Here is a 126,966-nt window from a genome sequence, read left to right on the forward strand (position 1 = left end):
AAAACCTCTCCAGTGCAGTGGGGAGCATGTTACTGGAATTCTTTGCCAAGAAGGAAAAGAAGCCAGGTGGTGCTTCAAAGCAGAGAAGACAAGAAAGAAACATTTCTCTTCATTGGTGAAAACTTCTAACATACTTTCCCTCTGAATTAATTCCTTTCTTACCTCTATATCATCATGCATAGAAAAAAGCCTTAAAGTCCCAGCCAAGAACACTAAAGGAATTCATCACCGCCAAAACAGTGTTACAAAAAATGATAAAGGAACTTCTTGGAGGAGGAGAAGTCATAGTATGAATAATAAAATGGTGATACCTACATACTTATCGACAATTACTTTAAATGTAAATAGATTACATGCTCCAATCAAAAGACAAGGTGGCTGAATGGTAAGAAAACATGACCCATACTTATGCTGCCTACAAGAGACCCACTTCAGATCGAAAGACACACAGATAAAAACAAAAAGATGGAAAAAGATTATTTCATGCAAATGGAAACCAAAAAAAGCTGGGGTAGCAATGCTTATATCAGATGAAATAGACTTTAAAATAAAGGCTATAACAAGAGACAAAGAAGAGCCCAACAATTCCACTTCTGGGTATTTATCCGAAGAAACACAAAACACTAATTTGAAGACATGTGCACCCCTATGTTCGTTGCAGCATTATTTACAGTAGCCAAGATACGGAGGCAACTAAGTGCCCATCAATAGGTGAGTGGATAAAGAATATGCGGTACGTATATACAATGGAATATTACTCAGCCATAAAAAAGAGTGGAATCTTGCCATCTGCAGCAACATGAATGGGCCTAGATGGTATTATGTAAGAAGCACAAATACCATATGATTTACTTATATGTGGAATCTAAAAACAAACAAACAAAACAGAAACAGACTCATAGATACAGAGAGCATTTTGATAGTTGCCAGGTGGGAGGGGGTTGGGGATGGGTGAAGAGGGATAAAGGATTAAGGTGTGCAAGTTGGCAGTTATAAAAGCAGCTGGGGAGATGTAAAGTACGGCATCGGGAATATAGTCGACAATATGGTAATAGGCTTGTATGGTGCCAGGTGGGTACTAGACTTACCAGGTGATCGCTTCATAAGTTATATAAATGTCTAATCACTATGTTGTACACCTGAAACTAATATAATATTGAATGTCAACTGCAATTGAAAAGTAAAAAATTATTTTAAAAAAAAAGAAAGAAAGGAGCCTTTGTCGTTTAAATATTTTATGACCTTCCCTATAAGACAATTTGTGTCTGTTAGGGGTTTTTTGGGGGGGAGGGAGGGAGTTGATCTTTCCTCTGCCATTAGATTTCCCAAATTTTGCCATGATGCTTCTAACTCTGGACTCTTGTCTCTTTCTTATTCCTGCTTTATGCTTGGTGTATCCTTTTAATCTGAAAACTCAAGTATTTCTTCAGGGAAATTTTCTTCTATCATTTCTTCTCCTTTGCCCTTAGATATCTTTATAGATTGCTCACTCACTTAATCAGGCCTCTGCTCAAACACCACCTTTCCATAGATGCCTTCCTAGACCCTATCGAAAGAGCAATTCCACTGCTCTCTGTTCCCTGGCCTTCATTTATTTTATTCTGTGTTCTTGATTTTATATTCTTCACTTGTTTGTTTATTGTCTATGTCTCCTATTAGCTGACAAGCTCCTTAAGAACATGGGCTTGGATTTTTTCTTCACTGCTATATCCTCAGAATCTAAGACACTCCAGAAATATCTGTCAAGTGAACAAAGAGTTTCTGCTCTCTCCTGCTAAAGTTTCTAATAGATTTATAGTGAGCCTTTAAAGAAGTTCCTGGGGCTCTGGCTGTCATTGGTTATGCGTTGTCCCATGCACAGTAAGTAAGGTTTCCAGTTCAATTCCCAGTCAGGGCACATGCCCGGATTTCAGGCCCCAAGCCCGGGAGACAGCATGCAGGAGGCAGCCAATTGATATCTCACTCTCACATTGATGTTTCTCTTCCTCTCCCTTCCACTCTCTCTAAAAATCAATTAAAAATCTTAAAAAAGAAGAAGTTCCTGGAGGGCTGGCATTGACCCATAGCACTGTAGTCAGCAATCTTGGCCTCATCGTATCCCATCCCATGCCCACACCTTCCACACTGGCCCCCATAACCTCAAGCCTTTCCTTCAGCTAACACTTGCCCCGAGCTCTGAGCCCAGCCTGCACTCAGGGTCCCTCCCATTCAGTGGCTCAGTGGTCTGGGCACAAAGGGACCACTTGAGGCCATCGAGCTCTGTGACCTATTGTATCAACTGACTTCTCTTCCCCCTTCTCAGGTGGGAAGCAACGAATTCTCCTACTCTCAGTTCCTGTGTCCCTCAGCTGAGCCTCAGGGGTTGCTGGCCAGTGTCCATCATCCTGATCAGTGAAGGGCCGGGATACTGAGGAGACCCCATCTGTTGTGGGCTCAAGAAGTAGTTTTGAGGTCTGAGCTAGGAGTGGGCAGGCATGAGAAGGCCATGGAGGTGGTCAGGCTGGGTAAAAAATACACTGCAGCAGGCTGCACAGGCAGGGGCCTGGACCCTTCCCCCATCAAGCAAGGCCCTGGAGTTTATGTATAGGCAAGAGGCCTGTTTTTTCCCTGCTCTGGGGCGAGCAGCTAACACCTAGGCCGCAGGCCCCCAGCCCTGGGCACACGTAGCTCTGAGGGATATCAGACCAGGGACCTGGGGACATGGCTGTCAAGGAGAAACCAGAAGAGGTCCTGAGTCCCAGGAGCCTGCCTTCCCAGCCCTGACTAGTGACAAAGGCCCCAGAGACAAGTGTGGCTAAGCTCTGGGCAAGAACTCCAGCACCCCTGGTTCGGGGCTATGTGCACAGACGTGGCCCTGGGGCAGAGAGCCCTCAGCTTTGCCCTTCTTCATCTCTGCCATGAATGGTGCTCTCTCTGGCACCTGCCAAAATTTCCACACCAAGGGCAGTCTGATTCTCAGCCCCATGGGGCTGTGTATATGGCAGCCTGGACTCCAGCCCTGGGTCCCTTTAGCCAGCTGAGTAACATTGGGCAAGTCAGCTTGTCTGCCAGAGCCTCAGTTCCCTCATCTGTAAAACGAGTGCCAAGACCCCTGTCCTACTTGCCTCACAGGGCTGTTTGAGGATCAGATAAAGCAATGGATGGGAGAAGGCACTGGAAAGTACAGAGACTGAGGAGAAGCTGTTATCACTCCTTCCAGGGGGTCAGCTTTCCTTGACCCCCACCCCGGCCTGGCCTGGCCTGGCGCTGGCAGTGCTGCGGAACAGGTAGCCCGCACACGGCCCAGGGCAGCAGGACAGTGGCAGTGCCGGGGGCCAGTAACAACTCGGGGTGCAACGTGTGGGAAAAGGCAAGAAGCCCAGGAAACTGCAGCTACCTTGTCCTCTATGGGACCAAGGGTATCTCCGGCCCCTCTAGGTTCAAGCCCAAGCCTCTTGGAGTGACATCCAGACCATTCAGTTGCATAGTTCTTTTTAAAACAACACCTGCACATTGTTGTAACGTTCAGACACTACAGAAAGACGTGAAATGAAAAGCAATTCAATCCCGGTCCCGCCCAGCATTTCCGTTTTGTTTTTCCTATTAGCCCGGGCAGGAGCCCCCTGAGCAAAGGTTAAGTGGGCGAGAGGAAGGCAGGGAAGTGGGCCCTGTGCTTTGTTAAGCTCTTTAAACAGATAATTCTATTTAATCTTTTTAACTCCTCTCCTATTGGGTCCATTTCACAGATGGGGGAACAGAGGCATGGAGAAGTCTCCTGTTCAGGATCACTCAGCCGGCAGGAGGTGGTTACAGTCCAGAAAATAACAAGGTAGTAGGAATTCGGGAGGTGTCTGCTTCCCTGACAAGGCTGTGAGCGCCTGGGAGGAGGGGTAAGGGAAGGATCTAGAGAAAGGCCCCCCACAAGGTGGAGGAGGAAACTTTTAAGGAAAGGGGGGACATGTGGGCACCAAGCAATTCCCAGGACAGGAAACGGATGAAGCACAGCTCAGGCAGGGATGCCTGGCATTCACCTGGCCAGTGTCTTCTGTCACTCGGTCCTTACTTTTTTACACCCACACCTCTGGAAGGGCCTGCTACACCCTGGCCTGGAGATAGCAAGGAACAAATGTCACTGCTCTGGAGGTCCAAGCAGCTACCAGTGGCCTGGTGGGGACAGGCCTGGGGTTGAGCCAAGCATGCCAGCCCACTGTGGGGAGGTAAGACAAAGATGCTGATGCTGGCTCAGAGACTCAGAATAACAGTGTCATAAATAAGAGCCTGCCTCATACCTTCCTACCAGTCCGAGCTGCTGACTCTCAGGCTGGCATGGTGCGTCCCAATGCCAGGGGCCCAGGCTCCTGCACTGCTGGCCACTGCCCCCTTCCACATGTCTCTTGAAGGTCACCACACAGTAGGAGCCATCGTTACTGTGAGAAAACGAGTCTGGGCGTAAGGTTCATAGCCAGGTTTGTGTCTGGCCAGGGGATCTGGGCACCCAGACACCTGGAACCCAGTCCCATCTCTAACTGGCTGCACAGATCAGAGCAAATCCCCACATTCCATGGGTCTGTTTTCTCCTCTGTACCAAAAGTGTGACCAAAACAGCCCCTTAGCGGTCCTTAGTGGAGGACTCTGAACCACAGGGCTTCAGAGATAGTTGAGACACAGCCTTGGGGAAAGAAAGGTGAAATCAGGCCATGTGCAGCTCCCTCAACTGTGCAGTGAGGCCGAGGCAAGTAATGCACCCCTGGTCATTGGCACAGCCCCAGAGCTTCCAAGCTTTCTTGGAAAAGCTTCTGTGAACTGCTGGCTAACACAGTAGGTAACTATATTAAGTGCTTAGCTCCATTCAAAACATTGAGCTAAGGGCTAACATTTATGTGTTTACTATATGGCAGGCACTATTTAGGTGCTTTATAACTTTCATGTCCTTAAACTACACAATTTCTCTGCAATGTAGGCACTTTTGTGATCACCATGGGGATAGTGAATCCATAAAACAAGAAACAACCACTATGAAAAACAAGAACTCAGAAAACAAGAAAGAGTTCCTGAGATTTTAATACTCAATAATGTTCATGAAAACCCAACCAAGATTGAATAGCAGAGTGGACACGCCTGAGAACCAAATCAAAATGACAAATGGAAATCATAAGAGAAAAATTTCACAATGTCTACTGGCGGGAATCAAATTCACATTCAAAATGGAGATAGATCAAAATCACTTTCCAGTGAAAGTGAAATCTGCCCTTCCTAAGCCTGGGCAGATGGGAGTTCATGGGTGACAGGGAGTTAATGAGTCACTGCTGCCTGGTTAAAGTCCTCAAAGTTTAACATGTGTTTTTCAGGCCCACCTGGAGCCTAAAGTTTCCATCCCCTTTCCCCAGGGTGCCTATCCTGTGAGTTAGGGGATCGCTGGCTGTCACTTGGCTCTGAGCAAACCACAAGGAACCAGGGTGGGTGGTAAATCACTGCTGATCCCCCACACAGGGCAGGCTTCACACATAGCAGTGGTCCGCGCAGGAGTCCTAGACTTAAGTGAAGACATCAAGAGCACTGGACCCCATCCTGACACTAGCCACTTGCCAGATTCAGGGAGGAACTCCTTATTGCTTCAAAACACAGTAAGGAAAACATGGTCCCAAGCAGAAAAAAGACACAACCAAAGCATGCATATGGCCACTGCATGCACAGGGAAATTCTTACCCTCACCAAGGATCAAAGAAATACAAATTAAAACAAGATATCCTTTTCATCCAGTTAACAAAAATATTTTAATGTTTTGACATTGTTGGAAAGTGGTTAAATTGGTACATTTCCTTGCTTTTGAGTTGGTAAGTCTGCTTTTAGAAATTGATCACAAAGAAATGATCAGATCTGCAGACAAGTTTACATGCAGATTTGTCCTTCCCGACATCACTCCCACTGCCCATTGCCTGCCAGAGCCTCCTATCGGTCAAACCAAATCAGACACCCAGAGTGAGACCAAGGGGCCCCCAAGACACAGCTGAGGGCAGAGAAAGGGGTGGCAAGTGGAGGTGTAAGTGGCCTTGATACTATGGATGGCAGAAGCTTGAAACGAGCCAGTGGCTGGGTGAGTAAAAAGGTTTTGTTTCCTCCACAGTGGCTCTTTGGGAAAAAAAAAAGATGCAAAGCTGTGGTGAAGAAAGAAACAAGATGGGGTGGAGCAGAGATAACAGGTTCCGAGGCACCAAGGCCTGGAGCCAACCCATGCTCCAGCACAGATGCATGGTCAGGGATGGCATTCAAAACACCGACACGTTGGAAGGGCGCAGGCCCCCACCAGTCAGATCAACGGGGCAGAGCTGGTGGTGTGAGGTGCCCCTTTCCATCACTGGATTCCAGGGCCTGGGAATAGGGACCCTTGGCTGGGCTGGAGCAGGGCTCGTTACCCAGACTTGAATATTTTCTTAGCTGGTCCATCTGTGCCAGGACATCCTAGGTGTGTCACCTTCCAGGTGTGCTATTTGGGATTATGTTGGAATATTCTGAGGACAAAAGAAGAAAACAGAAGCAGAGCGCACCCTGGGGTAGGATGGAGGAAGACATGTGACACTTGTCACCTCCCCCACCCCAGTATGCTCAGGAGAGGGATGTGGGGCAGGGGCAGAGCCAGGCCTGGATGATGCGCTTTCCCGGCAGTCATTTGCCAGATCTCTTTATTGCTATTGCCAACTGCAAGTTGTAACCCCGTAGTGGGTCCTGGAATCCACTTAGTAAAGTGCAATAAGTTGATAAAAACAAAAATTAAAGAAAAGGAGAGGAAAGAAACTATCAGAGTTCATAGTAGATGGCAAGGTAAGTACTGTTCTGTGAAACCTTCCTTCCAGACTTGAGCTAGACAATGGATTACTTAATTTAGGTTACAGACAAGAGAATTGGGGAGTCACTGCATTTGCAGCCAAGTGACCTCCCTTCTCTTCTCCACCTGCATATCACACCCCAGATGGCCAGCTCCCCAGGCTGTCTGGTCCCCATCCCCTGGGACCTGGGCAAACTCTCCCCCTCTCTGCCTTTTCCCCTCCTCTGGCTTAACGCATCATCTTTGCCTGTTTTTGTCTCCACTTTACTGATAAGGACACTGAAGTCTAGGGATGGAGAATGGCCCATCCAGGACCACCTAATAGGACCTCAAAGTCATCTGTGTTGCCTGAGTACACAGGCAAGGTACCCACGGACGCCTCAGTGGGACAGAGTTGGTGGGAGGGAGGAGCATTAGGAAGGGAGGCATACTCTTGGGGGAGTGAGAGTGGATCAGAGCCTGGAGAGGACATATCCAACTCCTTGGGCTTTGGGACCATGAGGATCAGAGTAAAAGGGGAGGAAGGACATCAAGGAGACACCAAGTACTACCAAGGCTCTATTCTGGGTGCTGGGTAGAGGGCAGCGAGCAAAAGCAACACAGTCCCTGCTCCCTGACATTGACATAGCGGTCAGGAAGGGGACTTCTTGTAAAGTAAATGAAGAAAATCAGTCAAAGATAAGAAGGGGAAGTGGGAGGCATAGTTAGACTGGAATGTCAAGACAAGCATCTTTCAGGAGGGCATTTGAGTGGAGGCCAGAAGGATGATAGGGCCTAGCCAGGCTGAGAGTCACAGGAGAGCATTCCTGGCTGAGAGCCGGGCATGTGCAAAGGCCCTGAGGTGAGATAGACTAAGAGAAGGTCAGTGTGGCCAGAGCGTAGTCTGCAAAGGGGCCCATGCAGGTGGTGCAGGGGAGGTCAGCAACTGCGGGGGGAGGGGCTTGCTTCCAGCCAAGGGGAAGTTGTGCAAGGCTCTTTGCTACTTTGCCGTCAGCCCCGATCCATGGTCCTGGGCCCACCATGGTCCAGGACAGCCACATTCTCTCATATTCTGCTTCCCAATGACTCTCACGAGGCAGCTCTATCCAGTTCAAAACAGACTGCACTGTGTATGCCAGCCCCATACGGCACCCCTGGGCAGGAAGGGGGACACTAAGAGAATGAGAGTCTGCTAGGTAGTGTGAGCACCTTGCCAGCATGCCCACTGCTGGAGCAATGACCACATGGGAGGTTTTTTTTGCAGTGTAGCAGGTTTTTCTATGTAATTTGTGCACATAGCAAATAAGTCAAATGGTAGGAAAGGGCATTCAGTGAAGAGCCAGTGTCCCTCCTACTGGGCACCACTTTTGGCAGCACCCATTCCCTGGGGCCATTTCCATGAATATGCTAAGAAAACAAGCATTCTTTTTTTTTTTTTTTAATATATCTTTATTGATTTCAGAGAGAGGAAAGGAGAGGGAGAGAGAGGAATAGAAACATCAATGATGAGAGAGTCATTGATCAGCTGCAGCCCACAACCTGGGCATGTGCCCTGACCGGGAATTGAACCTTGATCGCCTGGGTCCTAGGTCGACGCTCAACCGCTGAGCCATGCCTGGCCGGGCGAAAACAAGCATTCTTAAAACCCAAAATGGATCTAACGTGCGCACCCACTCTTAGTCTCTCTGAGAAAGCCGTATGGGTCCTGGAGACATTCCCTCACCCCCCAGGAGGTTCCATTGTGCAGAACACTTGTCATTCCTGCTGTCCTGAAGAGCATCCCTTCTGCTGCCACCCTGCAGAGCTTTCCCCCTTTGCTCACCAGGGTAGTATGTCTGTAGCATGGGGGTGCGGGGCGATTAGTTAGGTCAAGGTTATTTGCATTTTTAAAGTTGGATTGGATGTGAGGATCACAGAGGCAGAGTTGGGTAACAGGCTCCTAGCCGCTTTGTCCCCGTGTATACCCCAGCATACCCCAGCCCTGTCCCGGCCCACTCCTCCTGTGTGTGGGAGCAGGGGACGGGGCGTCACTGTCTCACCCCTGAAGGCCCCCCTCTGTGCTTGGAGTAACTGGATGCCCACTCTGGGGCCAAGCTCACCCCCATCCTCTGGGCCTGCCCAGTTCTGAGGTTCCCCCTGCATCTTCCTCTCTCCCAGCCTCTGGCCATCCTCCTTCCTCAAAGCTAAGACCTCTTTAGCCTCCTGGAAATGGGCCTTCATCTCGCCCCAGTCCCAGCTGGAACTTTTATCCATGCCTCTGGCAGAAGCAAATGTTTCTCATACAGCATTGGGCATAGTGCCACTCTTGGAGAGGCCAGGAAAATTCAGAGGCTTGAGCAGCTAGGGCCCCAGGAATCAGATGTGGTTTGTGGTCTGGGCTCTGGGCCCTGGGCCCTGGGCCCTGGGGCATGCGGCAGTCAACCAGCTCAGGGTCTGGGGTGCAGGCCTCCTGCTTCCATGCAGTGACTCTCCAACATATGCCTACAGCAGATCTAGCCCAGGGTGAGGGAGTGGGGGGAGGAAGGGGGCCAACACAGGATCTGGAGTTCCACCTCCAGAACAGCTGATTTGGGGGCCCAGGAATCTGCATTTTCAGGAGGCACACAGCTGATTATGAAATCCACAGTTCAGTCAGCATTACTCAGAGTCACTGCTATATGCTAGGGACCATTTAGGCATTTGGGTCCCAGCAGAGAATATACAGGCAAAGACATCTGTCCTTGAGGTCTTATAGTCTATCGGGGAAGGTAGAAAACAAGCAATAGACAGACTCAGACAGCAAATGACGGGGAAAGTCAGAAGAGAGATATGCTGTAGAGAAGTAGGAAATGGAGCGTGGTGATGGCACTCAGGAGTCCCAGGCAAGAGGCGAGGCACAGGCCTCATCGAGAAGGTAGCAGCCTCTCGAAGGTGAAGGGAAGAGCAAATGGGCAGTGCAAAGGTCCTGACAGCTAGCCTGGCACAACTGAGAAGTCAAGGAGGCCAGGGTGGCTGCAGCAGCACAGGGGGCGTCAAAGGACAGGGGTGGGTAAGCTAGAAGCCAGGAGAGCAGTTGAAGACTCGGTCAGCAATCTAGCGGAGGGTGTCTAAGGCAGAGTGGCAGTTGCCCGGTGAACCCTTACCAGGACCCTCAGTGAAACCAAGAGCTTAACCCAGGTTAAGCTCTGTTCCAAGTGCTTTGCCGGTATTAACCCATTAATGCTCCCACAGCCCTGCAGAGCAGGTACTCTTACAGTCCTGTTGTCTAGAGAGGATATTGAGGTACAGAGAGGTGAAGTAACTTATCCCAGGCCACACAGCTCTAAGGTGGCAGAGCCCAAATTTGATCCCAGTTCATCTAAAGCCAAAGCCCAGGCTCTTGAAGAGCACACTTTTAGACAGAAAATTCACAACCCCCACCCTGAGGGAAGAAGATGTTTGTAAAGAAAATAGAACACTGGGCCCTCGTTACTAGATGGGCCTGCAGTGAAACAAAAGGTCAAGCTCCAGTCTGACCACCAGGCAGTCCTGCTGCACCCCGTCTGGAAGTGGGAGATCAGGCAAGCCCCTCGAACTCCCCAAATTTCCATTTCATCCTGTGGGAAGTGGGGGCCGAACAATAGTATCTGCCAGGGTGCCGCAGAAGTTCAAGCACCCTAGGCATTAAGGGGTGTCGCATTGAAATCCCCAAGGGATTGCAAAGATTGCCTAACCGAGTGGGCAGGGCAGACTAGGGACGGGACTATAGGCAGGGCGAGCCTGGCAACAGGACCCGGGAGCAGCCTTTGGTAGTGGACAAAAGAGGGATGCTCAGTGACTGGGGTGGGCAGCTTTAAGGATCTCTAAGGGATGTTGACCAGAGTGAGGCAGGGAATGATGCCCACACATACAGACCCAGCTCAGAGGCTCACCAGGAGTGTGCCCGTGACATGTTTGACATCTCTAGGCCTCAGTTTCTTCACTGTAAAACAGAGAAGAGAAATGCCAGCTCCACAAGAAACCCTCTTGGCTGACACACTGCCCACAGCTATAAATCTGAGCAGCTCATTCAGCTGGTTGTGAAATCCTGTCTTATTCTGCCCCCACTCCCAAGGGTTTCGCTCACTCTGAGGTTGTTTCTTAAGGATAAATCAGAAACTCAAGCCTTTGAAAGTAATTTCGATATCTGCCAGAAGCTTTTGGGGGTTGTTATTTATTTTGAAATATAGAAAAATGCCCAGTTATACACCGGGGCTGAGTGTTCATGTTTATTTTACCTAGATCATCAGTAGGTATATTCTCATCCATGCTGGTTTTCATTCCTACCCCCCCTCTCCCCACTGGGACCTTGGCTTATAAATTGCAACCATTTGCTTTGCCCTAAAGAGGAACCTGTGTTAGAGGTGGCTCGGTCGCCCAGCTTTTCACTCTGTGGACCCTTCTCTTCTGCATTCTGGATGTTTGTCAAATTTATCTCCCATTTTCACAGGTCTAATCATTATTCCAATATTATAGTTCAACTTTGATCTCCCTGCCCATGTGTTATGAATTTGAGGGCTTTTTAAAAATTTCATTGTGATGAAATCAGCCATTTTCTGATATTTACTTCGGTTTCAAGCAGCATATATATTTGAAGGGGAGAATTTCTTTCCCTTGATGTCACTGAATCATTTATTCAACAAACACTCATGTGCTGGTACTGTATTCTGCCCCGGGACAGGCCTTTTCCAAGTGACTTCACTAGTGTTTGTGGCTTTGATTCCATGGTTTTGCCAGTGACTTCCAAATTTCTATCTCCTGCTAGGATTGTTCTTTGAATCCCAATCTTTCCGCATTCAGCCACCTATCTGCTGTCTCCACATGGATGCATCTCAGGCACAACCAAACCTCAGTTATTGGTCCCTCACCAACCACAGCACTCTCACCCCTGATACTTGTGGAACCCAGGCTCCTTTTCTTGTCCCACCCCAGCTCCATCCAGAGCTGTAGGGCCTCGCTACAAAGTGCATGACACCCAGGGCAGAGCACAAGCTGTGTACACACTGGCATCTGCCCCTGCAAACAGCACCTCTTGCCTCTCCCGGGCCTAAGGAGGCACACACCCATGGCACAGGACCCCCTTGGGAGGGTCAGGCCTGAGGGCAGGCTCCCAGTTTTCTGGGCAGGGGACTCTGAGGTCCAGAAGCCAGAGAAGTCACCCCCAACATTCCCTCTTCTTGGCCGGGCAGTGGCCTAGAGACCTGTCACCTAGTTCAGCAGATTCTCTTTCTGCCTCTCCCTTTACCAGTTCCTGGGGCTCAGCCCAAGTCACCACTCTCATCCTAGGACAGAGCAGCACCTCTTCCCACACCTACTCCTGTCCACGTCAACCCATCCGGTTTTGGAAGTTTTTAGTTAGATTAAGTTCTTCCCACTTAAGCAATTTCCCCTTGCACTTGGAACCACATGAAGACTCCAACCCCTGTGGCCACACCACAACCCTGCTCTCAGCTCCAGCTCACTGGTCATGGTGGATGCAGCACGGCCACCTCCCCACAGCTCCTCCCGTCTAGATGTGGAGACTGCTCCTTCCTCCCTTAAGTGTGGGCCGGCCTGTGACTCACCTTGGTCCACAGACAGTGGCAGCAGTGACATTGTGTGGCTCTGAGCCTGGGGCTCACCCGGCCTTGCCGCTCCCTATCACACCCCAGCTCAGCTGCCGTAGGACAGGCTCAGGCTCGCTCTGGGGGAGCAGAGACAGCTCTCTCACCCAAGACCTTCAGGGGTCCCAGCTCCGGCCCACCTGCCAATAGACCTCAGACATGCCAGTGCACTCAGTGGGGCCCAGCCAGAGAATCACTTGGCAGAACAAAGCCCAAATTGCTGATCCACAGAATTGTGAGCAAGGCCAGTGGTCACTGTTTTAAGCACTCCATTTTGGGGTGACTCTTACAGAGCAAAAGCTGTCTAACACTGTGTGTAGTTCCTCAAGCTGGCCAAGGCCTTCCCAACCTCTGGGCCTTCACGCGGGTTTTGCCCACCGAGGTCCAGCCTCAGCCTCATCACGCCAGCCCAGCTCCATCTCAGCCTTCACACTTCTCTGTAAGAAGGCCTGTTGGTCCTCTCCTCGCCCCTTCTGTTCCTTTGTAGCCTCATCTCCCCTGTCATTACGCACACCTCTTACCTTCTTCCTCCCATCCTTGCCTTCTCCGGTCCCGAACTGGACTGTAAGTGGTGAGTGGAGGGACTTCCCTCTAGTGCCTCCCATTTTCAACACAGTCAAGGCAGGGCCTCCTGTCCTTCCTTTCTCACTCACTGTGTTTCATTCCTTCATAGGATTATCCTCCCTCTCCCTTTGAGCTGTAGCTCCATGGGGACAGAGACCATCTCACATCCCTAACTCCTGCCATAAGCCTGGCACATAGCAGGAGCTGAATGAGCATTTGCTGAGTGAACAAATGACTGAACAAATTATCTAAATCTGAGTCCTCAGCATGGGAATGCATGGGTGAGCTGGAGTCCTGCTGAGTGACGAGCAGGCCCCAGGGGCCTGGGAATGAGAACACTTTCAGAGCCCAGAGCTCTCTTACCACGTGCTCGGGTCCCTCCCAGGTGCTCAGGCCACAGTCATCTCTGAGGCCCTTACAGGCTCCTCTGCTTCATGGCCTACACCCAGCGAGTCGCTCACAATCTACCTAGGACTAGGCCACTTTTCACTACCTACACTGCTATCTCCCTGCTTCACCATCACAATTGTCTCTCCGCAACTATTGTCATAACCTCCCAAAGGCCACCTGAGAAAAGTTTTATGACACAGCATTATCTAAAAAGCAGATCACAGGAAAGTATGGCTACGATGATCCATTAGTGAAAGGATGCCAGTCCAGCTGCAAATCCGAGAGTTCTGAAGAGGTTGTGGGCAGGAGGACACCCAAGTTTGACCACCCTCATTTGTATCATTGGAATTTTTACATCCACAAAGTATTAGTGCACGTCCTATTTTTCAAAATTGTATTTTGAAATGTCTATGAGTCCATGGTTGGGTGTGGAGTTGGTTTATAGGGGTTGGTCATATAGGGGTTGAGTGGGTTTTATTGCTATTGGTTTAAGAGGTGTTGTGATTAGAGTTAGAAGATTGGGTTTGGGGTTAGGAATGGCATTTGCACCCAAAAGCCCAACGGAGTAGGCGTAAAGACTCCTTGGATTAGTCAGTTTGGGGAGGATGGGGTTCAAAATGTGAGCCTGAATCAAGATTCAAAATAAATTCAGATTCCTATGGAGCCAAGGCTAGGAAGGGCTGGGGCGGGGTTGGAGTTGGAGGTAGGATGTAGATTTCCCAATTGAGTTTGAAATCAGGCAGGTTAGAATGTGTGGGGGTGAGCCTCTGGCCAAAGGAGCTGCATGGGCTTTGAGATCTACATCCTCAACCCCACCACCCCAACATCTCCCTGAAACGGATGAGTGGATGGATGCTATGCACAGATGATGGACAGATGGGCAGATTATAGGTGACTTCGGAGTGTCCAACCGGGACGCTGTGGCCAGGAAATCTGGCTGCCTCTGCAGGAGCAGCGAGTAGGACTCCTGACCCTGCGCTTATCGCGTCTCCCCTCGCCCCCGCTGGAGCCCGCGACCAGAGCCAAGGTCGCGGCATCAGCCGTTTGTGTGTCTCGCTTTGACGTGGGCTCACTGCGCAGCGTCTTTTCAACTTGTTTACAAGCCTGCGTCACCCGGGAACCTTTCACCGCTGCCTAGGACAAAAGGTTCCTCCTTTTTAAGTCCGCTTTAGTCAGAAAGGGCATTCACCAGAGCCCAGTACTCAGACTGGTGCAGGGCGACACCCCGTGGTGGATGCAGACAGTGCACACCCACCCGCTCACTCCTTCCCCCATTCACTCCTTCCCCCATTCACTCCTTCCCCCAATCCCTACCCACACCTATGATCTGCCCACCAGGCATGGTCTGTGCATAGCACCCAGCCACCCGCCCATTGCAGGCCCACACATCCATTCACCACATATAACAGCCACACACACCTTCTCTCCACCCATTCACCCATCCACATCCCTCCGCTGAAATTTTCATCCTTTCATGTAAATATTTATCTTTCCAGTCACTATCCATTCACCATCCACTATCCGTTGACTCATCTGACAAAATATCTATGGAGCACCTTCTATGTGCTAGGACCCCCCCAAAGCACTGGGGTCAAGGGTCCCAGGACAGTTCCTGTCCTTATCAGACCCGCAGGGCAGCAGAGGAGACACGCCCACAGAGGCCCCTGTGAAATGGCCACGGTGCTCACAGAGCACTGTGAGGATGTATCGGCCCAGACTTGGGGGCCGAGGACGGCTAAGTGAGCCAACAATTTCTAAGCTGAGATTCAAAAGTGGCTGGGATGAGCCAGGCAAAGAGGGGGGAGGATGCCAAAGGCCAGTCCCCTCTCAGAGTGGACTCTGGGCAAAGGGTGTGGAGGAGCCAAGGCAAGAGAAGCCAGACCCGCAAGGCCTTGTCAGCCCCTCAGAGGGCTTGGGCGCCACCCCGGGTACCTGTGCTGCAGAAGTTTCTTCTACTTCTGAATTATTTTTGTTTTTACAGAAATAATACATTTCTACAACTTCATTGTACCAAATAGAGACCAGTAGGGAAAAAATAATAACCCATAATCTTACCACGCAGAGCTAGCAAATATGGAGATCTCCTGTACATCCGTAAGGCTGCCTGAGCTGTGCTCCTCAGTGCTAGATGGCGGGGTGACAGTGAGCAAGGCCACAGCCCCTGCCTCAAGGTTGCACAGATGCCCCACTGTGAAGATGTCTTGAAAAGAAGAGCTATGGGTATAGCAGACGCCACTGGGGACCAATCCATCGTCCATTCCAATCACCCATCTCCTTGTTAACACAACCGATGGTGTCCAGTCACCTGCCCTTGTCCCTGGGGCATATGCTCGAAGACGAGGTCTGCCACAGAGTTCCCATCCCCATGCCTGCATTGGTTGAGGCATGCATAAAAATATTTTTGCTAGGCACACATGACAAGAAGTGCTCTGAGGAGCTTCTCATTATATGAGGCGATATTACCTTATCATTTCAGTCATTTCTTGTGGAGCTTTCTCTTTCTTGCATCAAAATGCAACCTAAATGATGTTAGGGACTATTGTTGAGAAGTTCTAGATGGTTTTCTTTCTAACCTCCTAAGTAACTGATAGCCAAACCAAAGACAAAAACACACATTGACCAGAGAACTTGTCTTATTATGAACTATACCTTTGGACTTCTTGGGCTCTTCTTCAAAGTATATGCATAATTGTTTTAAATAATTGGATAAAATTATAGAACAATTATTGGTGAGAGGCAGTGTGTGTCTGGTTAAGATCAAAGATGAGCTCCCCTACAAGCGAATCCTGTCTCTGGCGCCCCTGGCTCTGCTGGGCACATTTGTCAACCTCACAGTCACTCAGTCTCCTCCTTCGTGTGAAGGCGATGGTAATAACAGGACCTGCTTCCCTGGGTGGTCTGTGTTAAATGGGCTCCAGCACAGAGAACAGTGCCTGGCACACAGAAACACTATGTAAGAGTTCATGGAAAATTCACAATGGTCCATAAACTTCCTGATGATAACAATGAAATTGGAAGTATGCCCAGTAGCTTTTCTTTCTTTGGACCACCTCTTTTCTAGATTCCTAAAAGTCTCATTAGAATTTCTGGTGCTTGAGATAAATCATTTCAAAACTGTTTGCTTTCCTACCTCAGTCACTAGTTAACAAAGTACTTGCTGAAACCTAACTCTAGTGCACAGTTTTCTGTTCTGCTAGTCTGTGACAGTGAGTAGGGAGGTAAGACTGCAGAGACAGGGACGGTCTCGATCCCCTAAGACTTTGAGTGACAATGTAAGGAGCCTCTATCCTGGGGCTTAGGGAAAACACTTGTCTGTTTAGGGTATTTAACACTAGCTGCTGTAATAAACACTTCTGCACGCACTCGCACGTGTGCACACCCACAAATCACATATGTGGCTTAACACAATAAAACTTCCTTCCTCCTTGGGCAAGGTTCCTTGATACTGCCTGCGGAATGCTGTCGCTGCCAGTGGGAGGCTGTCCTCCAGCCGTGATACAAGCATCCCCACTCCTTCCACCTCGGGGAGCCCCTGCACACTCCCACCCCTGGCTCTACCAGAGTTCCTGCAATGGGATCGGTCTCCCCACCCAGGAATCGCCTTGGGCATGGAGCTGCTAGCATTTTCACCGGCACCACCTACCTACCCTGCAGGCTGCTCCAGAGACCCCTAAATGTCCTTGAAAAGACAGAGCCCTGACTGTGTCCTCAACTCCAAACAGACTTTATCCATAAATCCCCTAGATGCATGGGGAAATCTGGTGACCATGGTCAGAACTCAAAGAGAAGTCTCCTGCTGCTTTTTAGGGACTTGGACCCAGAGTTTGGGGGAAAGAAGGGAGGTCCTAGTGCCTGTGACCACAACAGCTGGGCAACCTGGGCGGTATAAACTGGATCCCAGCTCTTGATCCCCTCATCCCCTCCTCTGTTTCTTGATAGAACTTGTTACTCTGTGTCTTTATTGTCTGTCTCATACACCCTCTGGGGCAGTGTTCTCGGGCCTTCGCCAGCTTGGGAATCACAGGGGGGGCTCGCTGCACCCCTGAGAGCTGGCTCCACCCCAGAGCTTCTGCTGCAGGGGCCGGCGGAACATTTGGTTTACTGACGCGTTGCCAGCATTTCCGAAGCTCGGTACCGGGGCTACGCTTTCAGAACCGCCCCTGGAGAAAGCGAGGTGCGCTCCGCCGAGAGGGCCGCGCACAGGAAGGCGGCTTTGAATCGCTGAGTCAGGGACTGAAGAAGACCGAGGGGGAGCGATGAGTGGGAAGCCAGACCCCGCCGCGCGCGGGCGCCGTGCGGGCCGCGCCCCGGGAATTGAAACAGTGCGACCCTGGGCCTCCCCGCACCCCACCCGCGGCCCACGGGCCCCACCCCAATCCGGCCCGCCTCTGGGGCTTTGTGACGTCACGACCCCAGCGGCCAGGAGAATGGTTGCCATGGCGACGTAAACCAAAGGCCCAGGAGCGAAGAACCTGGAACCCCGGCCCGCAAGCTCCGGATCAAGCCCGGGTGCGCGCGGCTGGTGAGTGCGCGCGGGGCTGTCGTGGGGCGCACTCGCGTCGGGGTGCTCTCTGGGCCCAAGTGCAAGACCCCTTTGCAAGGCTTCCCGCCCTTCCTTCCTTGTCACTACACTTGTTTTACCACCCGCCTAGCCATCCCTCTGTCCCAGGGCCGGATAGCATTTCCCCGCCGAGCTGGGGGTGGGGAGACAGGCCCTGCTAACCCGCCTCTCCGGGACCTGGATTCCTGTTCCCGACAGTGTAGCAGGAGCTCGGTGGCAGGGCGCAGGCGTTGGCGTCGAGGAACCTTAGGCTGCAATCCCAGCTTCCACCCTTCCTGGCTGAGTGACTTTGGACGAACCTCTACTTTGTTTCTTCTTTTGCAAAATGAAAAGACATTCGATGTTAAGGACGTGCCAGGTGCTTTTATGAGCGCATGAGCTACAGATCAGAAAAGAGCCCTGGTTCTCATGGAGCTTACATTCTAGAGGGAAATAGGCAATAAACCGATTTTTTTTTAAAGTGATAATCAGACTAATTGCAAAGGAGAAAATAAAGTGAAGTCATATGAGGTTGCTGTAAAGAACCCACTTTAGATGGGATGATGAGGGAAGGGGCGAACTTTGAGTTCAGATCTGAAGAGAGAGTGTGGGAGCTGGGTATGGGAGGACATTGTTTGACTGAGGAGGCAGCAGATGCAAAGACCCTGAGGTAGACCATGGTTGGTGTGTTCTAGCAACAGACAGAACCAAGTCAGGGAGGGGAGAGAAGATGGGGTGCTGGACAGGGAAGAGAAGGAGCTGCAGGTGTTGGCCACATGGTGAGCCCTCAGTAAATACCAGCTGATCTCAGCCACCCAGGAGGAGGGAGGCTGTGGGCCTGGAGACCATCTGGCTCAAGCACTGTGTCACTCCCCAGGTTGGAACCTCCTTTAGCCAAGGTCAAGTTTTGCAGCAAGCCCTTGGTGCTCTGCAGGGATGTCCAAGGTCCTGGCTACTATGGTCTCCAAGGACATGACGTCCAACAACAGTAAGTACCCAGCTGGGGTGGGCTCTCTCAAAGATCAAAGATGGTGTTGGGAGCCTGGGACAGTGAGGTCTAGATTTAATCCAGGGTTCAGGTGATTCTAAATCAAGCCGTAGGGCAGAAATCACAGTTTGCCAGGTTCCCTAGAAACCCCATGTACTAGAGTCCTAAGGTTGCTAGAACAAAGTACCACCCCAGACTGGTGTCTTTTTTTTTTTTTGATATGCCTTTATTGATTTCAGAAAGAGGAAAGAAGAGGAAGAGAGAGAGATAGAAACATCAATGATGAGAGAGTCATTGAGCAGCTGCCTCCCGCACAGCCCCTACTGGGGATCGAACCCGCAACCTGGGCATGTGCCCTGACTGGGAGTCGAACCTTCATCTCCTGGATCATAGGTCGATGCCCAACCACTGAGTCACACCGGCCGGGCAGACTTGTGTCTTAAACAACACAATTGTCTCATGGTTTGGGGGATGGAAGTCCAAGATCAAGGGTTGGTTCCTTCTGAGGGCCATGCAGGGGAATCTATTCCATGGCTTTCTCCTTGCTTCTGTTAGTTTGCCAGCAATCTATGATGTGCCTTGGCTGGTAGACTTCAGTCTCTGCCTTCATCTTCACATAGTGTTCTGCCTTTATGTGTACGTGTTACAAATTTCCCCTTTTTATTAAGGGCAGGTGTCATACTGAATTAGGCACAATTTTTAAAATTGGTAAATGTGGTAAAATACACATAAAATTTAGCATTTTTATTTTTAAGTATTTAAAGCATTTTCATGCGTCCAGTTCAGTGATATTAAGTACGTTCACACTGTTGTGTAACCATCACCACCATCCATCTCCAGAACAGTCTTCATCTTGACTCTGCAGCCATTAAACATTAACTCCCTATTTTCCTTCCCCTAGCCCCTGGCACCCACTATTCTACTTTCTCTCTCTATGAATTTTACTCCTCTAAGGATCTCATATAAGTGGAATCATACAGTATGTGCCCTTTTGTGACTGATTTCTTTTACTTAGTATGATGTCCTCAAGGTTTATCTATGTCTTAGCACATAGGCAGAGGCATTTTTAGTGAAAAGGCAAGTGGCATCTAAGTATGTTTACGTATAAAATACCTCTGAGTAGATATACAAAAATCTGTCCGGCAGTGAAGGCTTCAGGTAAGGATCTATCATCATAGAAACACATCACATCAATCGTCACCATATCAACACATCAAACCTGCATTGTCAGAAAGATTTGCTATGTACGTGCATTGCTTTTTCAATTCAGAAAAAATTAAATTTCGTTAGGGTTTTGTCTTGTTTTTGGATTTGGTTTATTTAAATTACAGTGGTATCTTCTGATGTTTATAATATGGTTAATTAAAGTTTACTACCTGGAAATTTAATCATATAATCACTAAGAAAGAAAGTTAGAAAACAATGAAGATTCAGCAACCTGTACCCCTGAGTTCTCCACAGGCCTCACCACTCCCTACAGCCTCAGCCTCCTTCCCCTTTACCATTATATGTGCTGCCTGGCCTTGAAGGCATTTAAGTTTTCAGCCCTAGGTCCTGACCTTCATGCCAGTCCCACAGGACTCTGCTCTTCCTCAGTCTTCCTACACCCATGACCCATCTGCTCAGGACCTTGCCCTTGGTAGTATACCATCCATCTCCCAGGCCCTCACTTCCCCTTCATCATCCCAGGTCACCCTCTCCCACACTGGTCCAGGAGGACCGGCTCCCTGAGCTTTCCACCAGAGCACACCTCTGTGCTCTCCAGTAGTCCCCACCCCATTGCCCTCTCAGCTGGCTGCTCTCCCAGGCTCGCATAGACTGGAACCTCCAAGCTGCAAAAGATTCCTGAGTTAGGGTTGGAGGAAGTATGAGTCCAAAGCCTCCTTCCCTGTGGGTATCAGCTGAAGGGAGAACAAGGAAATGGGAGTCTCTGACGGCCCAACCCTGATGGAAGAACCTGGGCAGCTCCCAGCAAAAGCGCTGGCAGGGCAAGAGGAAGATGCTTAGATCCATGACCTCCTTGTATAATCCTGCACTGCTCTTCAGGAACAAATTGAAGGATGTGAAAGGGAAGGCAGCTTCTGTGTGCCAGGCACATGTGCTAGGAAAATTTGTGGCTATTTTCTTGCACAATCCTTACAATTTCCCAGCAAAATGAGCACGATTATCTCAGATGTGGAAACTGAGGCTCCAAGAAGCTGAGAGACTTGCCAAGCCCACTTTGCAAGCAGGTGAGGGTGCTGGGGCTAGAGCCCTACAGTATGTCTGAGTCTTTCCCCAGCCTCATGCTGTGTTCACAGCTATCACAAAATATGCCATTTGCTGTGGCCCTCACTTTTGTGTCTCCCCAGAGGACAACCTGGAATCCACAAACAACAATCCTCCTTCAATCACTGAAGAAAAAAAGAAACATAGGAAAAACAACAAAGGTACCTCTGGGGCAGGGAGCTGAAGTCCCAGGTAGTGGGGGGCACACTCTCTCCCTCAGCTGCAGATGCCTTCAGGCCTAGTCCTCAGTGTGAAGGGCAGAGGTAATGCTTCTGTTTCCAGTAGGAAATGGGCTACTGAGACCTGAAATAGCAGGAACATAAACAAAGTAGGATGTTTCCTCCAGTAATGGGAAATGTGGGAAGCAGTCCATGGTTCCATGAGGCTCCAGCAATAGCAGTTCTACAAAATTATCCAGGTGACCATATCCTAAGTCTTCCTCCTCTTATCTGTAGGGCTTTCAACCGCTGTGTTGTCACACGGTCACAAAATGGCTGCTGCTGCTGCAGCCATCACATCTCCTCCCAGACAGGTAGAAGGACCAAAGAGAAGGGCAAACTGCCCACCTGCCAGCTCAGCGCTCCCTGGGAAAAGATTCTTCCCAGAAGCTCCACCCAACCATTTCTGACTACATTTTTTTTTTGGTCACAGGGCCATCAGTACCTGCAAGGGAGGCTGAGAAGTATAGCTTTTCAGCTAGGCACATGGCTGTCACCTATTAGGAAGAAGAAGGGTAGACAGCTAGCTGCATATGCCTCATCCTCTGAGCCCCTTGCTTTGTCACTCCACGCCCTGGCTTCCCCGACCCCCTCCTGGTTTCTGTTCTGCCCCCACCACCCCCCAAGACTCCTGGGCTTACAGGCCAGTCTGGCCTTTCTTCGGAGGTGTGCAGATGTGAGCATGCTCCCTGCACCTGACCTTCACAGGTGAAGCCCTCGCCCCTCAGCCCCCCCCATTTCCTCTTTCTTTTAATAACTAAAATCCCAGCCTGCCCAGAAGGAGACACTAAAGTCCAGGGAACTACATGAGCTCACATGCCTATCACCAGATTGGGCAGTAGACAAGATTTTGCCACATTTGCTTCATCTATCCCTTTTCTCCTTTCCTTTTTGGTCTTTGCGAAAATATAGGGTGTCCCCCAAAAATGTATACACACGTGTTAAATAATTATAAAGGCAGTGTTTATCAAAATACATTTCATTTTCAAAATTGAGCTGTCAGCTCTTAAAGTGTGTATACATTTTGGGGGGACACCCTGTATTTTAAAGTAAAATCCAGACATGTCATTTCATCGCTATATACCTCAATGTGCATTTTTCAAAAATAAGGACATTTTCTTATAAGCCCACAATGAAGGTAAGCAGTCCGTCATCAGATTTACCCAATTATCTAAGAAATGTCTGCCTCCAGAAGATTTGTTTTAATCAGGATTCAAATGAGATCGGAACATCTTCAGTCTCTTTTAATCTAGCAGAGCCACTCCCCCACGTCCTTACATTTTCTGTGCCTGGAGCTGTTGGAAATGGTGTTAATTATCCTGTAGAATGTCCTTTGTGATGTGTCTTCTTCCTAGTGCTGGCGTCCTAACTGTTTCTCTGTTCCCCGTACTTTTAATTGGACGCTAGATGTTTGATAGGATGGATCCACGTCTCACTTTGTCCACAGACTCCTTCCTAGGTGGGCTGGGTGCCCCCTACCACCTTTCATGAGAAGCCCACACTCCCAGCTGCCTCCCTGTTAGCCATACTGTGCATTGCTGTGCACCAATCAGAGGTGGTCAGCGATGTCCTCAGGACGTCGGGGCACTATGTGTCAAGACACACCATGGCGAGTGCACCCTGGTGTCACAGTGTGCCACTGCAGCCATTAATGTTTGCTTACACGGTCCACAAAGAATTAGTAATTTCACAAGGAACTGCTGATGGTAAAGTGTTCTTTTTAAAAGAATATATGAAATTATTTAAAATGTGTGTTGAAAAGTACTAGAAGAAAATACCCCCCAAAATGTTACCAGCAGTTGATTCAAAGCAAATAAGTTTGGTTTATTTTATCACATTCTCTCTCACTTTCAAAAATTTTTTGTTTTGTTTCCAATGAACCCTGTTTCTTTTCAATCAAGGGTAGGCTGGGGGAAGCAACCAGATTTTTAAGCCCTTCTTTTGGTGCCTTTTGGCTCCTGTTCTTCCTGACACCCTCTGAGCTAAGCTGTAGGAACCTCTGTCTCCCTAAGCCCTGGGGGTGAAGGTAGCAGAACTGGGGTGCTTCATAGTCCCCACCTCCCCAAATTCTTGCACTGCTTCCCCAGACCTCAAGCACATTGCCCTCGCCCACCCCCAAGCCTATCCTTCCCCTGGGAGGCTGGTGGAGACTCCTGCAAAGACAAGGCATATTCAACTAGAGTGCCCACTTCCCACTTGCAGGCAGGCTCCTCACTCTGGAGTCAGCAGACTCTCGCTTCCCTTCTCTACAGAGTAGGGGTTCCTGAGGCTTTAAATGAGAGAGGACAGAGGGCCAGGGACATAGCAGATGTCTGAGACACAGGAGGGGCTGTGTTCACGAGGTCTCTTTCAGATGCAGGGACAGAAGCCCAATTCCAACTAGGTTAAACCAGACAGGTGAGTTTACGGAGCTGGAAGGTCCAGGGGTGGACTTCAGGCACATCTGGACCCAAAAGAACATTTGTCACTTGCTCAAGCTTTCATGGAAGCTCCCTGTACTGGGCTGGGAGGGCTTCGGGACCTCAGAGGCACAGATCTCAACTTGGAAGAGTTGCCTCATATCTCCAATGAGGTATTTCCCTCCCCAGTGCCTGTAATTGTTCCAGACCGTTCAGCTAACCCTTTCCATATGTCTGGGAAAGTGGATTTCTTCCTGCTCAGAGATCAAGAGCGGAATAAGTCTGTCGCAGTGAGTATCCAGGACCCACGCCTGCCCCCAGCTCTTTCTTCCTTTACACAAACAGCAGCCAGCCTGATGTCAGAAGAGCACGTTCCTCAGGTCACTCACTCTAGAATGGTCAGCAATTCCTACAAAATCAACTCGAAACTCTGCCTGGCTCTCAGGTCTTTGACCTGTCCCACTGTTACCCAGTTTCATTGCCATTGTGCCTGGGCCTTTGTCAGGTTGGGCTCTAGGAGCTGCTGTGGCCACACAGCCTCAGCACCCTGTTCCACAGAGCCCCCGAACCTCACCATGACCAAAAGCAGGTGCCCAACATCTTCTAAACACAAATCTTCTGCACCGGGATTCTAGAGGGTTACATTTTCCCAATTTGGTTATTATACAGGGTTGTGCAAACTAGCAGGCTCACACTGGATCCTGCTACAGCTAGGTTTTCCCTAAGCAGTGCTATTCATAGGCTGAATTGGGTTTTGTACCTGTCAAGCCCAGCAGGAAATAGAACCGACCCGGGAAAGGCCAAATGAAGAGTTTACATGAGGCCTATCTGATGCCCAGCCCATGAGGGGTGTGGAGACCCTCAGGGTCTGAACAGCAGAAGGGGCTGGGCACCCCAGCAGCCAGAGATCTGAACTAGGTCCCTGGGGAAAAAGAGCCTCCAACCCTGACCCCACTCCCATCCTGGGATCCTCCCAAGTGAAGGGCTGGGGCCATCAGCCAGGGTGGGGTGGAGAATAGGTAGGGAGGTCCAGACCCCCAATGACAGCACAGCCCCAACACTGAGGAGCTTGCAGATCAAACTCGGGTTTTCAGGTTTCTCTTGGAAACTCAGATCTAGTTTCTCTGAACCTCAGGATGTCAGATTCAGCAAATCACAGTACAAGGCACTCAATTTAAGTGTGAATTGCAGATAAACCAGGAATCATCTTTTAGTGAGTATGTCCCTTAACTACTGATCTAGAATGCATAGTGACTGGCGGGCAGCCCGTCCTTCATCTGCCCAGCTCTGGCACCTGCCCTCCCCCTCTGGCGCAGGCCCCCAGGGCGCTCCCACATGCACCCAGCCCCACAGCCTCTCCCGCGAGTGGCACGTGGGCACCCCCCACACACCTGCCCGGACCGAGTGCGCACAACCTCAAGTCCAGGAGACCCTGGCGCGGGGCAAAGCAGAGGGGAGGCAAACGGGGCGGGGGGCGGAGGCTGGCCCTGCGGGACCCCGTCTGACCCTCCCGGCCCGCCCCCAGGAGCGGGAGCAGAAGAGGTCGCTGCGTGTGCACGAGAAGATGACCTACTCGTCCAAAGTGTCGGCCAAGCACACCAGCCTGCGGCGCCAGCTGCAGCTGGAGGACCAGACGGAGGATCAGGAGGTTTACGAGGAGGTGGAGCAGCTGAGCTCCTTCCACGACCAAACCTCCTGGAAGCTCTTCATGACCAAAGGTGCTGCTCCTCCCTCCGTGACCCGGGATCTGCCCTGCTGCCCCAGAGGGCAGTGCTGTGAAAGTGCTTGGAGAGCCGGGGCTGCAGTGCGGTGGGGAAGGGGGATCTGCTCTGTCTGACCCCGGCCTCCAGCGTCACAAAGGTCACATCCAGTGATCTGAGTTCCAGTATTGCATGCATTCTGGGTATTGACCATGTACAATGAATGCAGGCTGTATAAATAGAGGCATTTCACTTGGAGATAAAGAGAGTCAACGCAGAACTAGGCTGCCTGGGTTCAGATCTCAGCTTCAGCATTTAATGGCTGCCCCATCCTAGGCAAGTTAGCCAACTCCTTTACTCCAAGATCTTAGCTTCAGCATTTAATGGCTGCACCATCCTGGGCAAGTTAGCTAACTCCTTTACACTGCTGTTTCCTCTCCTGGCTGATCACAGTAGCAACCTCATGGTTCTGGGATTCAACCTGGGCAGACACTGCAGGAAGTGAGAAAGAGCTGTGTGTGTGTGTGTGTGTGTGTGTGGTTATTTTTGTGACCCAGTAGGAAATCTTAAGTACTGAAAATGCATTAATATTCTACCAACCCAGATGATAAAGTATAATATCACTAAGTTAGAGAGAAGTAGTTGGGATCAGAGTCCTGGAACCCCTGGGACTACAGGTATATTGGATTCAGGTGAATATAAACACAGGGAGACCCCCAGTGTCCACCCGGACACCTGTGGCTTATTCTTTGGGGTAGGAAGCCTTGCATTTGCTTTGACGATTGTGTGCCAAGCTCTGCATGGGGGAAGCAGCACAGCATGTGTTTTCTTTCTGCCTTCACCCTCCATTCCTAAGACCTGGGAGAGGCAGGTGGCACCTGGATGGGGAAGCCTGGACCCAATGTGTTTGGACACAAGACTGCTTGTCAGCTTCCCAGCTTTGGCTTCCAGTGAGGAGCTGGGTCTTCTTGAGGCAGGGACTTCCCCAGGGTTGACCAGGGAGACAGGGTCTTAGTGGGCTCACTGCCAGGCATCTAGGCTTAAAACGGGGCTCCTGCAGCACCCAGCTTCATCTGGAAAGGGGAGGATTTGAGAGACAAGAAAGAGAGCAATGTGGTTTTGCAGTCCTTTCCACCATCCCTGGGTTCTGCAAAGTTGGGGAGTGTCTAGGTCTTCCTTTCCAGAAAGGCCAAGGCCCTTGGCTCCAGCATCCTGCCTCTCTGCCTGTACCCTGGAAGGTCATCCAGAGGCCCACCTTAATTTCCTCCCACCTGGTTTAAACCCTGGCAGTGTAGACTTAGCTGCTGCCCAAATTGGGCCCTGGGGACTAAGGGTACCCCAAGTTTAGATTGTGCTGCTCCATTTTTCTCTCTGGTCTTGGGGAACAGGCCTTTTGTTATGAAGTCCAGTTGGGTGAAACCTCCAGGGTTAGGGGTGTCCAGAGTCTCATTCCCAGTGACAGGAGTATGACAGCAAGAGAGGTTCTTTCTACCTGGACCCGTCTCCAGGCATGGAGATGTGATAGATCAGCAGAGCCTTCTCTCCTTGTGCTGGAGGCAGGGCTTGCTCTCCCACGGTCTCTGTGATAAGCTGGGCCTTGCGGCACAGCACTGCACCAGGAGCAGCCGACCGGCTCCCCACTTCTGCCTGTGTGCCCATCCTCAGCCACGAACCTGAGCCTCTTTCCCACAGCCCCCACACCACCCCCACCACCCCAGATGCCTCCCTTCTCTCATTGCAGAAAAGAAAGAGGAACTTGTAAACATAAACAAGTACATCAAGCAGAAACGGCAAATGTTCCTCATCCAGGTAGGCCCATCTCCCCTGAAGGGGACCTGGGTGGTCTGTCCATCGAGCTTAATTCCTGCTCTGGTGGCCCGCAGTATGCCCTGGATATGAAGCAGAGTGAGATCCAGCGCCTGGAGATACTGGCAGCTAAGGAGGAGGCCGAGCTGGAAAAGGCCGAGAAGTCCCTGGAGAAGGATTCGATCCTGTTCGATGAGTTCCTCAGAGAGAATGACCGCAGCTCAGTGCAGGCCCTGAAAGAGTGAGCCTGCAGCTAGGGATGCCCCAAGGGTCCCTGGGCCTGTGCACACCCACCCAACCTAGCCTGCACCCAGTCTCAGCCCCTGCCTCTGCCCTTGCCCCTGACCCTTGACCCCAAACCAGGCCCCTGGTAACTCCCCCATCTCCAGCCCCGCCTGGGGGCAGTTTGCACACCCCTCTTTCACAATCTGAGATTGGCTCCATTCCCCCACCCCTCCCTCCAGGGCAGAGAAGGAGACCAAAGTGAAGATGGAGAAGATCACTGAAATCCGAGATCTGACCACCCAGATCATGAACATCAAAAGGTAAGGTCAGAGGAAAGCTGGGCCTGGGCTGGCCTGCCAGCATTTTCCTCCAGCGCGTCTCCCTGTCCAAGAGGTGCTCCTCCACAACACAAACCTCATCATCTTTCACTGAACCCTAAATATCTCAGGGCTTCGAAGCCCCGCAGGCTGCTGCCCATCTTATAAATGAGGTGACTAAGGCCAGGAGAGATTCACTGACTTTCCCAAAGCCACACCACCAGGACACAGGGCTCACATGGATCTGGGGCTTCCGGGCTCCACCCTGGGAGGGGCAAGACAGAGTCCCTGAGGGCTGTCACTCTGGGACATATAACCCACATTGGTCCCTGCAGGTTGGGCGTCCTCTCCCTGGCACAACGGTACTTCTGTGCCTGCCCTTCTTGGCCAGGATGCATTGGCCAGACCCTGACCTCACCTGTCCCCTCCCTCGGTTCAGCGAAATCTCCAGATTTGAAGACACTCTGCAACATTACAAGGTCTACAAGGATTTCCTGGACAGGCTATCACCCAAGGACTGGTTGGAAGCACAAGAGAAGAAGCACTTGGCTCTGAAACAGTCCAAGGAGATCGCCAAGCTCTCCAAAGAGAATGCTATGCTCTCCCTAAAAGGGGACAAAGGTAGCAGAAAAGAGAAGACGGGTCCCTGGGTCCACCTATACCCTGTGCCCAGCCAGCAGAGGCCTTGAAGGTGCCCAGGCCGCGGGCTTGGCCCCTTCCATACCCTGCAGAGCCCCAGTTGGGGCAGCAGCCACCCCTTAGCCATGTGTGGCTCAGCACAGGGACCTACTTGAGGAAGCGGGGCTGGCTCTCAACTCAAACTCAAGGGGCTTTCCTCCGTGTGCCTGCCTCCTTCTGTCACTGAGGGGTCCCGGGGAACCCTGTGCCCCCAAGCAGTGTTGCTGCAGGCCTGGTTCCAGCCAAGGCCATCAGGGACCCCTCCCTCCCTTGCTCCCTGTAGGACCAGACATCAAGGGCAAGATGAGCTCCAGAGGTATGTGGCTGCCCCAGACTGGAGGGGCCCCACACTGGGTTGGGGCAAATAGAAACTATTCCTCTGCTTCCTCCAGAGGGCCAGAGCTCAAGGAAGCCCTGGAAAATTCTGCATGTGATACGGGCAGGGCACATCCTGTCCAGCAGCATCAGCCCCCAGCAGAACAGTCACCTCAGTGTGAGTGACAGGCTGGACTCCAAAGGGTGAGTGGGCTTGGGGGAGCTGCAAAGGTGGCTGAGACCTGATGGGGGTTGCTCCCCAGTGGCTCCATTTTCCTTCTTTGCCAAATGGGCATCAGTGTGTATACAATCTGAGGCCCAGGCCCAGTGAGTGCTTAGTAAGGGCCCTGCATTTATCACCTGTTTGCTGCAGGTAGATCAGGGCCTGGAGTCTCTCAGGCCTCAGCCCAGGATCCTCTGGCTGTGAGTCTGCTCTGGCCATTCTTCAGCCAGCAGAACCTGCCAATCCAGGGTGGGGGCCAAGGCCGGAGCAGGCACAGAGGGTGATTAAAGGAGATCTGAATGGTGAGCAAGATTGAGCCCCACCTCTGAGTGCTCCGAGCCTACAGCCTTTCCCGCACCCCAGAGGGCTGGCCCAGGATGGTCTCTGCCCATGTGGGGTGCTCAGGGTCAGTTGAAGGTGGCTGTGAGTGTCACAGGATAGCCATGAGGGCCATCAAGAACAACTGCCAAGGCCAAATCTAGATAAGAGAGATGGGCAAAAAAGGCCCTGAAAGTGGCTTTTTTAAAAAGGATGACAAATGGAGAGGGGCAGCCCTAGCAGGCGCCTCAGGTGCCAAGGCCCTGAGGCAGAGTCGGCGCCTACAGAGCAGGAAGAGAGCTGGCAGGGCAGGAGCAGAGTAACCTTGGACAGTGGGGGAGGTGAGAGTCGGGAGGGTGGCAGGGCCCCTACAGCTCCCAGGTGGAGGCCAAGATTTATTCTGACTAGAGAGAGATTAATTGAATTTTGAGAATTAATTGAATTTTGAAACTATCCCCTGGCTGCTATGTGACAGCTAGGGGACCAAGAGGAAGCTGGTGCCACCACCTGGGTAACTTGTGTGATGGACAAGGGGATGAGGGGCATGGGGTTGGAAAGATGCCATGGAAATGCAGGAGTCTACACCACTGGGGTGAGGCAGGATGGCCCAGGCTGGGCCCTGGCTCCCTGAACCCCATATTTCTCCACAGGTCCATATCTTCTGCCCTCTCCGTGCAGGAGGACCCAGACAGTGACGAGGAGGTCAGTGGCGCCCCTCTCGGCAGGGTCTGCAGGAGCCAGGGCCCCCCCACCACCGCACTGCCGCTCTCCCTCCCCCCCACACACACACAGCTCTGATTGCAGGAACTGGAGCTGTACTTCACGGATCCCCAGCAGCTCCTGGAAGTCCTCACAAACCTGGAGGAGCAGAACCTCTCTCTGATCCAGAACACACAGGAGATGGAGGAGACCTTAGAGGAGCTGAAGTTCACCTTAAAAAATACTCAGGTCCGCATGTAAGTCTCGAGTGGGGCCACCCAGGCCAGTGAGGGGTGGGCTCTGTCACTGGCTGCTATCCTGGGACCTCAACAGCCACTGGGAGCTGGACTGTGTGCATCCCCACCCTCCTTGTCCATAGCCCTGGCCCTTCCCTGACTTCTGTTTTCTGGAAAGTTCCATTTGAAGTCAGTGCCTGGCTCTGGTGAGAAAATATGTCCTATTGGATAGGGAATCCGGGTGTCATGGGGACCCAGGAGTGTCCTGGAAGTAGGTCATGTGAGTGGAGCCATATCAGACTGGCCCATCCCCACCCTGGAGCAGTCTATAGCCAGAGGGGGATGTCTTAAGGACCTCTCACCCCAGGTGCATTCTGCTGATGCCAGACCCAGGAGAACTGGGCAGGGTCAGGCTGGGGCAATAGGTGAGGCCTGTTGGGAACAAGGAATTCACGGCCAGACACAGACTAAACACCTCTTCTGGGTCAGGCCTGGGTCCAGGCCCTCCAAGGATAAGGTAAGGCTCTTCCTCATTGAGCTGACATTCCATGGGGCAGACAGACAACAGATGGGCCCACAGATTTGACTTGTAGATACTGACACATGCTGGGAGGAAAATTAAGAGAATGATAGGAGAAGGGGCTAAAGTGGAGGGTGGCACAGATTGGTGAGGGCAGGGGAGGCTTCCTGGGGAAGATGTCATTTGAGCCAGGTACTTCCTGAGTGATGGGAAGCCACATGGTGATCCGGGAAGAGAGTGCCAGGCAGAGGGAAAGCAAGTGCAAAGGCCCTGAGGTGGGAGCCAGCCCAAGGCTTCAATGTCCCATGGGGAAGCCATTTTCCTTAATACCATGTCTTGTTGGCCCATGTCCTGCCACGGAGAAGCTCCTGCTGAGAGTCTCCAGACTTATGTGAAACGACCAGCTTTCAGGCAAGATTGTGTTTCATAGAAAGCTGGAAGGTAGCAGAGACACACATAGAGATGAGCTGGGGAGAGGCAGGCAGGCTCCCAGATTCTAAGAACCTAGTGAGAGGACACATGCAGGTACACGTAGAGCTCATAGAATCCTGGGGGTACTGTCCAGTAACTGGGCTTCAGCCAGCTGAGCCACTTCAACAGCTTATTTCCAGAGTCACAGTCCAAACACATTTAACTTCCATGAACTCAACTACCCTTCCTCAAGAAAAAAAAAAATTTTTTAATATACAACAAATAAACCATCTGAATAGGCCTATCTATTGAGGAAATTAAATCAATAATTAACCTTCCAAAACAGAAAGCATCAGGCCCAGATGGGTTCACAGATGAATTCTACCAAATATTTAAGGAAGAAATTATACCAATTCTGTACAATCTCTTGCAGATAATAGAATACTTCCTAACTCACTTTATATGACCAGTATTCTCTAATACCAAAGCCAGTCAAAAACATTACAAGAAAAGAAAAGTATTGGGGAGAAAAAGGGACATCTGTAATATTTTAAACAAAAATAAAAATTTTTAAAAAAAGAAAGAAAAGTACAGACCAGTATCTCCCATGAACATAGATGTGAAAATCCTCAACAAAATACTGAATTCAGCAATATATAAAAAGAATTCTATACCATGACTAAGTACGATTTTCCCCAGATATGCTAAGCTGATTCTGCATTTGAAAATCAATTTTAAAAACAATCAATAAGCTAAAAAACAAAAAAAATCACGATCATATCAATAGATGCAGAAAAAGCATTTGATAAAATCTAATCATTCATAATAAAAACTCTCAATAAATTAAGAATAGAGGGGAACTACTTGAACCTGATTAAGGACATCTACAAAAACCTTACAGTTAACACCATGCTTAAAGCTTCTTGCTAAGATCAGAAACAAGGCAAGGATGTCCTCTCTCTCCATTCCTTTTCAGCATAATACTGGGAGTCCTAGCTAATGCAGTAAGTAAGTTAAATAAAAGGTATTCAGATTGAGAAGGAAGAAATAAAGCTGTCTTTGTAGATGACCTGATTGTCTATGTAGAAAATCTGAAAGAATCAACCAAAAAAACTCTCCTAAAACTACTAAGCCACTGTAGCAAGGTTAAAGATTGCAAATATACAAAAATCAATCACTTTCCTATGTATTAGCAATGAACAAGTGGGATTTGAAATTAAAAACAAAATACCATTTACGTTAGCACCCCAGAAAATGAAATAATTAGGTATAAATCTAACAAAAAATGTACCAGATCTATATGAGGAAAACTACAAAATTCTTTTTTTATTGAATTTATTGGGGTGACATTGGTTAATAAAGTTATATAGGTTTCAGGTGTACAATTCTACAACACATCATCTGTATATTGTATTGCGTGTTCAGCACCCCAAGTCAAGTCTCCTCCCATCACCATTCATCCCTTTACCCTCTCCTACCTCCCCCCACCCCCTTCCCTCTGGCAGTCACCACACCATTGTCTGCGTCCATGAGTCTGTCTTTTTTTCTTTGCTTAACCCCTTCACCCTTCTTGTTTTCTTATCTATTCAACTATCCTTCTGATTGGAGCATGTAATCCATTTACATTTAAGTAATTATTAATAAGTAAGTCATCATTACTATTTTATTATTCATATTTTATCTTTTTTTCCTCTTCTTAAAGTCCATTTAACATTTCTTATAATACTGGTTTAGTGGTGATGAACTCCTTTATAGCTTTTTTAGTCTGGGAAGTGTTTTCTTCTTTCTGATGCTATTGTAAATATAATGGTTTTTGTGTTTTCCTTTACAGATTGTTCATTATTTGTGTATAACAATGAACTGATATTGTTGACTTTGTATCCTGCTACTTTGCTGAATTCATTGATTAATTCTAACAGCTTTGTTGTGGAGTCTTTAGGGTTTTCTACATGTAAGATCAGATCATATGGGCAAACAGAGATAATTTTACCTCTCCTTTTCCAATTTAGATGCCTTTTTTTTTCTTACCTAATTGCTCTAGCTAGAACTTCCAGTGCTATGTTGAATAGATGTGGTCAAAGTGGGCATCCTTACCCTGTTCCTGATCTTAGGAGAAAAACTTTCAGTCTTTCAGCATTGAGTATGTTTGCGGTGGGTTTCTCACATAGGGCTTTTGTTATGTGGAGGTTAGTTTCCAATTCAGCCCAATAGCTCTAAGAAAATTTCAAACATATAAACATATAATAAAAGTAGAGCAAATAGTATAATGAGTCCCCAATCCCATCACCAGCATCAACAGTGATCAACTCATAGCCAACTCATAAATCAACTCCTCTCACCTGGAACCATCTTTCTTATTATTTTTAAGCAAATTCTTGGCATTGTATCATTTTATCTATAAATATTAGAGTAGATATTTCTAAAAAGATAGAGCTCTTTAACATAACCTCAATACCATCATATATTTTAAAAAGCCAGCAATCCTTAATATTTAATACCCATATCCATATGTGGTTGCCTTTTTAAGCTGTTAGTTTGAATTAGAATCCAAATTAAGATCACACTCAACTGGTTGTCTTTAAATCCCTTTTGGCCACCCTGTCTGATGTGGCTTAGTTGTTTGGGCATTTTCCTGTGCACAGAAAGGTTGCCAGTTCAATTCCTGGTCAGGGCACATGCAGGCGTGATCCCCAGTGGGAGCCATGCAGGGGGGAGCCATGCAGGAGGCAGCTAATTGGTGTCTCGCTTTCACATTGATGTTTCTCTCTCCCTCTCCCTTCCTCTAGCTCTAAAAATCAATTTAAAAGTTTGGTTTTTTTTTAAGATTTAGTTTAATAAATAAATGAATAAGTCCCTTTGATCTATATGTTCCCTCTCCATCTTATTGTCCCCCTGAAGTCCAGTTGTTAAAGAAACCAGATAACTTTTCTAGCAGCACAGTGATCCTTAGACTATGTGCACTGGACTCCCCCCAGGAATCTTGTAAAATTAAGTCTCTGACTAGGCAGGTCCTGATTGAGGCCTGGACTCTGCATTTTTGACAAACATGCAGGTGACACAAATGCCAGTTTGAGGACCAACAATGAGCAGTGCATCCCACGTGCCTCTGCATTTTCTGTACATCAGAGATGGGATCTAGTTAAGAAACAGAGATTGTGACCCAACGATTTTACATTTAAGAGAACTAGTGGGGGAAGATATCCCAATCACCTAAAGAGATAGAAACACCAGAACTCCACCACCACATCCACACAACAAAGGAGGGCAGGGGTGGAGCAGCACAGTGCCAGCTGCAGGGCATGTAGAGTAGCACACTAACTAGTTACGGCATTGAAAGTGAAGGAAATATTAAAAACTAGGTTAAAGCCAAATGCAATCCTGTATCCTTTAGGAGACATACCACTGACCCTAAAAGCACCCCATCCTGCAGTGGGCACTCAGGGTTGGAGGGAAGTAGGGTCTGATGCCAGGAGGTGCTCCCTGTTGTCATCCCAGGTGACCTGCTTGCACCCCACCAGCACCCTGAGAGGCGGGGTGGGTGTGTGAGCTACGTGTAGCCTCTCTGGACACCACGTCTGAGCCTCAGCCCAGGGGAACCAGCCAGACCAGCTCAGTACTCCTCCCAGTCTTCTGGACTCAGCCCTCGGCCCCACAGCTGGGGGAATGCAGCCTGGGGGGCTGCTATGGGGCTGAAGCCCTGTGGTGGTGCACGTGACAGACCATGGCACCCCCTAGTGGGCAAAAGAGCAGCAGCCTATGGCATTTTGCTTAAGATCCAGAAAATGTCAGTAGGTTCTAGCAACAAATGGAGATGCCACAAAATCATCATGGGGGTAGCGGGCCACGTCTGGGCCTCCCAGGCACTGCTGGTGGAGTGGCCCGATGGAGTGGCCCCATGTCATTGTGACTGGGACTTGCATGCAGCAGCCTGCACTAGGTGAAGCCATGCCAGCCTTAAGAGCTGGGATTCCAGCTTGAAAAACCCCAACATAAAATGGTCAGTGTCTGCCATGATTGTGAAAGATTATTTTTTTTAAAATATATTTTATTGATTTCAGAGAGAGAGGGGGAGGGATAGAAACATCAAAGATGAGTCATTGATCGGCTGCCTCCTGCACGCCTCTGACTGGGGATCTAGCCCGCAACCCGGGCATGTGCCCTGACCAGCAATCAAACCTCGATCTCCTGGATCATAGGTCAATGCTCTCAACTGCTGAGCCATGGCGGCAGGATAATTATTATTTTTTTAAAAAGGTATTATATTTAAAAGTTGATTGTTGCAATTCCATTCCTAAATATATACCCAAGAGACCTGAAAACATGTCCTCACAAAAGCCTGTCTGTGAATGTTCATGGCAGCTTTATTCCCATGAGCCAGAAGGTAGAAACCACGTGTCCTTCACTGGATGAGTGGGGCCACAAAGTGTAGTCTGTCCACTCAATGGAATATTATGTGATCATAAGGAATGAAGTTCTAACACATGCCACAAAGTGGATGGACCTTGAAAATATTGCACTGAATGAAAAAGTCAGACACAAAAGGCCACATGTACATAAGTCCATGCTTACAATATGTCCAGGAAAGAGATTTAAAGTAGAGGGCGAGTCAAGAATAGGGAGTGACTGCTAACTCGTACTGGGTTTCTCCCAGTGATGAAAATATTCTAAAATTAGATTATGGCCACATTGTGCAACTTCGTGAATGTACCAAAAACTGTGTTGGTGTTTTTAATGTTAGTTGTTAAAATTTAAGATCTTAAATTTTACCCCTGCACCTTCCAGTTACTTTTACCCCTGGGCATGCAGACACTTGGCAGTCATGGTCCCTTAGCCCTCAGGACAGCAGCAGGAGCAGTCAGGCTCAGAGAGGTGAAGTGCCCAGGGCCACGCTGAGTGAGCAGGGCCCTGCCGGTCCCCCATCCAGGGATAGGGAGGTCAACCAACTGAAGCAGTGGATCACCACGCTGATGATGGCCATCACCAAGGAGGAAGAGACAGCTGCCGAGCTGGAGCTCAAGGCCCGAGTCTTCCATTTCGGACAGTACAAGGGCGCGCAGGAGGTAGGCCCCCGGATGGCAGCCAGCAGGCGGTGGGTGTGGAAGGAGTGCAGATGGCCACAGGCTGGCGGCAGGGAGTGGGTTCCTCTAGGCATCTGCTGGGAGGAGGTCCAGAGCCCGGAGCTCTGACAGCAGGAAAGTAAGGCCCGAGATTCAGCTGTGCTCTGGGGCTACCACGGCCCCTCGCCACCTTTAGGCTCTGTGGACCTCACCAAGGGGCACTGACTGAAGAAGGCCTTTGGTCTTCAAACCCAAGGTACCCTGAGTGTTCCTGCTCCATGGCTGTTTGGCTGCCCAACACACCTCCATTCCTTCTTTCATTTGACAAATACATCTGGCTTCCTAAACATGTATAATGTACCCAGACAGGCACATCCCCAGGCCAGGGTGTGAGAGTGAGAATTCTGGGGTCATAGAAGGCCAGGGATGTTCCAGGCAGTGGGACCACGATTTGACACACACTCTTCTTGCTAGCACCCCAGCTTCCTAATTCATCCAAATTCCTATTGAGCACCTACTGTGTGCCAGGCACTGGGCTAGGTACACTGGATGCCACTATGAGCAGGCCAGTGTATCCCCACCTCTTGCTGGTCATCACTGGGCACCAGCTGTGCCCTGTGCCTGGCTTAAGCCTTTTTGCCCACTGTTCCTCATTTAGTCCTAAGACCACTGTTTTTTGAATGTTAGAACAGACTCAGAGAAGGGAGTTCATTGGGCCATGGCCGCACAGAAAGGTCACAGGATGTGGTCCTGTGAGGAGCTGAGGAAAGTGCAGGGGTGGCAGAGGGAAGGCTCCCAGGGCATTGGTGGACATATTGAGGCAGCTGGGGGAGGGGCTAAGAAATAGACATGAGCCCCAGTGGGGACTGGAACCCAAGATCTGGCTGACCACAAAAGAGCAAAGGGGGCGGGAGACAGGTCACAGCTCTAGCCAAGGAAAGTCCAGGTGTCCCAAGTTGTTTTCCCCATGCTTCCTGAGTGCTCACCTGTGCCAAGAAAGGCCCTGGGAGGTCCGCCATGCTGCACTGAGGGCAGACCATGGAGTTGGGGGCAGGGGCGGGGACAGGCCCGAGTGACTCCGCTGGTGGACTGCCCACCTCACAGGACAGGCTGCTGGAGAGCCTCAACCACAAGGTGCAGAACGTGTACCAGCAATGTATCAGCACCCAGCAGGAGTCCAACCTGGGCACCGTGCAGATGCTGACTATCATCGAACACCAGCTGGACGAGCTGCTCGAGAACCTGGAGCGTGTGCCCCAGGCCAAGATCGATCAGGCCGAGAAGGCCAAGGAGAAGGAGCGGCGCCAGAGGTGAGGGCTCAGGCCGTCCTCCACACCCCTGCTGCCTTGTCCTCCAAGAACTCCCGAATCAAGGGGAGTTCTCGCGCTAGGAGAGCCAGTGGCCAGGGCTCTGGGGGGGAACCGGAAGGGACACCAAGCTCAGCCTCAGTGAAGGAAGGCGCTCTTGTGGAGAGGAAGATGTCGTGGGGTCAGGGAGCCCAGGAGCCAAAGTGAGGTGTGGCTAGCACAGCCTCGTCTCCAAAAACAAGGGACACTTTTCTGGCTGGATTGGAGGGAAAGAGGCTGGCACTACCAGAGCCCAGAAGAGGGAAGGGGCAGACTCCGGTAGCAGCTGGTGGGAGCCCCGTTTAGTGGCACTGTCAGAACACTGGACACAGGTGGTGTGGGCCCGTCCTCCGAGAGGAGGCCAGAGAACTCCCCATAGGCCCAGTGGGGTGTAGGTGAGTTCCAGGGACCATGGCTCCTCTGGCCTGTGGGCTGCCTGGTTCACTCACTTCTGTGCAGAGCCCTGAGACACAGCCATCAGCAAAGAGCACTCTTTCTCTCCCATCAGCTCTCCTCGTGTCCTTGGTACCTCGCTCAGGGCAGACAATGGGCAAAGGTTTGAGAAATACGAGTACAAACAGGAAGGAGACAACACTACTAATCTTGCTGGGGTCTGGTCTTCAAGGGGGATGATGGGGAAGCCACAGGCACATGGGTCAGTGACCAGGGAGGAGGATCTAAGACCCTGGGCTTCCTGAAGGTATGAGAAGGTGGCCCTCAGACTGTCTCCCAGAGGAGCCCAGAGCTGGGATGCCCGGGCAAGGAGCAGGGCAGGACCAAGGCCCTGCCCTGGGAAGGGAAGGGTGGAGAGGAGTGGGAGTTTTCTCAGAAGAGGGTGGGCCATGGCCTGAGGGCTGTGTAGGAAGGAGCTGGGAAGGGGATTTGGCAGCCTCCAGTCCTTAATCCATCTCTTGTTGCCATTGTCATCTAGACTCCGGGAAGAGAAAGCCAGGATCCAGAAGCAGCAGCAAGAGGAGCGTCTGCGACGGGCCCAAATCCGGGCCCAGGCCGAGATCAAGAAGAAGGTGGGAAGTGTGGTCCTGGGGAGCTACTGCTGGGGAAGGGTCCCACGGCCAGGCACAGTGGGGCTGGGAAAAGCAGAGGGTCTGCAGCTGGGTCTGGTTCCCAAATCCTTTGTAGATGCTACTGCAGGGGTCCTGGGGTCATACAGCAAGGCCAGAATAGAGCAGGTCTCCTAGTCCTGGGCCTAGTCCTCAGGGCTGCCCTCCCCTTTCTCCAGAAGCCCTTCCCTGGGGCTGCCAGCCCAACTGCACAGTGACTGGTCTGGTCATGCCTTCCCAACCCTGCCCAGGTGAGGCTCTCAGCTCAGAGAGCTAGCACGAACAGTCAGCTGCCCAAAGTCCCACTGTACAACCTACGCCTCAGGCCAAACTCATCACTTGTCACTAGGGTCCCCTGGATTGCTGTGTCCCAAGGCCTCCACCCCACAGTGAACAGGCAGGAGCAGCCGCTTGCCTCTGGCAACAGAAAGCACGGTCTCTAATGCAGGCCCAAGCCCGAGCATGGTCCATGACGGACAAAAAAGGCTGATGGGCTTTCCCTGGAACAGACCAGCACTCTCCACTCTGTCCCGTGGGGAATGATGTACAATGAGGGGTCACCCCCTATCCCCACAGCAAGAGATGGGTTCCCTCTGTTTAGCCTGGTATTTCCCATCTGCGTTTCCAGGTATTCCCTCACACATAGCCCGCACACATCAGGGGCTTGCACCCCAGGGCACAGGCTTTAGTGCTGGGCAGACACACTTCTGAGTTGGCTCAGCAACTCCAGCTCTCAGCTTGTAGCTGACCAGGAGTGATCAGAGGCTGGGATGGTCCACAGGACTCCCCAGTCCCAGCTCCCCAGCCTTCTGGCAGGAGTGTGACCTTTTAGCATCTCGGTGGCACCTCTGGTGCACTGAGGTCATAGGCAGAGGGTTACTGAACCCGCTTCCTCTACAGAGAGGCAGAAGGTTGGTGTGCCGCTCCGAGCCCCCGGCCCTGAAAATCAAGGAGGAGTCTGAGCATGAGCTGGTGGACAAGGAGGAGGAGGAGCAGCTGTTCTTCTTCACCTAGCCTTCGGGGCGCTGCTCTGGCTGACCGCATGGGACCGCAGGAAGTGAGCAGGGCAGCGCTGGCCCACATGCAGCCACTGATGCGCCCCTCATGGTCTCCTGCTGTAGTTTCCTTACTCATGTGAAATAAACCCCATGGCCCTTTGGTGTCTAAGGACTGTTGAAGGAGGTAGACCCTATTTCCAAGTGCCAGCACTCCTCTTTAATCATTTCACCCTAAGCAAATGCTTGCGGGAAGAAGCCCATCTTGGCTCCCACCTAAAACAACTGCTTTGAGAGACCACGCTGGGCCACAGTGTGGGGCTAGCCCCACCACAGAGACAAGAAAAGCAAGCAGCAAGCTGGGCAGATGGAAGGGCTTGTGCCACTGACTGGAGAAAAATGTGAGTTCAACACTATATACACAATTCCTTAAAGTAAGTCAAGCAAAGTCTTCAGTGCGTAACTATACAAAAACTTTTATTCATTTGCACTAGGGGTTGGGTCCATTGCCAACAGGAAACCTCAGTGCCCAGAAAACTAACAGCTATTACCAATCACTGTAGTGGACACTCATTGGGGGACGTGTGGGAGAAAGGGCCAGCAACACGTCCTCCTTCAGGAGGCCAGTGCAGTATGGCCACCCTGGCAGATAGGCCTGGCTCCTCGGAAAGGAAGGGATTTCTGGAGGACCTGGACGCTGAGGTGCCAGACAGGCACAGCACTTTAGTTTGTGGCGCAGCACAGAGTTCTGTATGAACCATTTATAAATGGGGCCTACATTCCTTTGGGGGGGGCAGATGGCACCTCAGAACAGGACAGAGAGGAATCACAATTAAATGCCGGGTCACTCCCAAGAGCCCAAGTCCAAAAACTCAAGAAACAAAGAAACACAGAATGGGCAGAGTTTGGATGATTCCAAGTCTGAGAACCAAAACAGCATCTTAATAAACACACACTTCAAAAGACATAAGGCAAAAACAGCATTTCTGAGTGACCGTGTCCAGTCCACTAACCAATTAACAAATAAATATGTGCAAGGTTATCAACTCGTCTCCTTTTGCAAGACAGAAGTTACTCTGTAAAATATGTGGTGACATATGATATGCACATCTTCAACCTCAACAAAAACATACACATGCCATCATTACAGTCCTGCACATTCTTTATAGTACTCAGAACATTACTTTTAAACAATTGTCAAATAACTATTAAACATTAGTACCCAAATACAGAATTTAGAAAAATTATTTTGAATGTTTTAACTCTACCATCCCCAAACTATGAGCTCGAGATTCAGTTTACACAGAGGGTCTTGTGAACAGAGCCCCCGATGTGTCCACCTCACTTTCAGTATTTTTCTCACACCAGCAGCCTGCCTGGTCTGCCAGAACATAGATTAGAATTTGGCTTCCTGTGACAACAAGCCCATTTCTGCCCCATGGTGTGACAAAATCAACCCGACTACGCGCACCATTCAAGGGGTTGGGAAATAGCTCTCAGAAAGAGAAAACAGGGTTTTAAATCCCTCTCAGGGCAAATGCTGAAACACCAAAACTGAAAGACCCCATCTGGTTTCACTACAGATAGAGCTGTATTTGACTAGGGGACCTGTACTCCATTTCCTGCACAAGTCTGTATTTTTAAATGCAACTGGTGCTCCATGGCTCAGATCAAATAGGACAAGGGATGTGCACGCTTAGGCACAAGTACAGAAGAGGGGCGTGCTTTGCTAGGAAGGCAATCCTTGCCTCACTGAAGCACGTTTCTTGGACAAGGCAGTTTTATATAATACAGCCCCTAACTAGTTCCTGATAGAATGTAAGAAAAACCATTTTCAATATGTGTATCCAAAAGTCTCTGAACAGAAACCAAGTGGATTCTCAGCCAGGCCTGCAAGATCATGTAACAGTCTCACGGGGACACAGACTGCAGGTGTCGCCCTTGCGTCCCACAGGTAAGAGGGCTGCTTTCACTGCAGGTCCTGTAGGTTGATAGTGCTGCCGGTGTGGTGTGTGTCCTCAGGCCCAGTAGCTCCTCCAGCTGCAGGAAGCACCTCCTGCAAAACCAAGCAGAGTAATGAGGGGGGCAGACCCGGGGGCTGAGGCGGTCGGTGCAGGACCACCTCACAGGAGGCAGCCTCATAGCCGTGCACCAGCTAGCAGCATAACCTGAGGGGCCAGCCAGCTGGGTGCTTCTGACTTTTCTCAGTTAAAAAGAACTTGTTTTCCCCTAATTAAAAATATTTGTTCCTTGAAGAAAAAAATTTAAATATAACAAAAATAAGGAAAAATAAACTGAATACTACGTTACAGGTTTTCTCAAAAATAAAATTGTCCTTATTTAACTTGTAACTCAACCCCCCCCCCCCCCCATGTGGGAAACACCTTTCCCAGTTACTAAGTGTCCATCTGCGTTATCACTGCCTGGCCAGGCCTCCAGTTGCACCATCACCACCCATCTAATTCACCTCTTCCTGCTAGAGAAATGTTCCTACATCATTAGATTGGAGGCCATGATGACCAACTTTTGGCTATTTGTATCCTACCTGATTCTTTAGGAGAGATCTCATGAGTGGGATCACCAGGCAAATGTAGCAGACACTAGTCAGGCTTTCTGGGTACTTGGCACCAAACCGCCCTCCAATTTACCCCCACCCAGCAGTCTGGGAGCTCCCACCTGCTCGTCCACCTCATACCAGCGCTTTAGTCAATATTTATCTTTGACATTAAGGAAAATGTTTAATAGCCCAATTTGAATAAAGAAAACTAAAATTACTATTTGTATGGGTTTTAAAATATATATATTTAAGCCTGTTAGAAACTTAATAAGCTAGATACTTTCATTATTTTCTATCAAAATCTGAATTATCCACAGCCACCTATACCCAGCTTAACCACTTAAGTTATTTATCTGGGTCTGTTTTCCCACAGGTTAAAACTACCTTCCCACAGGAGAAAGTGACTAGAATTTATATGTATAAAATATTTTAAAGAGTATTTTCACCTTATTTACAAGTAGGAGCTACAATGACAGCAAATTTGAGCTTTAGTCTTAGCCTTTTATTTCGTGGCCATTTACCCACCTTTCCCAGAAAGCAGCAAACATCCAGGCAACCAACCCAGTGACTCTCCACCCAAGGCGTACCTCAGTGACCAGCCTCAGAAGCCGGTCGCTTCCTGAGTCTTACTAACAAACCCAAAGACTTGTGAAGACAGACCTGGAGGACATAGACAGGCAAACCAATGGCGAACAGGGGGTGGGAGGCGGAAGGCTGTGGGCTGAGCACCAATGGCAAGACTCCTTCACCTGAGGGGCCGTCCTGGGGAGGCAACAGCACACGTTTTATTAACCCGACGACAGCATTCCTTACCTCAGCCTAAGGAGGTCTGTCAGTGTGATACGACACGCAGTAGAACTGGTCCCAACCACTGTATTCCAGGCAGGGCACCACCTGGACTGCAGTTAAGTGGCTTCAGGGGCTGGGAGCTGCTTGCACCTCCTTCTGGTCCTCATTCTCTCACCCTGATCCCAGCCTGAGGCCCAGTGGGCTAAGCTGGGTCTGAAACACCTGCAGTCTGGCTGCTCCTCCCTCCCAAGCCCTTCTTCTGGAACTTTCCTGTATGCTCCCACACTCAAATACCTCCCCCCAGTCCAAGTGCCAATTTCTCTCGTGTGGGTTGTTCCTAAACTCTGACGGAGACTCCGGTATCCCTCCCTGAGAGTCCTCACTGCTCTCCAGCAGCCTTCTCAGACCACACAGGCAGGCTCATCCCTGCCCTGAACCCAGCCCTCAGTCAAGATGGGACTAGAGAGATGAAAGGTCTTTCCAAGAGGGGGCTACCAGGCCCTTAATCATCCAATTCAGAAAAGGGACACTGTTTAACATTTCACCTTTCATCTGCATGTCCAGCCCATGGCCACCCACAACCCCCACCACTCAAATCCTGGTGCCACTGCCACCATCAGCAACTCATTCCTTCCACAGCCTCAAGAACCTTACATGTCAAGCACTGAGCACTATCATTCCCATTTTATATGTGATTAAAACGGAGGCCCGGAGTGCGTAACTAACTTGCCCAAGACTACACTGACTGGTAAGGGAACAGTAAGAGATTAAAACCAGGTTTCTCTACCTCAGGGTAGACATGTTTAATTGGGTGTTCCTTAGAAAAATAGCTGCTGCTGCTTTTCCAACTAGCTCCTGTTCTGCCAGTGGTACCGGCTTCCCTGCAGTCTCCACTTCAGAACCTTGGGTCCTGCCTTCTTCACTTCTGACCTGCTGGCTTTGATCATGTTCAGAAGGCTTGGGCCAGTCCCCCACCACAACCTCCACTACCTCTATCTTGGGAAAATCTTTCATTTCTCTGCAGGCAAGTCCCACCCCCACAAAATCCTCACATCAGCTTCTGGTTTGCTACAACAGCATGGCCATCCACCGGGCCCATCTTCCAGGTGCTCCCTGGGCTCTGCCCAGGCCATTTCTGCATCTCTCTCACCTATCTAAACCCTACAGACTCTCCACAGCCAACGTGGTTCTATCTCCTTCATGAGCCTCTCCCAGGACTACAGACCCCACGACAGGACCACCCTCCTCCCTCTTCCAGATCAGTGCAGGACTCGGATGTTCTATGGTATCTCTAATGGTGCCTCCCCAGCCACATGGTGCTCTTTGGCCCTAGAGTACCCAGGACACAGAACACTGCTCAGTGAAGAGGAAGCATGTGATCCGGTTAGGTCAGAGGAGTATATCCTCAGCTTTTAAATCTCTTCTATCCTAAAACCCAAATTACCTTACTTCTCTATTCTGGCGGCTCAAAAGTGAGACTGGAAATAAAGGTATACACAGAGGTGTAGAGGTGAATATGTTTAGTGAGCGTTCGTGGAATGGCTGCCGGCTGCAGAGTCTGCTGGGCCCTGGGCACAGTCTAATAGGCAGCTGGCCCTGCCCTTGAGGGGCTCAGTTTGATAAAGAAAACAGGAAAAGAAAAAAAATAAAAAGCTATCACCTTTAGTAAATAAAGGCTACATCCTCTGGTGTGCTACTAGCAGTCCCCAGAGATGGGGGTGACCAATGCTGCCTGAGTAAGTAAGCCCCTTCGTCCCAGCCCTGAAAAGAGAAGTAGGGTCTGGGGAGGGACAGGCAGTGTGAGGAGCCAGGAGCCACAAAACATCCACAGGGTTGTAGTGCTGCCTGTCTGTGGCCAGCCTCAGGCAGCCCAAACAGCTGCAAGATAGCTACAGAGAACCTTGGAATGGAGCAAAGGACTCCCAGTGAGGTACAGCAGACAGGCTAAATGGCGGGGGGGGGGGCAGCCACACAAAGAGAATCTGGACACTGATGTGTCAATCTTAATGAAGATAAAGGATTGAACAAATGTAGCTTGATGGATGGAACAAAGGGAAAAGCTAGGGTCATGGAGAGATCATTTAAGATATAAAACAGGACTTGGAACGGTGGTGGAAGGGCCGTTCACTGAGAGGAAGGAGCACTCAGAGACATAAGGACTCTCACCCAGACACTTCTGTGGCCTGTCTCCTCCCAGCTCCATGGCTCTTACCTGCAGTAACTGGACCTGAACACACTGCACCCCAGCTGCTGGAGCTGGTCCTGGCAGACCTCCGCCGGGCACCACAAGGTTCCCACACAACCAACCGCTCTGGCTTGCATACAAGTGAGTAGGACTGACTTTGCCACCTTTCATTTTTCTCTGAGAAGACCCTGAGGCTCCTAAAATGAAACAAACCAACAATGCACTGTACATTGTGCTGTTCAGGCCCCTGCCTCCACAGAGGCCACACTCTGGGGGAGACAGCTTATTACCTGTCACTGCACAGCCCTACAGAATTAAAATTACTGAACAGGGACTGTCACGAGGTAAGAGGTGAAGAAAACAGGAGAAAGATTAACAAACTTATCATATATGTCTCTTGGACAGACAACAATCAGACCCCAGTTGCCCACTTCTTAAAGGCGGCGACTCTTCCTCACCCTCCAACTCCAATAGCTCCAGGTATGCAGGGTATCTCTAGGACTACTGAGCAAAACCAACCACTTGGAGCAGCAGAATCACGGAAAAGGAAGAGGAAAGAAAACAGGTCATCGAACCCACCCTTGGGCACCTTCAGCACATGCTAAATGGCTGCCATATCCTTCAGGCCATTTTGGTCCAGTTTCCTTTACAAAAATCATCACTTCATTGGTTTCATAAATATAGACTTTTTAAAAAATTAAGTATAAAGAAAGAAAAATCCTGACATTCAGAAAGGTTTTTCTAACACTCACACAGTCTGTGAGCAGCAGGAAATCCCAGAGGCAGAAACCAATATCCTAGATTCAAAGCCTGGCTCCACAATTGAGTCTGCTACCTGACCTTGAACAAGTAACCTAAGCTCTAGCCTCAGTGTTCTCTATCTGTAAAATGGGACCAATAGTCCCTGCCTTAAAGTTTTGGAAGGACTAAACAAGTAAATATGTGATAAACCCCATGACTCCCTATACAATATCTCTCCATTCAGAATATCTCAACATCCACCATTTAAAAAAAAAAATCTCTGCATGAAAAGGGGAAGCTGGCAACAGTGCCTCGTATTAATCTACACAAGATGGATGATTCCCTAAAACCAGCCTTCTGAAGTGTCCTGGGTTTGGTGCTCTGGAAAATTGTTTGGTGGTTGTTTTTTATGTTTATTTTTTATTTTAGAAAGAGAGGAAGAGACAAGAAGAGAGAAACATCAATGAGAGAAACATCGATGGGCTGCCTCCTGCATGCTCCCCACTGGGGATCAAGCCCGAAACCCAGGCATTTGCCCCAATGGGGATTGAACCGTGATCTCCAGGTTCGTGGGTTGACTATCAACCACTGAGCCACACCAACAAGGCTACAGTTAATTAGTATTTGACAAAGGAGGGAAAAACACACAATGGGCTAAAGATAGTCTATTCGATAAATGATGTTGAGAATATTGGACAGATACATGCAAAAAACAATGAACCTCGACCACCTTCTTACACCATACATTAAGAATAAACTCAAAATAGATTAAAGATTTAAATGTTAGACTTGAAACCATAAAAATCCTAGAAAACACAGGCAGTAAAATCTCAGACATTTCTCATAGCACTATTTTTTCTGATATTTCTCCTTGAGCAAGGGAAATAAAAGAAAAAATAAACAAATGGGAATACATCAAACTAAAAAGGTTTTGCTCAGCAAAGGAAACCATCAACAAAATGAAAATACAATGAATGGGAGAACATATTTGCCGATACATCTGATAAGGCCATAATATCCAAAGTTTATAAAGTACTTATAAAACAACACCCAAAACAAAATCCAATTAAAAACGGGAAAAGGTCCGGCCAGGCGTGGCTCAGCGGTTGGGCGCCAACCTATGAGCCAGGAGATCACGGTTTGATTCCCAGTCAGGGCACATGCCCGGGTTGTAGGCTAGATCCCCAGTGGGCGGCTTGCACGAGACAGCTGATCAATGACTCTCTCATCATTGATGTTTCTCTCTCTCTCTCTCTCCCCCCCTCCCTTGTTCTCACTGAAATCAATAAAGATAGATTTTTTAAAAAAAGGGGGCAAAGGACCTGAGTAGCACTTCTAAGAGGACATACAGATGGCCAATAAACATATGAAAAGACGCTCAACATCACTTATCATCAGAGAAATGTAAGTTAAAACCATAATGAAATATCACCTCACACCTGTTAGGTTGGCTATTATCAATAAATCCACAAACAAAAAAATACTGGCAAGGATGTGGAGAAAAGGGAACCCTCGTGCACTGTTGGTGGGAATGCAGACTGGAGCAGCCACTATGGAAAACAGTATGGAGTTTCCTCAAAAAATTAAAAATGGAAATGCCTCATGACCCAGCAATTCCACTGCTGAGAATATCTGAAAAACCAGAAACACTAATTCGAAAGGATATATGCACCCCTATGTTCACTGCAGCACTATTTACAAAAGCCAAGATCTGGAAGTAGTCCAAGTCTCTGTCAGTAGATGAGTGGATAAAACGGCTGTGGCACATTTACACAATGGAATACTACTCGGCCATAAAAAGAAGGAAATTTTACCCTTTGTGACGGCATGGATGGACCTGGAGAGCATTATGCTAAGTGAAATAAGCCAGCCAGCCAAAGATAAATATCATATGATTTCACTCATGTGGAATCTAATGAACAAAATGAAGCAAAACAGAGACTCAGAGAGCAGGCTGACAGCTGTCGGGGGTGGGGTGCTGGGTGAGGGGAAGGTGAAGGGATTGAGCAAGAAAAAAAGAGCTCATGAACATGTACAACAGTGTGATGATTGCGGGCAAGGGGTGGAGAGAGTTGGGGGTGGAAGGAGGTGGAGGAGGGTATAGGAGGGATTAATGGTGATGAACAGAAACTTGACTTGTGGTGAACACATAATACAGTGTACAGATGATGTGTTGTAGAATTGTGCACCAGAAACCTGTATCATTTTGTTAACCAGTGTCACCCCAATAAATTTAATAAAAGGGGAGGGAGATCTACTATAAAAAAGTTACAATAAAAAATTTTCATATTAATAGTAAAAAGCAGATAAAAACATGCACATGACATTTCTTCAAAATTAATAGATGTGTTTATACATATAGGAAAATGTTTAACATCAAAACACTGAAAGTGATTTTCTCTGGGTGGTGGAGCTACAGGAAAAAGGGCACAAAAAGTGCACCTTTATTTTTTCCAATGAGCAAACCATGTTATCAGAACCATTTACCGAACACTAGTCTTTTGCTTAATGACTTGCATGCCACGCTCCAGCTGTCCCCATTTGTCCTGCTGAGCAGCTCCCCTCCAGGGCACCAGCCAGGCTTTCATGACCAACATTCCTCAACTGTGCCTAGATCACAACACAGTGCTCTCCCCACCTCACTGTTTCTCTTTTTCAAAGCCTACATGGAGATTCTCACTAAATTCTTCTTCCAGATGAACTTAAAACTGACAAGGCTGTTTTTTTCAAGTTTCTTCGGGATTTTAAAGGAACTGAACAAAGATGTAAATGAGTAAGAACTTAGTGTTTCTATCCAAAGTACACGGTAGGCCTTAAGCAGGACTTCATCCAGGCCCAGTATATATTTGTCACTGGTGATCCCAAGATGCTTTATTACTTTTATTGCCATTATGAGATCTTTTTCATTATTATTTTCTGATTAATAGGAAAGTTACTAATGTGACACACGCAAATATTCATTATACCATTAGCTACCTATTTATCCTTACTTCTACTTATTTGATTCAATCATTGTCACTGATAATCACTTCTTCCTTTCTATTTATTCCGTTTTTCTCTAAATTATCTATAAAAGTGTCCAATATTATTGCACTGTTGGTTTGACTGCCTCTTCTCCAGACTGTAATATGAACACATATCCCCAATGATAGTCAGTCTGACTTGCTCTCCATTATTAGGGAAATGTTTTTGGTTCCTAGCTGATTAAGGTTTGTGATTTTTAAAAATCAGCAGAGATGAGATTTATCGGCTGCTTTTCTTTGGCACTGGGGAAGAGAATATGGTTCTCCTCTGGTTTTCTGACAGCTGTCTAACCCCACCCACCCAGGACCCTGGACACGCCCTTAACACCCGAAGTCCAAGTGCTTGTATTTACTTGGAAGTTCCACGTCCACTTCACCTGAAGATGACAGTTCCTTGTGCGCTGTGTAGCTGACAGGCTCAGTGAAGACTCTGAGCCAATCTGCCTCCTGGTCCAGTTAGCCACTAGTTAAATCTCTCTGTGCCTCAGGTTCCTCATCCAGATAATGGGATACTAGTACCTACATGTCATTGCTCTGAGGACTACAGGTGCTAACAGATGGAAGGAATTCATAACAAGGCTGGGTACAACGAGCTTTAATTAGCAGTCATAACTGTCAGGTTTAGCACTGGAGTGTGCTAACTGAATGGTTTTTATATGAATGTGTCCAGTTACCAACAATCTGTTCACATTTTTGCCATAAATACTAACTGAATGTTCACTACACTGGATATTGTGCTAATGACATGTCTTACCCTAGAGCTTCTGATGGCTGGTGTGTTCTAAGTACAGACATGTATGTTTTTCAGGGACATAGAGACAATGAAAATACAATGATGAAGGAATACAGGGTACCCTGGGAACCCTAAGGGGGTTACTACCAAGAGATCTGAGCAACGTTTGGGGATACTATAGTGCCGTAACGCAGTCACTGCCCTTGATAAACTGCTTTTAGTTGGGGGACCTAATAGGGTCCCATCAGAACCCCAGAGACACTCTAAATTATTGCACCCAGAAAGACTTCATGCACACAATGGGATACACCAGTGATAGTGCTCTAAGGAGCAAATAGCAAGGTGGGCACAGCAGGAAGGTGCCACCACACCAGAGTCCAGAAAGAGGGACAATGCACAGGAGCCAGAACTACATCAGGGGCCACCCAGCAAGAACTGGGTCCACAGGAGACATGGCCATTATTGTAAAACTCCTACCAAAGCAGAGCACAAAAGAGGGCCTGGTTCTTCCTCCTCCCTCTGCCTAGTCTCCTGCCAATGCTCCCACTGGCCAACCCTGGCTGAGAGCCTGGGAAGGAAATTTCAAGAACAGGAGAGTCAAATGGCACAGCTGGGAAGGGCAAATCTAACAATTCACATAGAAAGGCTAAACAAGAACTCCCAGAGTGACAGAAAAACCGGGGCAGGCTGCAGGACACAGTACGTGTTTGGGCACCATCAGAAGCTTAAGACCACCAGAGTACACGATGGCAGAGGATGGTGGTACAGGCTCCAGGGAGTAGCGAGGGCACACCTACATGGAATGAGGGTTCTGCCCAAGGGCACGGTAATAATTCTGTCAGCTGAATTCCCAAGATTGGGGACCTGAAAGCACATACACACAAAGCCCTGACAATGTCTTCCTTGTTTTGCTGCAACGAAAACGTTAAATGAAGGTACAGGAGATGTGATAAGCAAAGCATACATTTAATTAAACCTACCACTGGACTGTTTCGGAAGAATCCTTGCATGTGACTGTCACAACCACCTAGAAGGGCAGCTCCTATACCGTCCCTCTTTCAGAAAATGCTGCTGCAGCCAGAGGCTGGACACCTGCCCAAGGCCACTGCAACCAGAGGAGCAGATCTCAGCCCCTTTCCTGACGCTAGGATTGGTGTCCTGAATCCTCAGACACTGCCAATTGGTGCTGTCATCATGAGTCACATCATCAGACGTGCAGGGACAGCACAGCTCTTGTATGTGCGGCAAAGCCAATCACACTTTTGGTTAAACAGAGCTTCCTCCTTACATGAGTTAGAGAACTGCTGAAGAGGGCTTTCAACTGGGCTGCCAGGTTCAAACTTCCATGCTCAGTCACTTGACAGCACAGTGGGAGGACCAGAGGGAACATGGGTATCTATAGAGAGCCAGGATGTGCATTCAGGCAGGAGACAGCACAAGAAACTGTCACAAGGCAGGCATACAGTTAACAGAAATGAAAGTTAAATGACAACTCAGTCAGCAAAGAACAGACCTGTTTAACCAGGACTAAGAGAATCCTTGTCATCCGCTCATGGTGCAGGTACAGGACACCTCAACTCACAGCCCATTCATGGGCAAGAGTCAAAATTCTCCACCACAACAGGACGGTCACTGCCACCAAACCCTTCTACCTTTCCCTTGGGAGATCTCCGGCTAAGCCAGCCTTCAAAACCACAGCTCAAGTCCAGGGACAGAAACAAACCTTGGGCCCAAGGGAGCGATGACCAGAGAGGAATGCTGTCTTGCCCAAGAGTGTACTGTAAGAGGCTCACTCTCTGGGTAGCTTTCCAAGGCAGGCACTGTGCTTATCCTAACCTGAAGTGCTCTCCCCCGGGGCAAGTGAAGGTCAACACAGGGAACTACCATGGACATGTGGAGCAAACTCATACCTCATCTGAAGCAAACACCAGGTCCCCCACCCAATAACAACCCAATGGGAAGGGTCTTAGATTTCAGACCCTCTATCTTATTTTTCAGAACATTTCAGATTGCACATTTTCTAAGAATCAGCACATGCGCTTTAGACTTTAGTAGACTGACAAATGAAGTCCAGATTGTGTTTAAATTACTTAATTCCACTAACAGTCCTGCAACTTCACTGTTCTTGGACTTATTATACCACAATCCCTTAACCACAATCCCAAAACCTACATTTTGCCCCCAATTTTGGTGCCAAAAATAATTTAGCAGTAACACCTGGCCTGAACTCTTGTGAAGCTATTTATAGTCTTAGCGGATCCCACTTAAGTGAATATATTTCACTGAAAAGTGCCAATGTGGTAACGAGGCACGTTACCAAATACAGAACATATGTACCATACTTCCATTCTAAAAATGTGAAATATTCTGTATTCAAATCTCAGCTACTGTAGGTTAACATATTCTACTGATATATAATACTATAAAACATAAATACACTCCCTAGCATTGTCTGCCAAGAGAGCCTAGACACAATGATACCCTGGAAGCAAGGATCAACGAGCACACCTAGAGCCCAGACCTGTTTCTGTTATCACTTTCCCATAAAAAGAACAAGGTTCCTTGGAGAAGTGGCAGACTCCAGGAGTGAGCTGGGATAATACAAGATGAATCTGGCGATGCCAAAAGTAAGGAAGTGTGCCCTCAAAACACCAGGATGGAGACATGTCGAAAGGGGACAACAATCAAACTCCCAATGGCCAAAGCTGGAAAAATTTGAGCAGCAAAATAAATACTGATAATATTAATTATAATATAATATTGATTAAAATAACCTAAAGGATAAAATAAATACTTTTGCATCCATACTGATATAAATAACAAATAAATAAATAAATAAATAAATAGGAGAGAAGGGACAGTTCTTCCTTACAGAAGAATTCTAATTAATAAATGCATAAGAAATGAAGGAAACAAAATCACCTTAAGAACATCATAGTAATAATGCCACAGGCAAATCCACCCTTGAGTGTTGAATTAGTGAGAGGCTGAAAGAGAAAAAAGCTATCTGCACAGTATGTGGGAATGGATTAACCTTGCCCAAGGTGAGGTACGGTCTTTACTCCAGGCTCAAGGTCCTTAGAATGTCTTGCCTGGTAGGTATGTTTGTTTACCTGGGGGTCCTGGGCCACTCCACATAGCCTAACAATGTGACTTATAGCGGAGACCTTGGGGCCCTGATGAATGGCTGGAAAGTAAGACTCAGGTGAACTGCCCCAGTTGGCAAAACACTGTGTGTTGTCACACAGTGGTAGAAGCAGCAATGTCCACAACTCTAGGGAAAGGCCAACTGGAAGCTTCACTCTAGGTACACTCCTGCACCCTGCCCTATCTATGCCCCTGACTTTATTCTATATCCTTTCAGGGCAATAAACCATAACTGTGAGTTCTGAGTTCTTCTAGAAAATTATTGGAGACCATCAAACTTGCAGTTGGGTGTCAGAAGTGAGGGTGATCTTACAGACCCTTGAGATTTGCATACCATCTCAAAGTATCTACCTCAAAATAAATAGTTATTAATTACAAAAAGAAAATAGTAATTTCACAATGGGGAAACCTGGCAGACAAGACAATACCTTAATCCAGCGATCAAGGTTATCATAACCTGTAATAATATGTTGATTACATGTACCTTGATGCAGTGCAATAAGAAGGGTACCTAACTTTGGCTGCAAAGGTTCCATAATCTCATCAAATCAAGAGAAAGCATCAGACAGACCCAATGGTGGGACGTTTCAGACTAAGGGACCAGCACTCTTCACAGGCATCACGAAAGTCAAGGAAGGGTTGAGGAACTGACAGACAGGAGGAGGCTAAGGAATAGTGATAACCAAATGCAACATGGGATCCCGAATGGGATCCTGGAACAGAAAAGATACTTGTGGGAAACTGGTGTAATCCAAATAAAGCCTGCTGTCCATGATCACGAGTTAGGGAAATGCGCCATCACTGTGGGAGGGGCTAACATGGGGGAGGCTGGGTGAAGATACCACAAATGGAGGACACAAATAGGTGACAATATGTACAGAATATTGCCAATGAGGGAAGCATTTGTCTGCAAAATCTAATAAAATTCTAGAAAAATAAAATGTCAGAAGGGATAAACACAGTTAGCCCCAAGGGTTTTGGAAAAGGGACTGTGGGCCTATATTTATATTTCTCTATCTATCAGCTGTTTACATTACTTCAAAAGGGCTTCTCAAGGATGGTATGTGGGTGGCAAAATGTGAGCCTTTGCACTTACAGAAAATTCTTCTACTGCATTCATATATGAAGGCTGAATACTTGGCAGGTTCCAGATTTCTCCCATAAAAGTCTATAAAATGTTTAAATCAATACATGTATAAAAATACTTTGACCACTATTGTAAGATGCTTAAGAAACCAGCTCATTATTTTGAAAACTGATAAAAGAGAAAGATTCAGAAATTTATCCTGACTTTCCTGTATGAAGTGTATTAGGGTAAAAAAAACTTATGAGAAGTTGCTTTTCAGGAGTATCCTAGCTAGTAATGAGAAAGGAATGACAGAATATCATCTTTCTGAACCCCTAATAGATAGTCACTGGTCATCACCAGCTGCTAACAACACAGGACAGACCACCAAACGTCAAGACCCACTGGAAGAGCCCCTCCCACCACCTGCAAAGGAGTTTTGCTACCCTCGCCCCAAGAATCAAATTTCAATCAGCTCAAACCTATAGATGTAATTACTAATTTTTGTTTGTTTGTTTTAATCTTGAGGATATTTTTTCCATTGCTTTTCAGAGAAAGTGGAAGGGGGGGAGAAAGAGAGAAACATCGATTGGTTGTCTCCCACAGGCACCCCAACCCGGGCCAGGATCAAGTCTGCAACCAAGGTACATGCCCTTGGCCGGAATCAAACCTGGGACCCTTCAGTCCACAAGCCAACACTCTAACCGTGGAGCCAAACTAGCTAGGGCAATGTAATTACTAATTTATAGGAAACACAGAAGACAGGAACCTGTTAAACTACACTATATCGATACAATCAGCAAACTCCACACTGGCCAGATTCTTCAACAAATACACAGGAGAGATAAAAGGAGAAACCTATAGATGTAAAAAAAAACTTAAGAAACATGCCAATCCATAGTAACATGTGAGCCTTATTTGGATTCTGATTCAAACAGTTATAAAAAACATTTATGGGATTTGAGACAATTAGAAGTTGAACACTTGCTAAATATTAAGGAGATAGTGTTAATTTTTAATGAAGTGATGATAGCATGATTAACAGATAGCTATGTTTTTTAGTGGCCCTGAAAAGATATTAAAGATAATGCTGAAATAATTTTAAAAACAATAATAAAAATATAAAACCACATCTATAAGTGATATACCAAAACAATTCAATGGATATAACATGTATTATACCTGAATGTTCATAGAATTTTTTTTTCTTCAAGCTGAGATTACCTATCAGGTTAAATAAATCATCATTTGGTTTCTTTCATCAACTGTGCCTAATATGTGCTGAATTCCTTCATTCTATAAATCACCACCACACTTTCTTTTATTATTATCTCTAAAAGTTCTTTTTGGGCACTATGTGAACTGTGGAGGTAACCCTTCCTCAGTCACAATAAACACTGACATGTACGACATTTCTTACAGAACAATATTTTTTAAGAGAACTGACCAACAGAAAATAGGGAGTTGTTATTAAAGAAAAAGCCCTATATTATTAAATACAGAAAGATATAAAATTATATTGCTAAGCCTACATGCCCCTTTGACATTCTATAAATACATTTTAGATAAATAGAAAAGACAAATGAAATATATAAAATATTAAAAAGAATTCACTGTTACCTTTACAAAAGAATTTACCATAGTTTCCTTTAAGCACTACATCCCACTATTCCACTTTCAGGATGGACGGACATATTGGAACATGAGGCCACAAACTAGCAGGTCTTGTTGGGTCCACTTAAAGTGTTTTTTTAAAAATTCAAAAAGGTACTGACATTTTAAAATCAGAAGATTTTGACGTAACTCTGAACTAGATACCCATAATGCCTCACGCCATCCAGGGGCTGGGGCTGGGGCCAGCAGCAGCCCTTCCCCAGGGTCTTCTCAATGCCAAGGTCAAGGGCCAGCAGCCATTTGGCATGAGATTTCTACCTCTATTTTCTGACACCTGGTCTGCTTTGCTCTTTACTTTGCAGCCTACCGGGTAATAGACACTGAAGTTTACAACCACTAGCTTTCACTGGTTTTTTTGGGTAAATAAAACATGTCCACACTGATGCTGGGAATTTTGCTGGTAACTTTTTTCCTTAAATTCACATAAAACTAAGGAGTTGATGAAAGGGCACTTTGTTTGAACATAAAAGTAATACAAAGAACATAAAAACACCTATTCTATGTGTTTCTTTTGTCCCTAATTAAGCCCCAAGGTAACTCTCAGAACCCTTACTCCCCCAGCACTGCAGCACACACAGCCTCACCTGCATTGCTCCCAGTTCCTCTCTGCTTTTTTTTCTTGGCTAGTTGAATGGCTCGGAAATCAGTTCTTGCTGAGCCCCCACTTTCCTGAGATCAAAGAAATGTGTGTCAGTCACTTGACCCAAACAGCAAAGCGAGGGTAGCAAAAGAACTACTGAGATGTATTAAGTCTGCTTCCTGAACAGAGTGGAGTCCAATACTCCTTGAGAATCTCCAGCAAGGCTCACCGAGAATCAAATGCTACATCCAATTACAGTGATAGCTACACAAAATCAGAGTTGGAACAATATACATAATTTTATTATCCAGAGAAGCAAAATTTATTCCTCCAAAGTCTAAAACACTGAAATATTTTATACAGAAACTGTTAAAAAATGAATTACATACTTCTCTGCTGTCTGAAGCAAATAACCAACCTTCCCCCAGTGATTCAGGATTAATTTACTGCAGTGTTAATTCACTCCAACATTTTTCAAGCACGCCGCACAGTACTTATATGGCAGACCTGGGGAGGTCCTATTTCATATACCCACTGCAGAGGCCACTCTGGCAGCAGGTGCTCAACTCAGTATCTTACAGACCAAAACAATAATTGGTTACTGAATTCAGGAAGGTTACTGAGAGAGCCAAACAGTACTTAAATAAGACTTCAACTGTTGTAAATTTGTGAAATTTGTGAACTGTTGTGAATGTTTTATAAGAAAAAGTTTCTTATCCCTACAAAAAGAAAAAGAACCACCCTAAACAGCTCATGGCATACCTGTAACCCATTCACCACACACCATCTGTGCTCAGAGAATCGAGGCAGCCCAACGTCACACAGCTAGCGAGAAAATGAACAAGGGGTCAGGAACAAGGTTTGGTGGCTCCTCCTATCTCCACCCACAGTTAGGCCTCTGACGATGCAGTGGCACCAGAGAATGACTGCTTCCCAAGGCACCAAGACCCTGCACTCAGGCACTGACTTGCCACAAATCTCTGAGCCTCGGCCATCTCCCTTCCTGGCCCAGGGACCTGCACACCTGGCAACTGCTGCAGCCGCCAAAGCAGAGGTTAGCACATGTGGCTATGCCCCCACAACAAACGAGACACCAAATGAGGCTGGAGAGAGACAGAGCTTCTCTCAGACTCAAAGACATCAAAGCTGGCTCTATGGTATATGAGTTAATCACATCCCTCAAATTTGATCCTAGTTCAAAGGATTAAACTTCTTTAAAAAATTGTGGTAAAATTAAGAGTTAACATTTAGAACAAAATCACCATCAAATTTAACCTGTGCCACAAAGAAAAAATCTATTTGATTATTCTCATCTGAGCCTGAGGAAAAAGTCAGACTCCCCTAAGAATCTTTAAATTATTTTTAAGTTAAATTATATTAAATGTGTAACTGACAAATATAATTAAAGTATATTAACTGTCGAGCCTCAAAACTTGAATACTCATAACCCTCCAGAAACAAAGGTTCACAAACCGTTCCCTTTTCCCCCCTTAATTCTAGTTTTTTTTAAAATGTTTTGAATGATTTTAAAGCTTCCATTAAAATTTTAAAGACAGTTGATGTCACGATTCCTCTTCCTCTAGTTATTAGTAAGTCTAAGCACTTGTTATTACGTGAAAAGCACTAAGAATATTTCGACATTATGAAATACTCCCAATTTTTTTCAGAAAAAGAAACACATTATCACGCAATCACAGAACTCAAAAAGACCTCAGAAATCATCTAGCCAATCCCCCTCATTTTAGAAATGAGAACTTAAGGCTCAGATAGGTCAAGTGATTTGCTCAAGGTCGTAAAAACTAGTCAGTTCAGACTCAGGATCAGAATTCAGATTTCCAAACTTGTAATCCAGGGCTCCATCCTTTGGCAGAGTTAAGAAATGTCTGCACATAAATGATTCATCCAGAACATCCTCAAAATTGAGTGTAAGAGAAGCAAGCTATATGGTAGTGACTGAATATAGCTCTTCATACCAAATAGAAGTTGCCAGTCCCTGCACTGAGGCCTGTGTCTTTCTGAGGACTGTGCTTTTCTGGAAGGCTGGGAAACACAGGCCGGGGCACCTCTCTGTTTCGTTCTTGCTGCCGGACAGCATCGGGGCCAGGAGGCGAGTCTGGTTCCACTTTGATTGAAGCCAGCAGTTCTGGGGCACTGGTGTTTCCCGGTGGGGTGCTTGAAGAGGTCAGTGTGGTGGTGTCTGCTGGTAAACTGCTGCTGGAGGTCAAAGCCTGTGGGTCCTGACTCAAGTTCTTCACAGGCAGAGCTACCAGACAGCCTAATGCTCCTGTACTCACAGTCTGCACATCATCCATACTGAAGTTGCTTTGCTGAAGAACTGTGCCTGCTGTCCCGAGAACAAGAGGGCTGTCCAAGCTTGGAGGAATGTCACTGTGGGCCACCAAAACCAGCGGGTCCATCGGCCCTAAGGAACTACTATTAGGAAGGTTCCCTCTGAGAGAGGAGTTCACAGAAGTCACGTCAATAGTCAGGATTCCAGAGGTCAGCGCCTCGTCCGAGGCCCCTGCTGCACCACTACCATCAGCAGGTGCATCAGAGAAGAGCGCCGCCAGGTCTATGTTGTTGAGCTCGCTTTGGCCTGGGCTGCTGAGTTCACCTCTGAGTGGGAGAGAACTCGGAGCTCCTAGCTGAGGGAAGAGATCTGAAAAAGGAATAAACGCACTAGTTATTGTATGCCCTTAGAGGACTAAGAAGTTCTACTTGTACTCAAGATGAGGCTACCCATTAAAGGCAACATCTACTGCCTTCCTCCTCCCGTGGCACACTGAAAGTGGCCACATACTGAACAAAGGCAGTGTGATGACACGTCAGGCATTTTACATATGCTGTATCAAATCCTCTAGCTGATGGAGGAAATGACGTAAGAGTCTAAATAACATTTCTAAGGTCACATTAACTGGTAACAAGACTTAAATCAATGTCTTTCTGGCTTTAAATCTTGTACTCTTTCTGCTATACCACAATAGCTATACCTGAAGACTGTACAACTTCCCATGGCACACCAATCATCAGGAGTCAGATACAAAGTGAATCCTGGTTCTGAGGATACTTCTGGTATCAGCTTATATCAGCTCGTCTCATCAAGTTCTATGCCTCACTCCAAAGCTAGCTGCCACACTGAAACAGGTATGTCATCTGGGGGTGATCAGAGGAGAAAAATTGGCCTGTGGGTCCCAGCTCTAGGGAGCTGCATATAATTTAGAGATTAGGTCCCCCAGGCACTTTGGAGATGGACTCCCTTCCCCACCACCATTTTATTCCCAACCTCTAATACTCCTCCACCCCACCCCTGCTATGATCATTTTGAGGGTGCAGAGTCTGTCTGACCATCTTTGTCCCTCAGCACCAGGCACAGGGCTTGGTCCTTAAGCATTTAATGTTACAGTAGAAACAATTCTAGTAGATTGCTCTTCACTTCGTCTTACTTACTGGTCCTAATACTCTAATTATTTGTTATGCAATTAAGTAACTTAAATAATCAGAACACACTTGGTGGAATAATGAACATTATCATAATTTTTTAAAATTTCAATGAATATTCAAGTTGGGAGTTTATACACAAGTACACCCAATCATCCCAAATCCGGAGCCAAACAAGGACCTGATGTTATTCTTTCTTAAGAAATTCCTACTTGCAGCTTCTAGAATGTGCCAAGGCCCCAGCCAGAGGAAAAAAGGCTCTCAGTTTCTGGCTCTATTCCTGCCACACCAACCATTAGCTAATCCCAAACTCATATTTTCCGGTGTAGACATCAGGTCAGAGTGCGTATTATATTTCCTATGCAGATCTATACAATAATCTACTCTAGACCCCCTCAAAATAAATTTAAAAATAACCAAATTTGGAATATATCTTCTTTAGTTGTCATATTACTTCAAAGTTTAAAAACAGAATTGTTATTGTTTCTTCATTACATATCTCTTAATGCCAACAATGAAACATTTTAAAACAAAATGACAGTGATTCTTTGAAGAAATTAAAAATAAAAACTCTCTCTCAAAACTTTACAAAAAACTCCCTTGACAATCTTGAGGATTCAGCTCCCTATGAAAAGATTAATAGTAATAATCTTAGTGCAATTAGATACCAATTTGTTCATAAATTCCCTATTTAGCACTTTATTAACTCCACAGATACTTACTGGAGACCTTCTATGTGCAAGAGCCAGGTGTTTAAAAAACCCACTAAATAAACATTAATTAATAGAGCATCTAGCCTAAGGTTACAATCATGACCTTGCTCCAGCCCTTCTTTACCTATGTTACCTCAAGCAAATCCTTCCCGTTTCCATCTCAGACTCTTTGTCAGTGAGAGTAGTGAAGAGCCCAGAATCCCAGGACTACTATGAGGGGGGACTCAAACACCTAATCCAGGGGCTACCAGAGCCCCTGGCAAAGTCAGTCCACAATACACAGGCGTTCCCAAGCATCTATTTCTCATGAGGTGAGCACTGGGCCAACACCTGGTCATCTACCCCTAACTTGTGGCAGGGAAGAATGACACACTAGTAAGTCAATGTCACATCATAAATGTAAAGCCTGGAAAATAGGCATTACTGAAGCACCCAGAGAATGAATGGTGCCGTTGCTGACTTTTGAAAGAGCCAGGCTAGGAAAGGGGAAGGAGAAGAGAGGCTGGGTGCAGGGTATCACAGAACACCAACTTGGAGCTGGGCAGGTAAGTTTTAGAGACAGAGGCAGGAAACTGATTGATCACTGAGGGCCTGTGAACACCAGCATAAGGCACTTGACCAGCTTCTGTGAGCCGAGGGGATAGTCTCTAACTCCTCAAGACACAGTGTCTAGAAGGGAAGCTTCTTTAAATACAAAGCTAAACAGCAATCACTGTTATAGCCAAAGGAGGGAATAAGTGACCACACAAAACAGGATTAAAAGAAGCCAAAGGAAGGGCACAAACATTCACTGAACTAAACTACTCATCGAGCTCTGCTCTAGGCACTTTAACAGGACATTTCATTCTGAGAATCACTTAAATTCTTTATTTGAAAGACGAAGAAACCAGAGCTGGCAGACCTGTGCCCTGCCTAGGATCAGCTGGGAAGTTGGCTGCACTCCAAGGCTGGTGCTATCACTTAGAAGAGCCTGGCTAACACACTCAGGTAACTCTGGCTAGCCAGGATTTCACTGGCCAGGACCTGCCAGGCACTGCAACCCCACCATGCCCGAGAGCAGGGTGATGTGAGAGTTCTAGAGGAGGTCACCCAGACCCCTCAACATCCTGACTGAAGGACTGTGCATGTGGCCTCAAGAGGCAGGATTCTAAAAGTTCTACGCCACCATGTAGCCAGATGAACAAGTCCTCGTGTGCCCAGACTCCCCCTCTGAAGAACTGCCATGGTTCCCTCTCAGCCCTCACACCCCTGCCCCATCCACGTTCTGAAACACAACTGTTCTTGTTTTCAAGGACTTTCCTCAGCAGCAGGAAGAAAAGGAGACAGAATGGTGTGCTCAGAAAGAACCATAGGACTTAGAAAGAGCTGAAGAAGATAGAAATGGTGGAGGAGCAGACTCAGAACTTAAGACAGAGTCACAGGGGGATAAAATTTAGGAGACATATGCTGGGAAAACCCAACAACATGGCATACTGAATGTTCTTCAAGGTAAGCACTCAGACAAGGAAGGATAAGAGAGGCAGAGTCAAGAAGTGGCAGGAGAGGCCAAAAGAGACGACCAGGCTTGGCAGCCACGGTCCCTGGGCTGGTAAGACCTTACTGCATAGATTAGCTTAACCTAGGACTTAGCCAACTTCTGAAAGGAGCTAAGGAAGGAATGACACCCTTTTGCTTCTCTGACACAGGGCGAGTTTACACATCTTTGTAGCTCCCTAAAAGAAACACAAATGAAGCCAACCTGCGCGCCGGCTGTGCTGCCTGACCACATGTGCCTTCATGCTGTGCTTGGAGGTGAAGAGTCTATTACAGCTGGAGACTGGGCAACGGCTTTTTGGAGCAACCACATCCTGCAGGTGTTTCTTGGAGTGAATGTACAGACTGCTACGAGCAGAGAACCTGGCACAGCACCCTGGAACAAAAAGAATGGTGTGTGTTAAACCTAGAGATTACCAAGGAACCAATGCTGACAATTTCCTCATCATATCAGAATCATAAGACAATGCATGTCCATGTTTAGGCCGCTGGCAAGGGCCTAAACACCAATACCCATTGGAGCAGCATCTTAAATTAAATTTGAAAGCAAACTCTGTTTTTAAAAGGAGATTTGAAGTTCCACATCATTTGTGTACAAGATGTGTGACCTTGGACAAGTTAACTCTGAGCCAGTTTCTTCATCCATTATGCAGGGCTGCTGGAAAGATTAAGTTAAATTAAGTGTTAAACAACTCCTTAAATATTCAAGTACTAAAAATTTATACTAATCATCTCTATTAATCATCTCTACTACTATAAAAACAACCATAATCCTGTGACATTTAAGGTTAGAAGCTATCTCAACAGATCTCCAAGACCAATTCCTCTCATTTTACCACTGAGAAATTGATGTCAGAGGGACCGAGCAAATGGCACTAAGTTGGAGACACAAGCCTGGAGCTGGCACTGCCTTGTTAACTACTCAACTGCTTAACTAGTCAGTAAGATCACAGACCTGCAACACAGGGTCAGAGGAAAAACGAGACAGATTAAAAAATACAGCCACCTTCCTTCATGCCCTGATTTTCCACTGCTGGAGCTCTACACCACAGGGACAGAAGGGGAAGTGGGGTTTCTGGCAGCTCATGACCTGGTAGGGACATGTAACAAGTAGCTGTCATAATAAAGGGCAGAATAAACCCAGCTCTAGTGCCATGATGCGTGGTGAAGCAGAGGAAATGGTACACCTCCTGAGAGGATAGAGAAAAGGTTTCAGGAGGCAGGTAGCACATGAGGTTACTGGGCCTCAGCAAGTGGTAGGGGCAGCCGCAGCAAAGCAAAGGGCAACCAGGCCAAGGGAGCTGCCAAGCTGTATGGATGCCACAAAGGGCAGCGGGCCAGCTGGATCCCAACTCTCCCTAGGCCCCCGGCTAGCATGCGGCCTTAAATCCTTTCGGAACCTCCCTTTTCTTTTCTGTAAGTAGGACTAACACCAGCCTCACAGGAGTTACGAGACTAAAGAAGCCAATGCCAACCTACAGAGTGCTCACACAGTGCCTGACAAAGTGGAAATGAGCATCATTACACTGTAGCTACGTTCTGAGTGGTGAGGTGCAGCTGCTGGGATCCAGGCAGGAAGGCGAGCTATTATAGGAAAAGAAGCTATAAAGACGATAGGATATGGCCAGATGAGTTAGGGTTTTGGCTGTCTCTGAGAGGAGTTTTGAACTTATTTCATTTTCAAACAAAGCTTCAATCTTGTTTCCCAGTCAGGCTCATGATAGGACATTTGGAAAACACAATACAGAAAACAGATGCTGTAGGTCTCACCCCCAGGCGCCCTGTCTATGATGCCTGCTGTGTTCCACATGGTGCATGGGAATACCCTCTATCTGCCATGTCCCTGACCCCATTTTCCAGCGGGAAGGCCTCAGCACAGATTTCTAGAGGCAGTTCACAGAGCAGAGGTACTGAATACACTTTTCAATCAAACTGCTTTCCCAAGGACACAGGTCAACCACAATGGGGATGTCTGCTACACTCTCACCAGCACTGAGTTTCCTTTTTTTTTTTTAATCCTCACCCTAGGATATTTTTCCCACTGCTTTTCAGAGAAAGTGGAAAGGAGAGAGAGAGAGATAGAAACATTGATGTGAAAGACACACATCGATTGGTTGCCTCCCACATGTGGTGCTGGGGGCCGGGGATTGAGTCAAGGTGTGCCCTTGACCGAAATCAAACCCGAGGCCCTTCAGTCCACAGGCCAATGCTCTAACTACTAAGCCAAACAGGCTAGGGCATGAGTTTCCATTTTTAAAATATTTGCTAATCCAAAAAGGAACAAAATATATTTCATTTTAATTTGTATCTCCTTTGATAACCAGGACTGTAACTATTTTCTCATGTGTTAATGGTTTTCTTTCCTAATTACAACATTATCTTCTGAGACTTGTGTCAGCTCTATACAAATCAAAGATATTCATAAACAGCCATCCACCTTTAAACCAAGTCACCTCACCCACAGGAGGGGCGAAGCAGTCCCTCAATGACAACCTTCCCTCCAAATCCCCAACTCCACAGGCATCTGCTCAGCTCGCATCATCATGCATAGTGATCACACAAACATCTACCAACCTTGACTCCCTGTGACACTCTGCCACATCAGACAAGGTCACCTACTCCATCACATGTACCCTAGAAAAGCTCCCATCCCGTCCATGTTGTCCTCGCTCCCTCACCTGCCCTCCCTCATACATGCTCGCTGCCGATGGCTCTCTATCCTCTCCCCCTCTTCCTGTTGCCGTGGAAAAGGCGTGTAGTGGTTGTTTCTTAACTTTTTATTATGGAACATCTACAAAAGCAGAGAAAATGGCATCATCATCCAGACTCAAGAATGATCAACTCTTACCCAATCCGAAAGTGGGCTCTGGGATCCTTCTACCAAGCTCCTGCCTTTACCGCCGCTCCCCGAGAAGAGCAGTCTCAACCAGCCAAAGCCCCATCTCCCCTCTCCATTATCTGCATCTCCCTACTTATACCATAGCCAGCAACTGCCCTCTCTTCTTTCCTTCAACCACCTATAGAAAGGGACAGACAGCGCAAGCATCTCCAGCCTCACCCTAGCCCACCTCTCAGGCACCAGAGCAGAGCTCTGCCCCAGCTACTCCACTGAACTTCAAACCTCGCTCCATAAGCAGGGAGATAGAGGAGCTCCACAAATTCCTCACCAACCCACTGCACCTCAGCACTCGGGACTGACTCCCCTCCTTTCCCAAACATCCTCCTCTCTTGGTCTCAGTGCCATTAACTCTACCACTCTTGCCAGTACTTCGTAGGCTCCTCCCAGGGTCCTCTTCTACTTTTTCACCTGAATTTGTGGCAGTACCCAGGGTTTTGTCCTAGGCCTTCCTTGGTTAATAGCAACCATAACAACAGCAGTAGGTGACCTTTTCTGATGGTTTATATGTGCCCTAATTAAACTTATTAACTAATCAAACCCTCACAACAACTCCATGAGGTTTTATTACCACTTTGCAGATGAGAAAAAGAGGCAGTGAAAGCTTGAGCTGCTTGTCCAAAGTCACAGAGCCACTTAAGGGCAGACCTGGGGTTTGAACCTAGCAGTCACACTCTTAATCACTACACCTCTCTTCGATATACAGATGATCCTTGAACAATGCAGGGTTAGGTAAGCTGATCTCCTACCCAGTTAAAAATCCATGTAAGACTACAGTCAGCTCTCCAAGTATGCATATTCCCACCCACAGAGTTGACCCTTGAACAACATGGGTTTGAACTGCGTTGGTCAACTGAACTGCAGTCAACTGAAAAAAATCTGCATGTAACTGGACTCGCGCAGTTCAAACCCATGTTGTTAAGGGGCAAATGTACACTGTTCCTTTAGAGTTACATCCATTTCCATGGTTTAAATGATTCCTGGTGTGCTGCCTGCCTCACTCTAGCCCACCTACTCACCAAGCCCCAGCAGTACAGTGCCCTGCCCTCTGAGCATCTGCGTTTGGAAGCCCATGGGTACCTAAAATGCACCATGTGCAGATGGAACTCCTCTTCCTCCAACCACCTGTATTCCCCTCTAAACTGAGACACTAACCCCAACTACTGCCTCTCCCACAACCCCATCTTCCAATTCCCTCACCAAGCACTGTTAATTCTAACTCCTATCTCTTCTGTCACTGCCTCTCTCCCTGCCTGCCGCCAAACCCCAGTCCAGGCACCAGGCCGTCTCTCCAGGAAAACAGGCTGAGCCTAAACTCAAATATGAATCCATCACTCCCCTCCCCCACACTCAAGAGCCTGCTGCTCTTATAGCACTGGTCCTCCTCGTGCTGGCCTACCTGCCATTCCCACCCCTGACAAGCTCTTCCTCACTCTTCAGCTGACTAGGAGGCCATTCCCATGCCCTAGAAACAGTCTGGGTGACCTCCTTTGTGCCCCCAAAGCACCCTGCATGTTACCTATCTATCTACCCCAACTGGGCTCTGATAAAGAGAACTATGTCTTGGTTATACCATCTCTGTTACATTCATTACCTTGTAGGAACTGGTCTCAGCTTCAAATGGGCCTTTATTAACCCTTTTCCAGATAAGGAAACTGAGACCCAGAGAAACTTGCCTGAGGTCTCCAACTTAGGGAAGGGTAGAGCCAGGACTCAAATTCACAACTGTAAACTGACCTAACTCTGCCACTCCCTAGTGCCTCTGCAGCAAGCACTAGAGTAAAGCCAGCAGGGTCAAGCCACACAGAAGACTCTTGGTGAATGAATCATACCTTTGGTGTTTTAGAGAGGGAAAAAACACCCTAATACAGTACTACCTTTTTAGAAAGCCAGCCTAGCTTTACTGCTAATTGAAGCATGAGTAGCATCCACTTACAGAATCCATGGTATGTGCCAGATGCCGAAACAGGCATTTTTCACATTACTTCACCTAATCCTCACAACCACCAAATTAAACAGGTAACTAACTAGAGCCACAGATCTAGTGAGTGCAATGCAAGGCCAACAGTCAAACCAGGTGTGATTCGAATCTGTTCTTTCCAATACAATGCTCCTAAGATAGAGCAATCAACTAAAAACCAAGTAAATCTAACACTACAACTTAACACTCACCTTGTCTTTAAGCAACTAAAACTTCCCTTTAAAATTACAACACCGATGTGGACGTTGTGCTAGTTTACAGCTCAAAGTAACGTATTAAAATCTACCTTCCACAGGACACTCGAATGGCTTTGTGCCCAGGTGGGTGATGCTGTGACCTTTCAGGTGCTCTGCTCTCGTGAATGACTTCCCACAGCCTTCAACAGGGCAGGTAAACCTCCGATCATCATCATGTTTCCTGCCAGAACAGAAAAACATGACACTGATTACTCACACAACCGGGAGGCACCAGGTCTCAGAGATAATTCTTTGTTTAAAATTCTGCAGAATATACCACACTACAAACTCTTCACATTAAAAAAAAAAAAAAAAAAAATCAAATCAGTACATTTCAGAAAATCTTGTCTCTATAGCCCACATGGGCAGATTTGCAGTTTAGCCACCCTGTAGTTAGAAATTCCACTTTAATGACCTAGCTGACCCCAGAGTTAGACAGATAAAAATCAGTGCTGCTTCAATCTAGAAACAGCTGAGTCCCAATGGATCAATAAAGCTACTTCCACTGTTTAGTACTCTCAATAATAAACAAGCTTTCCAACCTACAGAGGGCAATGAGAAGTGTGCAGAGAAAATCTGCAATGCTAAAAGGACCTCAAGCCCATGCATAAACAATGTCTTTTCCTGAGAAACATTTTTATATTAAACTCCTCAAACCCCAGCTGTGCAAGCATGGACAAACCACCCAACCTTGAGTGACACTGCAAAACAGAGAATAAGAACATCAGAGTCAGAGTTGTAAAGATTAAATGAGATACACAGAAGTGCTACGCATCACCTTCATGTAGGCTAAGCCCTCCAAGCCATCATTATCACCATGGAAATTTTGTTTTCACATGAGGAAAGCTTATTTTACATGTTGATTTTCTTAAAAATACAGAATTGTACATAAAGGGTACAAAGTAAATTTAAAAACAAGTATACACAGAAAAAACTGACTTTAGGTGATCAGATTCTCAGTGGTTTTCTTCTTACAGCTTTCTGAATTTTCCAAATATCTACACTGGACTTTCCTTATAACTTAAAAAAAAAATCTGCAGATAATTTACCCATAGGCTTCTGCTAATAAAAAGCATTCAGTTTCAAAACTTAAAATTTAACCAAAATATAGAGATTACCTTTTGTGCCTCAGGAGTTTAGACATGCTGGTAAAGGTCCAGCCACAACTGTCAGAGTCACAAATAAAAGGTCTTTCACCTTAGAAAAGAAAAAGTTATGCCACGTAATTATAAATGCAAACTACTACAAAGACAAATCTTGGGTACAAATGACACTGTATTCTTTAGCTCATTACCTGTATGACTTCTCAGGTGTATTTTCAGGCGACAGGCTTTGTCGTACTGTTTGCTGCAGCCAGGAAAGGAGCAAGAAAAGAGCTCCTGTTCTCTGAAGTGGGCACGGTTATGGGAAAACAGAGCACTAACCGTGATGAAGGTCTTCTCGCAGCCTAAACAAAGAAAACACAAACCTGCTCACTGGTGTAGAAAAATTACAGAAGACAGCTACACTACCAATCTTCTAGGAAACTACTGGTACTGAAGCAGACAAGGAAATGATTCAGAAGCACCTCTACAGTTACTACCATTGACATCTGGCTTTGTAATAGCTAAAACAGGGGTGGCTACGGGCAGCCAACAAACACACACAAACCACCTGTTTTGATGTGACTTAAGAGATGAAGGACCTGATCAAGGAAAAGTCCTCCAATCACAGCCATCTGCTCCAGTTCTGTGGCACAGATGATGCATATATTTTGTGAACTCAAATGTCAATGCTGCCAGTATGAGACTCAAGAAAATTCAATGAGAGAAATTAGATGCTAAGGAACAACACTTTTGTCTGTTGAGCTTGGAAAGGCCACAAACCATCATACCTGAGACTTTTTAACCCCTTGGGGTGATGCTACATCCTTTACACTTATAAATGTCCTCCCTGACATCCTCTGCAATGGGCAGCCCCCACCTCTGTCACCTGGCTTCTTTTTTTCCTGTTGCCCATTTCCTGAAGGCTCTCTGTTCTGTTAAAGCTTACTGGAGTCATCTTCACTCACATGGTCTTTTCCATCACTTCCATCTTCAGCCCCCAGTTGAGCCACCAGCCAAAGAAGCCTACCTGAGCAACTCCCAGACTTTCCACACCAATAGTTCTCCTTTGACCAAAATATCCAGTGCTCAAATAGGGTGGAAAATACCAGGCTGCAAGATGCTTATCAGATGTCTTCATAGCAGCTCTTCTCAGAGCCTTTAACACACTACCACAGTGCCTGTAAACCACCCAGCAGATACGTACTGTACAGCTCCACATGAAAGTACTGGCCCGAGGAACCCTACTCTTCCTGGCAACACTGAATGGGGAAAATCAACCTCTCTAAATGCCCTATAATCATCCTCTTTGCCATAAATCTACACACACACACACACACACACACACACACACCACCTTTCCCTGTTTGGGGCTTTAGTGAAGTCATACACTTGGTCAGGTAAATATGAGGATGCTGAATCTCTACCTACATAAGAATGAACCACCCTTCTCAAATCGACAACTCAGCCCTTTATTCTGCCTCTGCATCTAGAGCTTCCTCACCATTCCAACTATTACTACCTAGATCAGCCCTAAGGAAAGTCGTATCTGGAACATTTCTTGGGGCTTCACTGATCCCTCTCCTGCTTCTACCCCATCTCGAACACCGAAACCCTGGTGATCACCTAGCTCAAAACTTCAAGGAAGACCTCACACTATAAAGCAGGCTGGATTCCCAATTTTCCTAGTATTATACTCAGAATCATGCTCTCTTTGTATTTTACTAGGAAGCAGTCTTTAAGCCACTGTCAGATTCCCAGGGTGTACAACTGAAAAAGGTTTCCAATCAGTGGCCTAAAGCCATATTCTTCTCCTCGAAGAGGGACACACAAAACAATCTACAGCATGTGGGAAGAAAACTCTAGAGACTCTTGTTTTTCATTTCACTCTTTCAAAATCCCTATACTTGAATATATTTTATAACGTATACATTAAGAGAGCACTAAATATATACATGTCAATACACACACGGGGCCCATACTAGGTGCATGCTTGCCTTTTTGTTTTAATGAACTGGCGGTGGAAGGTCCTTCACCCTATCTTGGCCCTCACCACAGCCCACATTCCCTGTCGTTGCTCTACAGTTTCACCCACCAGTGATGTCTCCTACCCTACTCCCCCCAAACCAACTCCCTCCCAAGAAGGAATGTTCTCAACCTCCCTGGAGGCACTATCTTAGAGCACCTACACCTGCCTATCCCGGTGAAGAGTTCACTGAGTTCATTGTGTTGAAATGAAGCTATCTCCCCACCACTCTAGGCAATCACTGCGGAGAAAGAACCACCACTGGATTTCTTTTCCACAATGCTCAGCCTCAGTCACTTTATCTATAAAATGAGGACAATTTTAAGAACTTGACAAAACTGTCTAGTCCAAAGAACGGTATAAAAGGCACAGAATCTGTGCTACACCATTTAAAGGTGCTACATCTAGCCACTCATCCGTGTTCCTCCAGCACCGTGTGCGCGCCCAACAAATATCTGAGGGGTGAATATTTCTAAATGATGAGACCGAGGAAAATAAAGGCCTGTCTCACAACAAATCTCTGAGAAGATGAGTTATTTCTTTCACTAATCAGAAGAACCTTCAGAGAGACCTGTTGCAACCACCACGGGGAAGGACAACTGTGATTACTTGCGGTACCTCGCTGTCGTAATCCCCACAGTAATGCAGGGCTCAGGTACCCTGGGAAGACGCAAACACCAAACATAGGAGCGCTTCCGTTCCCGCCCCTCATACTTGGCCCACCAAGTTTAAATCTTGCCCAACCCAGCCACCACACCCACTATGAGCGACTGGGTTTGGACCTGGAGCCAAGGAACCCCGACCCCGCCGCAGCCCGCCCGCAGGCCCTGGGTTACCAGGAAAGTCACACTTGTAGGGCCTCTCCGGCTCGAAGTGGCTGCGCTGGTGGGAGCTGAGCTTGGCTTGCGTGGGGAAGCGCTCCGCGCACACCTCGCACTTGAACAAGTTCTCCTGCTCGTGGCCCTTCATGTGCGCCTTGAGGTTGTACACCGTGGTGAACTTCTTGCCGCAGCCCCCCACCGGGCAGCCGAAAGGCCGCAGCTTGTCGTGCGACTGCAGGTGCCGCTTGAGCTTATAGGAGGTGGTGAAGGCCCAGCCGCAGCCGTCCAGGGGGCACTTGAAGGGCCGCCGGCCCTGGCTGCTGCCGTGCGTCAGCAGGTGCACCTTCAGCTGGTGCTTCTTGGCGAAGGAGAGCGCGCACTGAGGCTCGGGGCAGCGGTAGCCGAGCGTGCCGGGGGCCGGGGGACCGCGGCGGCCCTCGGCCCGGCTCGCGGCCTCCTCGCCCCGCTGCGCGGGCGGGCCCCGGGGCGGCGGGCCAGGGGGCGGTGGCTGCGCGGCGGCCAGAGTGAAGACGCCGTGGTCGAAGCGCACCAGCAAGTCCTGGCTGCCTACGGTGACGGCGTTCGCGAGGGCCGCGCCGGGGGCGGCGGCAGCGCCGCTGGAGCCCTGCCGGGGCCGGCCGGCAGGACTCGAGTCGGCGCCGGACTCAGCCTCCCGCCGCCCGGAGGCCTCGGCCGCGCCGCCGCGCGGCACTTCTAGCAGCACCACGAAAGAGTCGCCGCCGTCCTCGAGGGGCGGCGGGCTCGGCCCGGGGCCCGCCGCTGCCGCCGCCGCAGCCCGGGCCTCCCCTCGCCGCGGCCCCGACCCGCCATCTTCGGGACCACGCAGCAGCAGCAGGCGGCGGCGCGCAGAGCCGGGGCTGGGTGGTGGTCCCGGGCCTCGGCGGAGTCGGCCCGGGCCGCCGCCGCCGCCATGTTGGGCTCCGCGCGGGGTCGGGGCTGCGAGCAGCGCAGGGAGATCCATCTTGGGCCCAGCAGGGGCGTCGTAGCCGCACCTCGGAGGAAGCGCGGGCCGCCCCGCCCAGGCGTGCGCGACGCTGTGCGACGGCCACGGCGAGTCCGCGCTAAAGCCCGGCGCGGAGGCGGGCCCGGAGCCGCGCGTGCGCGTGAGCCGCGGGGCGGGGCGTGCGCCCGCTGGCCGCGCGGTGTCCGCTGCTCGCGCGCCGCCCCCGGGACCCGGGCAGGTCCTGTACCTCGGGAGCTGCGGCTTCCTTGCGGGGGCCTAGGCTAGCCTGACTCACAACAGTCCTCATTCATCTGGGTAATGGGTTAACAGTGGCCGCCGCCAACCTTCACGCTCGCAGCGTGAGAAAACCTAGGCACAGAGAGATCGAGTCCCTTGCCAGAGATCGCACAGCCGGGACCTGGGAGAGCCGGGGCTGGGACACTTAGTTCCTGGCGCTGAGCCTGAACCTCCTCCTCGGGCAGCTGGCCAAACTGCGAGCAGACCCTCCACTGGCCTTTGGCCACAGGCCTCGCTTGCAGAGTCCGTTCCTGGAACCTCCCTGATCAGACCCCCGCTGACGCTTACAAGTCGAGTAAACTCCCCACAGCCTCAGCCGTAGCCCTGTTACTCACTGTTGCCTCAACTCAGCCGTGACCCTGCCTCCTTCCCCACACGCCTGCACCTGCAAATCCAGTCTGGAGTCCCTCCGCTTTTCATGTCACCCCCGCCCTGATCCAAACCCCTATTTCACTGCTAGGTTCTTAGGAAAATAACTCCGTACCAGGTTCTCAGCCTCCATCCACCACTCAATCTATTCTCTACAGGACAGACTTTTGTGATCTTCCAAAAATGCAAATCTAATCATGCTCTCCTCCATGCTCCCAGTTTCTCTGATGGCCTTGCTGGTATCCCCCCCCCCCCCCCCCCTTACACACCTCTTTGCCTTCATTTCTCACGCGTTAGCCCTCACTCTACAATATCACAATATCACTGCCCCAACAGGCCAAGCTCGGTCCAGCCTCAGAGGCTTTGCACAGCTGGTCTCCGATTCTTCTGGGAAGTCTTAGCTGGCCTTCTGATTCAAAGTACACCCTCACTCAGACCCTTATTCTCCACCTCCCCCTTTGTTTCTCCTTATAGCTCTTAGTTGCATTGTGGTGCTTTGGGTTTTTGTTGTTGTTGTTCTGTCTCTTTCCCTGATAATTCATTGTCTGTGTCTCCTCTAGAATGTAGACGCCTTGAGGACAGGAACTGTGTCAGTTCCTTTCAGATCTGTATGCCCAGAGGGTAGCAGCAAAGACTCTCAGTAAATACATATTGAACAGATGAATGGTTTACTATGAAAAGTGCTTCAAAAAATAATGTACATCAATAATATTGAAAATAATAGGAAACATCTTTATATGTATATGTATGTTTATGCCAAAAATATATTGTTCCAAGACCATTCAGAGGAGGAAAGAAATCTTTTCAACAAATGCTACTGGGACAACTGGATATCCACATGTTAAAAAAAAAAAAAAAAAAAAGAATTTGGACCTCCTACCTCACACCATACACAAAAAGTAATTCAAAATGGATCAAAGACCTCAATGTAAAAGCAAAAATTATTAGAAAAAAACATAAGTGTAAATCTGTGTGATCTTGGATCAGGCAATGGTTTCTTAGATATGAAACCAAAAGTACAAACAATGAAAGAAACAAATTAGGCTTCATTGAAATTAAAAACTCTTTTGGGTCAAAGAATACCAACAAGGAAGTGAAAAGACAACCCTCACAATGGGAGAGAAATTTGAAAATCTACTATCCAGAATATATTTTTAAAACTACAACTCAACAAAAAGACAACCCAGTTTAGAAATAGACAGAGAATTTGAATAGACATTTCTCCAAGTGAAAAATACAAATGGTCAATAAGCACATGAAAAGAGTCTCAACATCATTGGCCATTAGAAAAATGCAAATCAAAACTACGAGAGAGACCACTTCACACTCAGTAAGATAGCTATAAATTTTTTAAATGCAAAGAATGTGTTGGTGAGGATATGGATAAATTAGAATCCTCATACATTTTTAGTGGGAATTTAAAATGGTGAAACCACTGTGGAAAAAAGCTTGACAGCTCCTCCAAAAGTTAAGTATAAAATTTCCACATGACCCAACAATTCTACTCCTCCTACACATACACCCAAGAGACATGAAAATACATTCACACAAAAACTTGTATGTGAATGTGTTTACAGCAGCATTATTCATAATGCTACACAATAAAAAATGGAAACAACCAAGTATCCATCAACAGATGAACGGGTAAACACAACGTTGTCTGTCCACACAATGGAATATTAGTCAGCCATAAAAAGGAATGAAATACAGATGTCTGCTACAACATGGATGAACTTTAAAACATGCTAAGGGAATGTGGAATCTAAAGAACTTAATAAATTGATGAACAGAATAGATTCAATGACATGGAAGCATAGATGAGGCTGATGAATGTCAGAGGGATGGAGGAGGGTGGGTGGGTGGAGGGGGAGAGAGTAACCAAAGAATTTATGTGCATATATACATAACCCAAGGACATGGACAATGGTGAGGAGAGGGACTGGGGAGGGGGAAGGAACGGGGTGGAACGGGTCATTGGGGAGAAAAAGGGACATCTGTAATACTTTAAACAAGAATAAAACTTAAAAAAAAACACACAAAAAAAACCATGCTAAGGTAAATAAGCCAGGCACAAAAGACCACACACACGGTATGATTCAATTCATCTTAAATGTCCAGAATAGGTAAATCCATAAAGGCAGAAAATAGTGGTTGCCAGGGGGTGGGGGAGAGGGAGAATTAGGACTGACTGCTAATAGCTGCAGGGTTTCTTTTTGATAGTGGAAATGTCCTGGAATTAGTGATGATAGTACAGAACACAATGAGTACACACAACACACACTTTAAAATGGGGATTTTTATGTTCTGTATGTCTCCACTAAAAATACATTGTTAGGAAAATCAATGTAAAACATTCCTTAGGAGGATCTGTTTATGTAGGAGGGAAAACTACATATGTTCATGTGCTTGCATATCCTTAGAAAGTTTCTACAAAGATACGCAATACACTGCTAGTCACTACTTGTGACTACTTATGAAATGGGATGGAAAAGGGGTCCTTTCACTTTAAACTTAACTTCCATGCCATTATTTGATTTTGTTGATGCCCAGCTCAGCCAGTATTCACACAAGCCAACCTCCAAAGCTCCTGGAGTCTACTCCATAGCAAGCTTGAGGATGTAGCCCCAAACAAGACCTGCACTGCCCTCCCAGGTTCCCAGGGGAGCAACACGGTCATGGAGAAATGGCTCCACCTCCCTGGGCTTCAGCTGGCTCATCTGTGGAATGGGGACGGCAATAGCCCACCCTGTAGGGTGCTGTGAGGCCAAATGAGGGTGTGGAGCTGCTGACCTAGGAGAGGGAGGTGTGCAGGGGAAGGCGTGGTGGGGCTGTGAGGGTGAGGACAGGGACCAAGGGGGACGTGGGGACCATCGCAGGCTCTCAGACTTGGACTCATGGCCGCAAGGCCTGCTGGAGCATGTGCTCGTCTGCCACCTTGTGTGGCAGTGTCACCACCAAGCCCTTGTTCTCCTGCATCGTCTGGCAGATGATCTCATAGGCCTTCTGGTTCCCGGACCAACAGCGGCGGGCCACCTGTCAATGGTGTGCAGAGAGGGCTGTGCTGTAGCTGGTGCCAACATCACCAGGTTCCCAACAAGGCATTCTGGACACACTGGGCCTGGGCTCAAACCCCCCGGGGGACGCTCTGTGCTATGGGTGGGGTCAGTCTGTTCTGGCCCCACCCGAGACTCAGACCTCCTCCTCTCTTGGCCCGATTACTACTTACCTGCCTCTCTGATCTAAAACCAGCTTTCCTTCCACCTAGCCTCCCCGCTCCACGCAGGGGCGCAGGCCAGGCACTCAGGAGTCATCCTCAGCACCCCTCCTCTCTGGCCTCATAGAAAGGACACCCACCTTGGATCAGCCTTAAACCGTCTCCATCCACTGCCTTCCCATCTCCATCATCAGGGCTCCCAGGGTGACTATAATGGCACCTCGCCCGCCTCCCTGCTGTCATTCTTGCCGACCCACACCTCCTGGCCCTCCCATGCCTCCCCCAGTCCATCCTCTCACTGCTTCACTGCCTTCAGGATGAAGACTTTCCTCTGCTGGGGGATCCCAGAGAGTTGGCCCCTCCAAGAAACCCTTCACCTCCACTCTCACATTTACTCTCTGGACCACCCAATTCTCTGGGCTCTTGTGCTCAGCTCCCTCTTTCGATCACAGCCGCACACACCCTTCCTCATTACCACCTGACTTCCCATGTGTTCCCCCTTTCAGGCTGCCTGTGATGTGGTCCAAGAGAGGAAGGAGCCCCTGCCACACACACACACACAGAGGCCACCCTGGATCACAGCAAAGCTAATCATAGCTGCACAGCCAGAGGCTGTTCTAGCATAGATCCTGCACTCTCTGACCAGCCTCAGAGATGGTGGAAAGATGAGGCTTTAAAAGGAGGCCTCTCCTACCAGCATTGGGGGTGCTCTCACTGGGAGGGCAGGGTCGGATGCTAGGGGCCCCCTGTGTGGACAGAGGCTGGGCTGGAGGGTAAGCTCAGAGGTGGGGAGATGCAAAGGAACCTCTGGAAACAGCCCAAGAGAGATGCAGGCAGCTGACAAGGAGAGACACAAATGAGCAGGAATGGCAGGATGGGCTCCTGACCATTTTGGTAAAAGGGGCAGAACTCCATCTCAAGTCTGCAGTTGGAGGGGACAAAGTCACCAATGGAGAGAGAAGGCAGGGGAGAGGCTAGGGGTGACTTACTCCATTGGAGACGTCCCAACTGAGCATCATCTTGGCCTTCTGCTCAGCCTCCTGGGTCCCATCAAGCACGAGGCCGAACCCACCATTCATCACCTCACCCCTGGCAAGAGGCAAAAGAGTTTCCAGGTCACTTCTGGGTCCTGTGCCCTCTTGATAGCCTACAGATGCAGAAGCCTCACAGGTCTATGCTGTCCACTCATGCCTCTGTGCTTTTACCCCATGGACCCTGAGTCCACCTTCAGGATCCACTCGTGTGTCACATCTTGCTTGCAGCCTGACCTCCTGAGCATGACATGACCTCCTTCTGTGGTTCTGAGCGCTTCCTTGGGGCTCTCTTGTATCACTCAATTCAATTGTCACTCTTCCCAATTTTCTCTTTATGCTCTTTGTCTTCTTTATCTCTTCTTTCTACTTGCTTTAGGTGTATTTTGGGGTCCTGATTACTTGACTTGAAAACTGAGTTCCTTTCTTTTCAGCATTTGTTTCCTAATTAACACATTTCTCTGTTCTATTTTGACTGCCTTCTCTCACAGGTGTGATATGTTCTGTGCTGTTTCTTAACAGATGTCACTCGAACCTACTTGAGTGTGTTAGTGCTATTCCACTGTCCACACACTTGCCCGCGGTTTTCCTCCCTCAGCCGTGAGGACCCTCTCCTTCCTGGCACCCCTACACTTTTGTTCTCACCTTCAATGTCATTATCAAAGGCTGCTGGACCCAGCCGAAGTTCCTGCTCAGCTCGAATCACTATGCACTTCACATGTCCCCTTCAATGACACACACAGGAAATGCCCTGGGTCTTGTCAGTACCTTCCAGGGCTCTCCTGCCAAACACAGACGCTGGCAACCACAGCACACGGCCTTTCAGTACCCAGCGCCAGTGAATTTGCTCTTCTCCTTCCCACGCCCGGAAGGCACACCTAGTTTCTCTAGCCTCAGATCCCTCAAGATTGTCGGGCCTTAGCTGCTTCTCTGCCCAGCCTGCACCCTACTGATAACCTCAGTCAGTTCCCACCAGGAAGGCAAAGAGCCCTCTGCCCCAGGAGCCACCTGTGCTCACACTCTGGGCACAAAAGCTGCCCCTGCCTGGCTAGCCTGGTGTTGATGCCAGCCCATACCTGGCCAGCCCTATGCCTGCGAGCAGGCTCCCAGCATGTCTCTCGCCAGCCTTTAAGGTGGGATGCTCCGACTAGATTTAAGGTCATGACCATTCATTCACCGGTCAGAGGCTGATTGTTAGAGAAGAAAGCAGAAGGCAGCAAAAGTCACCAAAGAAGGACTCCCATGTGTCCTTCAACCGAAGAGGTCTTTTTGAGATTAGGACTACACCTTTCATTTGGGGATCCAGAAGCCCAGATGGTCAGAGACCAAAGATGCTCAGCTCAGGTGTCCTCTGCAAACCTTGCACCCCCATGGAGGAGCCCTGAGCATGCTGAGCCCAGGAAAATGGGTGCTAAAGGCAGCATTGTTCTCAGTGCAGTATTTGGATAAACTCACAGTGTTGGGACAACTAGCCCTTTGAGAAAAACAAAAGTAGAACCCAATATCACACATAAAGAAAAACAAAATCCAGATATACTAAAGAAGGAAATATTTAAAATTATAAGGTGAATAAAGGAAGTTTAGGACACTGTTTTTTTGTTTTGTTTTTAAGTCCGGAAAGGGAGAGGTTTTTGAAAGCAACATTTAAAATAATGGAAAGTCAGAACAGAAAAGCCACTGGAGAGAGATGTAAAACTCCCCTGTGAGGAGAGGGGGCCTGCCCAGGTACCCGTTCCAAAAAGCCCAGGTGTGGGGAGGGTGGTTCATTCTCAGTCCCCGACAGTAACTCCTTAGGGTCCTACTTGGGGCAGAGGCTGAGCGATACCATGGCGTGGGGCCTGCCTGTTTCTGCCTGACGCGGCTCCACAATGGCTCCCTGGGCTCCAGGGCTCCCTGCCAGCAGCAAGGCTGCTAGGTCTGCATGGAAACTGAGGGCTGCACTGACCCATCACTCTGCCTCCTCTGCACCTCCCCCTACCCTTCCTTTCCCAGGTGGTCTTCCCCAATAACCCTTCTGTACACGCCCAACCCGACCTCAGCACCTGCCTCCTGGGGAACCCAGACTGCACAGATGCTTTAAACAAAGTTCAAAGACTAGTGACACAAACCCAATACATCCATCTTATCTCTAGAATAGATGAAGAATGCCTGCAAATCGATAAGAAAAAGCCCACAACACAAAACCAAAAACTCAGAGTAGGCAATTCAAATCAAAACAAGAATTTCTCACTTCTCGCACCCCAGGCTGGTAAATCCCATGTTAACACCCAGTGAGCACTGAGGAGGTTATGCAAACAGGAATCTGTATATCAGGAAATTTGGTGGCAGCTATCAAAGTTTAAAATGTCCACCTTGCCCAGCCGGGCGTGGCTCAGCAGTTGAGCGTCTACCTAGGATCCAGGCGATCCGGGTTCGATTCCCGGTCAGGGCACATGCCCGGGTTGAGGGCTGCAGCCAATCAATGACTCTCTCATCACTGATGTTTCTATCTCTCTCTCCCCCTCTCCTTTCCTCTCTCTGAAATCAATAAAGATATATTAAAAAAATAAAAAATAAAATAAAATGTCCACCTTTTTTGAACCTGAGATTACAAATAGCATGCACATGACAGAGGTTAACATTTACAGGAGGGACATCACGTTCTGGCCCTGTTCTGGCACCTTTACAAGACATTTGTGGTGCATTGGCACATGCATTCAGGCCAGGCCTCCCACAACCCCAGCTCACTGCGACACCTGGGCAAAGTTATTTATCTCTGCTGGGTAGTGCTTATGGCTTAGATGAGTCTGCTGTAGCAATCAGATGAGTTAGCACACAAATTTCTTAGAGGACCTTGCTCATGTTATGCACTATATAAGCCTTCGCTATTATTAACTCATCTAATTTTCACCGATAGGTGACACAGCAGTTGCTATTATTATGGCCATTTTGTCAATGAGAAGCAAAGCTCAACAGCTTAACTTGTGCAGACAAATCGACTTCAGAATCCGTGCTGTTCATTATGCAACAAAACTGTACATACAAAGATGCTCCCTGCTGCACTGGAGGTGGGAAGGGGTGAGGGAGATCTACGTGCACGGATGGCGGGAGCCTTCGATGCCCTGGCTACTCGGAGGGCCCTCGGTCCAGCAGAAGCAGCGTCACTGGAGCTGGTTAGAATGCTGAAGCTCACCCCCTCCAGACCTGCCTAGGCAAGGTCTCCATTTAACAAGCTCCCTGGGGAATCCTGGGCACTTTCAAGTTTGAGATGCCTTTTAAGAGGAAAAAAATGTGAGTATCTGGATAAAGATGGTTGATCGAATACATCAATTTATTCCTCAAAGACATGGGCCCTGGGGCCGGATCTGGGTGTAAGGACAGAAGGCACATCAGAAGGTGAGAGAGTAAACATGAATAAAAGATTGAGGATAAGTCTCAACATCCAACAGTGAGGCCCTGTCCCTCCCACCCCCACTCCCAGAACTGACCACACCATCCCTACAGGGCAGGAGAACCAACCAGCCCTCTCTAAATGAGTAGACAGACAGCAAGAGCAGCTGGACAGACCACACGAGGACAGATACCAAGTGAATAACCAGAAGGACGGGCTCTGTGGAGACAGAGGCAACAGAGAAAGGAGAAAATGACACACATGACACTGCTCAACATGAACTTGAGGTGTTCCCAAAAGAGCCCTGGAGAACAGCCGGGATATAAGGTGTTGATGCCAGCATCTTGCCAGCTTCTGTCCCTGTCCACAGAGTCTGGGGGCAGCCTTAGGGATGGGAGCAACTTGGGAATTTGCATTCCTTGTCCTTCGAGCTCGAGTGGTGGGGGGGCAGCAGTAGCCGAGCTGTCCCCTGCCCTGAGGCCCTTCGTGTTGTTGACTCTCAGCTGCTTTGCTCTTTCCCTTCTTGCCCTCTGTTGTCCCATTGACAATTTTGAGTGGATCCTGGGAGGCAACAGATCTGGGTCCAGATCCGGGCTCTACTACCAGCTCTGTGGCCTTGGGCAAGTTATTTCCCCTTTAGGGTTGCTCTTCATGTTCCCGAACACTGTCAATAAATGCAACACCAAAAGGACAGGTACCCAATAACCAGGCGCTCTTCTCCTGGTTTTCTCTAGCCTTTGTATCAGAAAGGACATGCATTCCAGTTACATTTTCCATTAATCAGAGCCACTTGACTGAGCTGCAGCTGGGAATTTGGGTCAAAGAGGCCCATCGGAATGCCCTGGGAAGCTCAAGTGCTGAAAGACTTGGCTCTGGAGGGCAAGGCCAGGCTTGATCTGGCCAAAACGGGCTCAGAAGTCAGTTCAGAGATGGCCAGGCACAGGAAGCTGTCCTCCTTTCAGAAGCTGCGCCCTGCTGCTCTGGGTAGCCAAGAATTCAACTTGTCCTGAGAGCTTCCCCACGTGACCCCACAGAGACAGACCCTGTGCAGGTGCAGCTCCTACAGCATCGTAACCTCTGGTGCCTCAGCTTCCTCATCTGTAAAATGTACTTTCCTTCTATGATTCGATGAAAGAGTGGATTCAAAGAGTCTAGAAAATGTTTGCCATGGGGTCCACGTGCAATAAGCATTACCTATTCATTATTCTTAGCAGCAGGTGTGATACTGTCAATTACAATAAGAAATATATAGGGTGTCCCCAAAAAATGTATATACACTCTAACAGCTGATAGCTCAATTCTGAAAATGAAATATATTTTAATAAACACTGCCTTTATAATTATTCAAAGTGTGTATATACATTTTTGGGGGACACCCTGTATATTTGGTCTTCATCCCTAATCTGGCACAGAACTACTGAAAGCCTTGGAATTCCTAAGTGTTGAGAATAATAAAGATGTCTTTTGTTATGTTAATGAGGTGACTACTGCCCCCCTCCCCAAGGATACAAGTTGGTTGCCAGGGGAACCAACCACAGAACACAGGATTGGAACTTTCAGTCCTACCCCGGACCTCCAGGGAAAGTGGAGGGGCTAGAGGTTGAATTGGTCACTGATGGTCAGTGATTTCATCAAACATGCCTATGTAATGAAGCTTCCATAAAAAACAAAAGGGACGGGGTTCAGACAGCTTCCAGTTGGGGGACCAGAATGCTTCCATGTGCCACTGTGTGGGGCCCCACACTCCATAAAAGCAGAAATTCCTGTTGAAACCTTGTCTTACGTATCTTTTCACCTGTTGATTTGTATCCTTAAATCTTCTTTGTAATAAATTGGTGATCTAGTTAGTTAAATGGGTTTCCTGAGTTTTGTGAGCCACTCTCACAAATTAATAGAACTCAAGGAGGGGGTTGTGAGAACCTCCAATCATTAGCAGTTCAATCAGGAGCAACAACCTGGGCTTGCTATTTGAAGTGAAGTGAAAACAGTCTTCTGGGATCTGAGGCTTTCTCAAGGTAGGTAGTGTCAGAATTGAGTTAAAATGTAGGTGTTGGAGGGAATTGTTGGGTGGTGTGAGAAAACCTATACATGTTGGTAATAGAATTGTAGTGGACATTTTTATGATAGAGCTGTTGATATAGCATAGTAAAAGCTAGGAAAATTCTAGGACAAGTGGAATAGGGAAACTGAGACAGATTGTTAAACAGCGGTTTGCGCCACCTAGTAAATCCTGTCTTTCCGAAACCAAAGACACTTGAGAGTAAATGGTTTGTGCTAGATGGGCCAGGTACAGAAACCCAGATACAGGAACACATCAGGGCAGGAAGCACCAGATGCCTAGCAAGGGGTGAAACTGAGAAAACAAAAACTTTGTCCTCAGGATAATATATCTCCCATTAGCATATTGCTGGTCATGCAGTTTAGACCCCTGAGTGTTCCTCCCTAAAGATAACATCTAGGCCTCAGTTGTATTTCAGCTCCGGGCCTTGATAAGCAAAACGAGACAAGGGACTCCCACAGGACCAGACAACATTGACTAATGACAGTGCCCTGGCACCGACCAATCAGTGGGGACCACGACCCTGAAAGAGCACAGCTGGAATGCTGATGAATATTCTATTGAGACACTCCCCTGAGACCTCCCCAAAGATTTCCAGCCTGCAAGGAAGAGATAAATAGCTCAGGACAAAGAACCCAGCTGCTCTCCACCCTGCCCCAGGGGAGCACGCCCCCCGCCAGCGCCATCTCCATCCCTCCAAAGGGACCCAGGAAGACTTGCAACCAGGGGAGCAATGGACAGCGACAGCTCATCCTGGGGCTTACCCCCTGAACCTGTCTCCAAGGTCCCCTTCTCTCTCACTTCTCAGGGAGCCAAAACAGCCCAGCCTAGGCTCTCCTGTTGCTTCTTCTATGCACCATCCTCATTTATATTTTTGCTGTGGTCAATAAATTCTTGCTTGCTTTTCTCCACTTTGTCTCTTGATTGAAATCTTTCCCTCAAGAAGACAAGAACCAAGGTCTCCCCATCTCCCCCATAACACTGTGACTGTCAGCTAGTAAGAGACCCTCCCAGAAACACAAATTTCCTAATTGTGAAGGTTAGAAATAGGACTGGCCAGGGCAGAGCCCTGAGCCAGGGACCCAGGAGAACAGAGAACCCAGGTCTCCTGCCTCCCTGCCTGTCTGCCCTGGGAATCTCAGGTGGAATGAAAAGAGAGCACCGTGAGAATTCCTGAGGAAATATCTGTGAAAGCAAAGTGAAACTGATGTAAAAGGGGCAGGCATGGTTCTTATAGCCTTCCTATCCTGTGTGACAGGTAAGACCCCAAAAGGAGGACTGGTTTGTGCAAGACACTCCCCCATGCTTCACCCCCAACGTTCTGCCCCCCAACTTCCAACACACAGGAGGAAAATGCCACAGTAAAGCCCTCAGCAGAGGGAGCTTGGGAGAGGCAGGGCCCAGGACCCTCAAGGAAATCCTCATGCCTTCCATGGGAGCCTGCACCCCCACCACCCTGTACTCCAAAACTTTCTTACCAGCCCACGCCCCCACCATTGTGAAGAGCAACCCAGGTGGCTCCTCGAAAGGCATCGCCCACGAAGTTCTGCACGGCCATGTCTGTGGAAACAAAGGCCACCACCAATTATTCCCTGAGTGAGGTGGGCCGGGTCCAGGCCAGGCTCTGGCCAGTACACAATTGGGCATCCACAGGCTCCACTGGCTGACCCTGTCAGGCCTGAAGGACAGATAGTGAATTAGGCACAGATGACTCTAGAAACAGCAATAATTTATATTTGCAAAGCTAAGCAAAAGCAGGAGAAATTGACAAATTCCCACTTACCCACTATAGTATCCTTCCCTATAATTATGCTCTCTAGCACTGAATGCCAGATAAAGTGCCCAGAAGCAGGAAGAAAATAGAATTAAAAGGGAGCTGGTAGTGATTTTAGTTTAGAGGTGTAGAAAGCCAAAGAGAATCACTCCCACCCTTAAAACAAACAAGCAAACAAAAGAATGGAGGTGGGAACTAATCACAAATGAATGACTTTTCTAGACCCCATCAGAGAACTGAGGTCCCAGGGCAACAAATTTGAAATCTGGAGAGAGACAGGCGTTGGCCAGAGAAACAGAATCCGACCTGGTCACCTTACAAGTATCTAAGAATTGATAAAGGACAAGCATGAGCCCTGGGACATGGATATAAGGGGGTTTGCACCCTTTGGCAAACTCTTGATTCCAAAACCTCCACTGGGTGCTCACAGAGAAGATCAGGGAGAATCCTGAGTACGCTTTTTTCTTGGTGCTGGGCTGTGAAGATTGGGAAGCACCATGAGCTAAGAAATCCAAGAAATGCAGCTCTAGAAGCTGGAGAAGGACAGGAAACAGATTCTGCCCTAGAGCCTCCTAAGACGTCATGGCCCGGCCAACACCTTGACTTGGGCCTATTAAAACTGACTTCTGACTTCAGAACTGTGGGAGAATACATTTGTGTTGTTTTAAGCCACTAAGTTTGTGGTGATTTATTACAGTGGCCACACAGTACAAACACAAACTATATTAATATCAGAGAATTTCAGAACCAGGAATATTATAAAAAATAAAGAGGGACATTACATAATGATAAAGAGGTCAATTCTCCAAAAAGATCTAATTAACCTAAATGAATGTGCACCTAACAATATAGCTTTAAAATACGAGGCAAGCCAGAGAGGAGTGGCTCGGTTGGTTGGGCGGCGTCCTGCACACTGAAAGGGTTGCAGGTTCAATCCCCAGTCGGGGAGCGTGCAGAGGGCAGCAATCAATGTTTCTCTCTCACATCTCTCCTTCTCTCTCTCTCTCTCCCTCCCTCCCTCCCTTTCTTTCTCTAAGCATGTCCTCAGGTGAGGGTTAAAGAAAAAGAAAAAGAAAAAGTGCCTCTGTCAACACAGCCTAAATTTAAAAAAAAAAAAAAAAAAAAGAGGGAAAATGGTTAAGAACTGAAAGAAGAAATAGGCACATCCACAAATAGATTTGGAAACTTCACCACTCCTCCCTCAGTAATTTATAGAATAGGCAGAAAATCAGTACAGATAGGCTACCTGAACAGCATTATCAACCAACCTGACCTAATTGACATTTTACGAAAAATTCACCAAATAACAGCAGAATACACATTCTCAAGTGCTCCAAGATAGACCACATTCTGGGCCATGGAATCCTTAACAAATTTAAAAGAACAGAAGTAATACACAGTAAGTTCTCACACCATAATAGAATTAAACTAGAAGTTAGTAATAAAAAGATATCTGAAAAATCCCCCCAAATTTGAAAATTAAAAAACATACTTCTAAATAACCCTTGGATCAAAGAAGTCTCAAAGGAAATTTAAAAATATTTTGAACTGGGTGAAAATAAAAATACATCATATAAAAATCTGTAGGATATAGCTAAAGTAGGTTCAGAGATAAATTTATAGCATTAAATACTTATATTAGAAAAGAAGAAGGTCTTAAATCAGTAACCTCAGCTTCTACCTTGCAGAAAGAAGGGCAAATTAAACCCAAAGCAGGCCAGAGGATGGACATACCAACGATTAGAGCATAAATCAATGAACTTGGAAGCAGACAAGCAATGGGAAGAAAATCACATGAACTAAAATCTTCTTTGAGAAGATTAATAAACTTGATAAACTTCTAGCCAAACTGACCAATAAAAAAGAAAGACACAAATGACCAATATCAGAAATGACAGAGGATATCACAGCTGACCCCACAGACAATAAAAAGCAAATAAAAGAATATCACTCTCCATAAATTTGATAACTTCCATGAAACGGACCAATTCCTTGAAAAAAAGGATGGTGCTCCTGAGTGCCCACCTCCTTCCCTTGGGACCCTGTCCATAATGGGAGGAGCCCTCAGGTGCCGGGAATGGGAAAGCCACCCAAGGAGTAGACATCCGCCTCTGTGAGGAAGACGATAATTACAGCAGTTGCAGAAGCAGCAGCAGTGAGAGCAGCGGTGGCGGCGAACTGTCACCGAACACTGGCTATGGGGCCCTGCTGGAGATGTGTCCATTCAGCTTATTCTTCACAACAACCCTATGCAGTAGATACCATTGCTTTTCCAATTTTACAAACAGGGTCAGTGAGGTTCAGAGACTTTAAGTACCTTGCCGAAGATCACCCAGCAAGTGATGGGGCCAGAAGCACACCCAAGTCTAGGGTATCCAACTGTCCCAATTTGCCTAGCACTGGCCCTACTTATTTACTTATTTATTCATTCATTCATTTATTTATTTTTAATCCTCACTCGAGGATATTTTTTTCCATGGCTTTTCAGAGAGAGTGGAAGGGGGAGAAAGAGAGAGAGAAACAGCGATGTGAGAGAGACACATTGATTGGTTGCCTTCCACACGCACCCTGATCACTAGGGCCAGGGATCAAGCCTGCAACCAAGGTATGTGCCCTTGGCCCAAACTGAACCCGGGAGCCCTCAGTCCACAGGCCAAGGCTCTAACCAATGAGCCAAACTGGCTAGGGCCACTGGCCCAATTTTAAAACCTGAGGTCCCATATCCCAGAACCCCCTCTGTTCTAGATTGGTCACCCTATGTCCTGCCTTTCAAATGCCAGCACATTTTTTGTAACATCATGACTAACTAAATGAATCAATTGATTTTTAAATAAAATCCAAATCCAACATTTTTTTAAAATGTTTTAAAAATTTTATCTTCCTCACCTGCACAGAAGGCAGAGCCGTCGTAAATGTTGGAGGTCTCCCTAAAGGGACTGTCCGTGCCACTCACATCATGGTGGTCTCGGCTCAGGACCACTGGGGCCTGCAGTGTGGAAGGATATGAAATGTCAGCCAACAGTGTCCACTACGGCTGCCCAGCAGAGGGCAGGGTTGAATCAGGCCATATTCAAATACCGCCCCCTGGAAAACAGACATTTAGCAAGAGGAAGCACAGATGTTTTTGATGTCTTCGGGTAGCTACTAATGGATTCTGCTTATTCCAGCACTTACTATATGCCCAGAAGGCCCTGCATAATATATCACTAAGTCTTCTCAACAACCCTATCCAGATAGGCACGACTGTTACCATGCCCATTTTAAAGAGAGGAAAACTAAGGCCCAGAGAGGATAAGAAACTTGCCCAACATCACAGAGATTGTAAGTGGGCAGGCTGGGATTTAAAGCCACACACAGCATACTAGAATCCGGGCTCTCCCTTCAGGCAGACTGGCCCCTGAGTCTGTGACACCACTGGGTGTCAGTTTTCCCAGCCCTCCCCAGTGGGCACGGACGTTCACAGACTCCTCATGCAATAGGAGGTAGCCTGCCAAAAGGGTAACTCCCCACTGCTATGAATCAAGGACACCTCCATGCCTTTCCTTGAACAGGCCAAATTTGCTTCCACCTCTCCACCTGTGTCCTGGGACCACCCAGGTATACCCTCTGGATATTCAGGCCTCAGTTCTACACCAGCAACTCAGAAAGGCCTGTCTTGACCACCCCACCTAGAGTCACCGCTCACCCCACCTAATCACACCCACTTTGTCACCTCACCTTATTTTCTTCAGAGTTTGTCGCCATCTAAAATTCTCCTTGAATTTATACCTTTAGTTGTATATTGTTAGATTCTCTTCAATAGTAAAGAGGTTAAGGTGGGGACTCTGTATATTAACTTCTTTGCCACATTGCCCCCAGTGCTTAGAACACACCTGGCACAGAGGAAGCTGTCAATCAGTAGACAGATGAAGGAAGGAAGGAAGGAAGGAAGGAAGGAAGGAAGGAAGGAAGGAAGGAAGGAAGGAAGGAAGGAAGGAAGGAAGGAAGGGAGGGAGGGAGGGAGGGAGGGAGGGAGGGAGGGAGGGAGGGAGGGAGGGAGGGAGGGAGGGAGGGAGGGAGGAAGGACACCCAGCTCTCAGTGCTGACCTCTGATCCCAGCCTGGGTGTGACTCTGCCAGCCATCCTGTGAGCACCCTGAGCACCGCGGGCTTTCAGGAAGCGCCCAACAGTGGTGCGCTCAGGTGGTGCTCCCTGAGAAAGGCCAGGCTGTTGATTTTGCTGCCAGTGCCACCCAGAACCATCCACAGGGACAGCCTTCACTTTCATCTATTTTGATTTCCTTTCCATGTCTGATCATTAATATTCCTGGTGCTTCTAAACAGAGGGCTGTCACAAGAACTCTGCAAGTGAGCCTAAAAACAGAGGGATGAGAGGTCCCTCTGAACAGCGTGCCCAGGGCTCCATGTCCTCCAAGGGGAGTCGGGCTGACTCAGAGGAAAAGAGGAGGTTTGTCATGGTTTGAAAAAGGTAAGTCAACAATTCATTGAATCCTTACTCCTATGCTTTGAGGTTAATATGATTCTCCTTCAACAGGAGCGAAACAGCCTCAGGAGAGGGCACATGACTTGCCCAAAGTCACATAGGGACCAGTGTCAGAGCCTGGGTTTGAGGACAGATCATCACTCCCTGAGCCCAGCTATCCGACCCTTAACTGACACATACACATACACAGGGCCCTGGGGCAGTGCTGGCGCTGACAGGAAAGAGCCAAAGGGAGGCCCCCACCAGCAGCACAGGAAATGTCACCTTTATCTTTCCCCGGGCGATGGCTTGGTTAAAGGCCACAGCAATGGCCACACGGCCTTTTTGGTCTGAGTACAGGATCCTTGCCTGGGAGCCCACCACCTGCAGAAAGAAAGGTGAAAGCAGGCACCTCAGTGACCTGGTGGTGCATGGGAAACAGTTGGGTGATATGTCCCACCAGCAGCCAGATGGTCGCCTCCAGGAAGGTTCTGGAGGACGCCCAAGGTACGTGGTAGCCCTAAAGTCTGTGGGCCTGAGGCAAGCTCACATCTAGCCCACCAAGCAACCATACCACCCTCTGGCTTGTCCACCTGCATTCTGCCTCTGAGACTCTGAATCACCCATCTCCAGGGATGTCACCTATTATGAGCATTACTCTGCTCAAGTCCTCCCAGTAATAATACTAACACTATCTAATGCACTTTTTTATTGTGCTTGACACAACTCCAGGACTTTACACAGGCATTCATTTGTGAGTTTTATGAGGAAAATGCTATTATCCTCATTGTAGGCTCTATTTTACAGATGAAGAAACTGGGGCCCAGGGAGGCTGAGCAACCTGCCCGTGGTCATTCAGCTGGTAGATGGCATGGCGGAGCATCTACACACTCAACCGCCAGGATGCAGCACCTCTGGGGAGAAAGGAATGGGGAGCTGTTCTTCAATGGGCACAGAGTTTTAGTTTGGGAATGGTAAAAACAGTTCTGCAGTCCCCACCCCACATCACATTCGTTTTCACACTCACCTGAGCACAGTCACAGTCACAGAAATGAGGCCAAGGCAACCATAGCCCTATCAGTGCCTCACCGATCAGTGCCCCATGCACTGACTGCCAAGGAGAGCCCACCCCAAGCACACTACCACAGCCAGGTGTAGTCCACTGTACAGATGAAACAGGAGGCTCAGAAAGGCTGAGCCAGGAGACCCACCTCTTGGGCCCTGTAGGGGCCACCTCTCAAGAGAACTATTTGAGTAACTGGGAAAAGAGCGACTTGACTGACCCTGGTCACTGTCCCAGGCCACCATTTGAAAGTCCTCTAGCTTCTCTGTCCAGCAGCCCCCTCGGTGAGGTAGCTGCTGGCTCTAGTGGGTTTGCCACCTAAGCAGTCTCACGGGGTGTGTTGGCACCCTCTTGGATCGCTCATCTACTGGCCAGGTGGGCAGTCCCATGGTCCGCCACCAGGTCAAGCCCTCACCAGCCGGTGCTTGGCAGCCTCCCGAATCCAGCGAATGTTGTCCATATATTGCAGCTTCACAGCTGGGTTCACTGCAAGGAGAGAAGGGGAGGGTGTGACAGGCGCCAGGAGTCTTGACCCTCCCTCTCACAGGCTGCTGGGCACAGGCACGTGTTCTTCACCCATCGCTGGAGCCCAGAAGCTGAGTCAGAGAGACTCCCTCCTCAGCACCACACTGGGCGGTCTGATTTTCTGAAGCAGCAATGCTGGTAGTCATGCAAATTAATGCACAGAAGTGTGCAGCCCACTGTCTGATACATTCATTCCTTCAATAAGCACAAGAAGCGACTGTGGTGAAACAACCTCCCCCCTCCACGTGAAAAGGCCGAACCAAAGCTCTGTAGCAGAAAATCCACAGCTCCATGGGACACTCTGACTGGAAGTAAGCAGAGTGGGCCTGGTAGCTGTGGGAGGCCAGAGGCTCAGAGGGGCCCAGAGGCGGCTACAGAGAATCAGAGGCACTGACCAACAGGCACAAACTGGAAGCCTGTGCCCCTCTGCCCACAAGGGCCAGGCGGGGAATGAGGAGAGGGGGTAGGGGGAAGGGCTGCCCTGCACTGCCAGGCAGGCAGGCTTACTGTGGGGGACTTGGGGAGCCACCCACCCTCCAGCATCTCCAGCCTTACCTCCGCCAGCAATGGCCTCCTCCAGCACAGACGTGGCCAGCTGATCTGTGACTGCCAGGTCCTGGGGGTCCCCTGATGTGCAGACCCAGCGGAAAGGCCCGAATCCCTGGGAGAATATATCCCTGCGGGGACAAAATGCCAATTCGCCTTCCCAAGCGGGCTGCACCCACTGGCGGGCCAGGAGCACCAGGATCCAGGGAGGGGAGAGTGGCGTGTGTTCCAGAGCTGTGTGTGAGCGGGGGCGGTGTTGGGGGCATTGTGTGTGGGCATGTGTAGTAAAGTGGGGGAGCGGCTTCAATGTCCAGAATTGTCACTGGAAGCCTCTACATCACTAACTGGAGAGGAAGTTTCAGAGGCCCTGCCTCCTCCAGCCCCCCTCTATTCTTTAGTCCCCTTTCCCCTCAGTCCCCCTCCTCCTCTACCTCTTTCCCTTTAGGCCCCCCCTTTCCTTCTCCCTCCTCCTTGGTTCCTCTCCCTCCAACTCCATCTTCCTCCCCTTAGCCCCTCCCCTCAGCCCCCTCTCTCCTCCACCTGCATTCCCCTCAGAACCCCCTTCTGGCCCCCCCTCTCCTTTCACCCCTCTCCCTGAGGCCCCCTTCCTTTCCCTCTCCTACTTTCCCTCCTCCACCCTCTTCCCTACCCTCAGTCTGCTCTGTCCCTCAGTGCTCTCCCCTCCCTCTAGCTCTCTGTCTGCCCTCTCAGAGCTGCTCCATCTCTAGCTGCAGGAGCAGGGAGCTGGGACACAGACAAGCAGAAATTCCTTAAATTGCTGTTATAGACAACCTGACAATCAGTCAAGGAAGGCTAAACAGGAGAAATAGTAAATGTGGGGAGTTGGCCAAATTTGCCTTGGGTGATCTGACCTTCCAGCATGAACTCCACCCCGAGAGAGGCAGCAGCCTGGGCCCTCCCTGGGTTCCCACTCACCCAGCCCCTCATGGGCTACACTACTGCTTCCCTCCCCAGAGAGTCCCCAGATGCCCCCACCCACAGGGAACCTGAGAAGGAGATGCCTGTCTTCTTGCCTCCCTCCCTCCCTGTTCCCACTGTGCTACACTGAGGGCCAGGAATCTTCCAAAAACATCCTGAGGCCTTCCCTCTCCTGTCCCTGTGTTGCCCCTGGCCTTGGCCTCCAAGCCTCCACCCTCAGCCGGGCTCCCTCCGGGTACCTCCCACTCCTCCCTACTTGTCCTGGGCCACTGGCTCCCCCGGACCTGCCCTGCACAGCCAGGTAGGCACAGGGGCTTCAGAGGACAGCAGGCCTTGCCCTCCATGAATCACGCCATCAGCACCCTCTTGGGCCCCTGGCCATGGCCATGGGATGCAGAGCATTTAGGGTGGTGGGTACTGAAGGTTGGGGGCTTTACCAGGAAGTGACCTCGGCTCCAGGCCCCTGCAGCCTGCTTGTCCTCTCACTGGGGCCCTGTGCAAGGTCTCTGGCGGTTTCAGTTTCTCTTCACCTGCATTCTGTGATGGCAACCCATGACCCGGTGTGGTGGCCACTCTGGGGCCTCAGCTGTGGTCAGGGGAGAGGCTTTTCTGACCTGAATGTCCAGGACCCAGACACTGGCAGAGGCCTCATCACTTACCCCATAATGTGCTGGACATAGGAGGGGTAGCGGAACTCAGTCTTTTCGGCACCTTTCTTCTCCACATCAGCTCCTATGGACAGAGCATCCTCACAGTCACCTGGAGGTGCCAAGGGCTGGCAGGCCCACCCCAAGGTGAGGACATACACCACCATGCAGATGACAATGTAAACAGAGCCCAGGGAAAGACTGCAGAGGCTCTGTCCTGATAGGGAAGCATTGCCAGGTCTCTTTTCAGGTAAAAAAAGAGCAAGTGCAGTACCATCTGGAGCTGATGTGCTCTCGGTACGCGGTAGGGGAGCATGTACACATGCCCATGTCTGCATCGTGCATGTCCAGGCGGGACCCCAGAGCCTGAAGACTCCAGGGTTGGGGGGAGAGCTGGTGCCAAAGATGGGCTGGGAGGGAGACCGTCAACTGTATATCTTTTGTACCTTCTGAACTTTACAATTCATGAATGAATCACCTGTTTTACAGAAAGGAGTTTCCTTTATGAAAAAATTAAGCTGCAGTTTTTTGCACTGGAGCTCATACCAAAGCATTGTACTCACTCTCTTTATACTGCTTTATATTTGTAAGGCAAATGGAGAAACTGAAGCCAGAGAGGTGAAGCTGGCAGGATCAGCTTCCAGAAGGCAGGGCAGGGGCACAGTGAAAACTGCTTGCCATGGCCCCTGCCTCCCCCAGTGCCCACAAGGCCACCCCTGGCTGGAGGGAAGGGAGTGTGCCCACTACCAGCCCAGGAAGAATGGGGCCTCCTCACCAAGCCTCCCTTCTCTCACCTGCTCTCTGGGCCTCCAAGAGGAAGGCATTGCCATAGTCCCAAAAGAAGAAGTTCTCCTTGGCCAGCCTGTTGATGGCTGAGACTTGCCTCCTCAAGCTGCAACAGGCCAGTAGTCAGCTGTCAGTTCTGCCTACCAGTGAGACTCTGAAAATGGGCCATCTCTGTCCCATCACTGTCACCCCCCCAGCTTCACCCCATGAAGCTCAGCCAGCTCTGCTGACTTCCACTGAATCTGACAGAAGAGGAGACAGAGGCTCAGAGAGGTTAAGGGTCTTACCCAAGGCCATACAGCTGGCCACTGGAGAACCAGGCAGAGGCCACAGCTGCTCAGTCCGAAAGCTCCTTCCAGTGTGCAGCCCCTGCCCCACACCCCTGCCCCACACCCTGAGCAGCCCTGAGATCTGCATCACCTTTCCTGGACCAGGCCCTTGAATTTTCCAGGATCAGAAGCCATGAGGCTCTGGGCCTCTGCAAAACCAAGCTGCACAGGATAATAGCCACCATTGAATGGGTTGTGGCAGGATGTCTGGTCTGACCCCAGGTCCACCAAGAGCTCCCCTGTCTTGTCCAATTCGTGGACCAGGCGCTCCCTAGAGAAGATGTCGGATAGTCAGTGTAGAGAAGCACCTGCCCAGGTCAGGGGCAGGCAGCATCTGGGACCTGAGTTTAGGGCTCAGCCAGGAGGAAACTATAGCACGTTTTCCAGCCCACACATCCAGTAGTCAGGGACTGAGGCTAATCCTACATCTGCCCTAACCCCTCTACCCCCAAAGAACACCGCAGAAAGGCCGCTGTGAGCTCAGGCCACGATCCAGGTCTTGAGTGCTGCAAGCAGAGCCTCAAACCAGCACTTGAAGCTTTGTGTTCCGGGAGTACCTGGTCACTGTTAGGACCTTGGTTGAAGGGAGAGGTTCACCTGGGGTCCCCAAGGCTGCTGACTCCCACTCCTGCACTTACCAAAGATCCACCACATTGCCATGGTAACCAAGGCTGAGCACCTCCTTTTTTTTCCTTGCTTCCCTAGAGGGCACAAGAACAGAGCAGATGGACCTATCACATCTGCCCAAAGCTGTCCACCCCCACCAACACACAGTGGCCACCTAGATGGCTAGAATGCAGAAGACTCAAGAGGCCACCAAAAGTATTGTGTGCAAGAGTAGGGCCTGAGACACAGGAACCTATGAGGTGTGTACTTTGAGGACCCAGACCATAAGGGAAACAGCAGACTTGAGAACCCCACAGAGGAGAACTGAGGTGATAATAGTGACAGCCCTTCCTGAGGCAATACTTAGAATTAGGGCCATCGCTGTTAGAACTCTAATAAAGACCTTTCTAGAATTCATTCAGGGTGATCCTCAGATAATAAAAGTCAGTAAAGTTGATTCCAAACATTACTTGGAAAAAAAAAGTACAAAAAAATGAAAGCATATTTTGGGGAACAGAAGATTTGAATACATAAAAGCTCTCACAGATATGAGAGGTATCAAAAAGCAACAATAAGTGGAGCAGTGGGGCAGTGGGGCACCCATTCAAAGATGCAGATCACCTGAAGGCCTTGCTTGGCAGAGAGATGCCAGCGGAAGCCAGACATGCTCCTCTCTCCCAGGTGCACAAGGATCACAAAGCAGGAAAAGGGCACATGGCCCCAGAGCAGTAAGGGACACTGGAGAAGGAGGACTGCACCTCAGCCTAAGGGCCAGAATGGGCACCATGAGCCCCATCACTCCATTCCCATCTGTGTCTTCTGCAGCTCAGGGAACAGAAATGTGACCAAACAGGCTGCTTAAGGCAGTTTGTTAAACTGATGTGAAATTATTGTGTGTGTGGCAGTAGGAATTAAGGATTTAAGCTGGCCCAAACTTCGTGTGAGTGACAAGAGGGAGAAGGCAGAATACCAGAGTGGCAGAATGTTTAGAGACGACAAGAATATCAGAGTGGTTGGAAGTGTGTGTGAGCGTGTGTGTATGTCTCCAAGTTTGTGTGTGTGTGTGTGTGTGTGTGTGTTCAAGATGCTAACCAGCATTAACAGGGATAGGAGCCAAATCAGGCAAGAGCCTTCAGTGGTACAGTAGGAGTTTGGAATTTTTCGTATAATTAATGGAGAGTTAGTTATCTGAGAGTTTTACACAGGGGTGCAATGTGGTCAAACTAATATTTTAGAAAGATATATGCCAAACAGTATCCCATCTTGGGAATATTTCTCAAATTCTGTGTGTACTTGAACATTTTCATTCAAGCTCCATTTGATGAGAATAGTATAGCCAGGGTGGAGAGCCACAGCACCGATGCATCTTCCCCACACAGGCTCAGTTCCACAAAGTAAATCAGTTGAGAGGATGCTTTCAAAATGGCATCTGATCAGCAGACCCAAGGTAGTCTTCTCCCCCATTTCCACTAAGAAATGCTGCCCCCCCCATCCGGCTCCGCATAGGCAATCACAGCATAAATGGGGAGGGAGATTGAATATTGCATCTGATGGAGTCACACTGAGGGGAAAGCTCCATCTTTCAAAGGTTCATGTTGCCCCAATAAGTTCAATGAGCATCTACTATGTGCCAGGCCCTGGGCTAAGCACTGAGGTCACAACAGTGAGAAACAGGCACGTTCTTTGCAAAACTGTGGCTATTGGAGAAAAGCAAGAGGATGATTGAAAATCTGTTAGAACCAGCTGTCAGGCCACCAAAGTACGCAAACCCAGGGGTTTCCTACACACCAGCAATAACGACCAGTGAGAAACAGAATTTAGAAGACCCCACTATACCGCCTCTGAGTGGTCACTTGGTGTGGTGGCCACCTGTGGCCAGATGTCAGGCGGACCAACCCAGCCTCTGGGCCCCTTCCCACTTTTAATGCTCACTTGTCAGGAGTTGTACCTGAGTCTTCCAATGCACTGGTCCAAGCTGTCGGTCACTTCCATCAGCCAACCTTGCTGGTGGCGTTTCATAAGGGCTGCTTTATCCACCTGTGACCATGAAACACAAAGCCACCTAGTCACAAATCATCCTAGGGTGTGTCACCCTTCTCTAGGTAGGTGTTATCCTTCCATGTAGATCACCCATTTTTATAACAGTCTCAGGGCAAACACTATGAGATGCTTTCCAATATTCATTCTCCTTCCTGTCCTCTTTATCAACAGAACCTAGATCATGTTTAGGGTGACACTGTGCTGAGCCCCAGGAGATGAGCCATGTCCAAACTAATCACAAATATCCTTTCCACTGTCTCCAACTTCCTTGCAGATAAAACATCCATTTGATCCAACACTGACCAGAGTTTGGAGACATCTTTTTTGCTAAAATAGAGTCAGCCATAGCTGGTACTTCCCCTTCTCCCTTCTTCCTGCCTTGAATATAGAAGGCATGGCTGTGGCTGTGGCAATCATTTTGTACCCACAACAAAAGCCCAAGAGAATCTAGAGATATTGGCCCTAAGCTGCTGAACCAATGCCAACACTGTTGGTTACATGAGAAAAATAAAACCCTATTTATGTGAGCTGCTGTAGCTCGGTTTTCTGGTACTGCAGCCAAATGGGCTACGTATGTCACAGGTTTAGTATCAACTAAGTGCAGATCACACTGGTACATATCACCTCTCACCTCCTCTTCCTGCTTGCCTTCCTGTCCATGGCACTACCAAAGAAAGCTGTGACAGCCACTGAGAAAAAGCGGTGGCACTCCCCTCTACTGATGGCAACTCGTCTGCTTCCCCCACCTGACTGTGACCTGTCTGAGTTGGGGGAGTCCATGTTCATTTATTCACAAGCATTTATTAACTCCCCACTATATTCTAGGATTCAGTGGGGTAAGGGAAGCGGTGCCCACAGGTCAGATTCATGGGACAGCATCAACAGGCACCGGCCATGGAAAATGATGGGCTCTTTGAAGGCAGGAGGTGTATGCTGCCCTGGGAACTCACTCTTGGAGGTTTGTGGAGGGGGCGAGAGAAAAGAGGGGTGTGAGTGTGAGTGGCTCTGCAATGAGAAGGGAAGGGGGGGCAAGGACGGGGCCTCAGCATTCCTGGCGTGCTCACCTCTGCTATCACACCAATGCACCCCACGATGACTGCGGCTTTGGCCTGAGCGCCACTCATTCCGCCCAATCCAGAGGTGACGAAGACTTTCCCAGCCAGGTCCTCGACGCCCAGGTACCGACGCCCAGCATTCAGTACAGTGAGCTGCAGAGAGAGGAGTCCGAAGCTCACTGTCCACTCCCAGCGTGTGCACCCCCCATCCCCCGATACCAGGCATGACCCCGTCTCTCACCACTGTGCCGTGAACGATTCCCTGGGGACCGATGTAGCAATAACTGCCTGCTGTCATCTGGCCATACCTGACCACAGAAAAGGCAAGCAGGGGAATGAGCCCAGCGCCAGCCACCCACTTTTGATGGTTTAAAATTTATTTCTATTTATTTATTTATTATCATTATTTTTTATTTTTGTTTATCTCACCCAAGGATATTTTTTTCATTGATTTTTTAAGAGAGAGTGGAATGGAGGGAAGGGGAGAGAGAGAGAGAGAAACATCAATGTGAGAGACACATTGATTGATTGTCACCTGCACGGACCCCAGACGAGGGCCAGGGGTCACCTGCAACCCAGGTACGTGCCCTTGACTAGGAATCAAACCTGCGACCCTTCAGTGCTCAGGCCAATGCTTTAACCACTGAGCAACACCAGCCAGGGATTTTTTGTTGTTGTTTTTTATAGGAGAACATTTATTTAAAAAATCACAGAGGTATCAGAAGTAATGGGCTTAGGAAAGTAGAAGAAATGGGCTTAGGAAACAAGTTATAGAGGCAAAGGAAGGGCCCTTGGAGCTTGGGAGTGAGAAAGGTAATGGTAAAGAGCCTGGGAGGAAGAGGAGGGGCAGGGGGAGGCGGAGGCATAGCGTGAGGGAGAACACCTAACATTTATTTTTTAATGACTCCAAAATGCATTAGTACATTCTCCTTAAAAATATGAAAGAAAACATTTTAGAAAATGTTACGGTCCCCCATTTCTGCTCCCCTCTGGCCTCTCAGACCTTTTATAAACTGCAATATTATTGGTAAAATCACACTGGGGACTACTTAACCATTTGACCAAAGTTGAACATGACCCAGCACTTCCACTTTCCATGCTTATGCCCATGAAAAGGCATGCACACTATTGTTCATAGCAACTTGGTTTGCAGTGGCCAAACCCAGAAATAGCTGAAATGCCCATCAACAGGAGGAAAAAGAAATGAACTGCAGCACATGCACACAATGGAACGCTGCACAGAAGAGAAAGAACTATATTGTCAAAGGGAGAAGGCAAGTGTGGAGGCGTCATAATGGTCTAATTATCTAAATTTGTAGCCACAGTATAGGAAATGTTTTAAGGACACAGGGGACACTGTAAACTGGGAAGTCCAGGGCAGGAGAGGGATTTCCTTTACACTGTAGCTCCTTTTATAACGTCTGAGGGAAAAGTTTCTAACAAATGAAATGGTAGTATTCTGCATCTTGGTGGGTCTTGAGCTGCTCAGATGCATGCATTTGTTAAAACTCATCAAACGATATATGTAAGATATGTGCACTTCATGACGTGTAAATTTCACTTCAAAAGAAAAAAAAAATACAAACAAATATTGAATTCCAGCTTACTATGAAATGCATCAAAACCCAATTGGACAGATGGATGGAGGGACAGACAGACAGACACAGGATAAAGTGAGTTTAGTAGTACATTAGTCACAGAATTTTTTGTGTTTACAGTTAATTCTTCCAATTTTCTGTATATTTGAAATCTTTCATAATAAAATGTTGGAAAAAAAGCAGGATTCAAATTGTATGTTCACTTGCTTATAAGTATATAAAAACTGTAGGCATATTCATAAAAATTACTGGAAATATGTAAATATGAAATTGCTACAGTGCTGTGACTGTATTTCTCAAAATTGTATTTAATATTGCTACACTGCTTTATAATAAAAGTGGAAATATATGATATTTACTGGAGTGACATGATATAAACTGAACTAGAGACTTACATTGTAACCCCTATGGCAAAGAGCTTCTCATACTCCTCTCTGGAAGAATAGTTGGGAATGACCTGGAAAAGAGGGGTGGGAGGCCAGGGCTAGGGGCAGCACAGCTCCTTTGGAAGCGATAGCTAAGCGGGTATCAGAGACTCCTGGCCCTCCCTGCTGCTCCCAGGCTGGCACCATGCCCGGCTGTCCCGGGACCCACCATCCCGTTGGTGATAACCAGCCTTGGGGCTCCAGGGCTGCTTGGGAAGAGGCCCAGTGGGTGCCCACTGTACATGACCAGGGTCTGCTCCTCTGTCATCTGTGACAAGTAGGACATCGTCAGCCAGAACTGCAGGAGAGAGCACAGCATGGAGGGCTCTGTAAGTGGAGGTCCCACAGTGGACCCCAAGCCACCATCCAGCCTCTGATAGCTTCCCAGGCCTCAGCAGTCTGCCAAGTGCCCCAGCCCTCCAGGCCTCTGTTACACTCTAGTGGCTCCTGGTGCCTCCAATAACGCCACTCCTACCCTTAGGACCTTCAATATCCCCAAGTGTCTCCAGTGCTGTGATCTCAGGCAGCAGGCAGGTGAAGACCTGAGTCCTGAGCCCTGGGTTTGTAACTTCCTTCCAAGCCAGAGGAATGGTTGGGGGACAGCCTGGGCATAGGGGCCAGGCCTCATAGTCCAGCATACCTGAGCCCAGTTGCTGAACACTTGTCCGTTTCCTCCGTAGGTCACGAGCTCCTGGGGAAACTGGAGAAGACATGGTGTCATCTGAGGTGGAGACCTGGGAAGGGAGGGCCCCCACCCTGCACTGGGCTCTAGGGGGCAAGGTCGATGGCCCATTAAGAAGGAGTGGTGGGGGCAAGGGGAGAAGCCAAAGGGGTGAAGCCCAGGGATAGCAGCCTCTGCAGGAACATCTGTCCACCTGTGGCTGGGGTAACAGCTTGGGGTGAGGAACAGAGCTGGGTCTGGAGTCACTTTGGGAACTTATCTTGGGGTCAATGTCAGGAGTCCACCTGTGATCCAGTTTTGGGGCCAGGGCCAGTGCTGAGGAAGCTCTCACCACTAGGCAGGGTGGTCAAATTCTGGGACCATATCACCCTCAAGTATAATACTTCGAGATTCACCCTGCGAAGGCTATCCTTTCTCAAATATGGGATATGATGCACAGACTGGTGATCCAGGAGGCCCATGACAGGCACACGTGGCCAGACCTGCGCTGTCCCATCCACAGGTGGCTAGAGAGCACTTGAATCGTGGCTTGTCTGACATGCTCTAGTCAGTGTAAAACACACTCCTGATTTCAAAGACTTAATAGGAAAAAAATGTAAAATATCTCAATAATTTTTTTTGCTGAGTACATGTAAAATGATAATATTTCAGGTATATCAGGATAAACAAAATATAGTATTAAATCTGTTTCCTTTTACTTTTTCATGTGGCTGTCACAAACCTTAAAGTTACACATTTCTACTATACCAACGTTGGTGTCCTAGTGTTGGTGCTGTGCTCTAGTTACAGAATGAGCCACTGGGGGCGGGGGGCTCAGGGAGAAGGGTACGTGGTCCTCTCTGCACTATTTTTACAGCTTCCTGGAAATCTCTCACTATTTCTAGATAAAAAGCTTCAATGCGTTACACACGTGCCTCACGTTACAGTTCCCTGGGACAGTGCCGCCCCTGCTCCGGTTGCCCTGGCGTTACCTGGGCCACGGCGGGGTCCAGGTTGTTCATGATCATGTGCATGACAGCTGCTGCAGCTTTCGTCCGGCAGGGGTACTGCTGCAGAGGGTAGGCCCTGCAAGGGGAGTCCAGCTGCTAGGCGTGGCCGTGGGAGGGCACCAGGTGTGGACAGTGAGACCCGACGTCCTGCTGCAGAAGTTGCCTGGGAGCGCCCAGCCGGAACCAAGGCCAACCGGCTCTGGTGCTCACCTCGTGCTTTGCACGCCCCACTCTGCCAGGTATGGGGAATTTGGCCCCCATCCCACCCTGGGCCACCCTTCCTCCCTTCTCTGCAGCTCCAACTGGGAGAACGCTAACTTTGAAGCAAAGCTGATGTCTGCTTTCCAGAAGCCTCTACTCTGGGCACAGTTGATTCTTTCCTTCTTTCCTTCACACCACCTGTGCTCCTGGCCACCCATTCTAGAGCAGGTGCCAGGCAGCAGGCCACAACAGGAATGAAGAGATGTGCTTCCTGCTTTATGGGGTTCATGCCATTCCCTGGGGTGGTCCCAGACAAGTCTAGACTTTTGGTATATCCAAGAGCAAGAATGCTCAGTGTGACACCTGGGCAGGGAACTGTGATAGGCAGATCCTCCCGCCTCACCCCAGAACTGCTGGCTGTGCAATGCGGGGTGAGGCCCAGCCCCCCATAGTTTCACAATGCCTCCTGTGCCATGGACAATTCAGCTTGAGAGCCCTGATGGGAAGCCTGAGCCATCTGAAGACACGGGCAGAGCCACCTTCTAAGCCTCTCCTTGCCCTCTGGCAAGACCACAAAACATGGGGTTTTAAAGGGAATTTTGTATATAGCTTGGCTCCAGAATTGCACAGGACTGACTGCCCAGGACAGTGGATCAAAAGGACCCATCTTCTGGCCAGTCTTGGGGGCTTCAGCCACCTCTAGGCTGCAGACCCCACAGATGACAAAACTGCCACCCCCTCTCTGTGTGCAAAGTGCATCAACTCAGCACACCACATCCCTGGGCCACCTAGTGTGGACAGCCTCAATTTCCCCTTCCCTACTGACGCTGGGGCTCCTGACCTCCAGCATGATCCCCCCTAGGTCCTTCCCTTTCACCCGACAGTACTCACTTCATTTCAATGCGGGGGCAGAACCGGTACATATAGATGTGCCCATACAGTCGCAGCTCCTGGGCAAACTCGGGGGCCAGCAGCTTCTGGACGTCCAGGGGGAAGTAGCGCAGGGCATTCCTCAGGGCCAGCTGGGAGAGGAGAGCGGTCAGAGCAGCAGGGGCAGGGGCTCCAGGCCAAGAATGTCGAGGCTTCCATGATGAACCATCATCCCCCACTTGGATTTGCCCCTGCTCCACTCAGAAAACTATGGTCCTACCCAGAGACTGCCTAGTTGTCACCCTTGGCCTATTTATAATGTCACCTCCTACATGAAGCTTTCCCAAGAAGAGTCTTGCTCATGAGACCAGTCTGCTTAATTCCATGCAAGGACCAGACAGGGACCTGCCCTGAGGCTTGTGGCTGCAGCGGAAGATGCAGAACCAAGGGGGGTGAGAATAGACCTGCCAGGAGCCCACAGGCCCCTCGTACAAGTGCAGAGAAACACTCTCCACCAGTGCAGCTTGGCAAGTAGCCTCAGGCTACACCTGCAGCTCTGAGACTGAGATCCTGCCAGATCCAGGGAGGCCCAGGACAGAGCCTAAAGCCAGAGACAGGAGAAACCTTCTAAGGGCTCCTTATCCAACTAGGGAAAGCAGCCCAAACTCCCATGCTCCCACCAAACCTGTCACTCTTCTCCATCAGGAATATCCCTGATGTTCTTGGTCCTGCCTCAGGGCCTTTGCACTTACCCTCCTTCTACCCCCCCTTTGCCACTCTGCCTTCTCTTGGAGGGCCCCTCCCTTCATTCTGGTTTCAGCCCAGATGCCACCTCCTCAGAGGCCTGCCTGACATCACCTTCTAGACTCTTAGCCTTCTGGAGCTTTTCACTGTCAGACAGTGTGATTTGGTTGTTTCCTTCCTTGTTTATAATCCGTCTTGCTGAGCTCGAAGAGGGCCAGAGTCCTTGGCAGATCCATTTCATAGCTCTCTTCCCTGTAACACCCACACTGGAGGATGAGGGTGGACGCAGGCAAAGTGGGGGAGGTCACTAGGGTGACAACCTGGACATTGAGGCCATTTATTCATCCAATGACCATGGAGAACAAACCACTTTGGGGGTGAGGGGAGCTGAGGAGCTGGATGTGGTAAATTTATTTACACATTCATTCAGCGCATGTCTACTGAGGGGAGAGGTGGTATGGACTTGGAGAAGACAGGCAGCTTTGATCCTGGAAGGCAGAGGTGACAGACGAAAAAACAAAGGCCTAGAACTGGGCCCTGAGGACACCAGCGTTTGGGCAGGGGCAGAAGTACCAGCCAGGAAGACCGGGAGCTGGGAACCCAGCCAGGAGCACAGATGCCCTGGAGGCCAAGGGCAGAGGCTTAGGAAAGGAAGGACAGCACGTCCAGTGCGCCCTGGGGAGTGAATCACAGGCTGCCCTGGAGCATTAGGGGCAGGTGGGGTGAGAGGGTGAGAAGGAGAGGGAGGGAGCCGAGGGCAAGAGCAGGCGAGGGAGAAAATGCCAGTTTCGGGAGTTTTGGAATCTTGAATGGGTTTGCAGAGCATCCCTTCATTTAATTTTCACATGGAATAAAACCATATATTCCCTTCTTTCTTGGAAAAAAACACCTTGATCAGATCTTAAGAACAGTGACTAAGAATGCGCCCCCCACAGGAGTCTCTCTAGGCCAGCAGGCCCGAGTTACTCAGAGCGCTGGGCCCACCTCCAACGTCTCTGTTTGCATTTCTGACAAATGCCCAGATGCTGCTGCTGCCGGTCTGGGGACCCCACTTTGGGAACCACAACCAGACAGCAAGAAGGATGAACGATCCACAGGAACATGGAGCAGCCGGGATAAGTGAAAGCAGCAGACACAAAGGGGATGTACGTACACTCCTTGGACACAAAGGTCAGGAGCAGGTGTGGCTAAGTTACGCTGTGAGAAGTCAGGACAGTGGCTCAAAAGCACACACACACACACACACACACACACACACACACACACACACACCATGCACACAGACTCCACGCAAGACTTAACCTTACTACCAGGGTCCTACAATGTTCTATCCTATTCTAGCTTCTAATCAATACTGATTGCGACCCCTTAACTGATCTCACAACCTGCTGAGAGGTGGCAGCTGCACTCTGAAGCCACCGTCCTGACCGTCCTCACAGAGATGCAGGCTTCCTTACTGGGGCTGAACTTGATATGTGCCCAGACGCTGGGTAAAGAAGGCCCGGTTTGACTGTGTCAGATGCTTTTGCAACATTTTCAGATCATCACGTAACCCAGAAACACAACAAAGGCTCCTGTCAAAATTAACGACTTTTAAATTGTGTCAGTCAATAGAAATGACACAGCCATTCCATGAAATGTATTTAAAGACTGTACGAAATTCCATCTGTTCTAAAATGAAGTCTTCATGCATGTGTGCCGTGAACATAAAGAGGATTCTGGCAATTTCCTGAATCCTAAATGCAGCACAGAAGTTATTTGCCTATTTTTCTCTTGTATAAGATTTCCATCGTATCACCATTGAATTTTCATTAGTCCATAATTTAGCTTAGACATGTCTTCGTGTCAACTATTCTATATCAATTTTTTTTTTTTTCTTTCAAGGATAATCTTTGTCTTTTTATTTGCAATTTCATGTTTGTACTTAGTTTAGGAAAGTTGTCTTCTATTCCATTTTTGTTCAATAACTTTATCCCTTATGTCTAGAGTTCCATAAGAAGCATGTGATCATTATTTCTTGAGTGAAGAATTTTAAAAACCAGCAGCTCTGTTTGCTGGCCTGGATTCAACACTCCAAGTTTCTGATGGGGTGCAGTTCTCTGCATTAAGATGAAAAAATGCTGTTCAGAAAGGTTGTATGAGTTGTCCAAGGTCCTGTAACAGGCCTGGGCTCCTCTCCAAGCCTCAGGCTGCACCAGAGCGTCTGCTACACAGCATATGCATGAATCACCTTTCTGAGCTTCTGATCCCTCTCTGCGAAATACACCTTATAAGGCTGAACTGACACGATAGGACAGTGTCTGGCACACATATGCACCGTGTGAGACCCAGCTATCAAAATGATCATTTCTCACACTCATGGCCCTCCATGTGGCCAATAGTTTCCTCCAGCCCACCTTACCCCTTCTAGGAACTGTATAGAAACCTCTATACTCTCTGGAAGAGTATTGCTAAGCAGCAGATCATTTCCCCACTTAGAAACCTTCATGGGCTCCCCATTACTCCCCATCTGAGAAAAACAGCGCTATTCTTGGCATTCAGGGTCCTCTCTAATCAGGTTGGGCTTGGATCTCTAAGCTTTGCATCCAGTTCAGGCTTACATGGGGCCTCCTCTACCCCTAAATACTCTACTAAGGCCAGTCTCTGCATCTTCATTCACTGCCTCCCTTTGTCTCCAAATGGCCTCCTCAGATTTCCCAGTCTATCCTTGCCTATGTTGCCAAGACCACCTCCTCCAAGAGGCCCTACTGTATTTCTCCTGCCTGCTGAACTCTTGTAGGATGTTGGTTTGGGTGCTTAGCATATACTCTTGTCCACGCACTCAATAAACAACTTCTGTCACTGCAAATCCAGAAATGAGCCAAACAGAGCCCCACACTCAAGAAGCTCAGAATAGTGTATCAGTGATGGGAACTCAGATACGTGTGTGAGGTCTTCAGAACTGGTATCTGATTCCCAGAAGAGCCCCTTCAGGTAGGGAAGAACTGGGGGGAAAGGTCAGTAAGAGAAATTACAAATGGGAAGATGCTGAAGACATTTCGAATAAAGGAACTGGTCACAGTATATGACTAAATTTTCCTCTGTACTGTAGAAATTGTCCTGTGCTCATGCTGAGAATACAGTGGCTAGAATGTTATACTTAGAGCATACTCCGTATTTAAACAGAGAGTTCTGCTTAAAGACGAGCAAAGAGTGAACATATTTGAGTTCCAAATGAAATATTATGAAACAGTTCAAAGAATAGGGACTTTAAATAACCAATAACAAACAATCTCAAAAAAACCCCCCAAACCCTAACACATATATAATGCTTCCACTTATATTTTTAAGGGCCTACATCACCTTATATGTACACCTAGAGTGGCCTCCTTAGAACAAAAGACGCTCCCAGCTCCTATCACCTAGGAAATTCCAACTGATTTAGGAGCTCTGTGTCAGAAACTGGGATCTAAAACCATATATTAGCTGAGGGGAGGGCAGAGATAAATACACACATATTTCTTATTACTTCACAGGCACCAGCTGAACAAACGACAGCAAACACTGGCAAAGCTGAGGTAGCCCCTGTTCCTTAGCTCCCAGGTGCTCTCCTCTCAACAAAAGAGAGCATGGCGGCTGATGACCAGCATATAACCATAGGGTGTCACCTGAGATGTGCAGGTGGTGGAGCCCTTCCGGCCCTCTTGGTCAAAGGTGAAGGCATTGACAGCCAGCAGGGAGGTGACAGAGTGGGAGAAAAACATGACCCTTTGCTTTGACACAGCTGAGCTGGGCCACAGTATGACAAATGGGGGTGGGGTGGGGATGGGGCAGAGCTCCCCACCCCCACCCTTCCCTAACACCTGCTCTTCCCAGCCAGGCACACAGCGCCCAGTCCCCAGCACCCCCAGCACCCAGTTTCCCCCTTTGTGGGAGGTACTTGGCAGAAAGTGTAGGGAGCAGACCCCCAAGGATAGCAGTCTTTATCCAAGGTGGGGCGGTGGGATTCCTCTCTTAATCTTTGTGTTTAATATTTTCTACTTGCCCCCCACTGTTCCTAAAATTCTTTGAGTAATTTTGAGTAAAGAAAACATAGAAGAAAACTATAGATATAACAACCGGTGTACTTTACTTTGTCTGGTCTCCTCTGCTACCCTGTGGTGTGATCATTTTCATCTCCGATTTACAGAGGAGACAAGCGGGTTCCTAGACACTCAGTGACTTGCCTGAGGTGCTGGGTGGAGGGACTGTGGGAGATCCAGTAGGGGTGCCTGGCCTCCCAGCTAGCTCTCACACTACCCCCCAATCATCCCCCCACTACTGCGTGCCCTCACTAGGGTTCTAGCCAGGAAGCTGAAAACTCATCTGAAGATTTGGGGGGAGGGTGTCCCCCCATAAACAAAAACAAGAGCTGACCCACTGCAGAGTAGAACTTGAAAGGTATGTGCATGTCTGGGTCAGGAAGGCACATATTCAGGTGCTGTGCGTTTGGGGCACTTCACACGGGCCCCAGTCCTCCCTGGACTGGAGGCAGCCACAGCACCACCGCTTACTGGCTGGGTGACTGTGAGCCTCGGGGTCCTTGTAAATGGGGAGCATAATCCAGCGCCCAAGGGTGGTCATTGGGTAGAGAATGAAGGATATGGGGTGTTATGGAATCTGGTCCCCCACCCCACTGTCACCCTCACTGGGAGCTCCTGCAGAGCCCAGGCCTCAGCTTCTGCAGAGAGAGTAAGAAAAGGATACCCTCCCAGAAGCATCCAGAGGGCAAAGGGTCCGAGCAGGGATGGGGCTCAACTTCTTACCTTCTCCTCTGCAGGGCTGAGGCCAGGGGTCCTGACTGGGGCATGGGGCACCCCAGCCCAACGTCCCTGGTTCTCTGGGAGGGGCCGCAGGGGCAGGCCAGAGCACAGCTCCTGGAGGCTAGACATGTCTGGCTGAGACTGAGGTGGAGGCCGCCTGGCTCTGTGGAGAGGCCAGGGAGAGATTGGGCAATCAAGGTCCAGCTGGGAGGGAACCTCCGCCCCAGCGCCACCTCCTCCAGCCCCTCATTGGGCCCAGGGCCTGCAGGAGCCATGTGTAGGTAGGTCATAGAGTCACTGGCCCCTGGGCTGACTCGAGGGGGAGTGGCAGTGTTCTAGGAAGAGGCAGGCTTTGTATAGGGGAGACGGCTAGGTGGGGGTTCATCTGTAGTGTTAGTGGAGCTTGAGTGGGTTATGATTTTAGGATATGACTTGGGGGGCTGGTGGGGCTCCAATGGGAGTCACACCAGAGAGGCGATGTTGAGGTTTGTGTCTTGATGATGGGAAGCCATATGATAATGAACCTGGCTCAGAATGAGGGATCTGTGTAGAAAGCAGGCAGTGCCCCTAACACCCCTTCTCCCTGCAACCTGTGGGGGGGGGGGGAGGGGGAGGGGATGGCAGGAGCCCACCCACCATCAGGGGTACCCTCCTCGGCTTCCATTCCAGTGCAGGCTGTGTCACCCATTCTCAAAGCTCCGTGTGAAAGGCCTGCCTGGAAATGGCCCTCCTCCCATTAATAACTCTGGGAGAAAGTGCTCCTCCTTAGCCCTGTACTATGGATGGGAAACTGAGGCCCGTCTCACTCAAGCAGCAGGAAGTGACTGCAGTCGAATCCTGGTGGTCCAGGGAAGCAGCACATCTTAGTGTGAACCCAGCTCAGCTCCTGACCAGCCCTGTGGCCTTGGGACTTGTCCCAATCTACGCAAGTGGGTGGTAATTAACCACTCAGGCTGCAGGGGTCACAAACGGTTATGTAAGCACCCGGCACACAGCCTGCACTGAAAAGGTGAGAACAGCTCTTCTGAGCACACCCTGTGAGCCAGTTCACTTCTCACTCTCATGGCCTGTGGGTTTCACTGTCCCATTTTATGGATGTGGAAACTGAGGTCTGGAGAGGTGCTAGGACTTGCCCAAGGCCACACAGCTAGTCATGGGTGGAGCTAGGATTTAAACCCTGAGAACTCAGAAGTCTGGCTGTAGCCCTTTTCTCCGCTGCTCCTGCTCTGGCTGGCACAGTGAGTTTGCTGTTGTTGGGGTCCTCACCAGCAGAGAGGCTGCTTGGAAGGGCCAGCAAGCAGAAACACTAGCTTGTTTGCTTTCCAGCATTCATCCGTTCCCTCTTGACTGAGCACCTTGCTGTGCCAGGCATTGTTGCTGTTCCTGGAAGCAGCAGTTCTTGTTTCAGACACTGCCCCACCCCACCCCTCGTGGCATGCACAGCCCACAGCTTGACTGCCAGCAGCCAGCACCTGCATCTCTCTGCTAGAGGGCTGCATCTGGTGACTTAGGGCTTGTTCAGCCAGCTCAGAGGTGGGTTGGAAGGGCTAGAGAAGCCATAGCCCTTCCTCAGCTGCCCTGGGAGCAGCCTTCAACCAGCGAAAAGGGGAGAGGGAGATTACCAGGTAGATTCCCAGCTCCCTTGGCAATCCTCAGGGTGTGTAAGTGGGTGGGTAATGAATCTGGGGAGTTTTCTGCACTGTCTCCAGTCTCCCAGCAGGACTGGGCTGAGTTGCCTCCCTTCCCACCCCCAGTACAACACCCTTGGCTGGTGGCTTTCCCTTCCCCACCCCACACTCCACTCTCTGACCAGACAGCCTTCAACAAATGAGCTTTGCTTCTGGAGGAGGCTTCTTCATCTGATGGCTCAAGAGAAGCCAAAAATCTAACAGTTTTTGTGGAATCTCCTGACTTTCAAATGTTTGCAACCAATTAAAACAATTTTAAACATTGAATTGAATAAGATGAGTGGATCCTGGTTGTGATGCTGTGCTATACAGCCTGCAGGAGGTTATCACTGGGGGAACAGGGCACATGGGATCTCTCTGTATTATTTCTAACAACAGCGTGTTAATCTCAAAGTGTTCCAAAATAAAGTTTAATTTTTTAAAAAAATTGAACAAGCTGTTTAAAAGAATGAGGATCTGTCCGGCCATTGTGGCTAAGGGGTTGAGCATTGACCTAGGATTCAGGGGATTGAGGTTTGATTCCAGGGCACATGCTTGGGTTTAGGGCTCGATCCCCAGCAGGGGGACGTGCAAGAGGCAGCCGATCAATGATGTTTCTATCTCTCTCCCTCTCCCTTCCTCTCTCTGAAATCAATAAAAATATATTTTAAAAGAATGAGGATCCCACAGGTTTGAATACGGTAAGTTGAAACCCTGGCTATACCACTCACTAGCTTGTGTGTCCTTGAGTAAGTTACTTAGCCCCTCTGTGCCTCAGTTTCCTCATCTGTACACCAAAAACAATAACAGTACCCACCTCATGAGATGCATCTGAGGATTAAATGAGATAATACATGTGAAGGTCTTAGAATAGTGTCTGGCACAGAATAGGCACCAGATAAGAATAAAATATTGTTATTTTGCTAATTGTTGCCACTACCAAAAAAGCAAGGACCAGGGTAATGCATGTAGTATAAAATGTAAAGAAAAAAATATATATATATACATACATATACACATATATATGTGTGTGTGTGTGTGTGTGTGTGTGTGTGTGTGTGTGTGTGTATATATATATATATATATATGAACTTATCTCTGAGGGATACACAAGAACTAGAGAGAGATGGGGTGGGAAAGAGACTTTCACTGTAAAACTCTTTGGTGTTTTCAACATTGTCAATGCACTAAATGCCATTGCATTGTACACTTTAAAGTGATTAATTTTGTTATGTGACTATCACCTCAATTTTTAAAACTCTGGTGTTTTTGGATTTTAACCCTTGGATAAACCAAATAAATAAAATCTGAAAACTAGTAAGGAATAAAGTGCAGGCAGGCACTGCAAGTCAACCCCAGGTACCCAGGACCCCAGGCTACTCAGGTCCACTGCCCACTGGGCTCCCTGTGAAAGGGAGCCCTCAGGGAAAGCCAGCCTGGGCCAGCCTCCTGATGAGCAATCCCAGCGGCCCTTCAGATGCAGCAGGAGACCCCTAGTGGGAAGCACCCAACTGATTCCCTTCCCCAATTCCTGACCCACAAAATTGTGAGCAAAATGTAAATTGTTGTTTTAAGCTGCTAAATCTTAGGGCAGTTTGTTACTTAGCAACAGCAATTGGATCACTGCCTCAGAGCCCCCATAAGGGCCTTTCCTCTCCTGGAAAGCTTCTCCTCCTTGCCCCCATACCTTCCTGGTCCTCCACACCTGGTTCACATCTCTGCTCAATGTCATCTCCTCCCTGAGGCCTGCCTCTACCACCCTTGTGTGTGCCACATACACATTTCCCATCCCTTTATTCTGCTTTATTTCCTTCACAGCACCATTTACCACGTGTCATAATTTTATATATTTATTCCTGTTTTCTATGCTCCCATCCATCTATATTGAAAACTCCACGAGGGCAAAGAGTGTATCTGCCTTATTCTTGCCACTGGAGCCTTAGCACAGAGTGGGCATTCAGCAACTGCTGCATGAATGAATGAATGAATGAATGAATGAATGAATGAATGAATGAATGAATATGGCCTCTGTGAGAGGACAGAGGCTGCAGAGGGCGCTTTCTCAGGCAAACTACTGAGGCCCTGGGCGTCCGGGGGGGCATATTCACCCTCGGACTCCAAGACCCAACACCGGCCCTCTGCCATGTGCTTCCGCGGATTTTTCTGGACAGGGATGGGCTGAGATGTTGTTCTAAACTTTGGCCACCAGGTGGCAGCCCAGGAGGCCAAGATTCGCCCTAAGGACTCCAAGGGCTGAGGCTCCTGACAGAGAATGCCCTTCTGGGGGAAGGGTCAGGAATGCAGGTGTAGATTAGATTCGGGGCCTGCTGGGGGTATAGATGATCCGGAATCCCTGGGTCCTGGGGCCAGAACAGCAGCAGCCCTGACTGCAGGCCAGTTCAGAGGTGAGTTAGACGCTCCCCAAGGCTCTCTGTTCAAGTCGCCTGGAAAGCCATAATAAAAAGCTTCTGTTTTTATCTGAGAGCTGGGTTTCCCACCCCTCTGCTATTTGAGACCTATCATTGTGGTTTGGAGCTATATATTTAAGCCAAAAGAACTATTATTTACTTGCTATGCTTCCTTAAATAGACCTTTAAAACTTAAATAAATGCAATAGGAAGGAATTTTTTAAAATGGAAGGAGATAGAGAGACACACACACACATCGATTAGTTGTTCCACTTATCTATGCATTCAGCTAAGCCAAGGAATTTTTATATCACTACTGTAATTTGTCAGAAACAGGCAGTGACTATAAAAGTTAATAATCACTAAGCTATGGTACTTAGATGGGAGTCACTGAGTGCAAGATGCTGTTGCAAACATGTGTCTCATTTAGTCTTCACAAGACTATGAGATGTGTCCTAGTACTACCCCACTGCACAGTGAACTGATCTCACACAGCTAGTAAGTAGCACCAGTAGGGTTTGGAGTCACCAGATTTTTCAAGAGCTGTCAAAAAACTGGAGTTTACTGCAGCAGCCCCCCCCCCCCCCACACACACACACTGCTAAGTGTTAGCTCAAGTGAACACATGCACACACTGATGCACACAGCAGCAGCTGCACCGGCAGGTCCCTGCTACCCTGCCCTCTGGGCAGCAAGATCCAGGGATCAGTCCTGGTCTTCTCACTCCACAGGGCTAGCTGGGTGGGTTTATTTTTCCAAGGCGGGACTTTATTTTCATTCCCTCACACACAGGGGTCCTCAGCAAGTTTTCAGTGCTCGCCGTGAGTCTGGAGCAGTTGTGGATAACCCAGGTGAGGCACAACGGTTCTGATGCCCATGGGGGATGTGAACTGAGACCTTATCCCCTCCTCCCTGAGCCTGGCTGGGCCCTGCATGAGCCCGGATTCAGGTGGCCCCTGGAGACGCCTGTGGAAAACAGGGCTACAGGGTGGCCTTGGGAGAAGGAAGCGACACTGTCCTGGGAATGGAGACTCCTGGGGAGTCTGTGCAGTTCCCGGCTTGTACAGCAAAAACAGAAGGGGCAACAGGGCTCCCTCCACCCCAGCTCCACCCTTCGCGCCCTGGGCCGTGACTCTGGGTGGGTGGGTGGGGGCGCCGAGACTGGACCAGGCGGACCAACCCGCCCTTGCCCACCTCTGCAGACCTCAGAGGCCAGCGCCGTGCCCCCGGTGCCCCCGCGACGGCCGCGAGCAGGCCCTCGCACCCCCGCGCCGCGCCTTGGTATGGGCCGCCGGGCGGGCCGGGCCGGGGCGGGTCCTGGGCGGGCGCCGCCGCCCGAGGGACACCCGGACTGCAGCCCCGCGCTCCGCGCAGGATGGGGAGGCGCTGCTGGCGGCGGCGCGCACTGGGGGCCGCGTGTCTGAGCGCCGCGCTGCTGCTTCTGGGCGCCGCGACCCGCGCGCTCCTCCCGGGTGAGTGCCAGCCGGGCCGGGGCGGGGGCCAGACCCCTCGACGGGGCAGGGGCACCTGCTGCCTGCTCCCGAGCTGTGGGGATAGGGGTGAGTGGGCCCAGAAAGGCTCTAGGTGCCCCGCCTGTGGCCCAGCTCCCTGCAAGTTCTTGCTCCCAAGAAGTGGTCTCCCAGAGCTCGGAGTGGGGACCGTTAGGGCCTCCACAGCCTGTGCCTGGGGAGCCGGGTCATCGGTGGGTGGCGGAGTGGGTTTGGCCCACCTGGGAAGGGAGTTTGCTTTACTTCGCCCCACCCTCACTGCGCCGCAAGCCCCCCCGGGTGAACCCCAGGTGCGTGGGAGAGAGCTTGAAGCCCCTGCGTCCCCAGGGTGGCTCCTCTGTGCAACTGGTGCAGCTACCTGGAGTGACCTGCTCCACCCTGAAGTTCACACTGACAAAGACTTGGGGCTCCTTTGCATTTACCTCATGGTCTGGTTGGTGAAACTGAGGCAGCCAGTCAGGACTTCACAGTGTGGAGTACCTGCTCCAGGCTGGGCATGTGCTGAGATGTCTCTCAGGTCAACACCTCAGACTCTCTCACCAACCCATTTCACGGAGGAGGAGCAGGCCAGAGAAGTGGAGGGATGGGTGTGGATGGCTAACTTGTTTGCACAGTCTGCCCTGGGCTTTTCATTCTATAGGGCAGGGGTATTTGGGTTGGGCTTTTAAGGCTGCATAGGAGTTTGCCAGGTGGGAAAATGGAAAAAGGGGTGAACAGAGGGAATGAACAGACAAAAGTATGAAGGTGTGAAATGGCCTGGTGTGTTAAGGGATGTGCTGTGGGCGGAGCTTAGGGTTCATGAGGCAGTGGTGGGGTGGAAGCCAGAAAGGTGCTATAAGTTAGGGCCCGGTTATAGGTGGCCTTGAATGGCAGGTTAGGAACAAGGGTACTCTCCTTATAGCCATGAGAGGCCTATAAGTAAATATCTTTTAAATAAATATTCATTGACACTAGGTGAGGTATAGGGGCTACAAGGAAACAAGACAGTCCTCTTCCTTATAGAACTAACCTGCCAGAGTGACAGCCAGATATCAACCCACACACAAGTCAGATTATTTCAGCAGTAATACATGTGAATACATTAAAGGAGAGATTGGGAGCTCCAGCATGTGGCTCAGTTGGTTGGGGTGTCTGTCCTGTACACCAAAAAGGTTGCGGGTTCGATCCCCAGTGGGAGCGCATATGGGAGGCAACCGATAGATGTTTCTCTCCCATCGCTGTCTCTCAAGGAGAGATGGGAAAGATCCTGGTGTGGATGGGACATTTGAGTTGAGATCTGAACAATGAGAAGTATCTTCCCCAAAGTGTAAGGTTTCCTGGAGGAGCTTCCCAGGCAGAAGGAAAAGTGAGTGCAAAGGCCTAGAGGTGGGAATGCACCTAATATGTTCAGTGTGGGAAGGGTGGGAGAGGCACCTAGAGGGCCTTGGGAAGGAATTGGAGTTTACTTTTAACCACTGGGAAGCCATGTAGGTTTTAAAGTCACCAAGATGGAACAAGCAGAAATAGGAAGCCAGTTGAGACTGGTGATTTTCTTGGGAAGAGTAGATGGGGCTTGCCCTGGGCAAGCTACTGTGGAGGAAGCAGATGTGGGGAGCTTCTTGATGGCTCTGGAGACAGAGCTGGTGTGACTGATACCCAAGAATGATCTGATCAGATAGGTTTCCATTCCATGTGGTTTGTGGAGTTCAGTGTGGCGTATGAATTTTAAATTCAAGTGGAGAGATCGCTATTTCTCTCCAAAAAAAGAGGCAGAATTGCTTTTTACTTATGAAGGGTTTGTCAAAGTGTTCCTTGCTCAGCCTGATCACCAGAGGTAATGTCCCTGATCCAGGGGCACACAGGTCACTCCAGAAGGCCTAGGTCACCATGGGGGTGAGGGGGTTAAGGCAGACTCGAGCAGCAAGGCCTGGGGTTCCTGCCTATCTGGCCTTGCAACACTAGCCCAGCTAGAACTTATTAACTAGAAACCTTATGTCGTAACCTTTGCTTACCAGACAGGAGATCATCACTGTTTCCCCAAAATGGTGAAGCCTCAAGTCTCCCATGCAACAACTTGCACCTCCCCCCATAAAAGAGGGTACTGAGCCCTTCCTTGGGGGTGAGCATGCCAGGACAATTTGTCTGGTTTCTCTGTGTGACATTTCACCCACCGGCCTGTGGGTGCTGTGAATCAGGTTTTGTGCAGGGCAGAGTGGGTGCCTGAGAGGCAGGATGGCATGGCTTGCATTAAGGACATACCTATGCTGTGGCTTAGGGTAAAATCCTGTTTCTGGCCCTTACTTGCTGTGAGGCCTCAGGCATGTTTCTTTACCTCTCTGATCCTCAGTTTCCCCATCAGTCAGGTGGGGATAATAATAGTTACTACCCAATAGGAGAAAGCATTAATGTACACAAATCACTGAATACAGGGCATGGTGCCTGCCGGGAAATCTGTGGGCCTGGCCCCCTCAAACAGGCCAAAGCCTGGCCTCCCTCACTTACTGCTGCTTCTGGCCCACAAGCATTGGACACCTCAGGGTGTTGGATTGATCTTCATGCTGGCCCACTGGTCTGGGACCACAGCCTATCTGCAAGTCTGAGCTGCACTGTGTCAATGGCCTGGGCACCATGGGCATGGGCCCCTGGCTCTCCCAGACTGCTGGCAGCTCATCCCCCAGTGCTTGCCTCCCCTTCAAACCCAGCTCGTTTGTCTGAGCTATTTTAAAATCTTGCGATTTCACTGCTGTTATCTGATTCTGTCTGTTTCTCCTTCTCCCAGCCTCTGTCCCTGTCGTTTTTTGTAGTTCTCTCTGAGTCTCGGTCTCTGTCTTTGGCACCCCAGTCCCTCTTTTTCTCCCTCCTATTGCCCTCTCTTCTCTCTCTTCTCTCCATAACCTCCTGCTATTTTTGTTTCCTTTTTTCAAAGCAGAACCCCCGTGTGGTTTGCCTGTGGTTGCTCTGGGCGGGTGGAATTCTTCGGCTTAGTCCCAGGACCCTCCCTGACCACGAGACTGGGGCCTGCCCACCTGACAATCTCTGGCCTGTCTTCTCCAGAGTGCCCTAGGCAGGGGCCCTGGGACATGGAGCCCAGTGGAAGGGCTGGGGGGAAGAGAAACAGGCCAAGGTGGCGCTTGGGTCATGGCAGTGGAGGTTGGGGGAGACCTCAGGGTGGCCCTATTTGGGGCGAGTCCTTACTCTAGAGCCCCAGCCTCTAGCTATCCAGAGTGGGGGGCTGAATCCTGGGATCTTCAAGCATTCTGCTTTGACCCCCTAGACCCATCTGTCCCTCTCTATGGCCAGCCTGCCCATCCTGGCAGACCTGGGTTCCTCTGATCTGTGTGGGAGGGCTGCGTGGGGATGGCCCAGCCTTGTAATCACTGGCCACAGCTACTCTAGGCCTTTCTCTGGTGCCCATTTCCTCTTGCACTCCACCCACTAGCCACTGGAGTCTGGTGTGGGACCCACTCTCCTGCAGGCTGTGGTCTGCCCAGGAAATGACAGGCCTTTCCCAAGGGCTGGTGTTTCTGGAAGTCTCCGAGTTATGGAGCCCTGATGTAGAGACGGGCCTAGGTTTCTCCTCTGTCACTTGAGGTTTCTCCTCCCACAACCCCTGGTGGGCACCAGCCCTTCCTCAATCCCCACTGTGGTTCCAAGCTCGTCACTGGGTGACCTCATGCCAGAGGTAACATCCCTTGGAGCCTCCACCTTGCCATCTGCAAAATGGTGAGAAAGGTCCCCCTCCACTCAGGGCTGTGAGAAGTGCTATGCAACTGTGCTACCAGCAGCTCTTCATGGCTGTTGCCACACTTAGGCCAGCAGTGGTGGCCGGACCCACCAGCCCCCAGCCTGGGGCCTCCCTTACTTTGAGGGACTAGCCAACATTATTGCCCTCTCCGGTCAGCTCATTTTCTGATGACTGTGGCATTCCTGGGACATGTCCAGCTGCCACAGAGATCCCTGGGCCTGGGTTTAGAGACAGAAGTTAAAGTGCTGGGACCACTGATAAATCCTAAGACACAGGCAGGCCCTGAGGGCCTCACCTCTACCACGTGCCCTGGGGACACTGGAGTGGGGGAGGGCCTGAGGCTGCCTGAGGTGTGGTAGGGGCCCTGGACAGTCGGCTTTAGGTGTGCACAGAGGGTCTGGAGGCCAGGGCAAGGCCAGCCTGGCTGCCATTCATTCATTCATTCATTCATTCATTCATTCATTCATTCATTCAACCAGCCTCTTTAAGGAGCACACCCTCCATCCAGGCACTGTTCTACCCACCAGGCACTGTTCTAGTCCAGTGTTCTCAGTCTGCTTCCCAACAGTAGCAGCAGCACCTGGGAACTATAGAAATGCAGATTTGGGGGCCTCACTTCAGACCTACTTGGCCAGAAACTGCGCATGGGGCCCAGCAACCTGTTTTAACAGGTCCCATGCAAACCTAAGTTTGAGAACCACTGCTCATGGTCAGTTTGCAAAGAGAGCAGTTCATCAAATAACCCAATTTTATTTGTTCACCAAAAAGTTATCTTAAGGAAAAGTCTTAAATCTTTTCAATGAATGTATTCTTAGCAGCATTTTAAACACTTCATTTTTGCCTGGCCGGGTGTGGCTCAGCTGCTGAGCATCGACCTGGGATCCGGGCGATCAGGGTTCGATTCCCAGTCAGGGCACATGCCCAGGTTGTGGGTTCGATCAATGACTCTCTCATCATTGATGTTTCTATCTCTCTCTCTCTCCCTCTCCTTTCCTCTCTCTGAAATCAATAAAGATATATTTTTAAAAAATTAAAAAAATAAATACTTCATTTTGTTGAAATGGAAACACTCATTCTTCTTATGGATATATTCTTTTTTCATGTGTTCCCAAATTCTTGAAGACATTCTTCTTATGAATATCCAACATTCTTATGAGTTCAAGAATATATTAAGATAGCCATTGAATATATTTAATTTTTTTGTTTTGTTTTGTTAATTGTCACCTAAGGATATGTTTTCCATTGATTTTTAGATTGAATGGAAGGGCGGGGAGAGAGAGAAAGAAAGAGAGAGGGAGAGAAGCATCAATGTGAGAGAGAAACATTGATTGGTTGCCTCCAACTGGGGCCAGAGATTCAACCTGCAACCCAGATAGGTGCCCTTGACGGGAATCGAACCCACAGCCCTTCTGTCCGTGGGCTGATGTTTGAACTGCTGAGCCAAACTGGCCAGGGCTGAATATATTTAAATTTTTAAACTAGATTTACATAAAATGTTCTTGGATATATTCATTTTTCATGATCAATGTTTTTATTTATTTTCATTGAGACATAATTCTCATTGCATAAAATTCACTTTTTAAAGTATACAAGACAGTGGCTTTTAGCATATTCAGAAGTTGCATGATATCACTACCATGTAATTCCAGAATGTTAGCCATCATCAGGCTCTCCCCTTCCCAGTGCCCACCCACCTGCAGCCCCTGTGAACCACTAATCTACTTTGTGTCCCTATGAATCGGACTATTCTAGGCACTCACATAAGAGGAATCATACAATTTTATTCTTTTTGTGGCTAATTTATTTCACTTAGCATAATGTCCTCAATGTTCATCCATGTGAAGCATATGTCAGAATTTCCTTCCTTTTCAAGGCTGTGTATTATTCCATTGTGTATATAGAGGACATTTAAAAAAATTTTATTGTTGACAGTATTACAGATGTCCCCCGTTTTCCCCCATTTTGCCCCCTCCACCCAGCCCTCACCCCACCTCAGGCCTTCACCACATTATGGTCTGTGTCCATGGCCTATGCATATATGTTCTTTGGTTAATCTCTTCCCATCCCCCTCCTCTCCTCCCCTCTGAGATCTGTCATTCTGTTCCATGTATCCATGCCTCTGGTCCTATTTTGTTCATCAGATTCCATATTAGATTCCACATATAAGTGAGATCATGGGATATTTGTCTTTCTCTGACTGGCTTATTTTAGTTAGCATAATAATCTCCAGGTCCCCCCGTGCTGTCTCAAAGGGTAATAGATCCTTTTATACAGCTGCGTAGTATTCCATGGTGCAAATGTCCCACAGCTTTTTATTCACTCATCTACTGATGGGCACTTGGGCTGTTTCCAGATCTTGGCTCTTGTAAATAACGCTGTTGTGAACATGGGGTCATAATTCTTCTTTTTCTCCTCCTCCTCCTTCTCCTCTTGCTTCCTCTCCCCCGCCTCCTTCTCCCCCTCCTCCGTCTCCTTCTTCTTATTTTTCAAGAAGTCTGTTAACATTTCTTGTAATACTGGTGGTTGGGTAGTGATGAACTCCTTTAGCTTTTCCTTATCTGGGAAGCTCTATTTCCTATGATTCTAAATGATAGCTTTGCTGGATAGAGTAATCTTAGTTGTAGGTCCTTGCTTCTTCATCACTTTGAATATTTCACGCCAATCCGTCCTGACCTGCAAAGTTTCTATTGGGAAATCATCTGACAGTCTTATGGGAGCTCTCAACTAACTGCTTTTCTCTTGCTACTTTTACGATCTTATTTTTGTATTTAACCTTTGACATTTTCATGATGATGTGTCTTTGTGTGGGCTTCTTTGGGTTCATCTTGTTTGGGACTCTGCATTTCTGGAGCTTATATGTCTATGTCTTTCACCAGGTTAGGGAAGTTTTCCATCATTATTTCTTCAAAAAGGTTTTCAATACCTTTCTCTCTTCTCCTGGTACCCTATGATGCAAATACTGGTATGCTTAATGTTGTAGGCACCTTAAACTATCCTTATATTTTTTTTATTCTTTTTTCTTTTTGCTTATCTGATTGGATATTTTCATATTAATTGAATATGTTTAAGGAGATAGTCCTTAAAATACATTTTGAGTGAAGAATAAACTTAGCAAGCCGAGTTTTTGGTAATTTTAGGAAGACTGAAAATTTTGGCACTGAGACAGACAGTATTTCTGCCCTCAGGGGCATCCAGTCATCCAGTCCGGGAGACAGCTAAAGCTGTATTTACCATGAGGGAGCATGCACACTGCTCAGAGAAGTACAGGTTGCTGTAGGCGTTCACAGTGGGTCAGTGGGGATCCTGAAGTCTGGCTGTGCCACTTCCACTATTGCCCATCCATTTCGGGACAGACAGGTAGCTTCTTGAGCCCTTCGGTCATGAGGCTGGCCTGGGCAGGGCATGAGATGAGGGGAGACTGAAGTGGGTGAGGTTGGGTTATCAGGCCTTTCCCAGAGGGCTATGGGCTGGGTACCACCTTTCCTCTCATCCCCTCCTATCTGGCCCCCTCCAACTCTAGAGGGCAGGACATAGGAGCAGGAGTGACACCAAGCATACCGCCCTGATGGATTAGGAGCCCTGTCAGTGCTTCTCCACACTCCACCAACCCACCCCCATCCCGAGGCAGGTGGGAAAGGAGGGAAACTGAGTCTCAGAGATGGATAAGCTGCACCCTAGGTGAGCTGGACAAGCCCCCCAGCACCAAAGCCATTTCAACCGATGCAGCGATGACACCTCTCTCTTTATGTTCCACAGAATCTGAAAACAGGGCCCTGGGCTCTGGCTGGCTTGGTGGAAAGAAGAGGAGTCCCCTGCAGATGCTGTATGACCTAGACCAGGTAGGTGGACAGACACCCAACCTGGGACCCCTCCCTCTGTCTCCAGACATAGGAACCCTAGAGCCCCAATGTAGATCTACAGTCATGGGACTGGAACCCACATTGGGGACAGACCGGCATCCTCTGCAAATCCAGGCTCTGTTGAGAGACTAGAATGCCTGGGGATGTGACAAGGGCAAATCTTGGGGCAAGCTGAGAGATCTGGTGTCTCTACACACACCCCTACCTGTCCATCATTTGCTCAAAAGACTGGGTCCACTTTGACAGGCACTGTTCTATGTGTTGTGGATATGAAAGAGAGTGAAACAGATGCTGAGTCTGCCCTCAGGGAATTGACAGTCTAGTAGGGAGACAGTAATTAAGTGAACCCCCAAATTTAGTACCAGTTGCAATAGGGAAACGCGAAGGAGTCCCTGCCTCACCCATTCTCAGGCAATGGACCAGGTAGCTTGCTGGTCCATGAACCTCACTTCTGATTTTTGCCCCACTGGGACCACACACTGTCCTCTACACACATACTGTTGTACCCCACTGAGAGTCACACCCCCTGGCTCACACCACACCCACCCAAACAGCCACACTCAGGGCATCCATTCAGGTAGCATGTGTTGAGCGCCTACTGTATGTAGACTGTGCTCAGGAAGCTGTGGATCCAGCCACATCCAGGTAGGCTGGTTCCTTGCCTTTGTGCAGCTGACAGTCCAGTGGGGGGCGGGGGGACAGAGACAGTATCTGATCACTGCCTCCACTAACCTGTGACGGATTTGTGTCTAAAGGGGAAGTATGAGGTACAATGAGAGCTCTACCAGGAGGGTCCTAGTTTAGATGGGGGAGATGGACTCTCTGAGAAAGGGACATTGCAGCTGGGCCCTGCAGAGGAAGAGTTAAGAAGCAAACAGTAGAGGCCAAATAGCTGGAGGTAAGCAGAAGACAGAAAAAGGCATGTGAGGTGAGCCAGGGATGAGCAGCGGCCTGGTGTGGCCTGGCAAGTGAGGCAAAGACAATAGGGAGTCATAGAGGGTTTTAAGCCAGGGAGAATGATCAGGCTGGGTTTGGGAAAGTGCTACTTACTGAATACCCAAGGACTGAGCCAAAAGGGCACATGGAGCTCATCTGGCCCATGCCCTTAGGCTGCAGGTGGGAAAGCCCTTTGTTCAGAGAGAGTGAATGGCTTGCCCTGGGCCACACTGAAAGCCAAGGGTAAGGCAGGCTCTCATCAGGCCCCCAGAACGCTAGCTCCACACACTTTTGAGGAGCAGATGGGGCTGGCTCAGCCCCCTCACAGCCTGAGGACCCAGTAACCTTGGGGTGTCAAGGCCCTGGAAGCTTAGCACCTTACAGGTGAAGAAATAATAGTAGTAAGAACAATCTGGACAAGTGCTTTGTGCCAGGTTCTCTAGTTGTGTGAACTCAGTCCTCACAGAAGTCCTGTGAGGGGCTGCTGTTATCCCTGTTTACAGATGAGGAAACTGAGGCACGGGGAGGCTAAGGACCCTGAGAAGGTCACAGAGGCCACAGAGACTAGACCCAGGCTAAGGATCCAAGCAGCTGAATTTAGCCAGGCTGGGAGGGATGAGGGTGTCGCTGCTGGACGCAGTTCCAGACCAGCTCCGGCTTTTGAATCCCAAGGGACTCGAGCTGGAGCTTCCCTACCAGAGAGCTGTAGACCATTCATTTCTTCTAAGCCTCAGTGTTCTAACCTGTAAAATGGAGATAGCATTGACTATCTAGGTATTCATGGGGCTGCTAACAACAGAAAAGCCGACTGAGAATACATTAAGCCTTTAGGATGGTCAGTGTGTTCTCACCAAGATACTCAGAGACCAGCACCCCATGGACAGCAGCAACACTCTGCCCACCAACATCCTGTGGATGTTGGCTTCTGTCAAAGCCTTGTTGCCTCATGGCTGTAAGGTGAATGCTGGGCCCTGACATCTCCTCACAGGACAGCATCCTAAGCAGAAGGGGAGGGGGTGAGGCAAAGGGTTTTCTTCCTTAAGGAGCCCTCACTTTTTCTCCTGAAGGAAAGTCTTTCTTTGGAGCCATCTAGCAGACTTCTCCTTATGTCTCCTTGGTCAGAACCAGGCCATTTGCCCACCCCTGGACCCATCACTTTAATGAATGTGTGACTGGTTTCCCCCTGAGGCGGGGTACATGGCCTGACATAGCTGGGGTCTGCTGGCAAGGAAGGAGGGAGACTGACAGGTGGGTGGATGGCCAACATTTCCCACCATGAGAAATGTGTCGGGTTGTCTGGAAGCTGAAAGCAGACCTTGGCTGTGGGGCACCTGGTTACAGTCCTCTCCTGGCACCCACATGGAGTCAGGCTTCTGAGGCCAATCCTGTAAGTCTCTGGGTGGGAATGCAATTTTCTAAGTGCCCTCAGGCCCCCTACAGCCACAGCTGAGCTCGGCAGCCACCCCGACAGAGATATCTGAAAAAGTAGCATAAGCACGATAGGGCATTCTAACTCCCACAGAGCGTACAGAGAAGGGCGCCTCTCCTTCCCGCGCTGGCCCGTTACCTGTGGAAGCGACCAGCTGCCCGTGAATCCTTCCAGGCATGTTCTGGGCATGTATACAGCATCGAATGCTCTACCATGTGCTCATGTTACCTTTTCAAAATCTCCCCTACAGCTACATATGTCCTCACTCTATTTTAACTTCTCATTTTGAAAAATTCAAACATATGCAGAAGTAGAGAGAATTGTACGACGAACACTCACATTCCCATCACCCAGTCTGAACAATGACCAACGCCTGTCCAATCTTGTTTCATCCCGACGCGCCCCCCCCCCCCCCAACTCCTACCTGGTATTCCAGCGCAGGCCCCTCCCTGCGCAGGGCCTGGCTCCCACGCGGCACTGCGCTGCCACGCCCGGCAGCAGCCCTGACCCGCCCCCGCCGCCCACAGGGCTCCAGCTCGGCCCTGGCCGAGGTGCACCGGCAGCGGCGAAACCTGCTGCGCCGCGCCTGCGGCCGCCACACTCGCCGGCAGCGCCTGCTGCAGCCCGAGGACCTGCGGCACGTGCTGGTGGACGACGCCCACGGCCTGCTCTACTGCTACGTGCCGAAGGTGGCCTGCACCAACTGGAAGCGCGTGCTGCTGGCGCTGAGCGCCCCCGGGGGCGCAGACCCGCAAGCCATACCCGCGCACGAGGCGCACGCGCCGGGCCGCCTGCCCTCCCTGGCCGACTTCAGCCCGCCGGAGATCAACCGGCGCCTGCGCGCCTACCTGGCCTTCCTCTTCGTGCGCGAGCCCTTCGAGCGCCTGGCCTCCGCCTACCGCAACAAGTTCGCGCGGCCCTACAGCGCCGCCTTCCAGCGGCTGTACGGCACGCGCATCGTGCGGCGTCTGCGCCCGCGCCCGCGCCCCGACGCGCTGGCCCGCGGCCACGACGTGCGCTTCGCCGAGTTCCTGGCCTACCTGCTGGACCCGCGCACGCGCCGCGACGAGCCCTTCAACGAGCACTGGGAGCGCGCCCATGAGCTCTGCCACCCGTGCCGCCTGCGCTACGACGTCGTGGGCAAGTTCGAGACCCTGGCGGAGGATGCGGCCTTCGTGCTGGGCCTGGTGGGCGCGCCCGGCTTGCGCTTCCCCGCGCCACCGCCCCGGGCCAAGGCAGCCGCCACCCAGGCCCAGGCCGTGCGCCTCTTTCAGGACATCAGCCCCTTCTACCAGCGGCGCCTCTTCGACCTCTACAAGATGGACTTCCTGCTCTTCAACTACTCCGCCCCCTCCTACCTGCGGCTGCACTAGCCCGCAGTGCCCCCAGCCTGGCACACTGCGGAGGCTCGAGGCTACGGGCGGGGCCCGAGAGTGGGAGTTTCTGACCGGCCCGGGACCCCACTCTGACAGCCACTGCGCTGGGCCAGCATCACACCTGGCCCGGTTTGGGTGCAGCCCACCTCAGGTGCTGTACAACTGTGTGCCTACCACCTGTCCTGCCCATCGCCTGAGGCTTGCTTCCTCTAGTGCTCTAGCTGACAGGTACTTCCCCGGGACCCTGGGGTGGGTGAGTATTGGGTAATAGCATTTTAAGTTGCAGAGAGGCCATTTTTTGTCAGCTGTCTCTGTACCTGTCCATGGCAGAATGCTGGCTCAGGGTAACTCGTGGCCATCCCAGTATCCTCCCATCTCACCCGCTTTGGTAAGGCCAGCTCTGGTCAAGGAGAGAAGCCCTCCCCTGCAGGACTCAGGCTGGGCCATCCTCGTCCATGGACACGGCACAGGAGCCAGCTGTAAGCCGCCTTCACTCTCCCTATCACAGAGCAGGGCCGCCTTTCTGGTTGGCCCAGCCCCGGCCCCACCCTTGGTCTTAGTCTGGCCAGATGCTAGGTTGCCTGTGTATGCCCACGAAGCCCAGGGTGCAATATGATGGCAGGTTGTATAGTACCTTGGTGACCCGGGCAGCTCATGTTATTGAAATAAATGTGTTTTGTTACTTTCTGACAGTTTAGTTTCTCCACTTCATTTGGCATTTGCTCTGGGGCACGGGGCTGTCTGATCTTGGCATCTCACTGAGTCTCTGAGCCTGTTTCCACTGCTGCCAAATGGCCTGAGAATGCCAGGTGGTTATGGAAATCAGATGAGATGGAGAGCCTGGCTTACCTTCATAGCAGCACACAAGTGTGAGCGGTTACATGAGTAGTGGGGTATGGAGGGAGTGCATCATGTTGGGGGCGGTGCTAAATTGTGAGGGGGGGGGGGTCACAACTTGGGAGAAATCTAATCTTTGCCTGGGCCAAAGATTAAAACCCAAACCAGTTCAGTGAAGCCCTGTGCCTTGGGCCGTCTCCCACCTATGTGTGTGGTTTGAAGCATGTGTTGGGCACTTGGCAATGAGGATCCAACCTTTAAGCTTTGGGGAGACAGCCAGCCATGGGGGTCCTTTAGGAAGGACTGAAAGTCTCCTTAGTGACTTGTTGAATATATGGTGTCCTTGAATGATAAAAAAAAAAGCCAGAACTTTGGGAAGAACAGGGCAGGGTACGCTTAAGGTTTTGAAAACCAGGAATCAGAACACAACTGAGAAAGGGCAGCTTGGCAGGGATGAGGCTGAACCAGCTGTGGTGCCTCTACACCCTGTGGGGAGGTCTCATGAGTGCTGTGCTGGCCTATGGGGGCCAGACTGGTCAGGGATGGGCAGCTTAGCCACATTCATGCTCCAGCCTTTGCTAATGTTCCCCTGCCTATGATGTTCTCCTTCCCCAGGCTGGTCCTTGGTTCCCTCCTCCTCAGGACCTGCCCAAGGCCTTCAGGACACACTGTTTATGGGTCCTCCCAATGTGGGTCACCAGCAGCCAACTCCTATGGCCTGGGAAGGGGCTGCCACTGGCTCTCCATGAAGCCTCACCCCACTGGAGGGATGTAGAAAGCCTGGGGCCTGGACAGTTACCAGGACACCCTGGATAACAGCCCTACCATGCTAAGCTAGGCTTAAGAAGGGAGAGGCTGGGCCTGTGGATACACCCCGGGGCTGCCATCTCTCTTACAATCCTGTTACCCACACTCCCTCAGATGCTATGCACACACCATGTTTGTTACATGCCACTTCATGCTCGGTTGTTAAACATCCGCTTCGGTGACGCCTTTGTTCCAAGTTCACTCAGGACCCACACTCTCTGATGTGTCTTGTTTGCTGAAAGTTAACCTCCATCCAGATGTCACACCCCCAGGTGCATCACAACTAGAAGTCACCCTTTGCCATCACACCATCAGCTCCCATCCATTCAGAGCCTCCTGTATGCTGCCTCTTGTCACATCATACAAATTACCAAAGCTTGGGCTGTTTTAACACTAGCTCATTCGGACCTGTATGTTCCAAGAGAAGATTACAGTAACAGGAACACAATATGGTCTCATATATCCCAAATTCTAAAGAACACCGACACTGTTCCAGCAATTGGTTTATAAATTCTGACCAATTGCTGCCCAGACCCATTTACCTACCTCTGCCAAATAACCACCCCTTGACTAACCCTAGCCCCTCCCCTCCAATACTCTTAAATACAGTAAGTACCTTCCCTAACTCCTATCTGAGGTGAGACTAAAGGTACTACTCTCCCTTGCTAAGCTGAACAGTTTCCCAGTCTTTCATGAGCTTTGACAATCATGGGTGCTCCAAGAAAGTTCAGCAGGAAACCACCAAAGCCAAAGCCCAAGACCACATATTCAGAATGTTCTCCACTAAGGCCCCTAAAGCTTCCCTGCCAAGTCTGAGCTCTAATCCCTTTTTGATGAGATCCCAAATCTGCACAAGGTTTGTCCGCCCTGGGAAAAGAACCCAAGACATAGTTACCTGATAAAATTTGTACTAATTTTCCATGAACATATTATTGTGCAACAAATTACTCTAAAACATAATAGCTTGAAAAATATTATCCCAGTTTCTGATGGTTAGGAATCTGGGAGTGGCCTAACTGGATTATTCTGGTCCAGAGTCTTGATTGCAGTCAAGCTACTGGCTAGGGGAAGGCTTGTCTGGGGAAATATTCACTTCTGAGCTCATTCACATAGATACTGACAGACCTCAGTTTTTTCTTGTTGGCTGGAGACTTCAGTTCCTCATCATCTGGG

The 126,966-nt window shown here is 49.1% G+C and overlaps 4 protein-coding genes across 6 annotated transcripts; 2 read left to right on the forward strand and 2 right to left on the reverse strand.

The window, feature by feature from the left end:
- The first annotated feature begins 18,811 nt into the window (after positions 1-18,811).
- Positions 18,812-39,674, forward strand: CFAP100 (cilia and flagella associated protein 100). Its single transcript, XM_016197359.2, has 16 exons — positions 18,812-18,863; positions 21,215-21,292; positions 23,938-24,038; positions 25,274-25,466; positions 27,190-27,257; positions 27,332-27,495; positions 27,719-27,799; positions 28,236-28,417; positions 28,758-28,790; positions 28,867-28,993; positions 29,981-30,032; positions 30,135-30,286; positions 36,121-36,256; positions 37,358-37,563; positions 38,531-38,624; positions 39,561-39,674. The coding sequence occupies exons 1-16, from the start codon at positions 18,812-18,814 to the stop codon at positions 39,672-39,674; spliced, it is 1,833 nt and encodes a 610-aa protein (XP_016052845.2).
- An 875-nt stretch (positions 39,675-40,549) lies between these two features.
- On the reverse strand, positions 40,550-71,885 carry ZXDC (ZXD family zinc finger C). Of its 2 annotated transcripts, XM_087818678.1 has the most exons (11): positions 70,892-71,885; positions 68,242-68,394; positions 68,066-68,144; positions 66,998-67,128; positions 62,040-62,210; positions 58,124-58,809; positions 56,913-56,975; positions 56,155-56,239; positions 45,214-45,383; positions 42,873-42,974; positions 40,550-41,711 (listed from the first exon to the last, which is right to left on the reverse strand). In XM_087818678.1, exons 1-11 carry the CDS (start codon positions 71,856-71,858, stop codon positions 41,625-41,627), a joined length of 2,694 nt encoding a protein of 897 aa, XP_087674804.1. In that variant the 5' UTR covers positions 71,859-71,885; the 3' UTR covers positions 40,550-41,624. The 2 variants fall into 2 exon arrangements, with proteins under 2 accessions (XP_087674804.1, XP_016052802.2); XM_016197316.2 differs by lacking the exon at positions 56,913-56,975.
- Positions 71,886-75,398: 3,513 nt separating this feature from the next.
- On the reverse strand, positions 75,399-107,370 carry UROC1 (urocanate hydratase 1). Its single transcript, XM_016197363.2, has 20 exons — positions 107,245-107,370; positions 101,738-101,868; positions 100,628-100,721; positions 99,615-99,674; positions 99,144-99,272; positions 98,945-99,006; positions 97,193-97,259; positions 96,961-97,104; positions 95,805-95,893; positions 93,889-93,951; positions 93,342-93,521; positions 92,930-93,027; positions 92,148-92,220; positions 90,559-90,680; positions 89,894-89,964; positions 88,701-88,799; positions 86,841-86,940; positions 83,659-83,740; positions 76,710-76,809; positions 75,399-75,539 (listed from the first exon to the last, which is right to left on the reverse strand). The coding sequence occupies exons 1-20, from the start codon at positions 107,368-107,370 to the stop codon at positions 75,399-75,401; spliced, it is 2,031 nt and encodes a 676-aa protein (XP_016052849.1).
- Positions 107,371-112,691: 5,321 nt separating this feature from the next.
- CHST13 (carbohydrate sulfotransferase 13) lies at positions 112,692-124,184 on the forward strand. Of its 2 annotated transcripts, none has more exons than XM_087818522.1 (3): positions 112,692-112,788; positions 120,275-120,387; positions 123,301-124,184. In XM_087818522.1, exons 1-3 carry the CDS (start codon positions 112,692-112,694, stop codon positions 124,144-124,146), a joined length of 1,056 nt encoding a protein of 351 aa, XP_087674648.1. In that variant the 3' UTR covers positions 124,147-124,184. The 2 variants fall into 2 exon arrangements, with proteins under 2 accessions (XP_087674648.1, XP_087674649.1); XM_087818523.1 differs by having other exon boundaries at positions 120,305-120,387.
- The last annotated feature ends 2,782 nt before the right edge of the window (positions 124,185-126,966 follow it).

The sequence above is a fragment of the Miniopterus natalensis genome, chromosome 7 (assembly GCF_054644295.1).
Source record: "Miniopterus natalensis isolate mMinNat1 chromosome 7, mMinNat1.hap1, whole genome shotgun sequence".
Taxonomy (NCBI): domain Eukaryota; kingdom Metazoa; phylum Chordata; class Mammalia; order Chiroptera; family Miniopteridae; genus Miniopterus; species Miniopterus natalensis.

Bases quoted from the DNA above. Each gene is read 5' to 3' on its own strand.
- CFAP100 (XM_016197359.2), top strand. From the start codon at position 18,812: ATGTCCAAGGTCCTGGCTACTATGGTCTCCAAGGACATGACGTCCAAC. The intron at 18,864-21,214 runs GTAAGTACCCAG...GTGTCTCCCCAG, and splicing joins GGACATGACGTCCAACAACA to AGGACAACCTGGAATCCACA. The intron at 38,625-39,560 runs GTGGGAAGTGTG...CTTCCTCTACAG, and splicing joins AGGCCGAGATCAAGAAGAAG to AGAGGCAGAAGGTTGGTGTG.
- UROC1 (XM_016197363.2), bottom strand. From the start codon at position 107,370: ATGTCTAGCCTCCAGGAGCTGTGCTCTGGCCTGCCCCTGCGGCCCCTC. The intron at 88,800-89,893 runs GTGAGGGCTTGA...TTCTTTCTGCAG, and splicing joins AGGCTGCCAAGCACCGGCTG to GTGGTGGGCTCCCAGGCAAG. The intron at 83,741-86,840 runs GTGAGGAAGATA...TTGTTTCCACAG, and splicing joins CGGCTCTGCCTTCTGTGCAG to ACATGGCCGTGCAGAACTTC.
- CHST13 (XM_087818522.1), top strand. From the start codon at position 112,692: ATGGGGAGGCGCTGCTGGCGGCGGCGCGCACTGGGGGCCGCGTGTCTG. The intron at 112,789-120,274 runs GTGAGTGCCAGC...CAACCGATGCAG, and splicing joins GACCCGCGCGCTCCTCCCGG to CGATGACACCTCTCTCTTTA. The intron at 120,388-123,300 runs GTAGGTGGACAG...CGCCGCCCACAG, and splicing joins TGCTGTATGACCTAGACCAG to GGCTCCAGCTCGGCCCTGGC.
- ZXDC (XM_087818678.1), bottom strand. From the start codon at position 71,858: ATGGATCTCCCTGCGCTGCTCGCAGCCCCGACCCCGCGCGGAGCCCAA. The intron at 56,240-56,912 runs GTATGCCATGAG...CTTTGATCTCAG, and splicing joins GTGTGGTGAATGGGTTACAG to GAAAGTGGGGGCTCAGCAAG. The intron at 41,712-42,872 runs GTCTGTCTTCAC...TTGGTTTTGCAG, and splicing joins TGCCTGTCTATGTCCTCCAG to GAGGTGCTTCCTGCAGCTGG.